Below are 134808 nucleotides of genomic sequence, written 5' to 3'. Positions count from 1 at the left end.
TCAGTCCCAAGGAATCCAATCGAGAGGGAGTCTTCCATAATTTAATTACAATTTGTGTCAATTCAATGTTTAAACTATAAAATAAATCCCTTTATAACCTGACTATATCTTTTGTACTACAGCAAGTATTTGATTTGTTTTATTGATTAAAGAATATTAACTGAACTAAAAATTGATGTCATCACAATCATCCTAGCTGTCATATAATATATGTAATATAGCGTGTCGCTATGCGTCACGTAGCAAATAAACCACAAATGACTCAACACAAACGGTAAGAAAAAAAAGTGAAAAGAGAATCAACCCATCCTTATTTTTCATTTGCTTTGTTTTAAATAAGTAGCAGGCAAGTTCATTTTCACCAGAGGTAATAATTCTTCACAACCACAGTAGTATGTACTCCGATTATCCAAAATCATTGGGGATTAGGATATGCTGAAATTTTAAGTAGTGGGTCCCAAAAAATTTGGTATTTGACATAAAAACTAAATTACAACAGTTAAATAAATTGTATACAGGACATATTGTGTGCGGTGACAGCGGGGGCTTTCATTTTTACGCTCATGTTGCCATAGGGTCAACACAATATCGCTTCATACGCTCCCTCTGGGATTTTATTAATAATCATATTTTTAACATTTTACTCAAAATTGATTCTGATAATCTGATTTCTACTGTGGTTATGAAATATCTTCTGTACATGTTTTTAAAGCTCAGTTTTGACTTCCATGTCTTTAGTTGTAACTTGTATAAGGGAGTTTAACCTTTGGCCATCTAGTAGCTAAGATAGTTTAAGCTGATAAAAGTTTCAACCAATTTTCATATTTAACAATAATTAATTATTGTGAAAACAAAAAGTTTAAAACACTCTGTTTTTTTTACAATTCAGGTATTGTAGAGACTGATTCTTATTTAGACTCTTGTATTTATAGGGCTCACAAATTACATGTCTGTCCATATTCCTAGAACAACCCATAGACCAGTACAATCTGGTTTACAGATGTTTTTGTTGTGTTCATTTATTGTTTGCTGTCATTTCACTTATTCAATATAGTACAGGAAAAATAGTAAATAAAAATGAAAAAATTAGTTCAGGGATGAAACTTTGGTTTTAACTTCGTTTTACCAATAGAAGTCAAGATCCGATGAGTCCCTAACAGTCCCGATGGGGGAACATGGTTTTTAGGGAGTGGGGAGGGGGAATTTTGATATAATTCATTATTCACGATTTGAAGTCATTTAGGAAGTCGTTTTTTAAGGTTTGTATACACGGTGAATCGATAGGAACCATATTTAGGTCGATAGAACCACCTCCATAAGAGATTTAGCATATTGGTACATGTTTAGTTGTTATTTTTTCTAGGAGGGGTAGGGGGAATTTTAAATAATTTATGATTTTCGACTTATGACTTGTTGGATGACGTTTTCAATGGATTTCTACATGCCAAATAGAATGGAACAACTATTTTGTCGATATAACTACATTATTAACAGATTTGGAGTGCTATCTGAAATAAAATAAATGTTTGTGAACAAAATTAATTATTTAATATTTAAACATAAAAAATAAAACAATTAACTTACTGTAACATCAAGTATTAATTGAATGAGTTTATTTTTACAATACATTTAATTAGTCCTATTATAATAAAATACCCCCTCACAGCAAACCTGCAGACCAAGCAAATTTGTATTTACCTGACAGGATTACTATTTATTTTCTATTTAAATAACATTAATTTTAATGAGTCATTAGGTTTGCTGCTACAAGGGGTTGTTTTTATTGAAATGTTTATAGCTTAGTATAAAATAAACAAAATTGCCAAGTTTGGTTTAAATATATCCACAAACAAGCGAACTACAACAGTTTATTTATTTTATATTAGAATAACATGGGAATTTTAAATTTACATTTTTTTTATTATTATCTCCTTAACCTTAAAGGATAAGAATCCTTAAGGATAAGAAGTCGGTGAAAAATTACTTTAATTTTTACGGAAAGTAAATAAAAGAAACGTAAATAAAAAGAAACTTATTAAAAAAAAATTAAAGTACTTTTTTACAATGTAATGATGGAATGAAAATTTTTACAGTGTATGGTTTGTATATTTTTAAAACTATTCAGCATGTTTATAAAGATAAAAACACTGAAGTATCCAATAAATACAACACAAGGTGGAAAAATCTTACTGTAAAAAGTCATCATCGGCTGAAACTTTTAAAAATGAAACCTTCGTATATCGACAATTTATTCATAAGAAGTTTGCCTGCCTTACTAAAAAAAGATCAAAACAAACCCAATTGTTTAAAGAAATTAAAATCATTCTTAATTAATCCGGCTCCTTATAGTATAGATGAGTTTCTAAATCAAAAATGAATTAGCTATACATTCTAAAATAATTGTAAAATTGTATGGTTAAGTCTTTTAGATTAAGTTGTATAACCAATTTTGTATGCGTCGACACTATTCATGTATGTAAAATGTATAAAGTGGATAAAGGTAATTTGATTTGATTTGATTTGAACCGTTAGGCGTACAACCAGGCATATACTAAACTATTTAATCTTTTAAGCTCTAGAAAGTGGTTTGGAAAGAAATTGTGAAATTCTTTGTTGATGAGGTCAAAATGGGAAAATCCAATTTTCTCCCCATAAAAATCCCCATAAACCCCTGTTCCCATAGTCCAATCATGCTGGTTCACAAACTCGTTTGAATAAATTTAGGTTTACACGTTTATACCAAATTACATCAAAATCGGATAATTTGTGCTCGAGTTATCACGCTATATGGACACATATGTATATGAATTTGAAAGGATGGTGTGTTTGACTTCTAGGGACCTCAAAACAAAAATGTAAATTGGTCCCGGTCTAAGTCTTACCAGGAGACCTAAGGTAATAGCTTATTAACTATATGGGAAATTCGCTAAAAACCTCGTTGTAACTTAGAATGTATTCCTTTGACTTGCTGAAGGATATAAAAACAGTATACACATGTACGAAACATATAAAACATATATACAAACTTTGTAGGGGCTACGCAAAGGTTAATAGATATTTACTTGAACTTTAAATCATAAAACATGGTTTAAACCCTGACTTAATGTCAATGTATTAAAATGTATTATGGGTTTATGGTGACTTTTGTGGGGAGAAAATTGGGTTTTCCCATTTCTGACCCCACCAACAAAGAATTTCACAATTTCTTTCCAAACCACTTTCTAGAGCTTAAAAGATTTAATAATTTAGTATATGCCTTGTTGTACGCCTAACGGTTAAGGAGATAATAAAAAAAAAAATTTAAATTTAAAATACCCATGTTATTCTAATGGAAAATAAATAAACTGTTGTAAATAAATAAACTTGTTTGTGGATATATTTAAACCAAACTTGGCAATTTTGTTTATTTCATACTAAGCTATCAACATTTTAATAAAAACAACCCCCAATACATCCCTGTAGCAGCAAACCTAATTATTAATTAAAAGTAATGTTATTAAAATAGGAAATAAATCTGACAGTTTCAAGGACAAATTTTAGTAGAAATCCTGCCAGATAAACGGACATTCGCCTGGTCTGCAGGTTTGCTGCGGCGGGGGTATTTTTTATAATGGGGAAAATTGAATTTATTGTAAAAATAAACTCATTCAATTAATACTTGATGTTAAGATAATAGTTTTAATTTTTATGTTTTAATATTAAATAATTAATTTTGTGCACAAACATTTTTATTTCAGTCAGATAGCACTCCAAATCTGTTAATAATGTAATTATATCAACAAAATAGTGGTTCCATTCTATTTGGCATGTAGAAATCCATTGAAAACGTCATCCAACAAGTCATAATTCGAAAATCATAAAATATTTAAAATTCCCCCTACCCCTCCTAGAAAAAATAACAACTAAACATGTACCAATATGCTAAATCTCTTATGGAGGTGGTTCTATCGACCTAAATATGGTTCCTATCGATTCACCGTGTATACAAACCTTAAAAACGACTTCCTAAATGACTTCAAATCGTGAATAATGAATTATATCAAAATTCCCCCTCCCCACACCCTAAAAACCATGTTCCCCCATCGGGACTGTTAGGGACTCATCGGATCTTGACTTCTATTGGTAAAACGAAGTTAAAACCAAAGTTTCATCCCTGAACTAATTTTTTTGTTTTTTTGGTGAATTTTAATCTATTTTGCCTGTACTAATAATAATTATTGAATGAGTGAAATGACATTAATTATTAATGTTGGACTGTACTAACTTCGGAATAACCAACCACCTGTATTTTTATAAACCGTAAGAAGTGTTATTATAAAAAACAGAATACTAAAGATCCTTAATTAACATAAAGCTTTAATAAATAATAAATATTATGTAGATACCATTCCAGCTTAGAACAAACCTAACTCTTTTCTGTTATTTCATTGTAAAAGACTAAGAGCTTATTTTCCTTTTTGTACTTAGAAAGTAAACATGAACATTTGTTATTAAACAATTTTCTAAGAGATATGTCTTTTTTCATTTCTTTGAAGACCTACTTAGAAAAGTACTCTACTGAATTAACTCTCATTCAAATTATGTATATAAGTAAAATCTCAAGCAACCAGCTATGTTAAAATCTCAATGCAGAATGTTGAAACTTAACTAGGTTATAGTAGTTTACGCAACGACCATGTTAAGATAGTGTTGTTAAGATTATTTACGTGAGTTCTCTTCACTAAATTTTTAATTACTAACAATTACTACTCATCAAAGATAGTTTTCATTAATAACCTCTCATTACCACTGACAATGATGCACATCAAACACTAATTGCACCACTCAACAATTAAATTGGCCTGAACAGTAGATTAGTTGAAGCATTACAATTGCGTATTACTTCTTTTCTCTCAATCCTTGAACCTCATTGGTCCGTTACCGTTTTGTTAAGTTAAGTGAATCTTTTCAATTCTTAGAACAGTATGATGTTTCAAAATAAATAAACTAATGAATGGTCAGGAAAATTAAACAAATTCTTTTGATACTGTGTTACAAGACCAACAGTCAATTTAAGAAACGTTGTTGTTTCCATTTCTTAAATTGTTTGCTGATCTTGAGTCAACTACCTTTATTTTGATACATGTAGTTATGTACAACATTTTAGGTTGGAACCGCAAGCGGATGTGGCAACATGCCTAGTGCAAAAAGGGTTTTTATTACAAACATTTGTATATTTACAATATTTACATGTGGTATTTAAATGATGCAAAATAAATATACAACGATGAAAACTGTAACAGTCATAAAAAATATAAAACTCTGTAAAAAAGCCATAAAAACTTACTGGTAAAACAATACTTTTCTCGGAATATTAAGATATGCTGATGCTATTATTGTTTTAGATGAGAACTAGACTACACCTTTAACACAAGTAAGACTCTATTAGAACTCCACATTTTATTTCATGCTGGGATGAAATCAGCAACCTTTCAATTTCAATCTTAATAAGATTGCAACAATCAATAAGAGATTTGCAATAAAGAATATATTAATAAACTTTGTCATATCAACAATATAAATGCAATTTTAAAACCCACGTTATTTTTAAGAAAAAATGGTTATGCTATAACAAGTTTTTAAAATATAATTCAAGAAGGAAAGAGATCAAAACTAATTCCCCCTATTGGTTTCAAGCAGTATGAGATGACAATTTCAGCTGAAAGAGCCTCAAAAGAGGTGTAATGTTTTATCTTAGTTTGAATCATTTTTTGTGTTATCAACTTATTGGACTGAAATTTGGCGAATTAGTTTTGTTCTCTTTTTTCTTTCTAAAGTGAAATAATTCTTTAGTAAAAATAAAATGTACCCAGACAAGTGGGAAGCATCAGCGAAGTAGTACAGAAACATTTGATAATTCATTTTACCAACATTGAATATTGAAACATGCAACATTTTAAACTATTAATATATGAAATTCAACAGGTTAAGTTTGTTTTGGAAAAACACATACCGTACCATACTATACCAATCTAAAGAAAATTAAACATAGTAATAATTAGTTTTTATTTTTACTGTATAAATGAGATCTAATTATTCATTACTGCTTAAATTATATCCCAAAGTTAACACAGTGAAAACAATATGCATAACTGAAAACCAAATTATGTTTTGAATCTAACTGTCATATCACTTGCTGATTAAATGTTTAAATGATTAAAATATGATTAATGATTTAAATGATGTTACTGATTAAATGTGTATATTATTTGGTGCCAATACCATTGGATGAATTTATCCATGGGCCTAAAAATTGAAAAAAATATGAAAATGAAGGTATATATTGAAATTGGAAATATGATAATATATGAAATATAATCTATGAGGGAATGTATGTAAAAAATTACTTTGACGCAGAAAAATAAAGCTTCAACATAAAAGTCAGTCTAAAGTAAACACAAAAGTTTACCACCTATATCACATACCTATTTCATCATTGTTTGGTTCCAGTTCTATAGTCGGTCTACTTGGTTTCTTTTCTGATTCATCCTCAATATCTTCACTCTCTTCATTATGATCCTCGTCCAAATCTGCCCAATCACTCACAAGGGTCTGTGCTGTTTTGGTCGAACTTTCACTTTCAGTCTGATGGTCGCTACTGATTTGTAGAAGAGGCTGGGAGATCTGACTTAGAGAATCTTTCTGGCTAACCGACTGAGAAATAATCTCTATCTTCTGGCTCTGACTTATCGGCTGAGAAGAAATAATTTCTACCTTCTGGAGCATTGGTTGAGAAATCATATTCTGAGTCTGGGTTTGACTTAGCTGAATGGTCTCGTTTTGAGAGCTAATTTTCTGCATCCAATCCGCATTTACAAGAATTGGTTCTTGCACGATGATCGATTGGTTTGCTTGAGTAACTGTTTGTACATTGGATGTGGCGTCGACTGAAGAGACTATTGTCACTGGTGTTCCAGTGGCAACGTGCCCATTCACTTTCATCCCATCCGCGTAAGTGTGGTCTGAGGGGGATATTATAGAAATGTTGTCACTGTTAACATAAGTTATTCCTGTTGATGGCGCAGAACTGACAAGAGCCGTGGTGTAAACTTGACCTGAATCTGCCATTATTTCTGGAACAATATATTCTTGGAGAGAATAGGTGCCATCAGGGTTCATTACATAAGCTGTAGGAGCGCCTCTTAGGATTAATTCGGTTGAACCTCCATCGATTACGAGAACATCATTGGGCATGTTTCTGTCTGTAATGTTAATGGATGTTGCTATTCCTGTAGCCACATTGTTCATAGCTTCTGATTCAGATGATGGCATCAATGGCACAGAGGGATTTTCCGTCAGGATAGTCATTCCTTGAGGAAGGTAGATTGTCTGATTTTGGCCTGAGACTGAATCAAACACTGGCACTTCTATAACGTCCATAGTTTGATCTCCCTTTTTTTCTTGGGAAGGGTTTTCAACTTCTGGTGAGTCTTCCGCTTTGTCTTCATCGTCATACATTTTTCTAATACTTTCTTCTTGATGGGAGGATCGAATGTGAGCTTTTAAGTTGATGTTCCTGTTAAATATTTTACCACAGTACTCGCATTCATAGTCTTTTTTAGCCGCTTGATCAGTTTGGTGGAGATTGGTCTGCATGTGTCCCATTAAAGCTCCATGACTTTTGAATGCAGCGTTGCAAAGTCGACAAATGAATTCCTTAGTGATCATTCCAGTATGGTTGCTTCGATGTTTAATAAGCAAACTTTCACTGAGAGCGATGTAATTACATTGGTCACACTTGGGAAAATGAATATTTCTTGGAGGAGCAATGTTATGCTTGGTGTAGAGATGATAAAGGTGAAGATTTCGTTTGCTCGCTTTGTGCCCACAATATTCACAAATCCTCGCATCTATTCGCTCGTTGTGTATCTCTTGCAGATGTCTCCTGTAGTTGTAGTACGTTTCAAATTTTAAAGGTCCATCTTCAGTCGCACAAGTTATACATGACCAAGGACCAGTAGTATTTTCCGCTCCGTTCGAGGCCTCTTTTACTTCTTTTTTTAGATTGTTCAAGTCTGATTTCAAGACTAAGTACTGAACTTTCTTCTTACTTTTTCCATCTTTATCTAAAGAGTTGGTGGAAGAGGAGAAACCAACAGGACTACTCCCTTGAATTTTCAACTTGATATTCTTATTTTTCATCAAGTCAGGAAATTTCTTCAATACTGTATTGATGATATTGGCATGATTGTAGGCACCGCCCAAGCTTTGAGGGGTTGCCGGTGTAGAGACAGCTGCTGCTGTGGAGGCGGAGGCTGGCGATGAAATCTTTTGTATGACGGAAGGAGTGGAAGTGGGAGGAGAGGCGGGAGTGGTGGAAGTAGTGGGGGAGGTGTTGGTTGTAAGAGAGGTGGTTGTGGTTTGAGAAGAGGAAATGGGGAGAGAGGTGGGAGTAGTGACAGGTATAGAAATAGAGGCAGAGTGAGAATGATTTACAGGTTGAGGATTGGATGGTGTTGCAACAGTCTTTGTTTCAGAAGATACTGCAAATCTGACTTTCTTGCTTGGGGAGGGAGAAGAAAAGGTTTTTAAGATGGGCTTCGGCGGTGGGGTTGTAGGTTTCAAGCTGCCAGCAGCGATCGAATCCTCTTCATCACCATCATCATCAATTTCATGAATAGACTCAAAGTGGCCATCGTCGTAGTCATCTTCTTCTTCTGTTGATCCTCGAATTACTTCTGACGCTCGAGCTCGCTTGCCAAGCTGAAACAAAATCAACCTTATTTCAAGATAATGAAAAAGATAACTCTTATAAAGAAGGTTTATAGAGAACAAATATTATTATTTTGGCACAGATATGTAGATGACATAAAATGACAATCATGTTAGTCAGACCTTAACCTTTGACTATTAATACAACTGTATCCAATAGTCAATGCCTTAACTGAAATCTGAATGGAGTATGATCAAAATTCGAATTAGTTTTTTTGAGTAAGCGAGGTTTGAGTTATGAAGGTGCTATACCAACAATTTGAGATACCAAGACGTTGGATTCTGACAATGAAGTTACATCACAACCTTCACAACTCGACTTTTATGTACAAAACCTTTATAAATCGAACTCAAGCTATTTGTACATTCTTAGGAACTGTGGAATTAAAATAAAACAATATATCTTGCATACAAATGGTATACTGAATGGTCTTCCCTTGCAAAATCGGTCCTGATATAGGAATGTTTTATCTCCACACTGTTTTAAACACGTTAAAACACATTTGTCCACATCTTTAAACTCATTGTTTTTACATATTTTCTTATTGATTATTCCATCTTCAGCACCATACTTTCCCCGGTTTTTCAAAATCTCCGATAAAGTTTTAGGCGGAGTACCAAATTCCCTGCCGATTTCACCTTTTTTCTTTAACCCATCATCAACTGCCTTAATCACTCTTTTTTGTCTAAGTTTTACACTTACGCTTAACTGGAGACATGAAGCTCAACGCACACAAAATTATCTCAATAACTGGCAGACTTACTAGCCATTGCCTAACAAACAAAGAAAGTTGGATTTTTCATGTCTTGACAAGAATCAAAACACTGCTGCCTAATTGCACTGTACGGCAAAATTTTCTGTTATTGAGGCCCATGGTGCGAACTTTGACTTATAAAGGTATAGACTTTGAGTTATTGAGGTTGTGTATTACTGATCAAAAAACGATTAAATTGTTTTCGTATGAAGAAAAAAACCTAGTTTTGTATGAGAAAAACCAGCTCGCACATGTCTACACTCAAACTTAATGCAAATTACGTACAAACCCCTATTTTCCGCTTGGCTAAAAGCCCTGGCAAGCATTTCAGAACACTGATAGGTTTATTTTTTTAATTTGAATAACCTTTTTCCTCCAACAGGAGGTTTGAAATAGGTGGGTGTTAGGATTACAGGGGTTAGAAATGGTTGGATTCTGGAGTACCAATCGATTTCATGAACAATACCTAGGAACAAGAGGTAAATAATTTTACCGTAGACATTGTGGGCATTCTTTCAACTGAGTCTACTGAGACTACAGGCTTGGGTTCTTCACAAGGAGTTATGATGACCTGAGATTCATACGAGAGGTTCTCAAAAGTTTCGGTAAAATCAGGAATTCCCTCCTCATCGCACAACTCGAACCTTGATGGCTTCGGTTCCACAGGTACAGGGGGTGGCGGCAGCGGCTTCCTACAACATACATCAACTTAATAATAAACTTACAGATGACTAGGCCTACTTGGTAAGGGAGACAACCGACAAAAATTTGAGAACTTGATTGCATTCATAATATGTTACGTTTGACATTAAATAGTTTTTTTTTAGTTAATAGATACTTAAAAATACAGGACAAAATTTAGGTTATTTCTAGTTTAAAATGTCTTAATAAAATTATTTTGTTACCTTACAATATCCTTGTTCGATGTTGGTAGATAAACTACATGTTTCGTGGCGACTGCCACATCCTCAGGTTTATCCTCTTCTCAGATTCCAAATGTGATGTCTTTTACGTGTGTTCTATGTTTTTTATTTTAAGTTTATGACGAATCTGAGAAGAGGATAAACCTGAGGATGTGGCAGTCACCACGAAACATGTAGATTATCTACCAACATCGAACAAGGATACTGTAAGGTAACAAATTAGTTTTATTAATATAAAACAATATCCAGAAGTAGGACGACGAATTCTAAAATGTCTTACTTTTATAGGGGGAAATTGTTGGCAATTGGATAACTGAAATTTTTAGACATCCATAATATAAATCCCAAAGTACCCATGAACTTTTGAGAAAACTACAAGTTACACCCCCATAAACCATATATTTAAAATGTTCGTCATGGCAAGAAACCTTGCACAAAACTAACAATTATTTCATAAATTGCCAATTGCCCTTTTAGGTCGTAATTCTTTTCGAAAAATAACTTTTCATATGCCTAATGTTAAAAATAGGCCTACATCAGCTGTTCTTATTTATATGTTGTTCTTTCAATTTATTACCTTGTTAAAATCATGTGTGATTATTTGTTTGTATTACTGTATTCTGTTTTGTTTATTTCAGCTTAACTTAACCAATCAATAGTTCCTTTAACTGTGTATTATCATTGATACTACACAATTAGTCCGTGTATATTCAATGGTATTATAAGCAAAATGTTAAGCAAAATTAATTTAAATATAACATAATGTAGCCTACCTTTGTAACTACTCAACAAGTAGGGTTAATGATTGAAAAATTGACTTAACAACGTATATCCTTGTGACGCCTTTCAAGGTCACAAGGATCACTTGACAGCAGGTAAATTCACCAGTACACGGAAACAAAGTATTGTCTAACTATCCAGCTTGCAAATTAAACTAATTAGATTTATGTAACTACTAAATAGAATGTTTTATTTGGATGAAAAAATAGTTACTTACCTAGTTACAGATCGGCAAAATTCCTCTGGTATGTTAATAGTTGTCCTCTGTTTCCATATCGGCAATCTAAAAGCATGTAAAGGCGATGAATGAATAGACAGCACTTTGAAATACCGTAGGTATAATTCTTTAGTATGTGTACTTTTTACATTAGGGAAATTGGTTAATTTCTTCAAGTTTAGTTCTCATCCAAACTAACGGTGCTTTTACACTTTACATACAATTACATGAACAATAAGAAAATAAAATTATAAAATTATTTTAAAAAACCAACAATTTGTAGTACCGTAACTGATTATCTTCGAAACCTATGTAAGTAAAAGCCCTCACTCACTGACTCATTCATCACTAATTCTCTACCTTCCTGACTAACTAGAAGGCTGACATTTAGTATAGGTACCGGTACTCATTATTCAGGCTACAAATGGGAAAGATAAACCGTTTTCATAATGATTTTGCCAAAGGGTTGGGCCCTTAAAGGCCCAATGTTATCTTATGGAAATTCAATCTTTGCCATTCATTTGAATCAAACCTGTATAGTGTATAGACTGTACCATATGTTGGAAAAATTTTTTGTAACATCTGTTACAAAATGTTTGTCTTGTTTGTTTTTATTAAGATTTAAATATTGTGGGTTGACCTGTTTTGTAAAAAATATACTTCGTAAGTGTTGTGTTCTTGTTCTTAGCTAGGTACTAAAAATAAGCTAATAGGCCTAACTGTAGGGCTCGTGGTAAGACCTGGGCCCGGGACCGATTTACTTCTGTGTTTTGAGGTCCCCAGAGGCCAAAAACGCTATCTAAATACAAAGGAGTGTTTCAAAATGAATATCGGGGTTTTAACGCTTTAAAACTTTTATTACAATAAATAAAAGCATTAAATAAATTGTGCATTAAACAAATTGTCATTTATTTCCTCGCTATAAATGACACATCGAAAAAAAAGGGGAAATTCGCTAAAAGCAACTCAAAGAGTATAAGCTTTCAAATTTAACAAAGTTGATCCAGTAGAAATGTAGAAACTGTAGAAGTGTGTTAGAAGCTTTGGTTGTACAAAGTTTAAAATTAATCTCTAACTCTGTATTTTTTCACCACTATAAATTCGGAGGATTCTTATCTTTTTAGCAAATAACTTGTAAATGGTGAGAAATCGACCAAAGTGGAAGGTAATACTGTATTCTGAAAGATAATAAAATTTCATACAAATTACTATTATGCATTTCTTGAAAATGCTCAAATGTGAAAACTCCCTTGCCCTTGTCAATGTAAACAATAGACAAAGTAAACTATCGTCTTTACTTTCGGTGTGTCAATGCTCTATAAAAACTTTACTTGCATACACCTACTCTAATCAAGATCCGAAGCCAATCACGCATAACTATCCCACCATAGGAGCTGAAAATGTAGGTATGCACTATGCAGGTAAGCAGAGTTTTCATGTCTGCAAATCTTACAAATGCTTTTTATATTGCAAATTTTCTGTATAGAAATATATCATCAGAGATTAGAGACCTACAGGTATCTCTTCCGGTTTACAAACAAGCTGTAAGCAGTTGGCAGTCGGAGATTGGGCTCGATCAGTCTGAGACACTTACGGTTCAGTATACAATACCTAAGGAGATTAACACTTCACAAATACGCCAAACCATATTTAATGCACATTAACTCGACCACTTGTTGCTTAGTATTAACTGGTCCTGTAGCTGTCTCATAGCTTAGTTTTAAATATATTGATTAATTTTGATTTATTTTTATACTAATTTCAACTTTTGTAATGGAACTCGTCCCATTGCACAGGTCTTGCACGGACTATGCGGGACTATTTTTTCGTATGTCTAATATGGATATAGATTGTAGAATTTTTGAAAAAAAAAAAAACAGATTTTGATTTGATTTTGGTTTGGAGACCTGGGCCCTGTTTCATAAAAATACTAGTCTAGTAATTACTAGTCTAGTAAATACTAGTCCCGTATTTACCTGTCCTACTAATTTGTGTTTCATAAACGTTTTCATACCGCTAGTAAATACTAGTGTATTTTACTAGTCACGTGACCAAAACTACTAGTCACGTGACCAACTTTACAAGGTAAACTTTCAAAACAAATTTCTAACCTCAATCACGGGTTTTCAAACCCTTTATAAAGGGTTTTAATTTTGTTTTCATTTGATACAAAAAGGAAATAGTTGTAGAAACGCAGTGTTTTCTTTTAATTAATAACTATATAAACACATAGGTAAAACAATCACACATTATTTATCAAAACGCTATTATTTATATTCATCAATGAGCCCCCGACACGCCGGCGCGGCGCGGCGTCGCGTCGCTGCAATCAACACGGTGATTGTAGTAGCCGGTTGTAGGCCTAGTTACGGCGCTCAACAGTTGGGTGGAAGTTGATCTGTTGCTGCCGCATTCGCTGTGATTTGTATAGTTTTTGTTTTATTCTGACATATAAAATTAAGCTTGCTATGAGTAAAGAAAAGAAGGCTCAAATTTCGAATGTACTGTAATTAAATCGTCTAAGGACATTTTGTTTATTGGAACGGTTACAAGTACCCTTACCTATGTTTTCAAATATTCGAATACATAAGGATATTTGGGTTAAAAACCATTTGGTGATATTCTAATTTTGAGTCTACAAACCATGAATAATAAGCCTAAACGTTTATTGATGTAACAAATAATTGCAACGCCGTTACAAGCAATGGAGAAGTAGGTTTTCAAGTATAGTAAAACATGGCATAGGCCTAGTCGCTACGGCAGGGCGTAGCTCAGAGGAGGTAGAGTTCTCGCTAGTCATGTGGCGGGTCCCTGGTTCAAATCCATGCCACTAACTATATTTTTTATTCCTTTAATTGAACTTTTACATGTTTTTACATTAAAATAACATAATCAACATCTAATTATTTTATTACTTTGAATAACAAATTCAGAATACCAAAATGGATTAAAAGTAATGTTTTTTATGATAAGCAGTTCAGTTCAACGCCCAAAAATCAAATATATGCCTACAAAATTGTTAGTGCATCACAGGGTTTCAGCACCTCAAAAAATACAATGCAACTCCTCTTTAAAATTGTCTTACTATTATTTCCTATTAAAATATGTTTTTAATAAAACCGAGAGCCTTGGGTGTAAAATAATCTGATTAATGTTGCAATGTTGGATACATTTGTTACATCTTTGTATGCAATACGGTATGCGATGCAGTTTTAATTTGGTTTTTCAAAGCTTAAAAATCTTTTCTCTGTGATAGCTAATAGTTGATATAACCATGAAATTTAACTCAAGTAAAATTAGACTAAAATTTCACAGAAATTGATTACTTAATTATAATTAATTCTAATAGGGCGATTGTACATACATTATAAAATTCTATTTCCCTCATTTTGTACTACGCCACATTTATTGATTGTAATTTATATCAAATAATTATCATTTTAGCACTCACAGATCTATTTTTATCTTAAATTGCAAACGTGAGCCAATTTGCACTTGCAAAAAGAACTCAATAATTCATTTTCTTTTATGATGTGAGTAATGAAATAACTCTCTTTCCAAAAATACTAGTCTACTTCAAATAATACGGGTGTAGAGAGGTTGTTAGGAAATGGCAAGTATTTACCAGTGTAACTTACAAGAGTAAAACTTTATGAAACACGTTGCTGTCTACACTAGTAAAAACCACTAGTAATACTAGTCCCTACACTAGTAACTAGTATTTTACACTAGTAGGTTTTTGAAACGTAGACTTGTAAAATACACTAGTATTACTAGTCCATGGACTAGTAAATACTAGACTAGTAGTTTTATGAAACAGGGCCCAGCAGTAAACTCTCTATTCCTTAGTTGAAAATTCTATCAGTGACAGTGAAATATTCTTGTTTTGCTTAAGTAGTGTTCAATTTTGTGTTTCTCGTGCCAGTTTAGACTCTTTCCCATTCCAGATGATTTGGCAAAAGAACATTTTAAGAAATTACAAATTTTTACAGTTTATGGGCAATATATTTATGCAGCAATTAAAAAAAAAATGAATCTGAGCAAGTAAAAAATTCAGTGCAAGTTTGTCCAACCTCACTAATTGAAATTTTTTGAAAAATCCTTCATACGCTGGTAACAATTTTCTAAAATTTGTTCCTGAATTCATAAAAAAAGAAACAAACGTATCTAAATTCAAGAAAATTCTAAAAGAGCATATAATAAATCTAACATTATGTTCTTTTGATGAGTTTTCCACCTCCCATAAATAGAAATAGGATTTTTATTTTAAGTATTCTGACACTAGGCTATTCACTGTACCACCAATGTACATGATTTACGACGAATAAAGATGTTTGAATATGAATATGAATATGCTCACTACAAATCCCAACAATTAAATCAGTATTTTACAAACCTACCAACAGATATCCAAGCATCTAAATTTGCTGACTTCAAATAATAAGCAAACTTAATGATTTTCGGAGACTTTTACAAGCTATTTGTCAAATATAGGTCTAACCATACCAAATATGATAAAATGAAGCATCTTCCCTCACAATAAAACTCCCCCAGCACTGGTCAAAAGTCAATGAAAGCCGACAAATTCAAGTAAAAAAGATGTGAACTTACTTTTTCCCTGGCAGGATAGATGAAGTAGGGGTAGATGTTTGACTGGACGAGGTGGGAGTGGGGGAGATAGAGGGAGAGTGTGATGGAGACGTTTCAGACACCTCACCACCAGTCGGAGTTGCTTGGTGTTGCTTCGATATGAATCTCTTTATGGTAGGGTGTGCGACGTTGTGTAGTTGTGAACTTGGCACGGACGCTGACTGAAAAAACATTGTAAATGATTTCATTTACACTAGCAACAAATCATATTATTTGTAGGATCCATACGGATGTAGCTCTTTTCAACAGCAAATTTCCTGGCACGTGTCAAGTATGGTTTGTAAAAATAAACTTTAATGCTGGAGGACAATGATTAGCTGTTGTTGACTAAATGTAAATCATCAATTTCATATAGGACAAAGTGTTGAAGAAATCTTATGAAAATTACCTACTAATGTTACATATACAGTACAAGGGAATTGGTTTATAACCTAGTTCCTTTACCATTTTGTTGTTACGGCCTTTATTATGTTGTATTTGAACTTAAATATGAATTAACTATGAAAATATTGATACTGACTAAGATCAGCTATATTTTTGGAATTTTCTCCGTTACCAATAATTGTACAAAAACACTTTGATATACTAAATTATTTGTTTTTTTTTAAGCTTTTTAATAAGGTCTAGAGATAAATTGGAAAAGTTTGTATTTTGAGGGTCAATAATTTATTTTTGTAAAAAAATACAACCGACTTTAAACGCTCTAAAAAGAATGAAATAATTTCAATAAAGTAAACTTTTGTATTAGACAAGCTCACGTATTTTAAGTCGGCGCGGCTCTATGATGATTTTTGATACAAAATTGAAAAAGGGTGTCCATATTGCAGGTGACTATCTATAACTAAAGGTGTTAATCTGCATGTATTTTTCATAGTTATGCGTTAAGTGTTATTTTATTACCATAATCAGAGATCGGCATTATAGTGGTATTAACGAGTATCTTTAAAAAGATTATAACGCACTTAAATGTTTCTAACTTGGAAAAGTAACGTTTTAATACTAAACTAGCTTCTTTTCCCTATCATAATATCAAACTAAATTATTTTCCTATTCATATAGAACATTTGTGTGTGTTATTTTCATAATGCATTTATTCTGAATTAAACATAAAATACAAGAAAATATTTCCTTTAATATATAAACAAAACAGTTCAGTATGTTTTTATTATATTTATGTTATCCAGCTACAATTTATTGATTTTCAAAATACACACACAATATTTAATTTCAATCTTATTTTCAGTTTGAGCCGCGCCGACTTCAAATGCGTGAGCTTGCCTAGTACAAAAGTTTACTTTATTGAAATTATTTCATTCTTTTTAGAGCGTTTAAAGTCGGTTGTATTTTTTTACAAAAATAAATTATTTCATAATTTTAAGTGACTGTATGATTTTTTTATAGGCCTATATTAATTATGTCCTTCGTGAAGAACAAGCAGGATTCAGGGAATCTCGATCGACAACAGACCACATCAACACTTTGAGAATAATCATTGAACAGTTTGTGGAGTATCAAGCTTCATTATATATAGTTTTCGTGGACTTTGAAAAGGCCTTCGATTCTGTCAGTAGGAGGAAGATGTGGGCTGCAATGGAAGCTTTTGGAATTCCTCACAAAATCATAAGGCTCACACAAAAGATGTATGATGGATACATTTGCCAGGTGGAACACGCTGGGAGCCTCTCAGAACCAATCACAGTGGAGTCTGGAGTAAAGCAGGGGTGCCTCTTGTCACCAATATTGTTTATAATGACGCTTGATTGCATGCTTCGGAAGGCAACAAATAGAAACCGAGGCATAAGGTGGGGGTTGCATAGCCGCCTAGAAGAACTGGATTTTGCAGATGACTTATGTCTCCTTGCAGAAAGCTTCCGTGACATTGAAATGAAACTAAATGATCTCCGTGTAGAAGCTTCAGATGTTGGGCTTAAAATAAATGGAAGGAAGACCATGGAAATGCGTATAAATGCACTTAACAATCAAGTCTTGCAGCTACACAACAAAGACATTGAGAGCGTAACTGAGTTTTGTTACCTTGGTAGCATGGTAGGACTGGATGGAGGAACAGACCTAGATATCAAAAGCAGAATTAGGAAGGCCAAGGGAGCGTTTGCCCAACTACGCCCTGTGTGGACATCAAGGCAGATTCTGCGGAAGGCAAAATTAAGACTGTTCAACTCCAATGTCATGTCTGTCTTGCTATATGGCTGTGAGACCTGGAAGATTAACAACACAGAAGTGCAAAGCCTACAAGCATATGTCAATAGGTGCCTGCGGTACATTTTGAAAATCTGGTGGCCTAATGTGATAAGAAACGAAGATCTTTGGATGATAACCAAGCAAGAACCAATCAAAAAGATTATCACCAGAAGAAGGTGGAGATGGATTGGCCATACGTTGAGAAGGCCGCAGAGCTGTATAGCAAGACAGGCACTAGACTGGAATCCGCAGGGAAACAGAAAGCGGGGCAGGCCAAAAACAACATGGAGGAGAACCATAGAAAGAGACCTAGCAAGAAGACAGCTGACGTGGAGACAGGCCAAGGCACTTGCTGAGGATCGAGACGGGTGGCGAGATTTCGTCGAGGCCCTATGTTCCACCTAGGAACTCACGGAAATAAGTCTATATTAATTACTTGAGGTTTTTTGATAAGCAAAACAGTTTGAAACAATCAAAGTTTCCACAGAACAATAATTATTTTAAAACTGCTTGAGTCACCTGTTCAGGTTACATAATCAATGGGTATAAAAATAAACATTTTTAGATAATCCTTAAGAAAGAAAGAGTTGTCCATTACATTAGGCCTAATGAAAAACTAATTATCTTTTCTAGATACATTGAAATGTCAGACATCATCATTTCCTGCAATCGGTGTACTTCTACATTATAAAAAGAAATACAGTAACGTCTCAAGCCTTTTGGAACAATATGAAGGTTATTCCTTAGCTACCAGCACTAAAAAATCTCTCAAAAGTGGAAAATTGGTCGTTAACACGTATAGTACCTTTGGAAAATATTGTATGAAAGATTGGTTCAGCTAAAAGTGGTGTAAGCCATGTAGGGGGGTTTGTTTTCTCAAGATATAGCCTAGTCGAAATTGCAAATCATCTTCCTCTAGGACTTTCCGAAGCAGGCATAATAGTATTGATATGATATAGTACAGTTGTCGCAGCAAGTCTGGGTGCGCGGACCCTTGTGTACTAACCGTCCCCCACGCCAAAGCCATGAAGACAGCAGTGAGGCACTGAACAACCCCAGAGAGCCGTGTGGGCCAGATGTTTTTGGAAAAGAGCAATAAACACTCCCCTCTACACCCCGCACCCTAGCGCGGCCGCGCGCCCAGACTAGCTGCGACTACTGTAACTGGGTAGAGAATATCAATAAACATTCCACATCTGCAAATGCATGTTTAGTAATTAAAATATTTAACACTTTTAAGACAATTGACGATTATGCACTGTCACACTTCTTAGGTCGTGTAAGGAATAATTGCATTTAATTTATATTTAGACCTGTTTTACGAATGCTTTGGTTTTCACAATACACCTTTATTTGTCAATATCATACAGCTATTCACTGAAACATATATGTTTTTGTAAGTCAGAATATTCAATACTAAAAACAGAATTACTGTATACACAAATCAGGTCAAACGTTAAAATACATTTTGTATAGTAACCAAAACAAAATGCATTTTTCTCAATGTAATTCATTTAGGCTCCATGGCAAGAAATAGTTTATTGATCAATATGAAGCAACTGTTTCATGAAGAATTGTCTGTAGCTTCATTTAAATGGTTTCAACTAACAGCTGTAGGAATGTTATTATTATTTATTGCCTTCTCTGCACAAATGTAAACAATCTGCACAAATGTAAACAAAATAAATGTTGAATATTTTTCACCGAAACAAATATTATACTTAAACATAATATATAAGGTACCAAATAGAAACTCTCCTGGTTATTTTGGTGGTGGAACACCACTGATCGGTAAAAGAATCACAGAGAAATTGGTGAACATACATAGAAAAAAAAACATCGCCACAAACAAATTGAGAACCTCCTCCTTTTGTTGGTAGTGGGGAAGTCGGTTAAAAATGAAAAAAAACACAATTTTTTACCCCATAAAACCCTGTTCCTATGGTCTGATCATGCTGGTTTGCGAACTCATTCAAGGTTATCCCGACTTACACCTTTAAACCGAATTTCATCAAAATCGGACAAAAATAACTCAAGTTATCTTGTTCACGGACAGATATCTATATTATTAATACGCTACATGAAACTTTGTGAACAATTAATTTTTTTTTGTTTTAAGATTTAATCCCGCATATTATATACCAAAATGTTCCTCTAGGTGTGTTGATTTGCAAACTGACCTTCCTTTTTTAAAAAAGTCTCTTGGACTCTGCCCCAGTGGGTTTTCAAGTTCTTATGTTATCCTTGTGAAGAACATATTTGTTTACATTATGATCAGCTGCATAATTTAATTGCTGGTTATATTTTAGTTGCAATTTAAGGAAATGTGTGCTACAGACATTTATGACTTGGTTAAAATTAACTATTACTATTTGAATTTGGGTTGGCGTAAATATTACAAAAGAAAAAAGCGAGAAAGTCTGGACAATTTGATATAGGCCTATACTGAAAATAAACCCGAATTAACACTGTGCTGCATTTCTTGATAAATCATTGAAAGAGCCAATTTGCAAACTATGGAAACATAGGAAATTCATAGAACACCACCAAGTAGAAAAAATAGAAATATTTTTTTTATTTATAGGTAATTGTTATTATGGACAACCTAATGCGGCTAAGAGTGGGAAACATTAGTAGAAAATGTGAAAAACAAGATCAGCTTTTGAAAAATGAAAGATATTTACAAGAAATTTTGATTATATCGAAATGTTGTGTACATCGTGAGTATTTCCATAATCTTTGAGTTGACTCTTTTAAGGTCATTGGAAATTATGACTGTTATTCATTTTAAAATAATGCCTTTAATACTTTGCAATTGCTCGAATTCAAGCAACAGGTACACTAGTTTTTTTCTCTTTTTTTAAATTTTGAACTAATTTTTGTGTGTTTATTTTTGGGTCTATTTAATTTATAAAGAGATTCTGCACATCTACAGGAAAATAGCTTTCTAACAGTATGCGTAGATATTCCCTGCGATGCACACGAGCTGAAGAAAAAGGTTTTAAAGAAACACGCTTGCCTATTAATATATAGATAATTGAACATATTCCCATATCTCTCAAGTAAACTAGTACTAACAAATATATGTATGTTTTGGAAACAAGTTTTTATGCTAACATTAGCCTATTTTATATAAATACTAGCAGAGTACCCGTCCTTCGTACGGGGTTGGAATATAAGTATAAAATGCTTATTGCAGTTATACTCAAGCTTTGCGTTTGCAATAAGGGAGGACACTATTTTTTATAAAATTAGCTTTTTTAAATTTACAGTATTCTATAGTATTACACATCTACCATAGCCATAATGTTCTACAGTAGAGTCCCGTTAGTCCGAAATGGTTGGGACCGGGCCCATTTCGGATTACCGAATATTTCGGATTAAACGTTTTTTTTATTAAATTTTTATTTTTTTTGTCTTTGGACGCAGGCACGAGCCCGGGATTGTTTTTCACATTACTTAAGGCTAGACCTAGTGGCTGCAGCATTATCACTTACAGTTATAAAATCCATTTTTGATTTGGCGGACGAAAATGAAAAATGTTACAGTAATAACAAAAATGGTGAAATATTTAATAAAATACTCCACAAAAAAGTCTATCTCACCCGGCCACTACAGAATACGTTGACAAGGTACAGCTAACTGTGTTAAAAGTTAAAAAAAAAACTTTAAAAAAATTCAAAAAATTTTAAGTTTCAAAAAATTTCAAAAAAAAAATTCAAAAAATTTCAAAAAAATTTCGAAAAATTTCAAAAAGTTTCAACAAATTTTTCATTAAATTATTAAATTAAATTATTCATGAAATTAAAAACAAACATAACTGTAAACAATCCTACTTTGACAGTTAGTTCTCATTTAGTAGGCCTATCACAGTTTTTGGTTGCTGCTTGATAGCTGTTACATAAATGCAAAAAAAATATAGTGCTGCACCCTGTTGGTAAATCTTATAACTTTTTAATGCTTTTCCATATCATAGAACCAACTTTTTTAGTTGAAACAGCTGACTAAATTCTTTAATTCCCTTTAAATATGAATACTCATAAGGTTAACATGGGGAATTACAGAGCCGCTGGGGCGGAGCCCGAAAGGATTTTTGAGATAAGAATATGCCTATATGTTAATCGGGAATGTAAGCCATCATCATGCCAAATTTCAGCCCAATCCGTCCAGTGGTTTATGCGTGATTGAACTTCAGACACCCAAACAAACAAACACACAAACTTTCACATTTATAATATTACTAGCTGGCCCGACAGATGTCATCCTGTCCAAATGTGGTTTCATGTCAAATGCTCATTCATTTTCAAGATGAGCTTGTTCGCATCGCCCAATCACGTCCTGGTTGAAGTTCGTTTGCTACGCTTTTCGCCTTTAGGTTGGAGGTCGTTCGCTGCGCTCACTTGCCTTCAAGTTTAGCTCGTTCGCTACGCTAACTCACCTCTAGGTTGAAGTTGGTTCGCTACGCTCACTCACCTTTTGCTTGCAAATTAGCTGTTGTCATAAATTTAAAAAAATAATAGTGCTGCACCCTTATGGTAAACCTATTAACTTTTTAATGCTATTGAACATAACAGAATCAAATTGTTTAGTTGAACCAGCTGTTAAGATTCTTTAAATCCATTTAAATATAAGTACTCATAAGGTTAACATGGGGAAACTCTAGAGCCACTGGGGTGGAGCCCATTGGACGGATCACAAAATTGGTGGTGGATAAACCTATTCCATGATATTGTACACGTATGTACCGTAAGTTTCGTGGCAATCGGTCCAACGGTGTACGAGCTCATAACGTTCAAACATACAAACTTCCTCGTTTATAAATATAGATATAAATATGTCTTGCCAATACTTAGCGCTTACAAAATCACAACCTGATTACAACAAATTCAGCATGGTGTGTTATATCGTAAATCAATCTACATAATTTATAAAATTATTTATTTTTCAGATATTAAATTAAAGCAATAAATAATCATGGTAAATCATGGCTAAAAAGTTTAAATAAAACGAACAAACAAAATCGTGTTGGGCCAGTCGGACTGACAATATACCGCCTGATTTGAATTTGTATACAACAGGGTTTGGAAGGAAGAATAAAGAAACTCTGTGTAGCCTGGTTATTGACGAGCCAACACAGTTCATATAATCGCTGCGAGACTGTGTCAACTTTTCTCTAGCGGAAAAAATGTATAACACTGTTGGCGGCACGCTGTCAGCCTGATTGGCCCAACGCCTTTATTCTCCAAGCTTGGTGTTGGGCTGATTGGGCTGACATGATAGTTAAAGTGTTAAAATAAATGATTTTTTCTATCAACTATCAAGTATTCAAAGGACTTTACCTGCTTTTGCAGTATTTCAATAATGTAATTCATTCCCAGCTGTTTGGCTACCAAACAAAGACGACTCTTCTCTCCAGCTACATACTCAAGTTTACCAGTGTACATGCAGCTGAAACACCAAATAAAACTGAGATTAATCAGAAACTTAAGTAAAAATTATTTTTTAACTCTTCCTGGGCCTTGAACAGATATATCCGTCTTGATAAATTTCTTTTCTGGACTGAGGTCTTAGCTATGGGACGAAAAATCGGTCGGTTGTCCGTGCGAGCGAATCATTCGCACCAAAACATTTCAAAAATGTGGATAAGCATGGGAGCGTCCTAGTTGGGCGACCGACGATGCAAGCGACGGTGCCGTACGACCGACCGACTATTGCGGTTGTAAACCTTGGAAGAGTGAGGCATTAAAATAAGGCTTTCTGGCACAGAGTTTGGCCGCATAGGCCTAATGTTTGTTGTCTTCAATGTTAATTCCTTCTTTAATTTGGCAACGATGTAGTCAAATGTATCCATTGACATCCTAGTGTAGTTTTTAAAAAGTTCAAGATACAATCTCATCAACTTTTTCATTCAAATGATGAATCTCACCAAATTCATACCTGTCCTTAGAATTCTCATTTCTAGCACTCCTGCATCCAAATATTTTTTTTTTTATCCAAGCATGAATTGTAGAAGAACTGTCTAGCAGCACGAGCTTACGTCTTTTCTCAACTGATAACATGGCAACAATGGTCGTCAGTTACTGCGACGACTGCACGGCTCAGTGTGGACACTCAATTCCGTCGTCAGACAAGAATCGCTCGCACAGACGACCGACCGATTTTTCGTCGTTCAGCTAGGGTGGGGCTAAAGACGAATATATCCGTCCAAAGAACATATTGATATAGGCCTACATTGTTTACAATACAAATGAACAATATACTGCATTATAAATGGGTTATTTTTTGTGTGATTGGCAATAATAAATAATTTGAGGGATTTCATACTTGGCATTGAAAATAATAGTAGGGAATGTGATGGATTTGATGAACCTGAAGAACAGTCTTTACATAGTGGAAGTCTTGGTAGGGAAAGGGAATGTGGACACAGGAGGGGGAACTGAATGGTTTAGATTTACTTCAGAATGATAGATAAATTTTTATGAATATAAAAAAATCAAACAAGGGAAGGAATAATAAGGTTTACTGATATGTCCCTCTACCGCCCACAAGAATACTCCAGATTATTGGCAATTTGTTCAAATTTCATGATTATCACTACGGGCGGCAGACAGATATATCTGTCTAGCTTAAGTTTTCTTTAGGCTTAACCCATCAAATCAAATTTAATTTTTTTCATAACTTTAGTAGGCCAACCAAAATTAGTTCAGTGCTAAGGAAAATCTGTCTATGATCCATGAATTATTTCAAGAAAATTAAATATAAAACATAACCTTAAAGTTTTAAAATATTTTGGCAAAAAATAATTAAGCTCCAGCCCTTTATTTAATTTAGGACTAAAAAGGGTTCAAATAAAATTGTTTACAAAATTTTATGAAATTTTGCATTAATATTATTACGGTTTGATAACATAAGTATTTTTTAACACTAATGGAAAAAAAAAACTGTAGTAGACTGAATAGTCACTATTTATCACTATTTATTCGGGAAAGTAACGTAGATCAAAAGATGAGATGCTATATGAAATAACAGGTGTATGAGTGAACTTTTAAACTATCTAGACCTCAACAAAATTAAGAAAATCCATACAATTGTATAACTACCTGTAGTCTACTTTATTTCAAAAATAGCCTACTATTCATATAATTTGACAAGTTCACTTACTCTATTAGTGCTCTAACGTGTGCAGGTTTGATGTTCTTGGGCATGTGCAGGACAACTGCGCCAGAGGCAGGAGGTAATACATCAAAAAAGCCACTACACGCTTTTAAAATCACTTTATGAGCCTGCAAAACAACATGTTTAGTCAATCCTTTATTTTTACATTACCTTACATTAAAATTCAGCAAAGCTGACGTGACAGATGAAATTGTCAGCTAAAAACAAAGCTTAAGACAAAAAAAAAAACAAAAAAAACATAAATTACTAAAATTCAGTCAACACATCGTTAATAAAAAGTTAAATAACATTATAATATGCCTTATCAATTAACAATTTAGATACGTCCAGATAATTTGTTGTACATTTGTTCCCTAAATGCTGTGGAAGATTTTCAAGAGCAGTAAGCCTGTGAATGGGCAGTTGTAAATCATCTTGGTTCCTAGTCAAGCATTGATTGTAATTTTCATTGTAAAAGTAATTTAAATTTTTTTCAATAAACAGTAAAGTTTGTAAAATATACCTCCCCCATAAAAACTTTTGAAAAATAATAACTCCAAACTAGCGTTTTTATGCAATCAAGACATAATAATTTTTAAAAAACAGATTGGTATTTTAATTGGGATTATTATATTTAACCTATTTGATTAGGGTGTTCAAAAATAAAATCATGAATTTAAATTAAGTTCATTGGACGGAACTTATCCTTACTTAGAAATCTCCTCAAAACAGGATAGCTTTACCAAGTGCACCTAAACAGTGGGAATGCCCGTTTGGGCATTATCTAAGCCAAAATTGAACAGTACAAACATTTAAATCCTTTTCTACTTTTACAGGATTTTTGATATTGTGTAATAACTAAAATCGGGGTTTGGCGGGCCTAGCAGCTTTAACTTAACTCTCTGTGTTAAAACTTACCACCCACATACATTGTAGACATATTTTTAACCGAATTAATAGTTCATTATTAGCACTAAACAACACTTCTAGGTATATTAATAAATTAACAACTCAAATACCGGCGCGCATGGCACAATAAACATAACCTCACGAATCACTACAGTATTCGCTTATTTGACTGATCAGTGATCAAATAATAATAATTGTGATGACGGATCGCAGCACTCAGCGCTCGTTGTGGCAATAGTTAAAACTACCCTACACATTCCTTCCACCCCTATCACGCTTGACAACAAAGTAAAAAAAAATCCTAGCCTGACGCCGCCACTGTCGCTACGCCACTGAGTGTAACTGAACTCTCTTTTGCAAAAATCAGCAATGCTAATTAATGGTAGAATGGCGTGATATGTTTAACCAACACATACGTACTTCCTACAGCATTCCCTGTTACAAATCTAGACCAAATAATACTCAGTCTTGAATGTTAAGCACTCATTGTAAGAATATTAAGGTAGTACCGTTTGAGAAGAAAATGGAAGAGTTAAAAAAAAATTAAAAAAAAGAAAAAACTTCAGTTTTCATATAGCCTACCAAAGTAGGCCTATGCAACATTAATGAACTTGAGATATTAATTTATGTGACAACAATAGGGTGACACAGTTATAGGTCTATAATTTACATGAAACATTTTTGTATTACAAAATTAAATTAACGTTAGTATTATGAGGACCCAGTTCTGGTGAATATCAACTAAAGCCTGATGGAAAATTACATTCACAGACTCTCCAAAGATCAAAAATGTGAAAATCATTCTAGTGTATATTTTTTTACTCACTGAATTCTTGTTCTGCTATGGTACTAAAACCTATTTGTCAATATGGGGTAGAATATATTCACCGTTGATATTTTTGTAATGTTAATTCCATTGTCCAATTACAAGATACCATATTCCAACTTAATTAGCCAAACTAGTTTATTTGTTGGCTTACCTGAATGATAGTGGTATCATTAGGAAACTTCAAAGTGACGTCACACAATTCTGACTTGTTGTATAGTTGGTTCATTTTAGAGACCACATATTCCTCCCACTTAGGGAGGATAAATGTCTTTTTCTCTTTGCTTTCTGTCACCATTTTGTTTTATTTATTAATTTTTTTTAACTTACAATATTGGCCTCAATTCTTCAATCTTTCACAACATAGCAACCAACTGAAAAAAAATAAATGGAACTTTAAAATAAAAGATATTTATTGGGCAACACTTAAGTCTCTAGTTTTTTTTTTCAATTCCTTAAATCAATGAGCTTAGGAATGGTTTTAGATATGCTCCATCCCTAAGTATTTCAGTTGACAATTTTATTTTTAACTTAAAACAATTCCTTAGATCTCTATTTATTAAATTAACTTGTTCATGGTGGTGTTATTTGGCATGCAATGCAGGGGGGAGGGCTCACCCACGCTGGTTCCAGTAATTTCTACCAGATACCTGAGCTTTTAAAATGTATTATATAGGCATTCTGAGGAAGCCACTTCACAGTTAAGGCAAAATTTCTGGCAACAGTGAATTAGTGACAACGAGGTTGAATAACATCATTAAAACTCTCTACCACATGTTCTGTACTGTATTACAATAGATTTGGAAAGCATCAATATATTACTTTAAAGTCCTTGGAGCTCGGGCGTTCTAACTCATTTAACAATTAAAAAACTATAAAAAAATCTCCAATCTCACAGTTTACTAGATATTTAAATTACTATCACTCTGGTGTTTGAAATAGTATAACATTACGTTACTAGTCCTGAAAATAGGTGTTTACCAGACGAGTGTGGTCGTTCCCGTGCGAGACGAAGTCAAGTACGGGATTACCATACGAGTCTGGTAAACACATTTTGGACGAGTGACGTACAAAATTTTACACCATATACTACTAAATCTGTACAAATCCTTATATATTACCACTGACTAAAGGACTAACAATCACTAGTCATAACCTCTAAGAGAGGTTATGTTTTTGTTTAGTAACACTCATTGCCAAATGCAGTATAATCAGCTGTTTGGTGTCCGGTAAAACTCATTACAGTACACTAGTACGCAATGAAACCCCATTTAATTAGGCTGTCGGCAAACAGCTGTTTTCTTGACTAAATCCTTGCATGGGAAGTTCGTCAAAATAGTGTAGTGTGGCGTAAAAAATATTTTGAGATGGTTAATAACTCTTCAGCGGCTGTTTGAAAATTAACATTGCTCTTGTGGTAGACAAATCCAAGTGATGGTCGTTAGCTTGCATGGACAAAATTTTTTGGTTCCCTTGGAGAACAATTCAAAACTAAAAAGAACATAATCCCAAGGTTTATTAGATTTTTAAATTATTGAGCGGAGCGAGCGAAGCTCTTATACGTCGACTCTCATGCATTTCGTAATACGCAAACTCCTCCTAGACGGTTGAACCAATCGTTTTCAAATTTTGCATGGTGATAAAGACCATATCGGTGAGTGCCAACTTCTACAGTATATGGCGTTAAAAAAGTCTCTCAGGAATCTGCCCCACTGGGTCTCAAAGTTTCAATGTAATCCTTATGGAAGCAGTATTTGACACATAAACAAAGACATATGATCAGCTGTTGACTTTTGAATTCAGTAAATATAGATATAGCTGATAGCATTATTCCACCGATATTAGAACAGAAACGGTATGGATCATAAATATAATCAAATGACGACACTAGCTTGAGGTCCGTGACGTAGGAAATGGTGAAAGAAGTAGTAAAAGTGAGCAGTCTGGAGTGTGGAAACTGTTTATGACAATTAGATTAAGGTATCTGCATCCCTAAAATTCTATGGGAAGGGAGGAAAACAGGTCCGCGACGTAGGAAGTGGTGAAGGAATTAGTCAAGGCGAGCTGTCCGGAGTGTGGGAACTGTTTATGACGATTAGATTAAGGTATCTGCAATCCTAAAATGCTATTGGAAGGGAAGGAAAAAGGTCCGCGACGTAGGAAGTGGTGAAGGAAGTAGTAAAGGCAAGCTGTTTGGGGTGTGGGATCTGTTTATGACCATTAGATTAAGGTATCTGCAATCCTATGATGCTATGGGAAGGGAGGGAAACAGGTCCGTGACGTAGGAGGTAGTGAAGGAATAGTATTAAAGGCGAGCAGTCCGGAGTGTGGGAACTTTTTATGACGATTAGATTAAGGTATCTGAAATCCTAAAATGCTATTGGAAGGGAAAGAAACAGGTCCGCGACGTAGGAAGTGGTAAAGGAAGTAATAAGGTGAGCAGTGTGGAATGTGGGAACTGGAAACCGTTTGTAGCAGTTAGATTAATGTATCTGCAATGCTGAAATGCTATGAGAAGGGATGGAAGCATGCCCACGACATAGGAAATGATGAAAGAAGTAGTAAAGGCTAGCAGTGTGAGAGTGTGGGGAATGTTTGTGGCAATTAGATTAACGTATCTAAAATCCTAAAATGATATGGAAAGTGATGAAAACAGATCCACGACGTAGGAAGTGGCTTAGGAAGTAGTACAGTATGAGCATAGTGTGAGAATCGTCTATGGCAGTTAGATTAATGTATCTTCAATCCTAAAATGCTATGAGAAGGGAAGGAAACAGGCCCCTTGACGGAGGAAGTGGTGAAGGAAGTATTAAAGGCTGGCAGTGCAGAGTGGGGGAACCGTTTGGGCAGTTAGATAAATGTATCTGTAATACTTAAATGCTATGAGAAGGGAAGGAAACAGGACGATGAAGAAGGAAATGGTGAAGCAAGTAGTAAGGCTAGCAGTGCAGAGTTTGGGAACTGTCTTTGACAATTACATTAATGTATCTGCAATCCTAAAATGCTATGGGAAGAGAGGGAAACAGGTCCACGACGTAGGGGGTGGTGAAGGAAGCAGTAAAGGTGAGCAGTGTTGAGTGTGGGAATAGATTAATGTATCTGCAATACTAAAATGCTATGGGAAGAGACTATAGACTGTAGGTCAAAATGATTACGAAGCACAAATCGATAAAATATTTTCGATACATGCAATCGTTTACAATCGAAATTTACAACTGAGTTGATAACAGCTGATTTTTACTCGGTTAGGCTAAAAACTATTTTTAATCCCTAAAGAGTAAAAATGCTACTTTAGACCCGCAACACATGCATTAAAACGACTGCTTTTACTGCAGTAGGGCCTATGACAAAAACAATATAATATGAACCCTTGATGACTCCGCTCAATTTTGTGGATGCTCCTGTTAACGCCGCCTAGTAATCACTTTGGTCTTTGAAAAAATATTTTTGGAAGATAAATAGGCCTAACGGCCTAACTCTTCAGCAGCTATTTGAAATCATCTAAGATGGCCGCTAGCCTTTATAAGAACTCTTAAGGTATTAAAATAAGAATTTTTATTGACTCCTTGCCACAACTATAATTTATTCCACTGAAAGTATTTGACCTTACCGTATTTTAGGTTTATTTGTGACTTTTCTAAAAGGAGATAAGTGTAGTTTATTTTGTAAATAATGGACATACCACTTCAGTATAGGTAATGATTATTTAAATTATAATTCCAAATGAATAGGACTTCATTTTTTTTTTAGTTTTTAGGGGTGGCCCGTTTTAACCGACCTTTTGAATTATCTGACCTAAGTCCGGTCTCGATAGGGTCTTAAGAAACTGTAAATCAATTTACATATTTTCCCTTTGATTAGGGTAAACTTACGTTTGTTTGAATGAGTTCGCAAACCAGCATAATTGGACTATGGGAACAGAGGTTTATGGAAGGTTTTATGAGACTGTGACGGGTGGCGTCGTCCTGTAATCTAGCTACAGTAGAGTCCTGCAAACTTGGCCCTCGATAACCCATCAGTCTGGATAACTCGGCCATCACCTGGCTCAGAAAATTAGTGATTTTTTGAGTCCAAGTAAAACATGGACGCAAGCCAGCTCAAGTCAAATCGTTCGCAACTCGTACCAAGGATTTGTTGTACTATCTGACGACTTAATACTGACTTGTAATATAAATATAAATAAAAAAGCAGGTTAAAAAGCTTAACAATTCTATTGTTCTTATTTTTAATCTAGTTCCCGATAACCCGGCATTTCACAAACTCGGCACCCTTCCAGTCCACATTACGCCGAGTTTGCAAGACTCTACTGTACTAGGAGGTCACGAATTGTGGTTATTAGGTAGGTCCCTTAGTTGCCATCAGCTGTATGGGCTGTTAATTAACAGCTGTGTGTAAGAAATTTTGGCCTTAGTCACTAACAAGACTACAAGATCGCGCCACTCATCCTACACTCATCTTCATTCATACTTGGCTTCATACAAAAGTTCGGGGACATATTTTTTTGCGAAAAAATCGATTCATGTTAAAATATTTTTTATGATAGGTAACAAAAAATATATATATTTTTGAGTGAGTGTGAAAATAAGATTACCTATGTTATAAGGAAGATTTTAATATAAGTTACCATGGTTACAGTACTACTAAAACTAAAATAAAAAAAATATTTTAGGTAAAAATAACAGTTTTATCATTGTAGCCCCGCGAGTCAAAGTAGCCCCGGTTGACGGTATCCGTTCTAGATCCGTTACCACTTGCTTACCCTCTTATGTTCCCAACCGGAGACTTTGGTAGGGGCCCCTAATATAATCACACCTAAAACAGAACATATCGTAGAAATAATTTAACAATGCTAGAGTACACTTGTGTGTATCGTACTGGTTGGCGTCAAGAGGGATTTAGCTTGCTACCATAGGTCTGAAAAACTCACTTTACAGTGTGTAGTTGACATCTACGTGCTCATAGAGTGCACCCGCCTACAGTACATAAGAGATGTACCGGTAACCAAAGCAGTACGAGAGCGGATCTATATTTAAATATTGTAGATAACTTTTATAATTTTTTTTCAACTAGGCCTAATATTTTTCATCTTTCTATTATCAGTCATAGAAGTTACTTTAGAATGACTCTTTGATTGAGGTCTTGCTGTTTGTGTTTTTGTTCTTTATTCTTTTATTACCAGTTGCATTTTTGCTCATTTTCGAGCATATTGGCTTATCTAGGAAGTACATTAACTTAAGTCAGTTCATGTTATTCATTGGTCACTGTTTGTTACTTAAACTTGCTCAGAAAAGTTAATGAACTTACATTATGCAAAAAAGGCAACAGTTACAAGTCACTGCCAAAATATGCTTAGTTTTGGAAACACATTAAGAGAGTTAGCCTAAAACGCTAAAATTAAGGATGATAAACATGAAGTTACAGTGTACTGTAATGCTTTAGTTTATACATTCTCTTTTAAAGCAAGACAGGGTTGAGCCTAATTTAATCATTTTAGTTAAGTTATACCAAAATAAACATGAGCCTGGTCTTATCTGCTTGATACTAAACTGAACCATATTAAAATTTGATAGGCCTAGTATGGAATGTACAACCCTCTAATAAGTTATTTGATGTAAACTAAGTTAGCAGTATTTTGATAAGAATGGAAAATAATCAGGTCACAAAGAAGCCATAGCATAAGTTAATGGAGACAAGTATAATGTGCGCAACAAGAATGCTGTGTTAGTGTGTAAACAAACGAAAGTCTATAAATATCAAACAAGTCTATACAATTCAAAATAATTTTAAATCTGCTTTACCTCGGGAACCAGTTAGTATTTCAATCTTTGGCACTAGGCAGCTCCATCTCTTAGAACTAGAAAACATTATTGAACAAAACATCACGTAGTCCTTACTATGGCCGCAAGATTGAAGCACTGGTGTAGAGAGATGTGTTCTGTTCTATCGCAGTACAAATAAAATAAGGAAATTCGCTAAAAACTGGAATAACAAATTGATTCTACAATTTACGAGAGTTAATATCCTAGAGCCACATCCATTATCATATTTTTCGATCACGATATAAATTGTCAACAAAAACTAAAAAGACTTTCTGTTTTGGTTGAGGCCAATCAATAAAACATTTTGATAGATAGAAACCAGAACAAATTCAAGACACGTTACAGTGTTCTCAACCTCAGCTCATGGAATGTTGTGTAAGATATGTCACAAATACTATAACAAATAATCTATCTATATATATTTAATAAAATAAGAGTTTCCCATGTTACATCCCTTTCCCAGTCGTCTTACTTAACCAATTTGTACAATTGAAGTGTAATTTAAATTTTGATTTTTTTTTCCTTTCAGTTCTATTATTGACTTTGGTAATTTATTGAAAAATATTGCTCCCTTGACATAAGGGATGTTCTCTGTTCTCTGAAAATAAGGGAGCAATATTTTTAAATAAATTACCAAAATCAATAAAAGAACTGAAAAATAAAAAATTCAAAATTGTTTTTAGCGAATTTCCTCATGGTAAGACCTAGACTCGGGACCGATTTACTTTTTCGTTTTGAGGTCCCCAGAAGCCAAAAACACCATCCGTTCAAATTCATATATATATATTTATATATGTGTCCGTTAGCGCGATAACTCGAGTAAATATGATCCGATTTTACAAACGTGTAAACCAACGTTTATTCGAACGAGTTCGCGAACCAACATAATCGGACCATGGGAACAGGGGTTTATGGGGGGTTTTATGGAGTAAAAATGGGTTTTTCCCATTTTTACCCTAAAAATAAAAATTGTTGCAATTTATTTCTCAACCATATTGTTGAGCTTAAAAAAGAAATAATTTAGTATATTGAAGCGCTGTTTTATGCCTAACAGTCACGGAGAAAATTCAAAAAAAGTGTAATTTAAAATTCCCATGTTATTCTTATGGAGAAAATGAAAACTGTTGTAGTTTACTTGTTTATGGATATATGTTTATACAATTTTTTCAAATTTATTTATTTCATTCTATCCTATTGACATATGGTCAAAAACACTTTTTACCTTCCCCGTAGCAGCAAACCTAAGCACTGGTTAAATCTAATGTTATTTAAATTGGGAATAAATATGTCTTATTTATGGAAATATTTTAGTAAAAATGTAATCAGACAAGTTAAAATTCGCTTAGTCTGTAGGTTTGCTGCGGCGGGGGTATTTTTTACTATTTGGCCAATCAATAAAATGTCTAGCCAGACTTCAGGATATCGAAATAGTGAGTATATTACGTTTTACGGTTTTATACGTTACAAGTCCTGAAAATAAGTGTTTACCGGACGAGTGTGGTCGTTCCCGTGCGAGACGAAGTCGAGTACGGGATTACCATACGAGTCCGGTACACACATTTTGGACGAGTTACGTACAATAGTTTACGCCATACTAATAAATCTGTACAAATCCTTATATATTTCCACCAACTAAAGGACTAAAAATCGCTAGTCATAACCACTGAGCTATAATAATATCTCAATGGTCATAACCTCTAAGAGAGGTTATGTTTTTATTTATACCCAATCATTGCCACTCAAATACAGTATAATCAGCTGATTGGTGTCCGGTAAAACTCATTGCAGAACAGTATTAATTAACGCAATGACACCTCATTTGAATAAGCTGGCGGCAAACAGCTGTTTTCTGGACTAAATCCTTGCTTGGTAAGTTCGTCAAAATAATTTAGTGTGGCGTAAAAAAGGTATGCTTATAAAGCCCCCCACACACTACCAGACCAGACCTCCAGACCAGACCGTCTGGCTGCAACCAGACCGTCTTGGACGGCTCTACACACTCCCAGACCAGACGGTCTAACATTCGTAATTGAGAGACCGTGGTGAGAACTCCAACAAATGGATGAAGACTGTCACGATGGTCGGCCGTCTGACAGACAGTGCTACACACTCACAGACCAGACAAAAATAGTGGTGGGGGAACCTCAGACCGTCTGTGGTCTGAGGGTTCAACCATCAGACACGCAGACAGTCTGGTCCGAGAAAATCGGTCTGCAGACAGCCCCACATACGTTAAGGCTGGTTTTATGCACCGCGACAGTCGCGAGTCGCGAGTCGCGCCACGTCTTGCGGCTGACAAAAATGTCACGCGACTGCGACACTTTTTTGTCGCGTAAACTCACATCCGGTGGTGGGGGAATTAAAGAAATCAGTCTGTTCTCAATCCAATGTTGTGTGTTGTGTTTTGATGTAGAAGTGATTATTAAGTTGTTTAAATATAGACCCTGTAGTGTTGTACACGTTAGTGACAAAACCCCAGTTATTTAAACAACACATACAATTTACAGTTGGAATTGGGTCAACCCTCTTAAAAATGTCATTACATAATATAATTATGTAATTTATATTACAAATAAAGAGTAAAGAACTCATTTATATACTAATTATTAACATTAATTAATACAAATATATGGAGAATATACCACGTGGAGTATGAAAAATACTACTGTCGCGCCGCGACTGTCGCGGTGCATAAACGTGCCCATTTGATCCAATAGAACTTGAACCGCGCGCGACACATTTTTTGAAGCTGCGATTCTAAAACCTGTCGCGGGTATTTAGAGTCGCTCCGCGGCAGTTTGTCGCTGTCGCGGTGCATAAATGCTCCCATTTAACTCAATAGAACTTGAGTCGCGCCGCGACACGCGACCTGCGACTGTCGCGGTGCATAAAACCGGCCTAAGACAAGTGCCAGACGCCAGACCAGACGGTCTGGTCTGGAGGTCTGGTCTGGTAGTGTGTGGGGGGCTTTAGTATTTAGTTTGAGTAGAACTTTGTAGAGTAGAACGCATGGTTTTATACTCAAATCTGTATTTTTGCATGGTTTGCTTTGTTAATAAGTGACTATAACATTGATGATTGCAATACATGTTTTTTTATGTTAACAAGCAAACAAAGACATTTCATTTCAAATAGACGAGGAGTACGCCATGGCCACCTTTAACTCCAGTGTTTAAACCGCGTACTCGCTCCGAAGTCGCGTATGAGAATGAAATGAACGAATACAATCCCATAAAACTATACGTACAAATAATAGTAATACCAAAATTCTTATATTTTTTCAGTGTTTCCATTCTCGGGATTATTATCCCGAAAACAGGATTTTTAGACCACGATCGGGATAAAACGGGATTTTCAGCTATTGCGTTTTTTTTTTATTATTTAACTTGAGGGGAAAACGAACTACAATTGATTAAACTAGTGTAGCAAAAGATAATAGCAATGTTTAAACAACTATTTAAACATGGTACGTCAAATATAACACTCGGAATTTAATAAAAAAACATGCGGGATAAAACGGGATTTTCCATAATTCAAAATTGGGATTAAACGGGATTTTTCGACCCGGCAAGCGGGATTATTTTTTTGGTCGTGTGGATACACACTAGCATCTCATTTTCCTCACCCGCAAACTGATGAGAACCTTTTCTGCGAAAGAGTGGGGGATTGTGGGAGAGCCCCTAACGTCGATAAGAAAATCTTTAAATTTATTTTATATTTAGTTAGAAAATTAACTTTTTAACTATGAAATTAATTTTAAAATATTTAATTATAAAATTAAACTGTCATAACCTAACCTAACCAACCAAACTTGCTGATAATATAAAAAGATATAAAATGAAAATCGAATTAAGGTTTACTTATAACTAATTTTTAATTATAAAATTAATTTTAAAATATTTAATTATAAAATTAAACTGTTATAACCAAACCTAACCAACCAAACTGGCTGATAATATAAAAAAGATATAAAATAAAAATCTAATGAAGGAGTTTACTTATGATTTATTTTTAATTATAAAATTTGTTATTATAAAAAATAAAATCATAAATGCCTCAAATCCTAACAAAAGATGTACATTTAAGAAGTATTCGCAATCTAAGCAAAACCTTGGACAAAAAGTAAAGTGTCGTCGGTGGGATTTGATCTGGGGACCTCCAGATCACGAGTCCGAGATGCTATCAACTACGCCACGAACCCCGACGGAATCAATTCGTCTTGTTACGGTAATGGTGTTCCCTAAAGAGCAGAGTGACGTCATGCCCCCCACTCCTTCTCTAAAGAGGTTTTCCAGTTTGCGGGTGGGGAAACCAAGACGCTATAGTGGATACACTGCTCAGAATCAGATGCCAGCAAGCAGCTTTTGATTTTGCTTAAGCCCCAAGATAGATCAAATTAATAATTTTCACTAAACAGGGTTTCGACTGTACTTTGGGACATGAGGCAGGGCCAAAAATGAAGGAATTCGCTATATCATGATAAGAGAGCCTTGGTTAAAGGTCATAAGTAGGTTGGAACACCCTTTGATCTTTACCGACTTCTCTGGTCCTGATGGGACAAAATTTACAACACAAAATTTCTGTTGTAAACACTAAAAAACTGTTTCCAACATAAAAGGTTTTTGTTCAAAAAGTAGTGTTATTAGGAAACATTAGTTTTTGTCAACATGTGTTCCTTAACTCCGGTGGGTAAACGTTGTTAAACGCTGGCATTAAACGTGGTTTAATGAAAGCCAACATTATGCATTTGTTTTTAATGTACCGTTTAGATAACTTTTTAACAGAGGGCAGGGGGCAGGGCTTATAAATGACCATGGGATTGCATCGCAGCTGGAACAGCTTATTGTGCGCCCTCATTCACAGGTCCTCATTCTCCGTCAAATCCCAGGTCCTTGGTGAACCATGAGATCCTTTTGACTATGATAAGTTAACGTGTTCTTCCCTTTGATCTCCAGTCGATAGGCCAAGGGATCTCATACGCAGACCTTGACATGGTACCTGAGTGAAAATTTAAAAACGTACGTTTTCATGTCCCTGGCCTTTTACTTTGTAGATACTGGATTTGTAGTTTATTATTATGTGTTTTAATATTTTTTGGGACGGAGGCAACATGTTATATGTCCAAAGACGATTTAGCATGGATCTGAGAGCAGATAGTTTGTATTTCCAAGAATGGTTAGAATTTGATGGTATCATTAGGTCTGATTGAGTTGGTTTTCAGTAAATTTTGAAATCGTGTTATTGTTCATGTTTTTTGAATCGTCTTTTGAACATTCCAATGACAAAGAAAAATTATGAGATAGAATTAAACAAAATTAAATACTTAGCATCAAGGAATGGATATAAGCAAAACATCATCCTACTAATATTATAAATGAGAAAGTTTGGATGTATGGATGTATCCTACTAATATTATAAATGAGAAAGTTTGGATGTATGGATGTATGGATGTATGTTTGTGACAAGTGAGCGCGAAAAATACTGGTCGGATTGGGCTGAAATTTGGCATGATGATAGCTCACATTCCCGATTAACATATAGGCATATTATTATTTCAAAAATCCTTTCGGGCTACGCCCCAGTGGCTCTGGAGTTTCCCATGTTAACCTTATGAGAAATGGAATTATTGAATCTTAACAGCTGTTTCAATTAAACAAGTTGGTTCTGTTCTATGATGTTCAATAGCATTAAAGTTACAAGGATTTGCCAACAGGGTGCAGCACTATTATTTCTTTTACATTTATGACAACAGCTAATTTGCAACCAAAAGGTGAGTGAGCGTAGCGAACGAACTTCAACCTGGAGGCGAGTTAGCGTAGCGAACGAGCTAACCTGAAGGCAAGTGAGCGCAGCGAACGAGCTCCAACCTAAAGGTGAGTGAGCGTAGCGAACAAACTTCAACCAGGACGTGATTGAGCCATGCGAACGAGATAATCTTGAAAATTAAGAAGTTAAACGAGGCAAAGCCCGCGGGTTACAGCTAGTCTACAATATGATTAGAAACACCAAAAGAAAGAAAAATCTAAATCAAGAACACAACAAAGAAAGAAAGAAGAAAGAGAAATTTATTAGTATCCCATTCAATACAACTCTTTAGCAGGACTACAAGAAAAACTTTTCAAAATTCTGAATACAAAATTGGCTTTAAAACAAAAAATAATGCTTTCAGTATGATAACCCTAGTAGCACAAATATATATTAAATACATATGAATAAATATACCGGTATTTAAAATCTATTTTATATATCTCAAGTGTGTATTAATGTCAATTTTATATAATATTTAAAATATATTAAATATTTAAAAAATATGTTTTTGAATCTATTAAATATTAAAAAGATATGTTCCAATAATATATTTTAGTGAATAATATATAAATAAAAAATGTATTTAATATCTCTTCCAAACATCCCATGGGGCCTAAACATAAAAACACAAAATAATAAAGATTTATTATGAAAAACACAATTATCAGTTGAGCAAATTGATTAAATAGTTCATAAAAACAAATTTTGAAAAAATTACTGGATAAAATTTTTTTAGCCCGAATGGGTCTCGAACCTGGGTCCTTCGACTTATGAGCCTCCTACCTTACCTCTGAGCTACTTGTGACTGTTGTTATCATAAGTTTTCAAATGGTGAAAGAGTGGCCCTCAGTTGCAATTGTTGCAATACTTGAAATATTTTTGATACTACAGTATAATGTGATTCTGTTTTGGCATCAAGTAGTTGAGTTGAATAGTGCTGTAGTGAATAGTGAGTAGTCTCCACGAATACAAATACAGTAAACTACAAAAATTAATTTAAATACTATGACAAATATTATGTAATTTATGGCATATGTAAATCAAATAATAATTTTTAGAACGTCATATACAACCGTAATTAGTTTCTTAAAAGGTCGCCAGTTACTAGCACCCTTTTCTAGCCAATCATTCGAGATTTCTATGATCACATTCATTGTCACATATTGCAATTAAAAAAATAAAACCCATCAACACTTTTTTTCGTTTGACCCAAATGTAGTTGTCGAACATGTATACTGCCTCTTAACTATATGCTATTTTTTTCTTTACGTGTATGATAGAGTGACACCATTCAGAGTACATATTATTATTAACTTAATTTTAACGCTTTCACAATAGCAATTATCAAACAAAAAATGCATGTATAAATTGATAGACACTATAAAAAACAAAAAGATGCAAATTATTTATTTGCTAATTATAAAAGATTATAGGCTATATATTCTACAAATATAATATTATTTTATTAATAAAAATATCTGACTTGTTTCAAAATATATTTATAAATAATCTAAATATATAATATAGTTTCAAAAATATTTTATATATATATTTAAAATTTTCTCAACACATAATTTTTTTAAATATTTAATAGGAAAAATATACATATAAAATATGTATATTATAGATTCTATACTTGTTTTATCAATATATATTATGAATCTATTTTATATATTCAAAACTTATATTTAATTTATATTTTGCATTGCTTTTTAGTAATATTTTAAACATATATTTGAATATATCAAACTATTATTAAAGATATATTATATATATATTTTATTCGAGGTTCTATCAAATACAACTTTAAATATATAAAATATTTATAAAATACATATTTGTGCTACTAGGGAACCAGTAACATTACTACAAATAAAGAACATCAAGACATCTATGACAAATCTGGCATATACAAAATTAACTGCACTGATTGTGAACACTTCTACATTGGTCAGACAGGACAGGGCGATCTTTTAAATCTAGATTCAAAGAGCACATTCAAGCTCTTAAGAGTAACAACAGAACATCCATGAAATCAAACTTTTGCTGAACACCTTTTATCGACCAACCACAATTACACAAATTTAAAAAACAACATGAAAATTGTAAAAGTTTTAAACAAAGGAAATCGAATGGATTCAACTGAAGAATATTTCATATACAAGAAGAAAATCTAAAAAATCCAAATCATATTTTAAATAGCCAAATTCCTTCAAGAAACCCAATCTTTGACCAAATTTTAAAATGAAATAATCAGTAACAAAAATGTTTTTCCAAATCCTGTCTAATTCTATAAATCATCTGTATATATAAATTATATTTATTTACAAACAAAAATATAAACAACAGTTAAGTATTTAATGTATTTGAAGTTTGAAAATGGACTTATATCCAAAACATGTCACTTCTTTAAAAAAAAAATAATATTCAGGGTGCTCAGTTGTACTTATTTACTACAATAATTTAATATATACACATATATATATATATATATATATATATATATATATATATTACTAAGTAAATCAAAATACCACAGTACCCTAAAAACATTTTATTTTATATTACTTACATGTTTCGGACATTAATGCCATGATCACAGTATAGTACATAACCTATTAGTTTCTTTTATTTACAAACTATATTAGATATTTCTTGTTAAAGAACAATTAAATTTACGATGGAGACACAAGAAAAGAAGATAAATTTCTTAGACATAACAATTACTAAAGAAAACAATCGACATAATTTCAATATATATATGAAACCTACCCAAACTGACCTAATCAATCCATTTGAGTCAAACCATCCTTGGCAACACAAAATTTCTACATTCAAATCAATGGTATTTAGACTACTTAACATACCAATGTCTAAAGACAACTTTGAAATAGAAAAGAAAACTATAAAAAAAATTGCAGGAACAAATGGATACAAAGAATACCCCCGCCGCAGCAGACATGCAGACTTAGCGAATTTCCATTTGCCTGATTGGATTTAACCTAAAATGTCTCCTTAAAAATATCACATTTATTCCCAATTTAAACAGAATTAGTTTAATGAGTACTTAGGTTTGCTGCAACAGGGGGGGGGGTAAAAAAGTTTTTTTTATGTAAAATATTAAAAGGTACTGTGGTTTAGTAAGAAATTAATGAATTTTCCAAATTTGATCAAAATATGTTCATAAACAAGCAAACAACAACAGTTGACTTATTCTTCATAAGAATAACATGGGAATTTTAAAATTACAATTTTTTGGAATTTTCTCCGTAACAATTAGGCGCATAATAATGCTTCAATATACTAAATTATTTGTTTTTTTAAGCTCTACAAAATGGTTTAAAAAGAAATTGTGAAATTTTGTGTTTTTAGGGTCAAAAATGGGAAAAACCTATTTTTACCCCATAAAACCCCCCATAAACCCCCGTTCCCATAGTCCGATCATGCTGGTTCGCGAACTCATTCAAGTTAATCCCGCCTTACACCTTCAAACCAAATTTGATCAAAATCGGACAAAAATTACTCAAGTTATCGTGCGGATGGACACATATATATATATATATATATGGATATATAAAAATTTGAACGAATGGTGTTTTTGGCCTCTGGGGACATCAAAATGAAAAAGTAAATCGGTCCCGGGCTTAGGTCTTACCATGAGACCTATGGTAATAGCTACTTCCCTATAGGGAAATTCGCTAAAAAATGATTGAAAAATTAATAAAAAATGAAAATACCCCCGCCGCAGCAAACCTGCCAACTAAGCGAATTTCCATTTGGCTGAATTGGTTTTTTAATTGATCTATTTAAATAACATTAGGTTTAACGAGTACCTAGGTTTGCTGCTACAAGGAAACTAATAAAGTAGTGTGTTTTTAGTAAAATATTTATAGCTTACTATAAATAAATAAATTTGCCAAGTTTGATCAAAACATATCCATAAACAAGCAAACTACAACATTTAACAATATTCTCCATAAGAATAACATGGGAATTTTAAATTTACCATTTTTTTAGTTTTCTCCGTAACCAATAACCGTACAAAAACACTTTGATATACTGAATTGTTTGTTTTTTTTAAGCTCTTTAAGGTGGTTTGGAGAAAAATTGGGAAATTTTGTATTTTGAGGGTCAAAAGTGAGAAAAACCAATTTTTACCCCATAAAACCCCCCATAAAACCCTGTTCCCATGGTCCGATCATGCTGGATCGCGAACTCGTTTAAGTTTATCCCGCCTTACACCTTCAAACCAAATTTCATCAAAATCGGATAAAAATTACTCAAGTTATCGTGTTCACGGACACATATATATATATATATATATATACATATATAAAAATTTGAACGAATGGTGTTTTTGGCCTCTGGGGACATCAAAATGAAAAAGTAAATAGGTCCCGGGCCTAAGTCTTACCATGAGACCTACGGTAATAGCTACTTCCCTATAGGGAAATTCGCTAAAACGAAAAGAATGAAAGTAGAAGAACAAGTAAACGTAAAGAAAGAAATTATATGTATTCCATTCAGCTCATCCTTAAACAAAACCTTAAGAAAGACATTACCGAACTCAAAATTTAAACTAAGTTTTAAAACAAGGAATAACGCTTTTAACATAATTCAAAAAAGAACAAATCAGAGACCCAACCCCCCAAATGTATATAAGAAATCGGGAATTTACAAATTATCATGTAACAACTGTGAAAAGTACTATATTGGTCAAACAGGTCGAACATTCAAAGTCAGGTACAAAGAGCATATACAGGCAATAAGATCAAACAATATGACAACACAAAAATCCTCATAGGCCGAACATATACTTCAGACCGACCATACATACTCAGAAATGAATAAAAATATGCACATTCTGGACGTTGAAAATAAAGGTGAAAAAATGAATGCAAAAGAAGACTTTTATATTTATACTCATCATATTAATGACAAAGACAATTTATTTACTAAACTTGACACAAATTCCAAATCAAAACGTAATATTCAATGAAATTATAAATCTTAAAGAAAACACCTCCTTCCCTTAACAAAAAAATTATCCCCTGTTCTTTAACAAGAAATATATCTAATAATGTTTGTAAATAAAAGAAACTACAGTAATAGGTTATGTACTATACTGTGATCATGGCATTAATGTCCGAAACATGTAAGTAATATAAAATAAAATGTTTTTAGGGTACTGTGGTATTTTGATTTACTTAGTAACATTTTAAAGTAGCCCTCATTGATGTATACAATAACAATATATATATATATATATATATCTACTAGCAGAGTACCCGTCCTTCGTACGGGATTGGCATGTAATAGCTATTTACATTACAAGTGTAGTAAGAGCGTTTTTACTTCACGCAGGTGAATGTTTGGGTTGGGGTCATTGTATTTAGGGGTAGCAGACCCCTAAGGTCAAAATTTTCAAAACTGACCATAATTATTGTAGCCCTTCTCATATCAAAACAAGTTGCCGCAAACTGATTTCAAATATCTCAAATAGTCAAAAGGTTAAAGAGGGTGAAAGTTAATTTTTGGCCGCCCTCATGGTCGTTTGGATTTGAAACGTTTTAGGGCGCCATTTTGTTATTAGTGAGCCGATTTTGGTTATCTTTACGTCAATGTTTATGTTTCATCAAGACCTGTAAAATGATACCAAAATTGACTATACCTGTCATTTGGAAATTTTGAGCTACCCCCTACCCTAAGCCCTAAGGGCAAAGTTTTCAAAATTGACCATATTTATTGTAGCCCCTCATATCTAAGAATGTTGCCGCAAACCGATTTCAAATATCTCAAATGGTTGAAAAGTTAAGGAGGGTGCAAGTTAATTTTCAGCCACCCTGTATGAGTGAAAATTTAAAAACGTACGTTTTCAGGAAAAGCACTTTGCAATTTTTTCCCCCTTTTTTCAAAACTTTTATTATTTTTTTTATTTTATTAACATTTTAAGTTTCATAAAATGTCCATGGTAACGCAATATCTTTGGTAGTTTTTTTTTTTAAAAGAGCATCTTTAGTGGAAAAACACAAAATCCTGTCACGACCATAACAGACGTTTAAATGAATATTAAAAATAGTTAATATTATTTTTATAACTATGTTTTGCTATAAACTAATTTACTTTTATGACCATTATACAATAAAAAGGTCACTGAGCTTTTGGTATATTTGGTCTTTCTAGAAAAAAATAAAAAAAACTCAAAAAATTGAAAAAAGCCAATAAAATCTTTTTAAGTATGTATAACTCTGAAAAAACTTACCTGAGACCCGAAAAATCGTTATGTTTGTATAGAGATGTGCTTCTTTTGTGTATAAAACATTGAAATATGACGATATTTTAAATTTTGAAATTGTTATGATAGAAATCATAAACGTGATGGTCAGGGACAAGCGGTACGGTCGTCAATTTTCTAAAATAATCTAAATCTTTCTAAACAATCCTTCAATTATACTGTTAGTTATAATAAAAATATGTGTTTCAATTGAACTAAACTGTTCAATTTATAATTATATTAAAGTTATTGTCAACAAGGAATCAATTGAGGTAATTCTATTTAGTAATAATAAATAGAAAAAACCCGCGATGGTCGTGAAACTTTGGTCGTGAAATTACGTGTTATTTGGCTCTGTTCTGGCGGTAGCCCTGCACCTCATGTTCGAGGATACAAAGTGGACTTCTAGATTAATCTAGCAATTGAAATATCTTATAAACAAAAATTAACACCATGTCTACTTCATCGAATGACTACGTACGGTCATAGACACACCAAAATTACAAAAAAACACAATCTTTCCTTTATTAATCTTGTAATTCATCCTTTCAACTCGAAACGACCGGTACTAAAATCCTGACGTACACCCCGAACTAGTCTCTAAAACCAAATGACTCCATCGACGCCAGGCTTGCCACTGTCGTGCTCCAAAGTAGAAAATGTTTCCCAAATGGTCGTGACGCCAAATCGAGGGACAGACTTATTTTGTCATGGTAGTCTGTTTGCAATGATAATTAAATTATAATATGCTCCTTTTTTGTAAGTTTAATAACCATTGATGACATAAAAATATGGCTTTATATATTTCGGCATGAATAATTAGTCTAAAAACAGCGTGAAAGTTGGAAAATGTACCCTAGGGACACGTCATGGTCGTGAATTTTGAGACTTTAAAAATATGAAAAAAATACCTAGAACCTATTTAAAACCAAATAAATGTGTGTAACATGTTGCCCCCGTCCCAAAAAATATTAAAACACATAATAATAAACTACAAATCCAGTATCTACGCAGTAAAAGGCCAGGGACATGAAAACGTACGTTTTTAAATTTTCACTCGTATACGAGATCCCTGCATTTTTTACGTTTAGTTGAACTCTCCTATGAATATAGATCAAATATTATTCCAAGGAGGTATCCAATGACAAAAACATTCTTCAGTAGTTTATGGGCTATTAATTTTTCTGTACCAATATATAAATGTACAAAACCATTTTTTGTTGTTTATATAGAACTGTTAGATATGTTAAATCCTCCACCCATGAATCTTGATTTACATGGCAAAGGTGGCAATTCTTTTCCTTTTGAGTCCAGTCCATTAAAACTCTTTGAATTAACAACTTTATTTGATTTTTTCATATCACTCATCTTCAGTTTAAACTTCTCAACTTGCTTTTTCTGAAAAAAAGAGAAAAAAACAATACATTGTTCAAAGTAAGAAAGCTACATTTGATGAAAATGAACTTTGATTTGAACATAATATGTTTTGAAAAAATAACTAGGCCTAGATAAATCTAAATTTAAATTATCTCTATCGAAATACATGGTTTTGTTTTGTCTGAAGCTTTGCTCACATTTATATCTCTAAATTAGTGTCAAAACATTGAACAATAATAATATTATTTGAAAATGCTTTATTTAAGCTAAAAATAAAACCTTTTCCTACAATTACCTAACAATGTACATGTTCTCTCACTGATTTGAGAAAGCAAAGTGGCAAATTCGCTCATCAGTGAGACAATGTTAACATTGTCCCACTCTAATTACTTTGTCTCACTCACTCCAGATTTGCAACGTGAAGGCACGAAATAGTGAGCGCGTAACATGCAGACAAGGTCGTATGCGCGCGAAATACGTTGGCAGCACTGGCTGTAAATCAGCTGGTCAGCTGTTATACTGTTGTATCATTAAATGTAATATTAAAAGTTCACTTCTGTGTAAAAATATGTCACGTTTCTTTACCAATTTATTTGTTTTATGGTATCTGTAGGAAAAATATAATGCCCAACTCGAATGCAAAGTGCAATTGCCTCACTCGAGAAACCATTCCTCACTCGCCTACGGCTTGTGAGTAAGTATTTCTCTCGAGTGAGTCAATTGCTCACATTGCTCACTAGTTGCACAAATAACTATAGACCTGGATCAAAGACCTAAATCAAAGTGTAAAAAACAAATAACCATACGTGAGTACACCAATTGTGAGTACAAAAGCCATCTTTGTGTTAAGAAACTTAAGTTAAAGCATAAGTTAAGGACGCTTAAGTTAAAGTAACTCAACAATATAAGCCTGAAAGTTTGGATAAACAAATTAAAATTCTCAGAGAAGTAATTTCTTTGTTAACACGTTAGCTGCGCATGACGCGTAATCTCATCACTGCTAGTGCTTCTTAGTGGCGGGCGATGAGTATACTTGTCAAAGCACCATTATAAACTATTTGTCCACTGTGAGTTTAGCCATTGCTGTGAGACGTTGTTTTATTTGCCGCTCAACGTGTTAACATGGCCCAGAGACTTCTTTTTTTGGTTGTGGGCAAGGATTATTACTTTTTACTTTTAAACTGAACTCAAGGCACCATTCAATTTAGGGCTGTTAACGAACTAATATTACCTGTTCATAGTATTTTTCCTTCCAGGTTATTATTTCATTGCTTGACTTTTCCAGTTCTGCTTTTAGTTCGTTTATTTGATCCATCCTCATTTCAATATCTCCAAGAAGATACTGAAAATTATTTAGGGTTAGGTAAGTCTACATACAATATAAATATACCCTACCGGTGACTTAATAATACAAACACAAAATATGGATATTTTTGGTCAGCTGCACCCTACACATAGCCACGTGTAGTATTACATGTGTAATTAATTAATCATTAATATTAATTTCTTTGTGTGTTTTCTCCTACAATGTTTGTTAATGCCCCTAATAATATGTTATCAGTTATTTAAAATGTTTCTCCTTGTTAATATGTATTATTTTATCTAATTTTTTCAATGTTATATAATATCCCATCACCCCACAGAAATGTCACCCTATTTGATGTTACAATATGAAATTTCAATGTCAATTCCTTATAACAAATAATATATCGTTGTAAGAAAATTGCAATATAATAAAATTTTATTTATAGTATTATTTTCAAAATTAGTGCATTTACTAAAGTTCAAAGTGAGGAATTGTTAAGCTAAACGAACAGCGGGCTTTTAACATTATACCATAAAGATTGTGGTGGAAACAACTAAAATAAACACTAGCTGACCAGAACAGGTTAGATGATTTTTATGCCCCTGGAATTTTACCCCCTGGGCAAATATGACGTCACAAACCACGGGGTAAAATTCCGGCTGCAAACTTTTGAGTTTCGCGACATCAGTTTGATGGATTAAATGCGGAGTTAAACGTATATTTTCACAGTTGTGAATTTAATCAGAAATACATCAAATTATAAAAACCTTGAGTGTACGGGCCGGAATTTAATTTTACCCCCAGACTTTTACCCCCTTCATGAGGTCAGCTCAAAATGTACAGCCCAAATCTTTACGCCCGGAATTTTACCCCCTGGCCAGATTTATAAATGAGTGATAATGGACAATCATTTAAGACAAATTGAGAGACTTATATGCTGATATGGTATTATGTACTGATGAAGAAGATGTCGACAATCCCGATATTTATCATGGATCAGACCACGAAAGTGATGTGAAGTGTTTTTGTAAAACTTGTTTAAACAATCCAGGACGTCATATGGGCAAATGTTTAGAAAAATACCACTAAGAGAAAAAATCAAAGAATATTAAAAGAGAACTTTCAACTTGTTGTTTGTACGAGTGACAATATACCTAAATTTTACACGTTTAGTAAATAAGTAAATTATATCACTTTTCATGTTCAAACAAATATATGTTTATATTCAATATCTTATTTGTTTTTTTTTTTATTAAATAAAACAATAGTGACAATATGCCTACATTTTACTCGTTTAGTAAATATGTAATGGAAAGTAAATAAAAGAAACGTCTTATAACACTTAAAACATACATTTACGCTTATACTGCTACTCACAAGACGGTAAATATACAAAACAAGTAAGTTAAGTAAGTGTAAAGTAAGTGTAAGTGGAGTAAGTGTAAGTGGTGATCGATTTCGATTGGACACTCCAATCATCATCAGACCCAATAGGCGAATGACAAGAATCTTAATGGCGTCCCTACTTATACCCTATTGGCTACCGGAAGCACCGGCCAATACATACAATACAATACAATATTCTTTATTGTTAATTCGTCAAGAATTACAATAGTGTCAATACAATAGTGAATTGTACATGTTCATTTCCATAAAATTCCTTTATTGAGTAGAAGGGTCTTGCGATTAGCCACTTCTTCAACTCCTGGTGTAGCTTGTTGCCAGTCAGGTCTCTCAGGTAGTCAGGTAGATGGTTCCTCAGCTTGCAGCCGGTGTAGGAAGGTTTTTTCTCCCAAAGAGTTGTTCGGTGAACTGGTAGTGCAAATTTGGAGCCATGACGGGTGTTGTAGTGGTGCAGGTCTCGGTTTTTTTGGGAGGTTTATTTCATTCACATACTTTATAGATTCAAGTATGTAGAGAGACACCACTGTGAGGATTCCTAGGTTTGCGAATGCTAGTCTGCAAGTCTGTGGTGGGACAAGGTTGGCGAGGGCTCTTATGGCTTTCTTTTGAAGGACAAGAATTCTCATATTTTTTGTTGAAGTTCCTCCCCACACTGTCAAGCCATATCTAAGATGCGACTCTACCAGTGCGAAGTAAGCTGTTTTGGCCACGGAGAGTCCGCCTATGTAGTTTATTCTTCTGACGACATATATTCCAGTACTGATTTTTTTGCTTAAGTGGTTGATGTGCTCTTTCCATGTTAGTTTGTTATCAAGGATAACACCGAGAAATTTGGTGTGGTTTTCTATTGTTACATCCTCTAATTGAGGGACTATGTATTTTTTCTTACTGAAATTCAGGGTTGTAGTTTTTGATATTTTTGACATTTTTATAAGTATAACTGGAATCAAAATGTATTTGTTCATTAATCAACTTATTTCTATTTTTACATTATATGTTATTATATGTTTTAAGTGTTATAAGACGTTTCTTTTATTTACTTTCCGTAAATTTAATAACACGTACAATGCTGATCAAGAAGTTATTAAATATGTAAGTTATGTCACTTTTAATTTCAAACAAATGTATGTTTATATTCAAAATCTTATTTTTTTTTTATAAATAAAACAAATAAGATATTGAATATGAACATACATTTGTTTGAAAATGAAAAGTGATACAGTATAACTTACGTATGTACTAAACGTGTAAAATTTAGGTATTTGGTCACTCATAAAAACAACAAGTTGAAAATGATTTTTTAATCTTCTTTGATTTTTTTCTCTTAGTGGTATTTTTCTAAACATTCTCCCATATGAAGTCCTGGATTGTTTAAACAAGTTTTACAAAAACACTTAGCATCGCTTTCGTTGTCTGATCCATAATAAATATCGGGATTGTCAACTATCGTCAGTATAAAATTACAATTCTTTTATTTATTATTTTATTTTTGCTACAAAATACTGGGACGGGTGGCGTCGTCCTGTAATCCAGCTACTAGGAGGTCACGAATTGTGGATATTTATAGGCATTCACTGTGGATGCGATACTCCCTGGTGTAGATTAACGTCCGCACGGTTGAGTACTACGACTATCCGCAGTACTGTCCTGGTAATTAGACCAATTCGTATATACCAAAAGCAAAAATGTGGTTTGGATTCCACTATAAACTGTAGGTCCCTTAGTTGCCATTATAGCTGTATGGACTATTAATTAACAGCTGTGTCTAAGGAATATGTCGGCCTTAGCAAGGCCACACTGAAAAAACAGGCCGTAATGCTTGTGAAGCATGACGTCACGATAGAAGACGGCTATGACGCAGTTTGCCGTTTGTGATCAGCTGCTTGTTTTAATCTTTCCTTGGAAAATAAATAAATAACTACCCCTTGTCATGAGTACTCATAAGGTTAACATGGGAAACTCCAGAGCCACTGGGGCGGAGCCCTATTGACGGATCTGCACCAAACTTCACACAAACCATCCTTGAATAATGCTTAATAATGCCTGAAAGTTTCATTACAATCTGTCGAGCGGTTTTGGAGTCCATAAAGGACAAACATACAAATATACAAACATACATTGGATTTCATATATATAGACTAGCTGTTGTACCCGTGCTTTGCAACGGGAAGTGGACACAAAATAGAAACATTTTAATCTTTATCCCTTGCATATAATAGTTACACATCTGCCAACACTTTTAGAAACAAAATTCAACTTTTATGGCCTTAATAGAAACGTTTAAGTTATGACTTTTAAATCTGGTAAGTAGTGGATACCACCATTTTGGTTTTGATTAATTTTAAATCTTGTGTAGGCTGATATGAGAAAAACTGACCAAATCTTCGAGTAAAACTTTGACATACATGATTTACCAGATTTACCTTCATCTCCCTTAATTACCCATCTTTTAATTTATTATTGACATTTTAAATTTCAATTTTGAAGTTGCAAAAATACTAATTACTAGTAGTACGCTTATTCTGCGCGTAAAAGGATGAGTGAACATGAGCACAATAATGAAAGAGTTTACCCACACCTAGCACACATACCGGGGTCACTGGTGTACACAATAGTGTTATTTGTATGGGCAAATCAACCCATGAGTCGGGGCAAATAATGGTGAGTTGGTGACTCAAGTCGGTAGCGTCACGCGAACTTCGGGCCCAAGGCAGCGATGTCGTGAGTTCGGATCCTGGTCACTGCCACTAAATTTTATCAGTACAGTTCACCTTTGTACTGTACCGGCTCACCAATTGCTTTGCTGTAAACGATCCACGCACGGGCGAGGTTAAAAGAGGCTGGACCAACCTCTTAAAAAAAACCAAATCTCAGTCAACAACAATCCTAACTTCTCGTACATTAATTAACCAAAGTCATTGGTAATATACGTAATGTATTTCCTGTTTCCCTCTCTTCTCATAGCATTTTATTATTGCAGATACGTTAATCTAACTGCCACAAAGGGTTCCCACACTCCGGACTCCTCGCCTCGACTACTTCCATCACCGCTTCCTTCGTCGTGGACCTGTTTCCCTCCCTTCCCATAGCATTTTCGATTTGCAGTTACACGAATCTAACTAACACAAAGAGTTCCCACACTCTGGACTGTTCACCTTGACTACTTCCTTTACCACTTCCTGCGTCATGGACCTGTTTCCCTCTCTTCTCATAGCATTTTATTATTGAAGATACATTAATCTAACTGTCACAAAGGGTTCCCACACTCCGGACTCCTCGCCTCGACTACTTCCATCACCGCTTCCTTCGTCGTGGACCTGTTTCCCTCCCTTCCCATAGCATTTCCGATTTGCAGTTACACGAATCTAACTGCCACAAAGGGTTTTTACACTCCAGAATGCTCACCTCGACTACTTCCATTACCACTTCCTACGTCGTGGACCTGTTTCCCTCACTTCCTATAGCATTTTAGTATTGCAGGTATATTAATCTAACTATCACAAAGGGTTTCTACACTCCGGACTGCTCGCCTCGACTACTTCCATTACCACTTCCTACGTCGTGGACCTGTTTTCCTCCCTTCCTATAGCATTTTAGAATTGCAGTTACACTAATCTAACTGTCACAAAGGGTTTCTACATTTCAGAATGCTCGCCTCGACTACTTCCATTACCACTTCCTACGTCGTGGACCTGTTTCCCTCCTTTCCTATATTATTTTAATATTGCAGTTACATTAATCTAACTGTCACAAAGGGTTTCTACACTCCGGACTGCTCGCCTCGACTACTTCCATTACCACTTCCTACGTCGTAAACCTGTTTCCCTCCCTTCCCATAGCATTTTAGAATTGCAGTTACACTAATCTAACTGTCACAAAGGGTTTCTACACTCCAGAATGCTCGCCTCGACTACTTCCATTACAACTTCCTACGTCGTGGACCTGTTTCCCTCCCTTCCTATAGCATTTTAGTATTGCAGGTATATTAATCTAACTGTCACAAAGGGTTTCTACACTCCGGACTGCTCGCCTTGACTACTTCCATCACCGCTTCCTACGTCGTGGACCTGTTTCCTTCCCTTCCTATAGCACTTTAGTATTGCAGGTATATTAATCTAACTGCCACAAAGGGTTTCTACACTCCGGACTGCTCGCCTTGACTACTTCCTTTACCGCTTCCTACGTCGTGGACCTGTTTCCCTCCCTTCCTATAGCATTTCATTATGGCAGATACATTAATCTAACTGGCACAAAGGGTTCCCACACTCCGGAATGCTCGCCTTGAAAACTTCCTTCACTACTTCCTAAGTGTCGTGAACCTGTTTCCCTCCCTTCCCATAGCATTTTTAGAATTGCAGATACATTATTCTAATTGTCACAAAGGCTTCCGACACTCCGGACTGCTCACATTGACTACTTCCTTCACCACTTCCTACGTCGTGGACCTGTTTCCCTCCCTTCCTATAGCATTTTATCATGGCAGATACATTAATCTAACTGCCACAAAGGGTTCCCACACTCCGGAATGCTCGCCTTGACTACTTCCTTCACCACTTCCTACGTCGTGGACCTGTTTTCCTCCCTTCCTATAGCATTTTAGAATTGCAGTTACACTAATTTTAACTGTCACAAAGGGTTTCTACATTTCAGAATGCTCGCCTCGACTACTTCCATTACCACTTCCTACGTCGTGGACCTGTTTCCCTCCTTTCCTATATTATTTTAATATTGCAGTTACATTAATCTAACTGTCACAAAGGGTTTCTACACTCCGGAGTGCTCGCCTCGACTACTTCCATTACCACTTCCTACGTCGTAAACCTGTTTCCCTCCCTTCCCATAGCATTTTAGAATTGCAGTTACACTAATCTAACTGTCACAAAGGGTTTCTACATTCCAGAATGCTCGCCTCGACTACTTCCATTACCACTTCCTACGTCGTGGACCTGTTTCCCTCCCTTCCTATAGCATTTTATCATGGCATTTACTTTAATCTAACTGCCACAAAGGGTTCCCACACTCCGGAATGCTCGCCTTGACTACTTCCTTCACCACTTCCTAAGTGTCGTTAACCTGTTTCCCTCCCTTCCCATAGCATTTTTAGAATTGCAGATACATTATTATAATTGTCACAAAGGCTTCCCACACTCCGGACTGCTCACTTTGACTACTTCCTTCACCACTGCCTACATCGTGGACCTGTTTCTCTCCCTTCCCATAGCATTTTTAGAATTGCAGATACATTATTCTAACTGTCATAAAGGCCCCCCACACTCCGCAGCGCTCGCCTTGACTACTTCCTTCACTATTTCCTTCACTACTTCCTACATCGTAGACCTGTTTCCCTATCTTTCCATAGCATTTAAGTATTACAGATACGTTAATTTAACAGTCATAAAGGGTTTCCGTACTCCTTTCTTTTCATTGCTCACCTTTCCGCTTTCTTTACTACTCTCTACGTCGGGGACCTGTCCCCCCCCCCTTCGCATAGCATTTTAGTATAAAAATATACCAACATTTTTGAATATTTAATATTCAATGCCAACATTAAATTGAATAATGTAAAAAGCTGCTTTGTTCTAAATACATACATACCTATATACTTTTAATTAAAAGGCGAAATTCTAATACTGAACATAAACGGTATATAACTGCCGACTAATATTGTTAAGTTCAATTTATTATCATGAAAGTTGTGAGATTTAATTAGCTTAAATAACATTATTCTGAAAGCTGTGAAATTATAATGATATATATTCATAGACGCCAAACTGTTTACTCCATGAATGAAAGAGCTTAGAGTAAAAGCCGTTCTCTCTGTCTTAAGTAGACAACAAAATTGTTGGTCGCAAAACGTAAACAAATAAAAAGAAGAAGAAGGTAGCTCCTAATGTTATTCTTATGGGACAAATTTAAAAATGTTTTTTAAGTATTTTATAATTACTACTGAGCGGAATCGTCTAGAATTTTAATGGTGTCTTTACACTGGTGTCATAACTATTTGTGCAAAATTTGAACGCTATAAGTGCAACGGTTCTTGAGTTTTAGGTGCGAACACACACACACACACACATACTCCAGCGGACAACTTTTCTCCGACTCCGCTATACACGATACATAGATTCGTTCACTTCGTTCACTCATCTATTAAATTTAAATATCTTTATATTAAACTCTTCTCTATATTAAATCACAAATCCTTTCATCTTCAGTTTTTTTCACTCACAATAAATCAAAACTAAGTCAGCTGTTATAAACTTTATAAATATTGCTGTGCCTTATCAATACAGTCTTTTGAAATATTAAAGAAACTATATCTATAGGTACTATAAAAAAATTCAAACTAATAATTTAGCATTAAAGACAGCAGACAAAACTAATATGATTATCAAAGCATCAAGGACTAAAAAATGTAATAGCAAATACAGTATATGTTTCATTGCCTCTCTGATTCTACTACCTATACAAAAATATCAACAACAACTTAATATACAAACCAGTTCTTTTAATCAGTTCCATCGTCCATTGCCTTTACATTTTCACACTTACCATTAAGAAAACATAGTAACATATATTTCATTGATTTTAGAAACAAAAGAACTCTGTGTACTGCTTAGCGTTATGATATTTTCCTTGGTTTAATTTAATCAGTGGTGTGGCAAAACACAAATAATAAATGTATCAAATAGAGTAAATGTGAACTGAAAGCTATGTTAAGATAAAATAAGAGTAGTTTGTATTACCATCTGATAATTAAATATAGTTACACATATACAACAGATTTTAGAAAACAAAAATCAACGACAATTTAGTTATTGATGATATTCTTTAGTTTAATTTAAGCATAGGTTTAGCAAAACACAATAACTTAATTTACCTAAATACAAATAAAAAACAATGTGATGTGCAAGTTATGTTAAGTTAATCTAACACATGTGAAGCAGTTAGAATTTATTTAAAGTAGCCTCCAAATTCATACAAAACATCTATACATTGTAATTTTCATACTGTTTCCATGAAAACATATCAATAACATTATTTTCACTTATGATTATTAACTTAAGACGCTTTAAAAAAATCCAAAGCAGAGCCAGAGTTGATACAGCAACGGTTATAAAATCTTTTTTTTTCTATAATCATTGACATAGTTTTAGAATAAATAATCCATGATGAAAGGTTAGCTTAAAATAAACCTACCTCATATTTATGGAAAATATTATATTTAATTTCTTTGTATCAGCTGTCTGAAATTGTGAAATATGCAGTTTAGCAGTTCTTCTTGTTTATATTTAAATGTCAAAGCAAATGTAAACAAACATTGTTAGTGTTCTCATCACAGCCATGGAGACCAATCAATATTTACTTTTAAAATGTTCACCTCAGAACTTTTAAAGCCAAAGGGGCAAAGCCTACGGTCAGTATCGAAATGTGAATAGTCCTATAATGGTCCTTGGTATGGTAGCTATATTTTTGTAAAATTTAAGCCCAGTTGGTTAAGTAGTTTTTGCACCTATTAGTAATACACATACAGACAGACACCATTAGATTTTTATATAATAGTATAGATATAGATTACGTCATTGCCGTCTTCTATCGTGACGTCATGCTTGACGAGCATTACGGCCTGTTTTTTTAGTGTGGCCTTGGCCTTAGTCACTAACAAGACTACAAGATCGCGCCACTCATCCTACACTCATCTCCATTCATACTTGGCTTAAAATACCTACTTAGTATGGTCGCCATTTCATTGAAAAGTATTAAAGAATTACAATTTAAATCCCCTGTGCTAACATTGCAGGATTTCAGTGAAAACAATTCTGAACTGCCGGGAGTGAGCCGCCATGATAAATGCTGAGGGGGGCGAAGGCCTTGGACTTGGCCAGTCCTGCTGACCTTTCAATCGCAAAAGGTTAAATAATATTGTAGAGTCTGAAAGCCTAATTTAAATCACACAAAAATGGTTTCTTAGTTGTTTCCAAATGAGCAACTTTAATCTTAAGCACAAGCATTCAACGGAGTACAGCTTAGTCACAATGCCCATTTTACAAGTATATGGAGGTCACTTTGGATTGAACTTTCAGCTTTAGGAGGTTCCCATTTCCACCACCTTTTTGGGTCTGAATTAGGAACTCAACGCAAAAGTTCTGCCTACCACTACTATGTCCCAAGTATTCTCCCCCTAAAACTACATGTTTGAGGCAATGTCTAAAATTATTGAGTCCATAATTGCTGTCTTATAGTTTTTCCTAGAGGCGTTTACCTTGAGCCTCTTCTCTGTTAGGGAAAGTCTATTCTTGCAACTCTCCGCTCTATCTCGCTCAGGCTGCTCGTGCTGGTAGCGAGCCAATGTTGTCTCCAGGTGAGCGTGTTTACGCTCCATCTCAACACATCGCTCCTCCATCAACACTAGTGCGTTGCCTTGCTCTAAGATACGCTTCTGCTGCATCTTTACTTTCTGCACCAACTCCATCTTCGATGGATCTGAACCCTGGACAATGGAAATATCATTTGAGCTCAATATATATATACTATATATTTAATAATATAAAAACCGATGTGATTCAATAAACTAATGAAAGTCAATTAGAATATTAAGAAGAAATAAAAATTACAACAAACACTTTGTATGGGTACCTCTGAGGAAAATACATATTGTACTGGAAAAGTGTTTGTGAATCAAAGTTTTTTATAAATATTAGGAATATTATTTATGGACAACTGTATAACATACATAGGATTTTTATATAGGATTCTTGGAAAAAACAGAATGGGGGTACAGGAGTTCTGTCCCCATGTGTTTCAACCCCAATGCACCACTGCCGTATAACGTTTCCATAACAGATAACTAAAACAACTTACAAACACTGTATTTAATTTGCATAAATATGCAATGGTTTATCTAATATCTACCAAAGACGACGAGTTATATAGCATCAGTGGCAGTTCTAGGACCTCAACAAGGGGTAAAGGGGGGGGGGGGGTATATGGGTCCTCTTCCAAAATTTTTGTATTTTTAAAGAATTTCAGTGACTTTTTAAAGTCATTTTTAAAGTCTAGAACTGTGTCCTAAAGTCTCTGTTACGTTTTTATGACAAAATGTATAGTTAAATAATTTATATTTTTATGGTCCAATGGGGGGAGGGCTTTAGCCCGGCCCTATAGCTCCTTGGAACTGCCACTGTGTAGCATAGATCTACAACAATCACAAATCACTTTTAAAGTGAACTTAAGAAAGCTACTTTGCTTCTCATACTCAAACAAGATTGACCCTTTTTTAAACTAGAGCCGTTTCAGTTTAGTTCCTAAAATTAAAAAGCTTTACTTAACAGCATTGTTTTACTTAACAACACGAGTAACAGACAAAGGAGGTTCAAGGATTGCGAGAAAAGAAATAAAATTAAAATTCTAACGCTTCAAACTTCAACAAATCACCTGTTAAGGCCAATTAAATGAGGGTTATAAAATAAACAAAAACATTAACATAACCTTTCTTAGAAGTTATGAGTAATGATTGTTAATTATTAAAAAGCTGTTATAGGTAAAGTAGGGTAAACTAGGTAAACTACTATTTCACTATGAAATAATTCACTGTGGGGACGTATACATTATGCCTACCTCAAGTTTACGCCAGCGATGGGTGTTGAGGGGATTTTGTAGCTCCTCCTCAAGAGCTCTTGCTTTCACCCTCTCCTTGTTAAGCTCTTTCTCCACGTGGTGAATCTCCGTGCGGAGATCTGCCATGTTGTTGAGCGAGCGAGTCAATACGTCCTTTTCCAAACTGTTCACAACCAGATATTCAAGACTCAATAATGTTCAGTCGTCAGTCGACTATTCAAAAATATATAGATATAAAGATAATTTTTTTCATTCTATTTTTCTATTCTATTTCATTCTAAAAATCCATTTTCAGGACTATTTTTCTAAAACCCGCTGTAAACCTTTTTTGAAAAAACACATTTCATTTTAACATTGTTATATCTTAATATATTTGAAATAGCAAAGTATGTTCATGCAAATCCTTTCTTTTATGAAAAAATATCAAATACCAGGGTTATTCCAAAAGTAAGGTCCGATTTGCTATAACCATTTAAAGTGGGCGCCAAGGATGAAACACGCATGCGCACCGACTCCTGGCATGCCTTGGGCGTCAAGCGCCGCCATTAGCGTTGTTATTGTTGCTGTGTGCTGGTTTTTGTCTGCAAGAAACGTTTCAGCGGCAGAAAGTCATCAGCAGATTACTGAAGTTGACGGTTCTAACATAATGAGTGACAGTAAAGTGTGCAAGTGGTTGCAAGCTTTTAATGAAGGACTGGAAAATGTTCATAATGAATCAAGATCTGGACGACCATCAGTGATTTCAGAAGATTTGGTCAATGTGGTTGACCAAAAAATTTGTGAAGATCAACTATTTAATATTTCAGATCTCGAAATGGATTTCCCAAATTTTAGTAGAACGAATGTGATTTCTAATTGTTCAGCTACATAAAGGAGTTTTTTAGTTGCAACACAGAGGTAAAAAACTGGTTATCTTTGCAGGCGGCTGATTTATACGACTTAGGCATTCCAAAGCTTGTTGAACAATGTAACAAATGTTTAAATAAGCATTGAAATTATGTAGAAATATATACAAATATGCAAGGAATGTAAATAAAACAATTGTTTTTGAAAAAAATTAAGTTTTAATCTTTTATTATAATTGGACTTTATTTTTGGATTAACCCTCATAAATCATAACTATCAAACAAGAAATAATAACTAAAATGTTCAATTTCCTGAACATTTGCACACAAAATTTGAAATTGTACATCTTTGCATGGGATTAAATCTACAACAATTTGCCTAGTTCATACAAATCGTTATCAAAATCAAACTTTACATCTAAGCTAAAACAGACTTTTAGCCAAAGAGTGTATTACAAAATTCATATATTTTTAAAAATAAATTTTAATGGCTTTACACTTGTTAGAAGATAATTTAGTTTGAGGAATTTATGTACTGTATATATTATATAAAATTACCATGTACCAGCTTGGGAATTACTTCTGTAATTATTGAGTTCAGGCGTTATGTACAAATAAGCTTTGTCTATTGTCTATTGCCTAAAGGGAGAAGTGTATATCAATCTAAGTGACTGCCTTAGAATTTTATTTAACAACTTTTAATATTTTATAGTTAATTTTTAAGTTAATCTACCATAAATATAAGATGAATAATAACTTAATTTAGGAATGAGCAATTGAAATACATATTAAACTTCCAGCTACATAGGTCTTTCAGACTAATGTATTTTGTGTTGTTTCTTTAATTTTTATTTATCTGTTTATCTATGCACTGGAATTCTGTGCGTATGTAAGGGAACATCCCAACCCAACACTGGTTACAATCCCTTTGTTCCAACATCGACCTTTTGTTGCATAACTAATTGACAAATAGCATCTGGGTCCAGAATCTTTCTCACTTAGTAGGCTACCAAACCTATATGTACCTCATACTAATCAAAAGCCATGGATGAATAAAAAAATAACTTATGTCTTGATTTGGATTATTGCATTTTTGGATGAAGTAGTCATTGTCAATATTTCAAATATTAGGCCTATCTGTTTTTTTTTTAATCCGTACAAAAGTTAGTTAAATTAGCTTGAGGACTAAATGTTAGGGCTAACTTTCTTCTGCGTCATGGCAGATAAGTCATAAGTTTGATCCTAGTGGTGCTTCACATTTTAAAACTCCGATTAGTCCCTTAATTTACTGAACCATTACAACCTAGTGGCTGGTTTTTAAAAGTAAGATACAAATACAAAACCATTAAGAAAAGCAAATTCAAACTTAATATCTAATATTTTTTAAACTAATTTGTTTATGGGAAAGTTTAAACCTGAGTCGTTGAATCTCCAGCTTGAGGACCCTGATATCCTCGAGCCGCTGGGAGTACTGCTTCTGTCCAGCATCCAAGCTGCTCTGCAATGTTTTTGTCTTCTCTCTCAACACTGCCAGTTCATCATTTCGCCGCACAAGTTGTGCATTAATTGCTTCTCTCGCACCCCTTAGCTGTGGTAACGACATTTCATTTATTTTCATTCGGATATTTCATTTGTTTACTATGGTTGTGTTGTGAGTGTGGAAGAGAAAATAAACTATTTTATTGTGAGTACACAACTAAATTTAAAACTAATTATAAATTGTAAAATTCATTAGCAAGAGCCTGGTGCCCACGGTACATAAATTAAATATGAATGAATGTCATTGTGATTGTTTCTAGTTGTTAAATCAATCTATATTTTGGATTTTGTGCCAAGCCCTTTTCCTCACTATCTATCCTTGATCATTAGACTTTAAATTAGTTATTCTGGCAAAAGATCCAGCTGATCTCAGTCAGTAACAAAGCTCTTATCTCATTCTACAAGTATCATCCTTCACTCGCCTTAAAATACACAACCTGGTATTTTGGAGTCGTATAAATATCATTATCTCAATCTAGTACTACATTTTTTTTTAGTGACCTGATCAATTTCTTTGAGGTCCCTGTGGTGCTGAGCGTACGCCTCTCTCCCACTGTGTTGCAGACTGTTCACTTCCATCTCTAAGTTGCTAACAACCTGTTTTATCTCTCTCAACTCTGCCTCCACCTTCTGTGTCTCTATCCTCATCGCCTCCTTCTCAGCGTGGGCCTTACGCAGCGCTAAAACATCCAGAAACTTACCTGGTGATTCCCGTGGTTTATCTGATCAGCGATTAACTAAAGCATCTACCAAAGTCCTAAAGCTATGGGTATTACCCAAGAAACTAAAACCGGCTTGAAATCAGTCACTACAGTTGGTAAATTACACTATATGAACAAAGCTCTGATGCATACAGCAGCCAAACTTTTTTCTAAACTTACAACAACTCCGGAGCATGTTTATTTTAAAATTCGGTAAAGCTGAATTAAATTAAATATGAACTATGAATAGATTAACTATTAATAGACAACAATTTGTTAAGATCAAAAGAAATAAAAAAGTCATATTGTTTGTGGCGAATCTTTTTTAACTCAGATTCATCATGGTGTACCTCAGGGTTAAATACTTGGCCCATTACTTTTTTTCTGTTACTTAATAGTTCATCAAAGAATATTTGTCTTTATGTTGATGATGCTACTTAAAAGATCAGTAATAAGTTACTAGATCACTAAGAAAACGGTGTGATTCAAAATCTGTCACCTATAAACCACTTTTTAAATAATCACAACCTATATAATTAAATACTAGCAAAACTAATTAAAGTACCTAGGTAGTCAAACCTCCACTGATCCTGTAATATATTTTTAAATAATCAAGTTTTGAAAAAAGTCAGCTCAACGATGTTACTTAGAATTAATTTTAGATGAACACTTAACATGGAATCTTTATGTTGATCATGTAGTGCATAATTTTCTTAAGGGATATTTGCCTTATATAGATGGATGTCTAATTTCTGTTATATCAATATAGCCTAACTAAAAACTCTTTATTTTGCTTTTATCGACTTTTCAATAAATTTTGGTAGCTATCTATGGCGGTACATCAAAAACAAAATTTGGATAGAATTCTCCTTCTCCAAAAAAGAGCTATCCGCATCATGTAGAATCTAAATTTTTATTATTTTGATGATTCTATCTGTCACCATTTCACTAATCTGGGCATAATGACTGTCTCTATGTTTTTCCTACAGCTCTACATGTAAAACAGCTAGGCCCTGTACTTAAATAATTTTGTTCCCAGACTAGGTGACACATTTATTTTACCACAAACAGGAATACAATTTCCATTGACTTACCCAGGCTGAATTTTTTTTTACAAAAAAACATCCTGCGCAGATGCAAAATTTTAAAAGCTTTCTGTGGAATTGAGTGGCATGAATAACTTCAAGGAATTAAAAAAAGTTAAAAGTTAAACTGATTGAAAAGCATCTATTTAACGTTACTAAACTGTAGTTTGTTTGCTTTCTATCTTTCTTTCTTTCTTTTTATTGCAATTAATCATAGTGATTTTTTTAATATGTACTATTTTTTTGAGTAATGACACAATTCGATGTAAACAATGTGTACTTAATCAATACAGATGTTTTCAATTCAATTCTATATTACATTTTTCATGGTAAAATAGGAATTTCAATAATTTTTATTAAGGTAAAATTAATACTTATAGTTATTGCACGAATTTCCCGTAATATAATTTGTAAATAATTTGTATAGGCCTAATTTCATTTCTAGAAAAAGTTTGGGTCTTCAATATTGCTACAAGAAAGTCTAGCATTAGGAGAAAGAGGTTACTATTTGATATGTGAAGTTCAAGGCCTACCTCGAGCCCTAATGAGACATTGTGTTACAAACCTGATTGGTCTAAACTGACACATAAAAACTTAAAACTTGACTCGTTATCCAACATGTTTCAAATGGCACTGTCATTCATGACTAACCAATTTTCATTGGGCAACTAACAGTGCAAAATTATAGCTTACCATTGTTTTTATTATAAGAAAAACATGTTGGTTACAAAAATACAAACACAGTCAAAATAAAATTAAAATAAAATAATACAAAAATCACTCTAGGCCTACTAAGTTCATATCACGTCATGCAATCATTCACAAACTAAAGAAATAAATATAAGAAAATTGAAAACAAATATGTGTTTTGTTTATTTTTAAAGATGTGTAATCTTTTTTTGATTGGTTGACCACATTTGTCTAACGAATAGTTGTAGCAAACCTCCTTCTGTTACCCTTGCAAGATGCTCGGCACTCAAAAGGTTATAACTTAATGTTTAAACAAACTTGTTTCAGGGTACATACCTAACTGTTCTCGTATTAACTGCATCTCTTTGCCAGCAATGTCTTCCTTAAGCTGTTCTAACTGGAGAGTCATCACCTTAGACTTGTGTTTGAACTCCAAGATATCCTCCTAAAATGACAATTTAAATCAAAATCCAAATATAAAAATTCCAACAAATTGGCCTTACGTGGTGCTCGGCCCATTGCGAACATTTCAGAGCCCTGGTTATTACCAAAATGTAATAGCTCAACAATACCAACTAAAAAAATGTCAATGTAAAATGTTAGTATTCATAATTTCCCCCAATCGCCATATTGTTGCTCATTGGGTAGGTTTTCTTTTCTAAAACAGTCATAAAACTAAGAATGGTAAATACAATTTTTTAAATGGGTCCGTCATTTAGAATTACCCTGTTCATTTACATAATTGTCTTTGGTGTATAGTGTTTTATGTTTGTTTTATATATGCATTTCCATGAATCTGGTTGGATTTAGACTGTGTAAGCCTAGCTAGGGTGTCCTAGCAAGAACAATAGATAGAATTAAAGTACCTATAGGTATTTACTTATCAAGTAAAAATGTCTATAGCCCTAGTCCAAAACTTTGAATCCAATTTATAATTTTATAAAATACAATAGAACAAACTATACAAACTTTTTTCCCATATACAATTCATATAAAATTTGCAGCATTTAACAATTTTTTTATTAGTCCAGGCAACGAAGACAGTGTAGAGAAAAAAATCATGTATAAGCCAAATTTGGTACAGTTCTAGGAGAAGGGTCCCTAAACACTAAAAGTATGTAATTATTAAATTTTATTCACTGAAAAAGGGTTAATTTAAATCAAGCCTTTCTTTATTGTACTTGGTATGGTAATATATGCCAAGTAAAATAAATTAGTTACTAGGTCTTAGTTTTGTACTTTCATTTTTGTGTCATATATAAATCTAGATACAAAAACTCACAGTCAAATTTTAACTCAGGCATTTAACCGCACAATATATTTTAACCAAACAGGTTGATTTTAAAACATGAGAGCCCAAAAAGTCAACAAAATTTATAATTAGAAATAACTCAAGCTTACTATTTCAGTCATTTTTGCAAACTAAAAATGGTAGTAGTGTTATTAATTGTTTGCCATTACATTTCTATTCACAACTCGAGCACTCAATCTAATTTCACAAATGTGAACACGCCATACATCCGGTTGAGGATCACCACACACCAAAGCATTTGCATGTCGGATATTGGCTTGTTTTATTTTACCTTTACAATCAACTTTTTATTGAAGCTTATTAAAAAATATAACTAAGTGAATTCAGAAATGATTAAAGTTAATTTGAGAATCATAGGATGTCAATATGCTTAAAAACGAAATAAAAAATAAGTATTAACCCATAGCAAACAATAAAACTCAATACAGTGTTCTGACTCTCATGAGTTGTTTAAAAACTCAACAACAGAGGATTTTTTAAATTTTTTAGCAAGACAAATGAACCTCAATATATACTAACAACAACCAGGAAGAATCATTAATTGGTAACCATAAGACTGAATAACAATTGACAGCAGTGACCTGAGCTTCATTGAGGTTCTTGGTGCAAGTGTTGAGTTCAAAGCGCAAGTTCTCACATTCGCTCGCCTTGTTAGCCAGTTTGCCCTCCGACTGAGTCAGTTTCTTCTTGTAGTCATTGACAGCTACTTGCTGCAGCTTAGTGTCATCAATGGCAGCTTCCAGTTTCTTAGTCAACACCACAGCATCAGCCACATGTCTGCAACAATACAACATTGATTATAGAATTTTAGTGATGGTGTTTAGCAAAGTGTATTTAAAAAAAATGGAGTAGGTACAGGTAAAAGGTTACAAAAAATAACACTGAGTTTTGTCCTAATATATGACTTCTTCAGAGGGTAGTTTAAAGAGAAAAATCGGCTGGTAAACTAACTCCAACCTTGTAATGACTCAAAATTCAATGACCACAATGTTTACTAAATATTGAAAATATAACACCACAATGTTTACTAAATATTGAAAATATAACACTGAACAATTTTTTGTAACCCTATTTTAATCATTTAACTTATGTACCATTAAACCTCATGCTTTAAAACCTCTGTCCTCAAATTATTATTGTTTAAGATAAGATTAGAATACAAACCATATTTAAGGGTTTATTTCAACCTATAATATATATATATATATATATAAAACTAATAATCTATTTGGCTTTGTATATGGTCTCGCTAGCCTTAGGATTCGCATCCCATATTTTGCTGAGTGTTGAATAGGCTTTCCTCTGGTATCAATAAAATTTAGGATATAAGTGCTATAAAATATCCACTTCTCATAACACAGTTATATCATCAAACTAAATTTTCTCTTCAAGTGTTTGGTACTATGGTAGTTGATAAAAATATAGTTCAAATTACATGGTATTAGTTTTTTATCATTGGCATTGTAACGTGGTGTGTGCATAAAACAGCATTTATCAGTGCATACTTTAGAACAATTCAACTATATTATTTTGTTCTTAAAATGGTTCCAGCTTTATAACATGGCGATGGGATTTACTATGAAGCTTATAAATAACCAAAGGTTTGACCTAGTTTACCTGTCCTTCTCCTTCTCCAGAGCAGCAATGTGCTGTGATTGTCTACTCAACTCCAAACGAGTGTTGTCAATGTCATGCTCCAAGTACAGCTTTGCTTGATTTATCAATTTTATTACTTGTTCTTTTTCACTGACAAGAGCTGCAACATGATGCAGAATATAATAATTGGAGTGAAATAATAATCACTCAAAGTTAATAGTTTTTTCATAGTACATGCAATAATTTTGATGTCAACTTCTTACATTCAATCATTTGTTTTGTCAGTGAAATCAATTAGACATTAAGGAAAGCTACAATTGCATTATGATACTTGTATGTTTTTTAGAACAAATTGAATGATATTGATCAACTAGAGAACACAATCAGAGAAAAACAAACTATATTGTTTTGACGCTCCTTTAAAATGCGAGTTCATGTTAATTTACACTATGTTTCTAGTATAGATTAAAAATAGAGAAAAATCTGCAAGAAATTGTGTTGAATTTTAGAGTTATAGAGGGACTAGTTCAAACATTGTCTGTCAACAGCATTTTATTACATGACACTAGTTAGGAATCATCCTATATGGTAGTGTTTCCAATCTTGAGAAACAACAGGAGTTGGTGATGTGTTGGTCTTGTTTGTTGGGGATGGGTAAATCTTATATTGCAGAAATAGCTAAATCCCTTCCACTAAAAGCTTCCCTTATTTAACACAGACTTACCATTGACTTTAAGTAAGTTTCTGTTGACTATGTCCCTCTCTCTAATCGTGCTCTCTAGTAGCATCTTATCATCCTTCCCCTTATTCTGTTCTTCTCTGATCGTCCTTTGTAGAGTCTGCAGACTCATCACTAACTTTGCTTTTTGTTCTTCCAGCTCACTCTTCTGTCCTTCTATTTTACTTATCTTCTTTTTAAACATTTCCTGGATTGTTGATGTTTTGGCCACCTCTGACAACAACTTGGCTATTTCATCTTCATTCGCCTGTAAAAAACCTGGTTATTACAAAGAAGCTTCATTTAAACCCAATCTACTGTAACACAGAAGACAACTTTTTGACCTCATATGAGAAAATAATATCTTCAAGATGTTTCTAAAAGATCTATGAATAAACCCCCAAACCTTTTCTAGGAGAACATGCGGTGCTGACTACAATATGATTTGAGAGCATAAATGTAATGGGTGAGGCACACCCTAAGAAAACTTGAAAGAGTGTTGGAGTGAATCCGCAAGGTACAAGAAAAAGAGGCAGACCCAAGCAAACTTGAAAAAGATCCATTGAAAAAGGAGGTGCAGAAAACAGACAAAACTGAGGAAGTTCCGGCACTGCTCATCCTTCACTTATCATTGCCTTAACCCCTTAACCGCCGTCTAAGTAGGCCATTGCCACTTATTTTTGCCGTTTTTGATGATTTTTACTTGTGATTTAATAAACTGTACCAGTTGTTTTTCTAAAGAAAATAGTTATCAACTAGCTGTGTACCCGTTCTACGCACGGGGATCTTATAATATTCAGTTGAAACCTTCTTATATAAAGAACAGCAGTTGGTTTGCATATTTTAAGATATGCTGGCCAAACTATTATACATAGCTTCATTTTATGTTGTTTTTTGTTGTTCCGGATCGGTATGACAATCAATAAAAGGTTAAATTACCTCTGTGTCTGCCGGTCGATCCTATAACGGTAGGCTTACTTTTATTTTTACTATCTGATCTCGTTTGCATGGCTCAATCACGTCCTGGTTGAAGTTCGTTCGCTACGCTCACTCACCTGTATGTTGGAGCTCGTTCGCTGCGCTCACTTTCCTTCAGGTTAGCTCGTTCGCTACGCTCACTTGCCTTCAGGTTAGCTCGTTCGCTACGCTCACTCGCCTCCAGGTTGCAAATTAGCTGTTGTCATAAATGTAAAAGAAATAATAGTGCTAGTGCTGCACCCTGTTGGTAATCCTTGTAACTTTAATGCTATTGAACATCACAGAACAGAACCAACTTGTTTAATTGAAACAGCTGTTAAGATTCAATAATTTCATTTCTCATAAGGTTAACATGGGCTTCCAGAAATTCCACGTCAAAAATCGACAAAAACTTGATTTTCAAGGGTTTACTGTTAAATATCTAACTGTCTCATATTCGATGAAATACGTCTAAAACCATCTCATATATGTATAGTATTTGGAAAATAAGTTTCAGGCGGGACAGTGCTATAGTTATTGAGGAGTAGTTGTAATAAAGTGCGTATTTTAGCGTTACCAAGAGAATGACAGATAGACAGACAGACAGACAGACAGACAGACAGACAGAAATTGAGATAAGGTTTGATTCGGTTTCTCTGACCTATGAAATGTAAAAATAACCAAAAAGTTCATTATTCTAAGCAATGTACAGACAAAACTCTAATTTTATTTATATAGATATTGTTTGTAGACATCTTCAAAAACATTAAGCTTTAACAATACCCTACTAAAATTTGTGATTGTGGGGGGGGGGTGGGGTTTGGGGGTTTCTTGAGTTAGGCCTATAATAAAAATTAGGCCTACAATAAAGTCTACAACTCTAATAAATCGTCATCCTCAAGCATGTCACCAGCCATTACTAAATTACTAATATTTACTACTCATTCAACACTACCAAGTAAATAACCACCAAAAAACACAATTATAATGACACGCATAATGTACGTAAGCATTACGTAAGCTTCCGCAAGCACCAGTTTTACTGAAACTACGAACGGAACTGATCGGGACCATTACTGACCTATAATACCACTAAAATCCACCAGATTGCGGCACTAGTCAAGCAGCACTGTCAACAACTTGTTTACGTACGTATATCAGAGATAAGGCGGGAAGTGAGCTGTTAAAAATAAAACACAACAGCTGATTACGTCAACACGAGATAACTCGTACGTGGCGGTTGCTCTGAAAACTAGTATCGCCCGGCATATCTCGTGCGTGGCGGTTAAGGGGTTAAAATAGACTACTTGGCGTCTTGGCACTTATTGGTATCATCAATCCTACCTTGACCTGGTTGTTGAGCACTGTGATGGTCTGTCGCAGCTCCTCCACCAGGCCGACCTCCCTCTGGTAATCTTCTTGTGACTTGACAAGTCGCTGGTTCATCACTTCAATGGTCTGGCCGTTCTTGTCATTCAACACCTGCAGACACAGGTTGAACACCATTGACACTAAGATACTGAAGTAGATATCCCGTATGGCCCAGCTGTAGTAACATTTTTATTCAAATAGAACATTACTAAAGAGTCTCTCATAGTGTGTGCACTGTCAAAACTATATATTCTTCCATATTTTTTTCATTTTGAAAGCTATGGATATGAAATAGAAGATACTATAGTTTAATATAAGTTGTCCATTGAGTTTATCTTGGTTGAAAGGTTTGTGTATTCGACTGAAATCTATAATTGGCACCAGCTTTAGTTGGTGGCTCAAGTCATTATGTTCAATTCTAAATTTATTAAATCCTCTAAATGTTTAAAAATAACGATTGATTTTGATGTGTCCTGATGATTTTAGTTTTGAAATAAATCAACTTTGTTTCTTCCTGCCCGAATGAATCTCAGTTAATGAGAAAGAAACTGTTAAACTCAAAAGGTACCTAGTAAGAATCAAACCATTTATGGGCAAACATTTGGCCTATTATTTTATGGGATGCCTGTATTATGATAATTTATAATCAGGCAAAATAAAAATAACAGGACTTGTATGTGGGGCCTGTGTACTCTGCTAGTCTTTACAAAGTGGAATTAATATAATGTAGTTGTTGTACTTGTTACCTTTATAAGGTATTATCCAATACACGATGCCAACGAGTCTATAACAAACAAAGCATATCATCGTTCAATTAAAATTAATATGTTTGTGTATTGAAACGTTACCCTCAGCTCTTTATTGGCATTCTGATGGTGTATCATTTTCATTTGAAGTTCCTGGATCTGTTCATTCAGTGTCACAATCTGACTGTCTTTGACTGTAAGTTCCTTCTTGACTCGAAGCAACTCGTCCTCAAACCGCTCTTTGAACCTTGACTCTTTTGACATCTCGTTAGTCTGGTTCTGTAAAAGACACATTTGAATTTTTATTAAAGTATAATTAAAAATCAAGAATGCAATCTTCATACGTATGGTGATTTTTTTAAACCTCTATAACTCTAAAGTAAACTTAATATATACCTTGTACTGGGGGAGGAAGTAAACATTGATAACTTAAGTTTACCTTACTGTTGCCAAGTTCTTGAAGAGAGTGGATATGAAGCTTAACATTTTTCCACAGTTTGTATATTTACATAATTGTTTACACTATATTACACTATTTATTTACATTTATCTGGGTTTGAATTATGAATATGTTCATGGTAGATCTCTTGCAGTTTAGCTATGGATTTAGAATGTACATGTTTGAGGATTGTTAATAAATCAGTAAATGAAATATGGTGATTTTGGTTACTTGGTGTTTGGCAACTAATGAATCAGGATCGGTATTCTAGGCTGGTATTATGTTCTTTGAATATTTGTATATAAGGATTTGTGATAGTGTAATTGATGTACTCTTTGTGGAAAGGCAATACACATGTTATTTTGTATACACCCCTTTCGTGATCAATTGGTTTGTTAGTGTTTTGTTGAAGATCTTTCCAATTTTTTCTGTGATTCAGTTGCTATAGCTAATTAGCATGTTCTAATTGCACTCAGACCTTCACTTTTACCCGACAATTGCTATTTTATATGGGTGAAAGTGAAGGTCTGAGTGCAAAATTCGTCGAATAGAGCGATCAGACATGCCAAGAGCAGCAGCTTGTCTACGCGCCGGGCGATGCGGGCTCGTTAGCACAGCTTGTTGCACTCGCTCCACGTTCTCCGGGGTCCTCACTGACCTTGGACGGCCTGTAGCCTACGTTTTGCAGTTGATCCTGTGGATCTAAAGGTATCCACCCACAATTTGATGGTGTTTCGGGATGGGATAGGTTCCCCACGAGCCACATTAAACTGCCTACAAAACTTACGCTGCGTATCAACAACAGAATCGCCACTTTTAAAATACGCCTCAACGACAAACGCGCGATTTGTTCCGGTCCACTGCTCCATGGCGACTGAAACTGAAATGGGGTCACTTGGCCTTGAGAATGAGCCGCTCCCCACTACCCCCGTCCACTCGGCTGCCGGACTGTACTCGCATGAAAACCGTCAGATATTTGTGCCGCTCCCTGTATTTGGGCTGGCCTGTCATTACCATTCTGGGAGGAAGGGTCATCAACATATCTGATGTAGAATTTTATATGAACTGTGTTCCTGATGATGCCACACAAGTGGAGAAACGGACATGGAGCTTCATATCCACACTCTTCAAGAACCTGGCAACCATAAGGTAAGCTACATTCTTGGTACTACTGGGAATACACCACACAAATTTAAATATTGATATACTGCAGCATGGTGTTCATCCTTTGGTGTATGCAGTGATAGCATCTATCATAAATAAATTTTAACAGGTAGGGCCTATTGGAAATAAATTATACATTTTAGTGGTAAATGAATCTGTCTGGCAGAGCACAGCAACTTTTTTTAGGAGTGTAGGGAGCGGACTCAGGTTGACTGGTTTTCCAGTGAGGATAAAAATGGCTCAACCAATCGAAGAACATTATTTGGATGAGACCATCTCAACTGATACTGATATCAATTGGTAAAAAAATGGTGGATTTAATGATATAGTGATCATACTCTCACTAACCACACTTTTTTTAGGAGTTGGACTCAAGTTGAATGGTTTTCCAGGGGTGATAAAAATGGCTCAACCAATCAAAGAACATTATTTGAATGAGACCATCCCAACTGTTACTGATATCATCTGGTAAAAAAGAGGGTGGATCAATGAAATAGTGATACTCTACTACCAGGTAACAATAAAATAATAAATTAAAAACTAATCATCGAAAACTCATAACTCCGTCCTTGAAACCACTTATGGACAGGTTCTGTATGGTTAGTCTTTGTGAACATTAAAAATATTGTTTTTTATTATTGTTCTCTATTAAATTGACATAGAAATTCTACCTCCAGCTCCTGCTGTAGTTCTGATATCCTTAAATCAGCTGAGGAGTTCTTCCTCTCCAGCTCATCTTGGTACGTCATAGCAGCATTCAGTCTCTCTCGCAAGTTGGAAATTTCAGCCATCATTCGTTCACGTTCTTTTGCTTGCGCTTCCTTGGTTTTTGCCATTGAACTAAACCTGGAAACATTAGATGGATCATTGTTTAAATGTTAACTATTGAAATAATCAACAGGATATGTTCTTGTATGACTATCATAAAATCTTTACGTTTGTCTGTCATGGTTTTTCTGTAAAAAACCATATTCAATTAATATCTACCGGTATCTTTAAATTTTGTCAACGCTATTAAAAAAGAATGTTAACAATATTGTTAAAACATTTGTCTGATACTTGAGACAGTATAGTTGTGTTATGAAAAGAAATGTTTAGAAACTAAATTTATATGGTCTTATTCAACTTAATAATCAGCTACATTTTACATAAGGGAATTGCACAAAACTGTAAACATTACATACATAAACAAAACAGTCTTAAATAAAACAGCTGTAGAAATATTTGACAGCACTGTACAATAGAAATCATATTACATAACATTCACCCCATCTTTTTTTTAATGTAATCCCTTAGATAGGTGGGAGGTCTTCGGACTCTAGTGGAACTACGCAGGTTTGTTTCTTCATTATCAATCACAGAAGTAGGGGTCACGGTCTCATGTAGAGGGCATGCTTCGATTTCAGATTGAATAGAGTTCCCAATTTCAGGTTGAAGCAGGTTAGATTCACGTCTCAGGTCTTGAAGAACAGGATCTAGTTCTTGACTGGGATTTTCCGAAGTCACAAGCTCATCCTCTTGTTGGATAGCTTCAGGGGGAACAGCGAGATGTCGCACCGATACCAGAGCCTCTCTACCATCTCTATACTTGATGCAAGCATAGTCTGGATTAGCCTCTATCAGCTGAGCTTGTTCCACTAAAGGTTCATATTTGTTATTTCTTACATGCCTTCTCACTAATACTGGTCCTGGATTCATGAGCCATTGAGGTTGAGAGGTGCCATAAAATGATCGTCTCTGGTGTTTGAAAAGACGTTCATGTGGGGTCTCATTCGTAGCTGTACTCAGTAACGAGCGTATACAATGCAAAGCTTCTGGCAAAACATACTCCCACTGTTCTGTCTTCAGTCCCTTGTTTCTCTGAACAAGAGATACAGTCTTCCAAATCGTTTCATTATATCGCTCAGCTTGAGAATTACGTCGAGGGTTATAAGGTGAAGATCAGCTAGTGGCGATTCCTTTTGAGTGTAAGAAATCACTCAGTTCTTTTGACATGAAAGCAGAACCTTGGTCGGAGTGGACAAAAGCAGGCATACCAAAGATGGTGAAGATTGATGTAAGTGCTTTGATGACAGAAGATGCTGATGTGTCCGAGCAAGGAATAGCAAACGGATATCTTGAAAACTCATCAACAACCGTCAGTATGTATTTATTCCTTGTCACAGATGGTATTGGTCCCTTAAAATCAATGTTAAGTCTCTCGAAAGGAGCCATTGCATGGATGAGTGTTGATGGGGTTTTTTGGTAGAACCGAGGTTTCACTTCCGCACAAACAGAGCATGAAGCGGTCATTCGCCTGACATCTTCGATAGAGTAAGGGAGATTTTTACTTTTTAAGAAATGAAACATCCTTACTATTCCAGGATGTCCAATGTCACAATGAATTCTACGGAGTTTTTCGAAATCTCTAAAAGAGATGGAAGATGAAACTCGTGAAAATGGATCTGCTACTACGTTTTCCTTGGCAGAACGGTACACTATGATGTAAGAGAAAGGTGCTAGTTCCAATCGCCACTTTAAAATCTTGTTGTTCTAAAACCTTTCCCGCGTGTTTCTGATTGAACACATAGGACACAGATTTCTGGTCTGTAATTAATTCAAACCGTCTTCCAATCAGGAAATGCCTCCATTTCTGTATTGAATCGAATATTGTGAGGGCCTCTTTTTCCATAGCAGGTAGATGTTGTTCACTCTTAGTTAGGATTTTTGAAAAGAAACATATTGGCCTTCCAGCTTGTGAAAGGGTAGCGGCTATAGCTGATTCAGATGCATCTGTTTCTACAGTAAATGGAATATCCTCTTCAACTGCAGACATACTGGATCTTGCTATTTCTTCTTTTAATGTCTTAAAAGCCAATACTTCTTTACTGCCTACTGGGAATGATTTGACTGTAGTAAGACAATGAACCTTCTCAGAGAATTTAGGAATCCACTTTGCGTAATAGGACAACATGCCACGAGCTCTTTTAAGGCTTGCATTATCAGTTGGAACGGGGAAATTCAAGAGTGATTGCAAGCGGTCAGGATCAGGACGCATGGACATGTTTTCTACAATATACCCCAGAACTGGAATGCTGGTCAACGAAAACTTAGATTTTTCTTTGTTCAGGGTAAGATTATACTTTTTAGTTGCTTCCATGAATCTCTGTAGGTTTTGATCGTGTTCTGCTTGGCTAGGACCACAAATAGTTACATCATCCAGATAAGCAAACGTGTCTAGTAGATTTTCAGTTTCTATAATCTGGTCAAAAGTTCTTTGAAAACACGCCACACCATTAGTTACGCCGAAAGGAATTCGAGTGTATTGGTAAAGTCTCCCATTAGCTTCAAATGCAGTGAATGGTTTATCTTCATTCCGAATAGGTATTTGGTGATATGCCTCCTTCAGATTGATTGTACTGAACACTTTATATGCACCAAACTTCACACAAACCATCCTTGAATAATGCTTAATAATGCCTGAAAGTTTCATTACAATCTGTCGAGCGGTTTTGGAGCCCATAAAGGACAAACATACAAATATACAAACATAGAAACATACAAACATACATTGGATTTTATATATATAGACTATCATCTTCAGAGTAGCAGCGGGACTTGATGGCTACAGGCTTGACGTCATTAGTTAGATTATCAAACAGTGGTGGTGGTGATACTTTAGCCCTAAGTAGATTGCAAACATTGAAGGGTGGGCGTTTACCACCGAAATTCAGCTCCACAGCAGAATGTTGCCGAAGGATGTCATGTCCAATTACAACATCGGCACATAAATCAGTTAAGACAAGCAGCTTTGTCTGTGGGTATTCGTGGCCATCGCACACCATGTCAACAATACATTGGCCAAGAGTTGATGAAACATGGCTTGTTGATGCCATCGATATTTCATGCTTTGTTGGGTATTTAGAAATATTGAATCTTTTCACAGTAGCTTCGGATATAAAACTGTCGGAACTCCCAGTATCAATGAGTGCATCTACTGGTTTGCCATTTAACATCAGTGACACTGTAGCTTTTGAAAGACATTTTTGTGAGGCAGCAACAAGAGAGGAAGACATTGAGTTTATTTCTGTCTTTTCACTTTGAGTTGTTTTACCCTTAAATGTTTTACTTTGGTTGCGAGAATTGCAAACTGTTGCCCAATGGCCTTTCTTGTCACAAATATTACAAACTGAGCCTTTGGCAGGACAGTTGGCTCGAGAGTGTCGTGACCGTCCACAAAAGAAACATTTTTCTCTTCTTAACGAGGATAATTGGTGTGAAGACGAATCAGAAGCTGCCTGAGAAATATTTGTATCAGTAACATCAACATTTTTAGGAGTTGAGTGAGATATAGAGTTACAAGGGCTTGAAATATATAAAACCGCCTGATTTTCAGCCGATTCCAAGGTAATGGTTTGATTATAAGCTTCTTCAAGAGTCAAAGATAGATTTTCAAGAAGTCTTTGTCGAATGGACTGTGATATTAATCCTCAAATGAAAGCGTCTCTTATGTACTCGTTACGATTTTCATTAGTAGTGACAGATTTAAAGTTGCATGCTTTACTAAGTTCTTTGAGTTTTCGAAGATACTGATCAATATTTTCTCCAGGTTCTAGCCAGTTGATGACGTGAATATACCTCATTAGTAGGCTTTATAAAAAGTTTGTCAAGAATAGATATAGCTTCAGTATAAGAATCAACCTCTGAGATTATTTCATATATGTTGTAGTCCACAAAATTAGTTAGAAGTTTTAGTAGATCATCTTCTGCAGCACATATATTTCTTCCATGAAATTCTTGATAGTGGTTTCCACTGACGATCAGAATGGGGGTCATTAGGGTCCAAAGATAGGCGCTCCGGCTTGAAGAATTTATCAGTTTACATTTCTTGGAATAAACTTGAATAGAAAAGATAGAATACAACTTGTATAGAAGAACTTGTGATAATATAGTTAAAAGATTAAGTTGAATAAATTGTTATGAAAAGAAATGTTTGGAAACCAAATTTATATGGTTTTATTCAACTTAATAATCAGCTACATTTTACATGACAGAATTGCACAAAACTGTAAACATTACATACATAAACAAAACAGTCTTAAATAAAACAGCTGTAGAATTATTTGACAGTACAATAGAAATCATATTACATAACAAGTTGATACCATAAAAATAGTTTTTACTTACTCTCCATCATGGTCAGACATTCTAGATTTGCTCTCCAGTTCAGAATGTAACCGATTGATTTGCTGTCGCAGGTTTTCAATGGTCTCTTGCGCAACTTGCTCGCGGGTGTGAGCTGTATCTACCATTCTCAGTGCTCGCTTCACTTCCTTTTGAACGAAGAGAGATATTTATTCTCTAATTTACGAGCTCATAAAGTACCCTAGTTCATATGATAAATATAAAACAAATAATCTGAGATAGCCTAAACAGACTAAAAAGTAGCATCTATTAGGGAATGAAGAAAGAAGGTGGGAAACTTTATAAACCATAATAAAAATAATGATTAAGTGACTAGGAGTCAAAGTTATGATTGGTTTTGTCTATAGTAAAGTTATGTGTTCTGACTTTGATGTACAACTGATTTGTCTCTTGAGCAGAAAACCTGATGGGCAGACTAAATAAGATTCCTGTTTTTGATGTCTGGCATTTTTTACTCTCAGATTTTATAAACAACTATATTGGTTTGCTATTACCATTGACTTGGATACTGAAGTAGACTTCCCATCTATATGGACCAGCTGTCGCCAATTTTTTATTAAAAAAGAACGTAGTTGAGTGAGCTAGTCACAGAATGCACTATTGTTTAAAATTATATTTTCTACCTTATTTTTGTTTGACATAGTTTATGGGTCGTAACAGTTGCTATAGCTCACAATAAGTTGTTCCTTGACTTGGTAAAAAAGGTTTGTGTATTCAACAGAAATCAGTATTATACCCATCAGCACAATCTGTCAGTGGCTCACATCAACTTTGGCAACTTCGATGAACAACTGGCGACAACTGGGATGGAATGTCTGGTTGTATCAATAGTTAAAGCTATTACCAATGGTACTACTTTTTTGTGTGTTTTCAATGCCATTGGCATTTTTACGTTTCTTCTAAAAGAGCAGGCCAAACACCAATCTTGCTACTAACAATTGCTTGAAATCTAACCATTGTCCTGCAGATTAGAAGGCAAGCACTGTACTAGGCTATGCAGGTAGTTAGCTGACAGTTAAATAGTACCTGAGTAAGGTTGTCAATGGTCTTCTGCTCGGACTTGCTGTGCTCGTGGGCCACAGTCAGCTTCATGTTGTTATTAGAGAGGGCTTGGAGTTGCTCTTTGATGACGTCGGCCATCCGCTTGCTGTTATTGTGAGACTTGACCAGGAGATCCCACACTCTCTGTATCTCAACAACATATCTCGTAGTGAGAGGGGAATGCTCCAGGTCAGCACACATCTATAAACAAATACCGTTCTTAAAAACTGAAGAAGTCTATACTATACACAACATTTCAGTACTTTCTAGGCACTATCAAAGAGCATAATACATTGCCTCAAAACCAAAATTAGATGAACAAGATGACATGCGCACAAAAATACTTATTTCACCACTGCTTTTAATTTGTGCAGTCATTTTAGCAATAAATTATCGTTGGATTAATTTACGAGGCATGTTTTTTAACTAAGTACCGTTTTTAAATTTCTCCGTTCCAGCGCTGCGATTGGCATTTTTGACATCAGCGCTGTGTATGTGCATCTATTGGCAAGCCAGCACCAGAAATTTGGCAACAATCGGCCGTATTTACATCCGGTTTTGAGCATCCAAAATGGTGCCGCCAATTGAGACTGCAGCCGACTGTGAAGTGAGCACACTGTAATTAGATTTTTAAGTGCTAAAGGTGTGAAAGCCATTGAAATTCATCAACAGATTAGTGACGTGTATGGCGAGAACATTATGAGTGACGGAACGGTACGCAAGTGGGTAAAGGCATTTAAAGACGGCCCCACCAACGTTCATTGAGTATGGGAACAGAAATGACAGATGGCCGCCCAGTGCGTTGCTCATCATGAACGATAAAATGATTAGGAGTTTTATAATATCATGGAAATTGTACATATGTAGGCCTATAGGCTATTTTAACGTATATTTTTAACGTCTCCTACAAATTAAACACCACGAGCAATGCTCAGTCCCCTGGTAGATGTATTCTATTTAAATAGCATTAGGTTTAACGAGTACCTGGGTTTGCTGCTACAGGGACATTATAAAGTGGTTTTTTAGTAAAATATTAATAGCAAGTATAAAATAAATAAATTTGCAAAGTTTTATCAAAATATGTCCATAAACAAGCAAATTACAACATATTACAATATTCTCCATAAGAATAACATTGGAATTTTAAATTAACATTTTTTAATGTTTTCTCCGTAACCAATAACTGTACAAAAAAACTTTTACATACTACATTGTTTTTTTTTAAGCTCAAAGGATTAAAACGAGAGAGGAGTCTCAGTCTGCCCTCTAAAAAGATTTCTATAAAACAGTAGGGTAAAAGGTTTATAGAAACAGGAATCAGAAATGACAGTTAGCTAGAGCGAGCACACTATCATCGGCAGGGGGGCCCACAGAATGATTTGATAGCGCAAACTGCGCTACACAATTAAATTTTGGGGGGGGATTTGAGATTTAATGATGTTTTTTTAGATTTGGGGGGGGGAATTAAAATAATTTATAAATAAAAAACTTTTTAAAACAAAACGTTTTTAAACGCACTAAAAAGTGGAAAATAATTTATAAATATGTGGAGAGTATAAATACTTGTAAGATTTAAAACGAAAAACGTGGGGTGCATGCAATAAATAATGTACAATTACCTTCACCTATTGAACTAATGTATTATTATCAATTGCATGCACCCCACGTTTTTTTGTTTTAAATCTTACAAGTATTTATCCTCTCCACATATTTATAAATTATTTTCCACTTTTTAGTGCATTTAAAAACGTTTTGTTTTGTTTTAAAAAGTTGTTTATTTATAAACTATTTTATACTTTTTAGTTTTTAATGTGTGTGGATATTAAATCTATTCCATGCATCTATATCAGATTAGGACAGAGGCATGTGGGAAATCTAAGGTTTATTTGAGTTTCTTTTCATATAATTATGTATTAGATTGAATGTATGGCCTGATTACTAACTATAAATATATCAATCTATTTAATTTATTGTTTACTATATAGAATACTAAATAAATAACAAATTACATTATTAACAAACACCTTTATATCTGCAATCAGATTGTTTTATCTTTATTTTGAAATGTTTGTTTGTATAAAAAATCTCTTGGGAGCATAACTACCTCTTACCCTCTTAACCTCTGCTCTTCGAACTGTCAAATTTAAGTATTAACAGCTGACATAAATTAATTGATATATTTACATTCTTTCAAAATGTAAACATGAAAAATTTGGAAGCCAGTGGGGCGTAGCCCAAGGGAAATATGAAAATTAAATGATATAATATTGCATTGTTAGCCATTTGTGAGCTATGTTTCAAGTTTTATGTCTCTAGCTCATCGGGAAGTATCAACATTTTCAAGAAAGCGAGTTAATAAAAACAAGCCCGTGGGGCGTAGCCCAAGGAAAATATGAAAATTAAATGATATAATATTGCATTGTCTTCTATTTGTGAGCTATGTTTCAAGTTTCAAGTCTCTAGGTCATTGGGAAGTTAGTATAAAATTGATTGCAAAATTTGTACCGGCCAAGAAAGCGAGCTAATAAAAACGTTTTAAAATACAACTTTTTGTCAACAAATAATTATTTTTATAATGTATGGACATTAAAGACAAGCAGTGCTCACAATGAAGCATAAATATAAAATATGTTTTATATTTATGCTTAAGTTGTGTTATGACACAACTCGTCAGGTTAAGCATGGCCGGCGAGATGCGCTAGCACTGTACTGGCGGCAACCGAGAGTGAGCTCGCTAGTGCTACTAACTGCTCGCTAGTGTAGTAGCTTTGTTTACATCCCGATTCCCGCCGCCCGTGTTGACGTGTATGTTGTACACCAACCGGCAAACGGGTTGTACTTGTATGAAATATTTTATCAACTAATAAGTTAACACTTTTAGTAAGTTTCGTGATATTATTACTGATGTCCTATTAGAGTATGTAGCCATACTACGATTTTTTTTGGTTTTAGTAATAATTTAAATTTAAAGGTGTGTTGATGGTGTGGTGATGTTATTGTGAAGTGGGTGTTCGTGGTTCAAATGGGGTTCAAATTATGCTTTTGTACATTCATTTATATCATACGGAATTAGTGTGTACGGAGGGACCTCAAAATCAAACCTTAATCAAATACTTCTGTTACAAAAGAAAGCTATTAGATTAATGCTAAGTTTAAATTGGATTGAAAGTGTATAGTATCATTTTTATAATTTGGAAATCCTGACAGTGTTTGGAATTTATATATATACGAGACAATAAAATATACTAAGCAGCACCATTTACCAAAAATACAGTTAGAACTAAGTAGGCCTACCAGTAATAGATATAATTAATACCAGAAATGCACAATATGTTATACAAAACAGACATAATTTAGAATTTTATAAAAAAAAACACAGTGTATAGAGGCCTTAGATATATAAATTTTTTACCAAAAGATATAAAAAATGAATGTAATAGTAGGAAATTTTACTTTAAACTAAAAAATTACCTAGTAGAAAAAGCAATTTACTCCTTTGAGGAATTTTACAATTTAAAATATTGTGAATAGACAATAAGTACTCACTGACTCTATTCTTTGTACTTGTACATTCATGAATAAAGGAGATTTTGATTTGATTTGATTTGATAACCAAACCAACTTCTAATCGGGTGCCTCAAATTATAAAAACCCATCTATTTTATGTCTAAAATTTCTAAAATTTCCAGGGGAGCACTACCGTAACCCACTCCTACAGACCCCCCAGACTGATCCCATGGCCGTGGAGCGGGTGGTTAAATTTTGGGGGGGACTCGCGCACCGTTGGGTTTTTTCGTCTTTGGGGGGGATGGGCACCTCTGATCATCGGCCAATGTTATTAAGTTTATGATTCAAACAAATATTTAGGGTGGAAACTATAAAATGTTATAATTTAAATTATACATGGAATTCACCCTGGAGTTGACTGAGTTGTCAATTTAATTGACATATATGTATAAATTTCTTAAAATTCCCTGTGTGTTAGGGCATGTCAGACTCCATAGAGTGAATGTATTTAGGCTAAGATAGTTGCAAACTTACAGATTTACAAACGGATTCCAATGAATGGATTTCCTTCTCAATTTCTGTAATACGATATTCATCTTTGGTCTGTGGCTCCCTGACTGACTAAAACATAAAGACAGTATTGTAATTGAGATGAACATACCTACCTAATTATTGTGGTGTAACCTATATTAAAATATTAGCACATTAACTTAGGTACCTAGGTACTTAATGTTATTTTTCTTATTTATATGTCTCGAGTGTTAAGTGATGCCTAAACTTCAGTTACCTAAGTTAGTTTGTGCGGAGGTAGATTTTGAGTAAAAAAAATTGACTGTAAACTTGACCCGGGAAGTTATTTTCTTTCTTGTCTGAATGACTAACTTATTATATCAATATAACAATATTCAGTAGTCATCCCTGTTTGGTTTTCATGAAAATTATCACAATAGATTGTCAATCAATTCATAAAAAAATTATTTTTCTATTGTAACTTATTTTTATCCAAACGCTAAAATTAGGCTAGGCCTAGGTGATTTTTGTTGGCAAAACTTTGGGCTGCACTTTACTTTAGGTCCTACACTCAGAATTCGAATGAAAATATCAATCGATATATCGATTAATCGATTGTTTCATTCGATATATATCATTTGGTTGGTTAGGTAAGGTTAACCTAACCTAACTAACCAAACGATATTTCGAATGAAACAATCGACAATCGAATAATCGATATTTTCATTCGAATGAGTGTAGGACCCAAAGTAGGCTTAAAGTGCAGCCAAACTTTGATATCTGACTCCAATACAATATCAGAGTGAAAATTTAAAAACGTACGTTTTCAGGAAAAGCACTTTGCAAATTTTTTCTCCCTTTTATCAAAACTTTTATTATTTTTTTTATTTCATTAACATTTTAAGTTTCATAAAATGTCCATGGTAACGCAATATCTTTGGTAGTTTTTTTTAAAAAGAGCATCTTTAGTGGAAAAACACAAAATCCTGTCACGACCATAACAGACGTTTAAATGGATATTAAAAATAGTTAATATTATTTTTATAACTATGTTTTGCTATAAACTAATTTACTTTTATGACCATTATACAATAAAAAGGTCACTGAGCTTTTGGTATATTTGGTCTTTCCAGAAAAAAATAAAAAAACTCAAAAAATTGAAATAAAGCCAATAAAATCTTTTTAAGTTTGTGTAACTCCGAAAAAACTTACCTGAGACCCAAAAAATCGTTATGTTCGTATAGAGGTGTGCTTCTTTTGTGTATAAAACATTGAAATATGACGATATTTTAATTTTTGAAATTTTTATGATAGAAATCGTTAACGTGATGGTCAGGGACAAGCGGGACGGTCGTGAATTTTCTGAAATAATCTCAATCTTTCTAAACAGTCCTTCAATTATACTGTTAGTTATAATAAAAATATGTGTTTCAATTGAACTAAACTGTTCAATTTACAATTATATTAAAGTTATTGTCACGACCAAACACACTATAATCCATAAGGCTGGATTGGTCGTGAAAAAACCAGCGATGGTCGTGAAACTTTGGTCGTGAAATTACGTGTTATTTGGCTCTGTTCTGGTGGTAGCCCTGCACCTCATGTTCGAGGATACAAAGTGGACTTCTAGGTTAATCTAGCAATTGAAATATCTTATAAACAAAAATTAACACCATGTCTACTTCTTCAATGACTACGTACGGTCATGGACACACCAAAATTACAAAAAACACAATCTTTCCTTTATTAATCTTGTAATTCCTCCTTTCAACTCGAAACGACCGGCACTACAATCCTGACGTACACCCCGAACTAGTCTCTAAAACCAACTGACTCCATCGACGCCAGGCTTGCCACTGTCGTGCTCCAAAGTTGAAAATTTTTCCCAAATGGTCGTGACGCCAAATCGAGGGACAGACTTATTTTGTCATGGTAGTCAGTTTGCAATGACAATAAAATTATAATATGCTACTTTTTTGTAAGTTTAATAACCATTGATGACATTAAAATATGGCTTTATATATTTCGGCATGAATAATTAGTCTAAAAACAGCGTGAAAGTTGGAAAATGTACCCTAGGGACATAAGACATAAGACATTTATTCATCATTTTTTACATATGAAATGCATAGATAGGTCAAAATGTTGGTTAATACATCTCGTATTCAGTCTTTGAGTAAATAAATGTATAAATATATAAATAACAAGGAATTCAGTTAATACAGTCAATATAATACAAGAGTTAAAATTGAAATTGAGCGACGAGCAAATAAATACAAAAGTTACAAACCATGGCAAGAGATTAAAAATTTGACAGTAATAAATTAAAAAATCGTGCAACGTATATCTAAATCACAGTTACATCCTATTTCAAATATTTTTTATTAACTTATCAGACATGCTAAAAAAATCTTCGATACGGTAGAGCGGGTTGTTTACTAAAAATAAAAACAGCCTTTTCTTAAAATTCTTAAAGTCTAAATCTGTCACAGCCAGAGGTAATTTATTTAATAGCCTGATACCCATCACAACATGTCCAGATCTTGTTTTTTCCAACCGTACCTGAGGCAGATCAATCTTTTTGCAGTTTCTGGTACTAATACTGTGCACTTCATTTCTCATTTTGTATTTAAAGCTATTCTTAAAAGTAAACAATAATAATTGATAAATGTATAAGTTAATGATGGTCAATATTTTTAATTCAATAAAAAGGGGTTTACAGTGTGCTTCACTATCCTCTTTACACATTATTCTGATGATTTTTTTCTGAGATAGAAGAACCTCGTGGATTTTAGGAGAGCTACCATAATAAATTAAACCATATGAAGCAATTGACTGAAATATTGCAAAATAAGCAGATTTTACATAATCAAAAGGAACATAGTGCACTAATCTAGAGAACAAGAAAACAATTCTTGAAAGCCTATTTGTTAGTTGATCAATCTGCAAATAGGCTTTCAAGAATTGTTTTCTTTTTGGAAAATTCACACGTCATGGTCGTGAATTTCGAGACTTTAAAAATACGAAAAAAATACCTAGAACCTATTTAAAACCAAATAAATGTGTGTAACATGTTGCCCCCGTCCCAAAAAATATTAAAACACATAATAATAAACTACAAATCCAGTATCTACGAAGTATAAGGCCAGGGACATGAAAACGTACGTTTTTAAATTTTCACTCATCAATTGATCTAGCTTAAAATCAATATCAAATGTTTGGGTTTTGATTAACTAAAGTTAGTTTGGTAATTACGTAATTAATTTGTTACCTTAAGTTTGGTTAAATGCTATCCATCGAATCGATACTTTTATTGTTTGATAATCCGATGGAGTCGTCGGCTAGGCCTATCAAAGTTTCACAATATTTTATATTAACTTAATTAGGTCTAAGTTAACCCAGACTCAATGAGAAATAAACTAGTTGCCTAACTTCACAAACTACTTAGGCCTAACAGTTAAAAGTTAAGTAGGCCTAAGTTATATCCAAAATAGAAGTGAATAAAACTACATAATAACTTAATAAGTTATCTAGGCTACAAAAAAGGCTAAGTTTGTTAATGGCTTAGCCTATTTCTAATGTGATACAACTTATGCGTCCACATAGCCTGGTTTTTAAATTGTCCACATAGCCTGGTTTTTAAATTGTTCATAGTTCAAACACTTATCATTTAAACTTGTTAGTGTTAGAATTTATTACACTTTACCATTACAAATATAGTAATCAATAGTGGAATATTGCAAATAATACAATTAGTTATTGGATAGGCTAGTCAATTTAAAATAAAATTTCTAAAACTTACAACTATACTGGAACTTGCAATACTTGTGAAGTTAGTGTTGGGATACGAAATAATAGTACATGCTTTGTGATCAAAAACAGACGAGTTTTCACTTAATTGGAAATTTTTCACACTCATTTTGAGTAGCAATGTAGGGGAGCCTCCAAAAACGTAGTTCTGGTCTTAGTTGTGCAATCTACATAAAAAATAAAGGTGCAGGAAAACCATGCAAATATATCATACTGCCATCATTCTCAGTGTTGTCTTCTGAGCATACACAATCTTCTTCATGTTTATTAAATTTTAAACTTTCACGTTTCTAATTACTGTAAACTTGTTAATTTTTAAATTAATTGTATTCAAACTACTGTAACTGTACAAGCAACTAGTAATCAAACATAATCACAGCCGCAATCTATAACCTAAGTTAACTGAATTTAAACGATCAAACAAACTGTTCCTTTTCCATCCTACACAACAATAATAAACAAACAATAAACATAGATCGATGAAGGAAACGGAAGTTTAAGACCATTGATATGAATATTAAGACCAAGCAAAGATAACTGAATGGTAATAGGAAGTAAGATATTTTATCGCTCCGATTTTATTATTTGCATTATACAGTTTGGTCGATGCCAAGATGTACACTGTACAGGTAGTTGAAGGCGGCCATGGTACGATTCGGCCGCACAATATTTTTATTTCAGCTGTGGTTTTTTAATACGGAGAAAATGAGGGTTAAAAATTAAAACTTATAAAATTAAGAAAAAATTATGAAATTAACCAGGGGTGGCTCCAGCCATGGCCACCTTTAACCAAAGGCGGCCGTGCTCCAGCACCACCAGCACGGATTCTCGGAGGGGCCATTACTTGGAATCTTGGGCTGTGGGCTGTTTACCCCCTAAACAACGGGGATCTGGAGGGTATTCCATACTTTTGTAAATTAGACCTACAAAATCGTGTTTTAGGCTATTTAGAGACATATAACAAATATTTTTCTATTGTAGAAAAAAATGTTTAGTTGTAAAAAAAGTAAGTTTTAAGGTAAAGGGAGGGTCGAAACCCCTGAAAAATAAATTAATTATGAACATTTCTAGCACAATTTACAGTTTTTGTAAATATACTTTATATTTTGGAAGAATCACCTCCAATAGCCGATGGCCAAGTGTCTTGTCCATTTATTACCATTGAGCCACTGCCACCTTTATAGAGCACATGAATATTTTATGTGCTATGTTCATTGCTGAAAGGAATAAAATCGCGATTGCGGGAAATGCAAAACTATGTTGCCGTGATCGCTACAGTTGCACGGAATGTTCCCTTGAATCCCGCGGGCCGTGACCTCTTTTATAAAGTGGTTTCAAGTTTTGGCCTTAGACACATCACATATACACCTAATGTACTAAGAAAAGTAAATACATAATGAAAGTAACAACCACCGCGCGCGCAATTCGTCCGATGCCACCGCGCGTATAGTTTGTCGTCGTCAAAACGTGGGCGCTTATAGGCCCTGTCCTGTTGGTATTGAAATCCTGGTACCGTACTCACATTTTGACGTTGATTGTTGGCACAAATACTTGTTCTAAAAACCGATGGTGCCGAGATTTTCCTTTAGGTATCAACACAAATCTAATTATAATAATATTAAATTATTATGAACATACGTCTTTTTGAAATTTTCTCCTGCTCCAGGGGGGGGGGCTCCCTGGAACCGCCCCTGAAATTAACCTTAAAATAATAGAAACAATAACTCGTCGACACTATCGATCAGTGTCATCGGACATGAATTATAGACACGATAAACGAGATTCCAAAATGTACAATATGGGATGAGAAGTCTGCTTGTGTTGGTTTAGTCTATGCTAAAACATGCATGCGGGTATCGGTTTGGCAGTGCTGGGAGTAGGGGTGAATAGCAAGACACAAAATATGTTTTCACAAAAGTACCACACCAACCTCCACGCCTATACCATAGATAAAACATATGTTTTATCTATGCCTATGCCCGACCGGATCTGGTCACGTGCACAGAAACTTTGGCCGAACCGCATAATTTTTATTTCAGCTGTGGTTTTTTAATACGTAAAAAATTAGAGCATTCTATTGGCTAAGGGAACACCATTGGTCAAACTGTACCTATGGAGTATTAAATACTCCGTACTTAATAAATGTTATTAAGCATAGTACGTGTGTAGTAAGTTATGATTAGTACAATGTAGACCGTCCATAATCTGGCACTGCACCACTCCGGCACTCCATGTAATCCGGCGTCTTTTGACGGGTGTGGTGGGGAATTGAACTTGAGACACGTTTGTGTAAGAGTTTAATTCACATTGTCTAGTGTGACTGTATTTAGGAGCTTAACGGTAACGGAAACATCATAATCGTCTTCCAACGTCGCGGCGAATTCATTAAAAATTTTCGCCCTGTTTGTAGACATATTCATCATCCTCAACGATTGAGGCAAAATTCTTACAATCTCCCGTGACCGTGTAGACATCATCGTCATCATCACCGACTCCCGCGGTCACGGTAACGTCATCGTCGTCTTGCATGATCGCGGCAAAATCATGAATACCTCCCACGGTTGTGTAGGCGTTGTCGTCGTATTCCACGATCGTGGTAAATTATGATCATCTCAAGCGGTGGTTTGGGCAATATCAACGTCTTCCGTGGTCATCGTCGTCATGTGTCATCGGTGCAATAGTGATTTTCGCAGGTGGGGGCAGGTGTGTAGTGTAGGGGATTGGTATCGGAATCAAATTTTGACGATAGATTGCGATTCTCGATACGGATCTCCAAATAGGTGGTCTTGAGAAGTGACAAATCCCTACTCATAATAATTGTTTTGGTACAATAAAACACTTGTTTTGTCCATTTTAAGTTGATCGATGACATTCAAGTGAGCCGGAATCTTCACTAATCTGGCGCAGTATCATCCTATATCTGCCGGATTACTACGAGTCTACTTTTCATACATCAATTTACATGTAAACCATTGACTTTGAATGATACAAGATACAAAAGTATACTCATACCATAGATAAAACATACTCCCCCAAGTGTTGGTTAGTCTATGCTCATACTATTGTAAAATGTGAAGCTTGCGTGCGTTTCATGTTGGTGATGTTTTAGCGTTTATGAGGCTAAATCTCAAACTTTGGTTGTGTCTTACTTTTGGCTATTTTTCTATATAGCACCATCAATACCTTATAATAATAAAGCTATATATTTTTCTTTGGTGAAAAACAACAAACAAATACAGAAGTAGTAAACAACATCAACAAAACAGTCTCGGCGTTGTTGTAGTGGAAATTACTTTAAGAAACAAAACAAATGAAATTCTTGACACACGATTACAATTTGAATACCTACTGTGTACAAAACTATTATTGCCCTATCGATCACAAAAATGTGTTCGCACTCATATAAACAGTTATGATTAAGTCCACATATAATTGTCTACGCAGTGTATATACTCAATGCTCCCGTAATTTTTCTTAATTTTGCATCTTCAACCTGGGCTATTTCTCTGCCTTTGTGTGGCTACTCTGGTTGAATACTGTCCTAAACGAACTGTCATTTTAATTTGTCATTTTTGTATCATTCAAGACAAGCAGAACAGATTAGAACTAGCAGAAGCTAAAAGCTGGTGCAGAAGCTGTAGCTAGTACTTTGTTGTAGGTTCAGTTCAGATATCAGCGAGAGTGTTCGATTGCCTACTGAGATTGAGAGTTGCTCTAATGAAGCTGATTTTTGTGATTTGTTTTTGTTTAGCTTAAAATTTTCGTTACCGGTACTTTCTTTTATTGCAAATCTTGTGTTTCGGCTGATTTTTGTTTAGGTTTGCTTCCATGCCAGTTCAAATGCTCGTTTCTTTGTGAAATTGATGAACATGGATTCACAACCCCTTAATCAGGACAAAGAATTAGAAGATATTAATGTGTCTATAATAACGTCAGATTCCGAGACCTTATACTTGGAAGATGATAACAACTCCTATGTTAGTGATTTACAGGGAGAAGAAAGAATTGTTTCACCAAAAACAGAACTCGATAGGACAAATTTTACAGTTGATCCTGCATTATACTTCAGAAACAATGATGAACTTATAGATGTTTTAAAAGCTGAGCAAATTAGGTGGTTTTATAAAAATTTATCAAATAAACAGTGGGTAGAGTTCAACGGTTATGATTCCTTAAGGATTGAACATAGATACAAAAATCTAACTGACAAGGAGTGGGCATACTACAATACAACTTATAGATCAAGAAAACCACAAGATAAAAATACAAACTGTAGCCCTACATATGAACCTTTAAAAAGCCCTCAAAGTATTAACCAAACAGTGAGACCTAGTGATGAAACCACTCCTGAGGAGTGCATTTCACCATGCGGTGAAATAAATGAAAAGGTGGTGGTAAGAGATGGTCTCTTTGAAGTTGACATTCTGAAACGAAACTGCACTTCCATCTTCTGGCCAGGTGAGTAGAATTTGATATAGGCTAGCCTACAATAGCTCTATGGGGTTTAATTTAAGGTTTAGGCTAACTGAAATAACTTTCACGAGGGTGTATACAGCTCCCGGATATCCGTAATCACTTGGGAACATCACTGGTTTTATAGTAGAATCAGTCTGGATGAGCCAAAAACCCCCCCAAAACTGTATGATGTTGGCTAGCCCCAATTTTTTATAACAGATTTAAGTTATTGGTTGTAAATTTATAAAGATTTATTCATTGTAAGGGTTGCACTTTACTTGACGTCCTACACTCATTCGAATGAAAATATCGATCGATTAATCGATTGCTTCATTCCATATATCGTTTGGTTAGTTAGATAAGGTTAACCTAACCTAACTAACCAAACGATATATCGAATGAAACAATCGAATGAAACAATCGAATGAAAATATCGAATCGAAAAAACAATCGAATGAGTGTAGGATGTCAAGTAAAGTGCAGCCATTGTAAGCTATGCAGATTTTAAGTTAGGCCTGTGCATTTTTTTAGGCTCTACCACGAATATTATAAAAGTAACCAGTATGGATCATAAACATAAACAAATAGGCTAACGTAACTGGCCTGAATCCTAAGCTAATGACATTAACATGCATATGTTCCATTTAAGCAATGTTAAATAATATTGAAACTTTCTGGCCAGTAACATCATTTGTTTATGTTTATGATCCATGCGGGGTCTGTTTTATACTAAGTATTCATGGGCCCTACCAAGACATTGTCTGAACTACAAGATTTTTTTATTCATTAGGTAGGCCTAAAGCGCGCACGCTTGTTTTTTTTACGCTGGAGCGTGCGCAGGGGTCTAGTGGACCCCCAAATAAAAATGTCTATAAAAAGGATTTTTATATTTAGCTCCTTAAACTTTAGACGTAATATCTATAGACAAGTTTTTATTACAAACAAATGTTATTTTTAATTTTACAAAAGTATAATATTTGTATTTAACTATGGAAACAGTAAATAGGTATTTCATGAGTTAATACATTTCCCGGTTTGTAGAAAATAGGCCTACTGTAAAAAAAATTGAAAAATTAAAAAAAATTCTTTGATAGGCTAATGTAACTTACTTTTAAACACAATTCACAAAAATTTTAAATTTTCCCCTGGAATATTGGTTTTAGCGAATTTCCCAGATAGGGAATCAGCTATTACCGTAGTAGGCCTACTCATGGTAAGACCTGGACGCGGGACCGATTTTTTTTTCGTTTTGAGGTCTCTAGAGGCCAAAAACACCATCCGTTCAAATTCATATATATATATATGTGTGTCCGTTAATATGATAACTCGAGCAGAATAATCCGATTTTGATGAAATTTAGTATAAACGTGTAAACCTACATTTATTCGAACGAGTCTGCGAACCAGCATGATCAGACTATGGGAACGGGGGTTTACGGGGGGTTTTATGGGGTAAAAGTAGGTTTTTCCCATTTTTCCCCCCCAAAAAAAAAAAACAGTTTTACCCTCCCTGATGCAGCAAACCTAAGTAGGCCTACTTGTTAAACAAATTCTATTTAAATAGGAAATAAATATTATAATAATTTTTAAGTACAGTAGACCCCCTCTTATCCGACCTCGTATTAACCGATAATCGGATTATCCGCCTTCGATCGTAAAATAATAGTTTGTTTTAACCGACCTTGATTTGAGAGCAGTTCGGTTTAACTGCCGCTTTCTAGGAATCTTGGCATTTCCGCTCCCACGCTGGGCGATGAGAACTGAACCATACGCTTATCTCCACAGGATATGACTAAGAATAAGTTATTTTGTATTGATCACAAAAAATATAGGATATTTTCAGTTTGTTATCTTTGCGGAAAATGTATAACATCGTAAAGTGCGTTACGATTTTGAGAACTGATTATCTAATCGCTGGGGTAAACAAACAATGCAACTTGTAGGGAGGGCAGGGAAGGGGGGTTAACAACTCCAAGGTCAAGATAGTTTTTGTGCCTCGAGCTTCCAGTGAGAGGCTATAAATAAACATCCTGTCTTGTAACAAAATGGTTGCTTGTATCTTTAATTTCGACAAAAGGTTCTGTACTGTAATACGATGGACTTGGAAAGCATCAATTAATACATTACAGTTCTAATGTTATTAAAATTGACTCTTGCCTTGTACTATACGAGTAATATATTCCACTGAAAGTTGGCCTATTTTACTTAACCGTGTTTTGTGTTTATTTGTGACTTTTCTATCAATACGTAAAAGGAGATAAGAGTAGTTTATTTTATAAATAATGCAAGTATGACTTCATATGTTATGATTTTAGGGATTGCCCGTTTTAACCGACCTTTTGAGTCATCCGACGGATGACTCATCCGACCTAGGTCCGGTCCCATTAGGGTCGGTTAAGAGGGGGTCTACTGTACCGGTAAACGTTTTCAAAGTGTAAATCTAATCAGGCAAATGGAAATTTGCTTAGTCTGCAGGTTTGCTGCGGCGGGGGTATTTAAGGTTTTACACTTAAATTTGGTCTTGGCTTTTTTTTTGTCCAAGGCAGACGGTTATCAATGCAGACGTGCCTTTGCACTGGGAGGCTATATCAGTGGACTCTATGGTTGGACATTTCCATCCAATTGGTTTAGAGATAATAAGTTTGTTGGCAAACTTTCAATACTATCGAAATTATAATGATAAAGTTAAAAAGCTATTATTACTAATTATGAATAAATCTGAGACACTACTACGGGCGTGGGGGTCTAGGCTACACTGGACCCCCTAATGAACACTGCTGTATTGGTAACACAAGCACGCGCGTATGCCAGACCCAGGGGGGTGATAGCTAACAGGTCAATGACTTGGTCAAGACTAACAACCCTGCGGCCAGATGATAGCATATGCTATTTTAGGAAGCTACTGTTATGCTCATCGGGGTTGCCACCATACATGTAAAATTATTTCAAAATTAACATACGTGGGGGTATGTCATAATCATACCCTGCGCATTATTTAAAGGGTAAAGTTACATCAATGTTTGGTGTCTTAAAACTTAAATCTATTGTAAGGGTACAGTTTCTTAACTGGGCGATGCTAATTTCGATTGAAACTATCGAATTGAAAATATCGATTAATACCGGTAATCAATATTTTTAACTATGCTAGGCCTATATCAATTATAAAATCAAACAGTCATAACCTAACTAACCAAACTTGCTGATAATGAAAAAATCGAATGAAGGTTTCCTAATCTAATCGATAACTTAGTTTCAATCAATATTTGCATAGCCCATTTAAGAAACTGTACCTCTTTGGAACAAACAAAATACCTACAGCCTACTTAAAAATAATTATTGTCAATCATTCCGTACGTCTACACTGGGAAAAGGTGTAATTTTTATATGTCTACTTACAGTTTTTTTTCACGCTGAATCCAAAAATTCCATAAGTTTTTGTTGGAGAGATTCCTAAGTCGCTGTAAAACGAAGCTTAAAATTACGAATCTAAGGTTCATTGAGCAGTACTGATGGTTATATGGCGTGGTAATATACTCGACTTAATGCGGAATGAAATAAATTTGTTTTGAAACTAAATAATCAGCTCTTATTTAGGCATGTGGGGAAGGTAGGTCGGGTTTTATGTGGAATCGTGACTGTATTAAGTGTTTTGAAGTTAGTTTAGATTAGGAAGGTAAAGTTTAGGTTATAATGAACCGACTCATTAATTTATACTACCTCCAGACTACGCGGCTATTTTTATTGCTTTGTGACAATGGACTGTACAGTTTAAATTAGTAAGTTATAGTTTACAATAGTTTTGACTCCATCTATCCAGCCAACTGCTGGTCAAAGATGAAGGAAAGAAGTAGGTATGAAGTAAATGTTGGACCCAATATATTATCGGTTGAATAGCAGGGGGTGGAAATAACAGTGAATTGTATATGGGTAAAATCACAAATATTACAATAACTTTTGAACAGTAAGTATTTTTTACAGCTTTGGGATTGTACAGCACCATTTAGAGTTATGGATCATTACTTGCTAGATTTTAATTAAAATCTTTCAAGCTGTTCATAGAGAAATCTACATAAAAAAAAAAAATTAAACTTAAGATACCATGGATTAGTCAAATTGACTTAACACAGTCAATGTCAGTACCCACATACCAAATTTAATCTAAATCCAATAACAGTTCTACTCGCCTGTAGCTCTCTATACATCCACACACACATACGCATAACTTCAAAAACTACTTTATGAGTTCAAGGGGACCACGAATATTTACACCCAAAACCCGAACTTAAAAATGTTGACAAAAACAATAGTCTACTTTATCCATACATATGAATAGGGGGACAAGAAAAAAAAAATGATAGGTAAAAGTACTAAATCAAATCATAAAAAATATCGGTACTTTGGTATTATCCGAAGGCCACCCTTATACAGCGTGCTGAGGTGGTTATGTTAGGTTGGGTTATCATAGTTGGAAAGAACATACTTTAATTTACTTACTGTCCAAATTTGACGTGATTAAAATTAGCAGCCTTTGAGTTCTGCCTTCCAGATGGCAGCGATGTCGGCGACGATTGAGTTGAATGTGTCGCCGCTTCTAGCTGCCACACCAGATACACATGCGGTGACAGGTAATGCACGCGCTCCGGTCAACGACCTCACCTTGGAGTACTTTTAGGGGATTTGGCGAGGGAAAGAATGACTCATCTGGCATTGTTTGATTCATAATGAAACAAGGCAAGTCCTACAAACATATATGATAACCCAACCTAACATAACTGCCGCAGCGCACTGTAGGCTATAAGGGTGGCCGCCGGATAATACTAAAGTACCAAATTATCTACAATGTGTAGCTATAATTTTTTTAAATGCTAGGTGAAGAAACTGTCATCACCCGTGGAACATGGTTCTATGAAAATACCTGGCAGCCAGTGGAGTTGGACATTAGTGAAGACCTGGAACACATTCATTTATCTCTATTCATTGGAAAAAGAAACTCTGAATATATCCAAGATGCTAAAGCTCCTAAAAAAGGTAAAACTAATTTAAAACTTTAACTAGGGTAATTTAATTTTTTTTAATTAAGTAATAGCTATTTACGTTACAAGTTTAGTAAAAGTGTTTTTACATCATGCAGGTGAATATTGTGCAACGAGCGGAAGCGAGTTGCATAATTCACCTAAGTGATGTAAACTTGCTCTTGTGTAACGTGTAACGTACAAGATTTTACCTGACCCAACAATATACAGGAGGTTACGTACAAAATTTTTCATTATCCATTTCACTCATCTTCTAACAGTAACGTTCTTTTACAAACAAAAGCTAGGTTAGGAAATACTTTAAAGCATAACAATAACATTCAAGCGCACAGCTGATTTCTAGTGTAGAACGTCATTGGCTCCATAGAGGTATATTTTATTAAGGTGAGCAATCAATGTTATTTGAATAGGTTTCATTACTTCACCAAGTGAGTTTTTGAAACTTTACTTCACCGAGTGAAGTAAAGAATTGGTTTACATCACGCTTGGGATTGGGAAGTTTAACATGGCGGGTTGGGTAAATTAGTTTTAAGCCTATGTAAAATCTTCAAGTAATTATGTCTCTAAGGTTTTGTGAAGTTTAAAATACCTGTTACTGCCTTGTGATTCTGCTGCTCCTCTGTTGGACTTTGCGTTTCGATGTGAATACTTTTAAAATGTGAATGTTTTTAAAGTATATCCATAAACAAGCAAAATACAATTGTTTACTTATCTTCAATAAAGACCCATTTACACAAGGCCAGTAGAGCAGGCAGGTTACTTGTCTCGTTACCTGCCTGCTCTACTGATCTCGTTTAAACGTGGCTTAAGAATAACATGGGCATTTTAAAAAGTACAGCCTTTTTGGATAATTCTCTGTAATATTTAAGCATAGCAGGCAGGTTACTTGTCTCGTTACCTGCCTGCTCTACTGATCTCGTTTAAACGTGGCTTAAGAATAACATGGGCATTTTAAAAAGTACAGCCTTTTTGGATAATTCTCTGTAATATTTAAGCATACAACAATGCTTCAATATTCACTACTATATCACTTCCTCTCGTCAATGAACACAACCCAATTATTAGGACACAAGTGGAACCTTGATAAGAAGACCCTTTGATAACAAGTCGCCCTTGATAACCAGTGTCATTTTCAAATCCCCTTAAGATTGTTGTACCTCTAATCACATGTTATTACAAACCTCTTTAAGAAGACAACCTTGATAACAAGTCTTATTTTACAATCCCCATGAGAGTCTTGTTACCAAGGTTCTACTGCATAATGTATTCGATTTTTTTCCAAGAGCTGCAGACAAGCGTAAAAGCAAATTCTCACAGTTTTCTTAAATTCATACCACCTTCCATTGAATACTATTACTAAACTTATCTTACCCAGGGACGTTAACTATCTGCCGCATCTAGGCAGCGAAGTTAGCCGCTAACTCCCCCCCACCCTCGTCATCGCGCTCCCCGACCTCACTAAGATTACCCCAATACATGCCCTGCAAGCTGTTTTTGTAGAAAACTAATTAGCAATTGCATGCTGCATCAACAAATCTAAAAACATTTTGAACCTTTTTTACATACATTTTTGTTTTGCCGTTTTTTTGCAAAACGCAAAGAGAACAAAACAAAACAATTTGAAAATCTGAAAATAACATTGCAGATACTTCTTTTTGACTAATTCAAACCGTTTTGATAAAAATAAAATTTAAATATTAACAGCTGTTTCATTAAAAAGTAGTGAAAAATTATCCATATGGCCTTAATATAAACAAATCTGGGGAGGGAACTTTAAAGGTCACTGGAGCAGAGCCCCGAGGGAATTTAATTTGTTTTTCTCTTTTGATGCCTCATCTACAGACCAAGACCTTTCTTTAGTCACCTCTACCAAGCTTCTATGCCCAGCCGTTCCCTCAAATTAGTGGAGACAAAGTTTCCAATTAAATCCCCCATGTTAACCTCATGGGAGGAAAGCCAACTTTGATGGAAAATCCTGCCAAAACTAATAAAGATTTCAAAAATCCTTTTTTTAAATTGTATAAAGTTTCAAAGCTTTTAGAGCATATTGGGTTAGTAATATAAAACCAAATGTCTAAAACACACGGGGGGGGGGGGGGGGGGACACCCCGTATATACAAACTTTAACCAATGGTGTTTTTGGCCTATGGGATCAAAAAATAAAGTAAATAGGTCCTGAGACCTACGGTAAAATTGTCATTTTAACTTATCAGATTTAATTGAGTACATTGAAAAAATAAAAAAGTCGCAAAAGAAATATTATTTTGGTAAAACTAAAAGGCTGGTGCACAAACAACTGAAGTCTTCCTGTTTTATGTAACAATTAATTTAGATTTGTACCTAGGAATCCGGTGCCAACCAAAGAAGAAACATATACAACCTATAGGAGAAAAATAATGTTTATCAATGAAAATTAAACATTTATATACTCAGCGATAAGAAAGATATAGTTTGGTCAACTCATCACTCCTGTGTATTGGACCTTGTTGTTAAGTGGAAGCTTTTACATACCGTGTTTACTCTGCCAGCCAAATTTGGCATTTAGCCAACTTCTAACTTGCTCATAAAACAGCATGTAAAACAGCATTCATTATCAGTCAAGGCTTCTTGAACAAATATTCTAGCAGCCAATATTTTCTTTTACTTAATGTCTTACGTATGCTCAAAACTACACCACAGTGTGGTTTGTAAAATTAGACATTATAGAAGTATTCGTTGAACAACTCAAAAATTTTTTTGGTATAACCGAAGCCTTCTTTTCCGATTACAGCAGCACAAACATCTAGATATTATGTTTTTTCTGTTGTAAATTTTCTGAAGGTATTGTTGAGATACCTTATGTTGTTATGTATCACAGTACAATACAGTAAACCGTAGGCAAGGCCGGATATAGGACGGGCAATCAAGTCAATTGGCCTTTTGATCTCAAGTAATTTTCTCTTATTGCTCAAACCACTTTGGTGATTTGGCTTGGACATTGTAATTAGTTTCATTGATTATAATCATAGACTAGCATCGGATCCAACAAATATGTTCTCTTTATATTTTCCTCTTACCTTGTGCATTTTCACTTTCTCTCCTATAGGTACATAGTTTATGGAGAAAGTATTGCTTTTGTCAACATTTTCAAGTTTGAGTTTTGAGTGGATGTATTAGTTTTGGGTCCTCATGAACCTTAAAAAGTGGTTTTCGAAGTGATGTCTGTATGTATGTTGATGTGTACAGAGCCACAGACCACACCTGTTGTCTGATTTTGATGAAGTTTGGTTGGTACACCATGGTATTTTCAAGTGTTTTTTATAAATTTTTTGAAATTTAGATTTTTAATGGTGATTTTCCTATAAAAACCCATAAAATAATGGAAAAATCAGATTTTCTCAGAAATGGCCTGAACGATTTTGATAAAAATTTAGTATATTTTATAGGGAAAAAATCAAAAAAGTGGCAATAACATTTGAACCGTAATTTTCATAGGAATGGGAGTTCTACCATTTCGTTTCCAATTTAAAGGGCTACAACATAAATAAAACTTATAAACATATATAAAACTTAATTATGTTGTATTCCTTTGAATTTTAAACAAAATGGTACAAATCACATTTCCGTAAAAATTACAGTTCAAAAATTAATTGCAACTTATGTTATTTTCACATTAAAAACCCACAAAATAACAAAAAAATCGGATTTTAGGAAAAACGCTGGTTTTGATTAAAATTGTGTTATGGTCCTTATAATTCTAAACAAAATAGTGCAACCCCCCATTTCTGTAACAATTACGGTTCAAAGTTATTGCAACTTTGTGATTTTTCCCTATAAAATATCATAGTTACTCCCACCGCTTACCCACTGCTTATAAAGGTTGTTGTCAGATTGCTGATACCGTATATTTTTATCTTCGCCTGTGGCATTTCACAAGAGAGGTCATGAGAGAATAAATGTTAAATGGATGTGCCGGGAATCGAACCCGTCCCTCCCGCAGCAAAGTCAGAGCACGTTAACCACTTGGCTAGCGCAACACACCCAATTAATGTATTATTATTATGTTTTATTATTTATGAGTTTTAGAATGGTGAGACATTAGAGCTATTTACAGTGGGGTCGTGTTTTAGATAACCTACATAAGTAAATGTTCAAAGATGAGTTATGTGGGGTACACATTGAGGATTAAGTGTATAATTGGATTGTTGGTAACAAACAATAATTATTCTTGGTTTATGAATAACTTGACACTACACTATCTTACACATGATTGGTTTTATACAAAATTTAACTTTTTTCTTGATTTTACTATGAAATCACTTAAGTGTTTGAGTTTGAAGAACAGATAACGTTTTGAGATTTTGATTATGAACTAACTAGTTATCTACAAGAGTAGTTAAGATCTAATTTCACATATTTACTTGAGATTTTTCAAACTTTTAACTATGGTATACAATATTCTTTGCTGACTTACATTTACTATGCATAACATTTTTCCATCACTGTTTCTACAACTTAATGACTCTATAGTGCCTTCGGGTTGATTTCATTAAACGCAGCCAGAAATCTTTCAATTCGAAGACTACTACTTGGGAATAAATAGAGTGATTGCAAGAAAAAAACTTCATTCAATTTAGTTCTTAAATCATGTTTTGGGTAACTGATTGGTTGATGAGATAATAAAAAAAAGAAGATTTTTCTGGTTTCCAATTCAGCTATTACACTACAGCGATATCAATTGACTCAGCAAACAGCTAATATGTACTGTATTTAAAACAATGTATATTAAACTTTGAGTTTTTTCCAGTGGTACAAACTACTGATAGGGTCTTAAAAGATACCTACTAATCAACAACTATTTTCAATAAAATCAGGGACGTAACTTCTATTAACCCGATGTTGAATAGTTAATGCAATTTAAAGTCTAATACAAATTTGATCTAATTTGTATTCTAACGATAATTTGTAACTTTTTAGGTTTGTTAATGTAGGCTACCAATCAAATAATACTAAATATGCTTCCTAATTTTCCATCTCTGAGTCTAATTCCAGTTCTTATTAGACAGAAATAATGTTTATTTATTGATAGTCAATGATGAGGTTGAATCATTATCTAAAATTAGGCTGATGTCACAGTGCACTCTAGTCTATTAAATTGGACCCTTATCTGGGTTCATGTGTTTGTTAAGTCACTGCCTCAACGATAAGAAAGTAGACACAAAGACTTATCAAACGGAAACATTTGGTGTTTGAATAACCATTGATCTATATTTTCAGAGTCAGTCACTTTCAATGAGGATAGTAGGTCATGGTAAAGTCAACTTCATATGAATGAAAAAAAATCTTCCCAACTCTTTTCTTTAAAGAAATTAGTTTAATTATTAACAGTGATTAATATAATATGGTTTTGTAGTGTACGTATACACCAAATTTGTACACAATTCCAATTACACAATTGTAACACAATGGGTACTTATATTGTTAAAACAAACTGCAAACAGCTTATGATAATTAATTAGTATTTTAGTTTTAACTCAAGCGTGATTAAAGTTTGTGAACATATCCATCAAATGAACAAACTTATTTAACAGATACAGACATTTGGTTTCTTGCAGACTATCTATAATCTATTATATTATTAAAGTGATACAATCAAATTTTATGTAAACGGTTAAGGCCATTTACCAAATAAAAATATAGGCATATGTCACATCAAAATGAAGCTTAGAGTGTGTAGATTTGTCGAAAAGTATTGATATGGATGAATTTCCGAAGGGCTCTGCCCCACAGGCTGATTTCCAAAGGGCTACGCCTGGCATGCTTCCAAAGTTGAATTTAATTTAGATAATGGAACAGCTGGTCAGTACAATGACTGATGTTTGTTTATTTACTCGAAAAAGTGTAATGCTTTATGTAGATTTAGGAGGGTTATGTTTGGTTTTAAAGAAAGGTTGTATACGTTTTGTAAAGTGTTGCTCAAAGTTTCATTTTGTAATTTATATAGTAAGCTACATGTAAAGAGGCTTGACTAAATTTGAAGAATTATGGTAAAACATGTCATTCGTGAAGCATCAATATTAAGCAATTGATGCTGGTAGTATTGATGCACACTAAGGTATGTTGTCATATACTTTTCAATCTATTAACATAAAAAGTAGAAGTTTGAAAGTAAGTAGGTTTACACTTTTAAATCAGTTTATATTTTCAAACTAAATCATAGACTTGCCGTATTAAAGCACACATCAGAATTACTTTAATAGCTCTCTAGGTCACATTTTCTTCCCGTTGCAAAGCACGGGTATAGCAGCTTGTAATACCTATTATCTAACTACAACAAAATATTTTATATTTTCCAGAAACACAGACCGGTATAAGGATTTAAATCGAATGATGCAATATTCACATGGGGAATGGGAATACAATGGCCATTAATTAGGATGGGAGATGGGAATTATTAGGTTTTTAATAGGGGTTGTAGTAATTGAATAAGATCGTAACAATGTCTAAGTATGATTATAAATAAATAAAAAAAGAAATATTTTTTCCTTTTTTTTTACCTGACAAAGTGGGTTTCCTTGTTCTGATTATAGCACGCAAAGTAGCTAATTGCTGCATTTACTTTGTACTTTTGCTGCACTGATTTTACTTTGCCGCAATCCAATATTCCAACCAAACAACACAAAATAGTGTGCTTTTATTAGGCATGTAATATGTGTACGCTTGAAAACAAGTTGGTTGGCAACACTTAAAAATACTACGACTACGATCAGCTGGTGCAGCGTTTCCCAACCTTTGACTACTGATACTACGATTTAGCCTGTTGTTTCGTGTTGACATTTTAATTTGTTCAACACTTGGATTTAACCTAACCTAAAATGTGTTGTTAGGTGTTTGGAAGACTAATTATTTATATGCTTTATAGTAACTGTAGGAAAAATATAATGTGTAAACGCGAGTTACACAAATAATCAATCTTCGTTATTTATAATGTAGCCTGCATGGTAGGCTACCACCATTGTCACCAATGTTTACAACTTTCAGGACCGATTGACTTTTTCATTTTGATGTCCCCACAGGCCAAAAACACCATTCGTTCAAATTGTTATATGTATATGTATACAACCATGAACGCGATAACTTGAGTAATTTTGTCCGATTTTGATGAAATTTGGTTTAAAGGTATATGGCGGGATAAACTTGAATGAGTTTGACCCTTAAAACACAAAATTTCCCAATTTCTCTCTAGAATTTTTTAAAGAGCTTAAAAAACAAATAATTTACTATATCAAAGTGTTTTTGTACGGTTATTGGTAACAGAGAAAATTCAAAAAAATTGTAAATTTAAAATTCCCATGTTATTCTTATAGAGAATATTGTAAAATGTTGTAGTTTTACTTGTTTATTGATATATTTGGATCAAACTTGGCAAGTTTATTTTCTTTTATACCAAGCTAATTATATTTAAAAAAAAACTCTCTTTATAAGTTTCCTTGTAGCAGCAAACCTAGGTACTCATTAAACCTAATGTTTTTTTAAAATAGATTTAACTAAAAATTAATTCAGACAAATGGTAATTCACTTAGTCGGCAGGTTTTCTACGGCGGAGTATTTTATGTTTCCATAGTTTGCAAATCGGTTCTTTCAAGGATTGCTCAAGAAATACAGTACAGTGTCGATTCATTTTTCTTATTTGGTGAACTATATCTAATTGTCCTGGCTTTCTCACCTTTTCCCACTGTAATATGTACGGAAACCTAAAATTCAAATAGTAAATATTTAATTTCAACCAAATCAGTAAATGTTTATACTTGCGTTTCCTTGAATTGAAACTTAAATATTAACAGCAATTAGCATATTATCCAGCTGATCATAATGTAAACAAATATGTTCTTCATGAGGATAACATGGGAACTTGCCCAAGGGACTTTTTACAAAAGTTTAAAAGGGACAGTTTGCAAATCTACGTGACACTCTTTCGAATAAGTCGTGAATGGTCAAAATCGATTCAGAAATGGTGGAGGAGTAAACCATTGCATGAATACAATCTGATCTATTTATTTGTAATGGTTAAGTATTTAAACTCACAGTTAAAAAGACATTGATTAGAGTATACAGCCTATTGTCAATCCAAGAATTGTAGTTGAATTATATATTGTTTGTCTAGTGATTCACACAGCAGTACTGTCGGATAACCACATAGACTGGTACGCTCCCAACGAGGTCTACTTGTACAGTCAAGCCACGCCTTCCAAGATCGTGCGCAACCTAACGTCTCGGCTTGGCGGATACTTCCAAAAAAGTGAGTTTTTGTGTTTTAATTATTTTTGAAAAGATTCAACAGTATTAAGAGCTAGTGTACAGAAAAAAAACATTTGTGTTTTTACTAATAACAGTCATAATTTTCTATGAGTTTTTTAGACTCAACCAAAAGGTTTTGTAACTATTGAAAATACTCAAGCTGTTAATAACTTAAGTATTATTCATTCATCTCACCAAGTGAGTGTGTATCTGGATTCCTTACTTTTAGACCAGGCCTGTCTTCTTTTACTCTTCTCATATGCATAAGATCTCTTATTTATTGTGTCCTCCTGTTTTCAATTCTTCTTCTTTGAACTCGAGACATTTTCTGTTCATCCAACAAAACTGATTAACTGGTTACATTGGTCTATAACCTCCTGAATATTATAAACATCAATATTTACTCCAAATAACCTACTGAGTTTGTTTTAATAAATAGATGTTTTTTGTTTTAAAATTTGTTCTATGTAATTCTTATGAGAAAAAAACTACCTTTGATAGTACCTCACGCCCTTAAGGGTAAGAATTTTTGAATTCTAAAACCTTATTGCAAAACTACAAATTAAGAACAATTTTGTTGACAACTCAAACGTTGAAATTGTTCCACAAATAAAGGAGGAGAAGTGTTCACAAAAATCGACTTCACGTATTATAATACTGTAGATAATAAAAAAGGAAACTCCCTTAGTAAATTTCTCATCCTTATAGAACAGCTGAAGACAATTTTATTGTTAGTTCTGTGCGGTGTACTGTAGAAGTCGTGTTTGGTTTATAATTTGTTTCTTGTTATTTCAGTAATTTAAATGTTGCAAATCTTTTTCAAACTATCAAGTACAATAATGTCATTTGATAGTGACTCCTTGATATTTGAATAAAGTTGTTAACGATTGAATGTTTATTTAGTACTGAAAGTTTGCGGGAAAACAATGTCACCGAAACAAAATAATTATATTGCTCCTAGTTGATCTTTGTAATCAATTAAAATGTTGATTGAAATTTAATTAAAATGGGGTGGACATAAATATTCAAGGCTGAGTTATCTCTTTGATTATCAATTGATGGAGGAACAGCAAACAGATAATTCAATTAACCTAAATGAACCAACCATTCAAACAAATGTCAATCAATATGTATGTCCTTTCATCAGTAAACATTTGGTTTTTGTGGTTAAATAAATAAAATTTTCCCTTCTTTACACAATAGTTGTTCAATAAATTTATAGGTTTTGAAATAAACCTAAATAATAACATATCTTTGTGTTTATAAATTAATAATTATTGAATATTTCAAAATTATTAGTAGCTTAAAAAAACTAATAATATATTACGGTAATTGAAGTGTTGTCATGCGCTTGACCGTTTAAAGAGAAAATTCTAAAAAATCTGTTAATTTAAAATTGTCATGTTATTCTTATGGAGAATAAGTAAACTGCTGCAGTTTGCTTGTTTATCACACTTTTATAAACACTTTTTTATCAAATTTGGAATTTATTAACTACTATACTATGAACATTGAACTATAAAAATACTTTATTACCGTACCTTCTCTTTAGCAGTAAACCTAAGTCATTTAACTAATGTTTTTTAAATAGGGAATAAAAATGATATTTTAGTAAAAATTCAATTAGGCAAATGGAAATCCGCTAAGTCTGCAGGTTTGCTGCGGTGGGGGTATTTCTACTTTATATGAATCCAACCAGTGAGGTTTGTTGCTTACCTTGGATACTCCAAGCGTAAGGACTAGTCCTCTGTTGTGATCACTGACATGCGATGGATGACCTCTGACATCAAATCCAAGAGTCAATATTGGATACCGCAGTGTCCAGGCTTCTCCTCTTGTTGGGAGTCTGGAGGTGATGTATAGTCCAAAGCTGCGGAACAGGTTCACAAACAAGGCTTCATCAACTGAAGGTCTCTCTAAAAGAACATTGAAGTCACCGCATACTATCAGTTTGGTTGACTAAGATCTAGTAATATGGCTTAGGCATGGGTCCATTTGGCTTAAAGAAAGCATCAAAGTCACCATCAGGGGATTGATACACAGTCACAATAAGCGTGCTTTTAAATGTCAACATTTTCCACTGCCGTCACTTCAAAAAATGTTCAATTCAGAAATTATTTAAGTTTATCTTTAGTATGTGAATGATTTGGCAGCAAATATGGCAAGCCCGCCATTTTTAAAAAAGCCTGACTCACCATGTTGTAGGCAGTGCTCAGCAACACAAGGAAAGGCACACTGTTTGCTTCTCACTGCCACTTTCACACTTACAGGTTCTCACATTTGTTAAAATGTGTCTGTAGCTTAGGCCTGCGATCACTGATTAAAGAAGGGGTCAGGTCTAGGTTGTTAGAGTCCTGTAGATAGTTCTGCCTAAAAAAGGCTTCTGATTGTAGTTTCTGTTGCGGCAATATGGGTGGAAGTGTCTAACTAAGACACCCTTAGGCAAGAAATTCGGATCTAAAATGAATTTGTCTGGATCACTTGGAATCCCTACTTTAAATTATCGGTAGTTGGCGAATCTAGTTTTGATATCAGCACACTCAACGTCCTGCACACCTTTAGACTTGAGGAAGGATAGGACCTCTTCACACGTTGTACTTTGTGATACATGAGAAACTAAGAAACAAGATCTAGTCGAAGCTGATTTAAGTTTATCCTTCGCTTCGTTTGTTCCAATAATGATGTTGGATTTCGCTGGTTAGTGGTATCTTTTAACGGGACAGAGTTCTTTTTTGATGAAAGAACACTTTGTAGAGCTGAAGAGTATAATTTTATAAGTCCCGATATAGCTAACAAAGGTATCAACCACAATCGTAGCTGAGTTACTTGGTCTGTTATTACAATGATTTGCTGGTAACGTTTCTATTCTGCTCCAAGTTCCGTTTGTTCCGCTGTTTGGTCAATTTCAAACCTGGTCCTAATTTGATTGATGATGGCAATGTTTTTGCCTCCAAGATGGCAGGAACATTGTTTCCATGAAGTCCTTCAGTGTCGGATTCACCAACATTGACATTTACTTTAGCATCTTTGTCTCCTCCGGGTCTGTCCTGGTCAGCATTTCGTTTGTAGCTTACATAGTCACCAGTATGTTATAAAAATTCAGTCATTTTTTTTTAAATAGTGATAACAGTTGTTCATATTACTCAAGTACTACCCAATTTCTGTCGGTTAAAGAAATGTCACTTCTCCCGAGTGTAGTTTGGTTAAGCTGATGTCTGGATATAAGGTCAGATTTTTTTTTTTTTAGGTGTCCGGGTAAGAGAGAGTCCTTACTACACTTTGCCAACTTTTTACACTCTGATTACTTTCCATACCCCCTCCTCAAGTGTGTTTCACTGTCTCAATTCTCAAACAAATAGAAATTAAATCATGAATTAATTTTTACAACTAATGATATTATAATAATGGTGTTTTGTAGAGTCTGGGTATCGACTGCTGAGAGGTTACAAAGATGCGGCCACAGACAAGGATAAACCCAAGGACATCTCACACCTGGTGTTTGTGGTGCATGGTATTGGCCAGAAGATGGACATTGGTGGACGAATATTGCACAACACGTCGTTGTAAGTAACTGTTTGAGTATTTGATTTTAATAAATCCTTTTTTTGAATTTAATAATTCCTTAATTTAATTTTATTAAATTTTAATGAAATCCTCGTCGAGGATTTTCAACAGTACAATTGTAAACTACAAAGTTTTTTGCAATACATTAGAACCTCTTTCTTCCAAAACACTTTTAACCAATGTATGGATTGATCAAACAGACATACATTAAGTACATTTTGTAACCTTAACATGTACTTTAGTTACATTATTGCCTTATTCTCGTCACTTGTTGAAAAAGCATATATTAGACCAAAATTACTCCTCCCCTTTTTATTTTGGTTAAGAGAGGTTGCACTGTATTCCAATGTTTGAGATTTTATTTGCTGTATTTTTATCTAATAAATACTAACATGATTTTTTCATGAAATGTACTCGTATTACTTGTATGAGATGCTTGAAAGTTAGACAAACATTACGATTCCAATAACATTTTGTGCTGTTTTGATTAGTCGATGGTTCTATATTAACTACACTTAGATTGTCTGTTTATGTTACAGGATACGACAGAATGTAACCTCTTTGCATGAGAAGCTGTACCCAAACTCTAACCAACGAGCAGAGTTCTTCCCAGTGGAATGGCGAACCAATCTCACATTAGATGGAGGTAGGTACAACTCAATGTGTGTTATTTAGTTTGTAGCTCTAGGTAGTTATTTGGCATGTGTTTTCAGCCTACAAATCACATCATTGGGTCCAACAATGAAAAGCTATCACAGTTTTGGAAAATTTAATTTGATGTGCAATGACAGCTTCCCTTGCATTTTGATTTCTACTTGTCTATTTCTGGTATGAAATGGGCTGACTAGCCAAGTGGTGAGGTGTGGTGCTGAGTAAACAAAATAAGAGGTTCGGCTCTGAGAAAAGCTTAATGATAGTTAGAAACTGGATCCAGATGTCCTTGATCATTGGTTCTTGGTAAATGGCTTTGTCCATAGAAACAGCGAATATTAGTCATAAACAAAGCTACACAGATCATTGCACTCCTTTCTAACTCAAACTTCACATTCAACCTAAAATACACAGCATTGCATTGTTGTCTGAGTGTAATCATGTAACCTACTGTCTAGAAATGCAAAGATGAACGAGATATTTCCCATATATCAATATGATGTGTATTGCAGGGCTAGTGGAGGCTATCACCCCACTTCATCTCACACAGCTGCGCAACCTCCTCAACACTTCAGCTATGGACATCATGTACTACACAAGCCCTATCTATTGTGCAGAGATACAAAAAGGTAAGATCGGTTTCTTTAGGTTTCCTTATGCTTTTTTGGACGACAATGCTTTTTTGTTGCTTCATTCTGGGTGACAACAACCTTTTAGGATGATATAATATAAATATAAATGTAGGTTTTTTAAAAACAACATAAATCTACTGTCATACATCAGGAGGAGGAAATTAAAACTACAGTATTTAAACTTCCATAACATAAACAAACTGAATTCATTATTGTATTCAACTTGTTTTATAGGCTTAAGGTTACACCTTTGTATCACAGTCTTAGCCATAATCCTGCACCTATTGACAATACTAAAAATTCATCACACCATGTATGCCGAGCTGTTTATCCTCTTAGATTCCAAGAACGTCCAAGAGTGTTAAAAGAGACACTTTTAAACAAAAATTGGGTAAAACGGTTACAGAAAAGATAGGAGTTCTCCAAGAAGAGGGGAAGCTACAAATAAAGTCAGGAGTGTTAGGAGAGTTGAAAACGGCCATGCATTTATGTACAAAATGGACAACTAAGTCATTAAGCTGAATGGAAGTTTAGTAGACTGATTCGTCAATTGAAATATTTTATTGTACTGAGTTTTGCCTCTGTGTGGCTGATCAAGTTTGTCCACTCTCAAAACCGATGTGAGTTTTCAATGTTTTTATGTCCAAACTCAAATCTTTTGTGAAATAATGTGTTAAAGCTGTTGAACTAACAAAACGATGGAAATCTGAAACACATGTGTTCCACTATAACCCTTGCTTTTTCTAAAATATGCATAAGCTGTACACTATATCATTAAAAATCAGGCTGCTATTTTCAACTGATTGTAACTAACATTGACCGTGATGTAGGTTTGATCACAGAGCTCAACCGTCTTTACACCATGTTTGTGGAGAGGAATCCTTCACTCAATGTCAAAGTGTCCGTGGTTGCTCACTCCTTGGGTTGTGTCATTGTTTATGACATCATCACCGGTTGGTTGCCTATGGTAAGTTCAATCTTTGTCTGCAGATGCACTATTGTAAGGAGGTAGTATTAATGAACCTAACAAAACTAAAATATGCTTGTTGCTCAATATTAAGTTCATGTATAAAACCTAGTTGCTGGGAATTTGGGCGTTTATAGTGCTTGCCTAGTTGTTTGAAGGTTGCCAGTTCAATTCTGAGAAATGTTTTTTAACAGTTTGATACTGGCTAGTTATGTCAATTCTCGTCACCTTAAACTACGCTCAATGGTGTGTTGACTTTTAGTAGTTGAAGTACCTAGTAACAAATATTCACTTAGTCCTATTTTTTTTTTTTTTTTTTTTTGTTAATTGGTATGCACTGTTTCAGAGTCCACCAAACATAGTATATGACAAAGTACCTGAAGGAATAGTTCCTGGAAAATCGAGATTAAAGTTTCACGTAAGTCTACATTTTTCATATATGGTAACTGTATATTCCTGTCACAAATTTTACAGGAACTGTAAACTAATGTCAAAATGAGAGAAGATAATTAATTTGGCTTCATATTTTGTTTGGATGGTTTAATGATGAGCATCTTTGATGCATAAGAGAACCCCCAAATTACCACTTAGACTTTCTATCAAATTTTAATTTTACCTAAAGGAAATGTTCAAGGGACATAACTAGCTGTATTCAATCATGAGTCAATAATTCATAACACTTTTAGTTCCTTCAGGATTTTAATATTTTTAAAATGTTGGATGGGAATCTTGGGATGTTATTTTGATTCTTTGGAGACACCAGAGTAGTTGGCTCAATTGCAGAAACTCACGATGTCACTACTGTTGCTGACAATATATCATTATATCACCACGATCAGTAGAGATAATGACAATGCTACCATTATCAAGTAAGATTATCACAATATTAAAGCAATGATGCAGTCTTGATTGTTTGGATCAAAGCACATCTAACCACATGCATGGGCTTCATGCACTTGCTATTTGGTGCCTCAGAGTAAGGCAACACTAGTCACGAAATAAACAGGCCGTAATGATCCTCTGGTATGACGTCATCATAGGCTACGGCAATGACGTAATGTTATTTTTTTAGTTATATTTTTGTTTTCCAAGAAAATATTAAAACAAGCAGCTGACCACGAACGGCAAAAATTACGTCTTTGCCGGATGTGATGCCAGATGAGCATTACGGCCTGTTATTTAGTGTGGCCTTGCTCAGAGCCTGCCAATCTTGAATTGCTTAGTGAACTGCAGCAACCTGTTTATAGTTCTGCCTCCTGATGTTTGATGGGTTGATTGGAAGGATTGTAGCTCTATGCACCACTGTCAAACTGACCTATGTGATCATGATTATTATGTACAAGGATAGGGATCAGCTAGCTTACCTGGTAGATAGAGTCCAGATTAGCTTTGGTAAACCCACACAAAACAGTAAAACTTTATATTTCGCCCCTGTTAGGGACTTCATCAGAAGGGAGAAGAAAGAAGTCAGTTAAAGTTAAAATTTTGTCGTTGAAATTTGAAGTTTAACTGCCAGTCTTATTTCTTCTCCCTTCTGGTGAAGTCCCTAACAGGGGCGAAATATAACGTTTCACTGTTTTGTGCTATGTATTTTGTATGTGTTACCAAAGCTAATCTGGTCTGGACTCTTATCTACCAGGTAAGCTAGCGGATCCCTATCCTTGTACATAATAATCTTAATCAGCCAATTGGCCTTTCCTTGATTTCTGATCATGAATCATATCTATGATGTTGTTTTGATGGTTCATCCACAACACCACATCTGATCACAGAAGCAAATAGTGCTATCTTAATTTTATCCATGTTAGACATGCTTTTAATATTTGTAGCTAAAACTGGTTCTTTGTGGTTAAATAAAGAGAAAAGTTTACTTATATGTTATTAGTTATTTTAGTATTAAGGTGGACAGCCTGTTCCATTATGGTAACTGATTATTGATGTTCAGGTGGACAACCTGTTTATGCTAGGATCACCTCTGGCTGTATTCCTAGCACTGAGGTATCCACAAGGTCAACACGGCTACCACCTGTTCCCTCCCACCCTGTGTAACAGACTCTACAATGTGTTCCATATCTCTGATGCTGTGGCCTACAGGTGGTTACCCTTTTTAATTGTCCATCAACATTTGTTGCATTTGTTAATTTTTATAAATTTTTATCTTAATATCTGTTATCACTATTTTTGGTTGTTGGTTCATATAATTTATTCTTTGTTAAATTATCATATTTATTTATGAGATGTATTTATTGTTAAATCACATTCCATACTGTTGGTAATCCACAGAGCTGACACCTAAAAAATTAACATATTAGACATGTCATTTGTAATGTCTAGCCTGACTGTAGCCATGCTATATATATGACAATTGTCAATGCATTTTTTGTAATGTCCAATGACAAATAAATAATTCTTCTAATTCTAATTACAACGTATTCTTACTTATTAACCAATACACTACACCAACACTATACTAAACTACTAGAATTGTCAATGGTGGAAAGAAAATCATAAGAACATAATATTTGCTAAATATTTCACACTTTTATTCTACTTGAACATGTTGGATGTGTATATGACAGGCTAGAGCCGCTGGTGGTCAAAGACTACTCTAGAATTGCACCGCTGCGGATCTGGCCGTGTAACTCTCCACACCGGATACCATATAGCGATATGCCACTGGAGCTTATCGACCCTCACGAGATAGGCATGACCAAGGAGAGGGAAGGCAATGGTAGCATGCCAGCAACAACCAACACCACACCCAAGGAGGACAGCTCCCCAGCAGAGACACCTATCAGAGGTTAGCCTAATGCTGACAACCGATATGCCCAACACATATTTTCTTGAATTCTTAGTAGTAATGCTATTGGCCGTTAAGACTGTCTTTATTACATAAATTCTTGTTCACTGATATTCTCTACTAAGTCTGCGAGACATGGCATTGAGGGATTGAAATTGAAAAGGAATATGGCAAATTTAGCTAAAATATTCGCTTTACCTTGGTCAATCAGTTCAAAAGTTTTAACTGATGTTAAGGCTGTTTCAGCACTACTATACCATCATCTGATACATGTAGATTTTAGTTAAAGCAACAATTTTCTGTTAATAAGATAGAAACATTTTAACTTAATTTTTTGTTGTGGTGTTTCCGGACCAATTGATTGACAATTAAATAAAAAGTTTAAAACACCTTATTGTCGCCTTGTGCATAATCCAGCAGGACAAACCTTGTACCACAAAGTAACAATCAGGTATTTTAACCTTTTTATTTAATTTTCAAACATTTTAACCTCCCCAGGTATTTGTAGAACATTTATTTTAAGTTTTACAGCAATTGGATTAATGCACAATGAATAAAGGGCATATAGGTGGACAGACATTTTTAGCGGAAAATGACAAATTTTTAGGAGTGGTTTTACTATTATTCATGGTTTTATGATATCAGCCAATGTCACAGAGAATTGATTCAAGCCAAACATTTGACTGACATTTGATTGACTGCAAAACTTCGGCTAGGTTAACTGGTCTTTTCATAATTTATCCAGGCAAAAATCCAAAGTTTGTGTTTCTATAAACCAAAAGATGCAATTGTATTTTACTCAGTTGACATACAAAACTTTCTCATGCAAAATTTGTATTCTCTTAAGGACCTTGACATGAGAATATGTGACTTAATGGTCTTTTTATTGTCTCTTAACTAGCAATCATTCAAGTTGCCAATATGCCAATTAACTATCCCAATTTTAGACATTTAAAATATTGATTCTCACAATTCAGTGGACTAAATTTGGTTGATCTTGTTTGATATAAAAATTCACTAAAAGTCTTTATAATATTATAAACTCTGAACATTACAGTTATTCACTGAGTTTTGTTGTTCTATATACAAGATCGCGGCTGGAGTATCTGGAACCTGGTGAGGGGAGGAGCCAACAGAAGTGCTGATGGGGCCGCGTCACCTCAGCCGATGGACTCTCCTACACGAGGTAACTTAACTGAATGTCTTCAAATGTGAAAAATATTTTTGTACAAACTGTTAGGAAACATTTTAGACCATAACCATGAAACATTTCTTGTGCTACTCTATAATAGAAATACTTGACGCATTTGAAATTTTAATTAATTTTGTATCAACTCTTAAACATTAAAAAACCTATTATGTTTATCTTATGATAATAGTAGTTTATGCAATGATTGTGTAGATATAGTGTTAACGACAAGAGTAGAAGATTTGAGGTATAAACCTTGGGGAGTGCCTTAAAAACTTCTACGAGTGTCGTTAACACTATTTACGCAAGTTGCGTACACTACTTTTTACCTATGACACTGTTTTAATTAGGTACCAAAAATCACTGCTTATAACTTATAACTGACAGTGATGCAACAAAACATTGTACCAAACATTAATTGCACCACTCAACAATTAAATTGGCCTGAACAGCTGATTAGTTGAAGTTAGAATTATACAAATTTTACTTCTTCTCTCTCAATCTTTGAACCTCATTGGTCAGTTACCTGTCGAACTGTCCATCCTCATTGAAAATTAACTGGAAACAAAGAATTAAGCTTACAAGGGTGTAAATTCTTAATTTTGCATACAGTAAAATATCACTTAGCTATTTTGTCCTCCAATAAACGAATGTTACGTCAGATCAATATGGCATAACCCTTTTTATTTATCTATTTTATTTGTCACCTTTAGTTTTCAAGTAACTTTGGTTTTGATTTTTAGTCAGCCACAGCACTCCAAAATACCTATAGGCTATTTATACATTTTAATTTTTCAGCTGATTCAAAAGTAACTCCCGCTGAAGCATTTTGTTTAAGGCTTCTTATGAAATTGAACTCTTTCCCCCAGACTGCTGGTTGTAAGTACAGATAGATTGTGGTTGTGAGAAGTGTGATTTGTGGTCTGAAGCTTGGGAGTCATAATTGCATTGTAGCAGTTGGAACATTCCACAGTACCTGAACAAAAGTCAATCGATGATTTTTTTTTTGTAATGTAACGGGGAATTTAAATTCATTCCTTAAATCTATTTGTTGGTGTTCAGCTTTTGCCATCTGTTGCTAGTTGCTTGTATTAGTTCCTAATCAGTTCCTGGAAAATTATGAGAAAGTTTCAAAAAAGATAAGTTAGATGGTTAACTTGAATTGTGGTTTAGTAAAATCACTTGGTAATGTAAAGAAAAATCCTTTTAAAATTAGCAAATTGGACAAAAAATTTTCATTATTTTAAAACATGATTTTATCTTCTGCTGAATCCCTGTCTTACAATCCATGCATATCTTAATAATCATACGTACTAATGACATAAAAAAGTGACTCATTCAATATTTAGCTGGGAAGCTGACTGTATCATATTCCTTGCCCAGTAATAAGTAGGTCACTTACTTTACCTTACAAATATCAGTAGTTTTGATGGTGAACTAGCCTGATCATTATTGTTGGACTTAATTATGTTTGTTCCTTTGTCACTAAAAAACTTCCAAAAACATCGCATTTCCATAACACTCATCTTTCATTCATATTTGGGTTTTAATTTGCCTAGTTGCTTCCTCATCCTGACTGATACTATGGTTTGTCCCTAACCATTTTTAAGACACTGTAAGTAAAACTCCCTTAGTAAAATAAATTCTAAACTGTAAAATTCCAAATTTGCTGCACTGAATAGCTTATATTTTAGTCTTTTGAGAATTTACTAATTTGTGTTTATTGATTTTTATCCACTGTTATCAATTGACCATGTTTGAGTTGCACTATTTTGTGGGGTTAGATTTTTTTACAACTTCTTCCTAATCTACACAATATATGCTATTTACATAAAGTACTGTACTTGCAACATTGCAGACATTTTCTTCCACAATTAGCAAAATAAGCTAGTAAGCTATTGTATTCGCGACGTTTCAGGATCTAGAATCTGATCTCCTCAGACGGGAAAGTACCTAAAACATGAAAAGATTAGCTCAAAACTCCCAAAGCTAGAAAGTGTGAAAACTTGCCTTTTACAAATTGTGATGGAAAATAACTGCAATAGTTTCTCAAATAATATAATCTTACCATGTGAAAAAGTGAACTTCAAACAAAAGAAAGGTTTTTTACTTACTTACAAATTGTCCATGTTCTATGGATGTATATCTGTTTGTAGGTCTGGAGCATCGGCTAGACTATGTTATAAAGGTGTCTGGCTCGCTGGGCGTGAGTGCACGTACGTACATCAACATGTTGAGCTCTCACACCGCTTACTGGGGCAGCGAGGACGTTGCGTTCTTTGTGCTCACACGACTCTTCCCAGAACTGGACGAAACTGTAGATACGACAGCCGAGCTTTGCACAGAGAGTGAGGAGTCGTAGCGGACTGTACATGCCGCTTTGCTAAGCAGTCATCGATGTATGTGTTCCACTTATCATTGTGAAGTGTTAACTTTGTAAGCAAAGTGTCTTTGAGTGAAATTATTTACGAGTTGTTTGCTTTTGAAAAGAAAAGTATTTGTTGAGTTTATTTAACGTTGAATAATGAATAATAATTATTTGGAATTTGGAATTGCATTATCTGGAAAGTTAAAAATAATGGAATAATAATTTGTTAATTTACATTCAAGGGGACAATGCTATTTTGGCGGTATCAGTTTATTGACCAAGTTGGACAAATATCTGTCCAGAGTCTATTGTGTTGTGATAGATAAAACAGTTTTCATTCTTTTGTAGTCGAATTTGATATATTATTTTAAATTAACATCATATGTCATATTCTCATAATGAGAAAACATGTTTTTAATGGAAAATATTTTATATATAAATCTGAGCTTGTAGGATTTTAAATGAGTTAGTCACAGAGAAGTATTGACTGCAGAGGCTCTATGGTGTTCTATGGTGCACACTTTGGTGTCTACAATGAACTAAGGTGTCTACTCTTGTAGTTGAAAGAAATCCCTCAAAATCTGTTCCTTCTCTTTTTAATATCATGTGTGCGTTTGATCACAGAGCAGCTAATGGCCTATTACAAATCAGTAGTGGAACCTTGATAAGAAGACCCTAGATAACAAGTGTTAATTTTCAAATTCCCTTAAAATTATTTTACCCCTAATCACATGTTATTACAAACCTCGTTAAGAAGTCAACCTTGTTAACAAGTCTTATTTTACAATCCCCATGAGAGTCTTGTTATCAAGGTGCAACTGTTCTATCTAAAGTCGTCCTATCAACGTAATTTATCGCTATGTTAGAGAATTTAAAAATCTCACAAGCACAAGCATTATAACAAAATAGTGATTTGAAATAATATTTTTAAATAAAATCAGCTATTAGCCTATGTAACTGAATTCAACCACTTTTATTTCAATATAAAATTTCAATAATCTCGAAGCAAATATTTGTGTTTTGCATAGCAAATGCTTACTTTTTAAAACCAATCATAAGTGTACAGAGTTTAAAAAACTGTTCATAAAGGATTTTGTTTTGATAATTTTTTAAAAGAAATTTAACGACATGCATCGCTACCTTAAACTAAAAACAAATAGAATGAATATAGACTGTCAAAGGAAGGTTCCGGCGCCCTCCGCTTGGAGTGCCGTGTAGTTATGGCGCACACCATGCGACCAGCAAACGCTGCAGCGGTGTGTGCCGTAACTACACGGCAAACCTAGCGGTGGACGCCAGAACTTATGCTAACCGCAGCACAGCTCACGGTCTATATTTGGTCTATTTGTCTATGCTTAAACCCTCCTTAAAGTAAGAGGAATAAAATATTAGCTGCTTTTTTTCACCCATTATGTGTTTTTTTAATTACTGTCAGTTACAAATCAATTTCACGAAATCTCTCTCAGTCATCAAAGAGTATTACATTTTTATTAGCTTTTATTTTTTTATTAGCTCTAAAAATATTAAACCTCCATGAAATCTTTCTTTGATAGTAAATGCAGATTTTAAAACTCTTCTCAGAATGTAAATGACCTGATAATGTTTTGATATTTACACATTTTTGTACAAAACGATCTATTTTTGTAAAAATTGTGTTAGGAGATTATGTTTGAAAGTACTTTTAAAAAATGTTATGGTTTGGAGAAGATAAATATATTTTACAAATCCTTTAGAAAACATGTGTCAAGTTGTTATCCTTCGATTTAAAAAAATTGACCTGCTGTATTTTGTGTATTTTGGTTAAGTTTCAGGGTACAGTAGAGTCCCACAAACTCGGCACTCGATAACCCGGCAGTCTGGATAACTCGGCCATCACCTGGCTCAGAAATTTAGTAATATTTTGAGTCCGAGTTAAACATGGACTCAAGCCAGCTCAAGTAAAATCATTCACAACTCGTACCAAGGATATTTTGTACTATATCTGATGACTTAATACTGACTTGTAATATACAAAAAGGAGGTTAAAGAGCTTAAAAATTATATTGTCCTTATTTTTAAGCCTAGTTCCTGATATCCTGGCATTTCACAAACTCGGCACCCTTCCAGTCCACATTACGCTGAGTTTGCGGGATTCTACTATAGCATATTTTTTATTTTTTGTTGTATTACTATTTCACTTGTTATTCTTTATTCATTATTCATTACAAGCATTAACTTGTAAACGTTAAAAACTGTGTTGGGTTGTCATACAGTTAGGTACAGTGTTCCATATTATTTTTTTAACTCTTATTGTTTAGGTTAAGGTTTAGGTAAGTAGACCCTCTATTATAGGCCTATAGTCATTTCATGAAAGAAAACATGTAAAAAAATGTGATTTAAAACAACTGTTAGTTGTATACTAAACAAAGAAATAATACAATATCTGTATGTTCCATATGGGGCAAGACTAACAGGTTGTAACTTATTTGTTAACGTTGCTATGAACAAAGTAATTAATGTATGAGTCATGTGAAAGTTGTCCGAACTGAGACCGTAACAAGAGAGAGTGTACTGTTATGATCGACTGGCAGTTCTCGACATAGACCTAGCTCACTTCTGTCCCAACTACTTCATTCATATCAATAGCCCTCACTACAACTTCATATCACATTTCGACCAATAACAGTATTGTTACATTATCACCTAAGTATCATGAGTTGTTTACAAAAGGAGCTCGGAAGGTCTCCTGGGTTAAAAAATACCGCTGGTACTGATTTTTATTTAAAATGTTAATGTATTGATTAATTTGCAGACTTTTACCTTATAAAAGAACATCTATAGTTTTTTTATTTTTGTACTTACTACTAGTATTGCTTTGATAAGCTATTAGCTCACAATAATTGCTTTCTCAGCATGATGCAAGTTATATTACAATCATACTGACGCACATACAAGACGATATAATACAAATACGAGATATTAAAGTGTGATCGATTTTGATTGGAGTGTCCTATTGAAATCTATCATAATTCAACACTAAGTCAGTAAGTTTATCACACTAGAACCCCAAATATAAGGCCTTGGTTTGACTGGTTCTCCATTTATCCGGACACTTCTTGGAAGCCAACATCAAAATATATTTCTCACCCCTTACTGACGCTTAACTAAACTACACACACTACTTTCCTCGACTCAAACGCCCTCATGGCTTATCTCCTTGTTTACATTTTCCTGTGAACACTACTCAATTGTGCTAGTAGGCCTAACCTCTAAACAGCTGGTTGAGTATATGTAGCGGTAGTGCAGTTATTAAGTTCATTACCTATTTTGTTTCCCCAAAAAATAAATAAAACAATTTACAAGAAAGATCAGAAGAAAAATACAGACTATTTTTAAACGATATAATCTACAATGTGAAAGAAAATTGTTAAAACATTTGATTTATGTTATCTGGATTCATTGTATTTTTTATGTTAGTTACTTAAACCACTTTTCTTATGAATAGCTTAAGTTTTGTATAGGTTTTACATACACGTTTTTTTAATAATCCCAAATAGATACATAAACATTACTTTTGCCTACACTTATTGATTATCTATTATTATTATCAGGTATAAATTATCACTTTTATAATTGGTTGGTTTATCATGCCAAATCATTACCACGGGCTCAGTCTCCTGGTGGTCGGATGTAAGGAGTTGTATTGTAACTGTCTTGTGTATATTAGAGTGCATGTATTGATTTATCTTTCTGCCATGATAGGTTTTTTAAAATTTGTCGAACATCAACCCGGTCATAGTATTATTTTAGGATACAAATTTTAATGAGACACTTTCTTATACTCATGTTAGTATTTTAGGCAGTAATTAAAAATATTGGTAATTTGTTAAATTGTCAAATCACTAACAAGCATGATAGAGTTGGATAATTATTAACGTTCATACCAGATACCTAACCTATTGTGGAATAAATAAAGTGAATCTGCTCTGACTGGGGAATTTTCAAGGTTGGTCTGGCCTAATGTAATGTATTATTGGTTAAGGTTTTTAAAATTTAGTAAATGTGTGAAAATGTGTATGACAATATTTTGCATTTATACTAAAATACTTTTTGTTCTTCCATTTTACAGTACCTAAGTACTGTCAAAATGTATCATAGATTTGACTGCTCTATTGCCTATGTCCATTCAGTAGTTGGTATAATTTAATGTGGTATGCATCTATGATGCTTCTTTCTATTAGAGTTTTACTGACTTATTTAATCAGTCTAGTTCAAATGGGCGTTTTTCTCAGTTGTTTTCCTAATCAATGATCACAAGAACTAACAAACACAATAAATCACTCTTATCCTGTGCTAAAAATCTTATGCAAGACTTTGATTGGTTTTAATGACTTTCCCTACAGGGAATTAGCTATCACCGTAAGTGGCACGGTAAGACCTAGGCCCAGGACCGATTTACTTTTTCATTTTGATGACCCCAGAGGCCAAAAACACCATTTGTTCAAAATTATTTGTATAATATTATGTGTGTGTCCGTGAACAACTTAAGTAATTTTTTCCGATTTTGATGAAATTTGGTTTAAAGGTGTAAGGCAGGATAAAGTTGAACGAGTTTGCAAACCAGCTTGAACGGACCATGGGCACAGGGTTTTACATGGGGTTTTATGGGGTAAAAATTGGTTTTTCTAATTTTTGACCCTCAAAACATAAAGTTTCATGATTTCTCTTTAGACTTTTTTAAAGAGCTTAAAAAAGAAATAATTTAGTATACAAGTGTTTTCGTACAATAATTGGTAAGGGAGTAAATTCAAAAAAATTTCAATTTAAAATTCCCATTTTAGCGAATTTCCCATATAGGGAATAAGCTATTACCGTAGTACTCATGGTAAGACCTGGACCCGGGACCGATTTTTTTTTTTCGTTTTGAGGTCCCTAGAGGCCAAAAACACCATCGGTTCAAATTCATATATATATATATATATATATATATATATATATATACAGGGTGATCAACTCAAGGAGGCCACCATTGGGATATCGGAAACGGTAAGAATTAGAGAAAACTTTAAATGGGGGAAATTCCTTTATTTTTTGTGGCAGTTGAAAATATGATTTTAGTTTTTCAAAATTCAGCCGCCATTTTCCAAAATGGCGGCCAACTTTGAAATTTCTTATGGAACACCCTAAGACTATAAACACACATTAAGACCATAAAATACACAGTTTTCCACTTTTCATGTTTGCCGCCATTTTGGAAAATGGCCGCCATTTTTAAATAATAGAATTAATATTTTTAACGAATTTTATGTACTTTTTGGATTGTGGATGCAATTTTAAGACTTATTTGACTTATTTACTCTTCGCATTTTCGCTATAAACATACTTTTTTTGGAGCTACATGATGTAAAATGTACACCGGAAGTCATTTTTCCATAGGCTGTAACTCCTAAACGAGTGGGTTTATCGAAAAAATGTCAAGAATAAAAAAGTTTTTAAATTTCATGTTCTATCCGAAAACATGATAAAATATAGGGTGTTCCATAAGAAATTTCAAAGTTGGCCGCCATTTTGGAAAATGGCGGCTGAATTTCAAAAAAATAAAATCATAATTTTAACTGCCACAAAAAATAAAGGAATGTCCCCCATTTAAAGTTTTCTCTATTTCTTACCGTTTCCGATATCCCAATGGTGGCCTCCTTGAGTTGATCACCCTGTATTTATATATATATTTATATATATATTTATATATATATATATATATGTGTCCGTTAGCGCGATAACTCGAGCAAAAATGATCCGATTTTAATGAAATTTGGTACAAACCTGTAAACCTACGTTTATTCGAACGAGTTCGCGAACCAGCATGATTGGACCATGGGAACGGGGGTTTATGGGGGCTTTTATGGGGTAAAAATGGGTTTTTCCCATTTTTGACCCAAAAAACATAAAATTTTGCAATTTCTTTCCAAACAATTTTGTAGAGCTTAAAAAAACAAATAATTTAGTATATTGAAGCGTTATAATGCGCCTAATGGTTACGGAGAAAATTCCAAAAAATTGTAAATTTAAAATTCTCATGTTATTCTTATGGAGAATAAGTAAACTGTTGTAGTTTGCTTGTTTATTAACATGTTCTGCCCAAATTTGGAAAATGTTTTTATTTCTTACTAACTATTAACATTTTACATAAAAAAACACTTTCACCCTCCCTGTTGCAGCAAACCTAACTATGTGTTAAACTGATTCTATTTAAATAGGGAATAAATGTGATATTTTTAAGGAGATATTTTATTGTAAATCCAATCAGGCAAATGGAAATTCGCTTAGTCTGCAGGTTTGCTGCGGCGGGGGTATTATTCTTAAGGAGAATATTGTAAAATGTTGTAGTTTGCTTGGTTATGGATATATTTTGATCATACTTGGCAAATTTATTTATTTATTACAAAGCTATTATTAATACTTTACTAAAAAACACTCTTTATTAATTTCCTTGTAGCAGCAAACCTAGGTACTCGTTAAACCTAATGTTAATGGAATAGATTTAATTGAAAATAAATTCAGGTAAATGGAAATTCGCTTAGTTGGCAGGTTTGCTGCGGCGTGGGTATTTATTTTTAAAACAATGTTTGCCAGATCAAATAAAATAATATAATAAAGATGGAAAAGGTGAAGTGAAAATAAAACATTACAAAAATGTCACCAATAATTGTTGTTCTAAAGGTGAAATGGTTTTTAAATTCCTATTTGAATTGTAAAATAATATTTTAAAATGTACTATTTTTAAGTTGTCATATTATTAAGTCTAAGGGCATTAATTTGATAGAAGTATGGAAACCATATGACTGTAACCATATAAAATGTTTAATATTCTAAACTGTAAAACAATTCAATATCACACTAGCTGTTACTTTGAATTAACTACTCTTTGTTTTAAATATTTATCCCTTTTCTACTCAGAAGATGAGACTCAACATATTATCTATAAAATATTCTATTTTCTTTTTATATTTTCTTACGGTGGTAAGTTCTTCACAATGTGACTTCGTAACATTAAATTTCACTTTAGAAATAGGTTAAAAATGTCAACTAGTTCACTACTTGCATTATTTCCTTAACCATCCATTCTTGGTGATTCTAATCGTAATGGTTCTTAAAACAGCCTGATCTCAAATTTTAGTTCTCATTTTGGCTCTGTAAAAAACAGATGCTAACACAAAGCTGTATTATGAGCCATAAACAACAACGATATGTTTTACATATGAAGGTTGTCTGTAAATTAAGGTCTACATCAAGCTCCTATTGCAATAAAGACAATTTTTTCTGAGAACAAAAACGACCAATGTGGATGGAAAAAATGTGCTTAAGGTGGTGTGAAAACATTTACACGATTTTTTCCTTGGTATAGGCCAACTGTAGCTGTTCATCATTCTCATTTGTAGCAGTGACCAAACTTAGCTGACTTTTGTATGCGGATCTTGATGTGACTGAACAAGAGAGATTATGGAACCTACAGGGGATTAGCAAGGGCAAGGGTTAGCCCTGGAAGTTGTGAGTTTCCTCAATTCAACCACTGTCTCGATGCAAACTGATAGAACACTCACTGCCTATCCTTATCAACTATGTGGCTTCTGTGCGATCTTCAAGCCACTAAAGCCCATTCTCTACATTGAACCATGTTTCTGTATACACATCTGTCAACTGGTAACAGTAATCATCAGATATTGAAATTTTTGAATATTTTGATTGGGCGAATCATCCGGTTGGGAACCATCCAGAATAGTAATGGGTGAAGTAAGGAACACAGCAGGAGCTTACATACCTTAATTTATGGACAACCATCGTATAATTGTAATGTCTTCATTTGATTTATTATATGAATTGATATGTTCGATAACATTTTCTTTTTTAGAAATGAACTTATGTAGTGTTTAACACTACCTATCCTAACACATTAAAACCTGACCAAACTACAAGAAACATTGTGATCTTTTCAACTTGTGTATCTTGTATAATATCACAGTCCTTTATCATGGACCAACTAAACATTTATGTAGAAAAGTGTCAAGTCTTTAGTTATGTCATAAATCTTGTGGTTGCTACCCCATGTTTTAGGTTTTTGATTGTATATAATGTATCAAACATGTTACATAGTGAGATTGTTTGTGGGTCCAGTCGTCCAAATCTGTGATATTTGCCAAATGTTAACTTGTACCTACCATTCCATGTTTTTATCATGTATTTTATACCACTGTACACTGTTCGATGCAATTGTATGTTGAAAATAAAATGCTTTATACTACAACAAAGGGTTTTATTATCCTATGTAAACTTTTGATTTGAAAAGTGCTTGTTAAGCTATGGTAAAACTTTTTACTAAATTTGCTTATTGAGAGGATCCTACAAATAACTTCTTATCTTTTCACTCAGGCACTGGTCATTTTACATTATCAGCAAATTTTATGTAGTAAGACAATTTCAAATCAAATAAAAAATCAACTATTTTTGTGTTCCTCATAGCAGCAAATCTAATTAAATTACTCGGTGAACTAATTAATTATTTTTATGTATACCAAGCATTTGGTCTGAGTGTATTTTTTTCTTTTTATCATGAACATTTTTAAATACCTAATGAACACTCAATAAAAGCAACTGCAAACTGGTTTAGTCTAGCTGACATAAGTATTGCATCATATTGATATTACTGTATAATATAGTTTTAACTTTAAATCAATTAAAAAAAGATAAAAATTTAAATAAAATTGCCAATTGGTGTATAATATGCTTATTGCAGTTAGTTATACTCGTGCCCTCGTGCTTTGCACTTGCATTGGGAAAGGATACGGTTTCATTCTTTTAACTTACTTTATGCCATTTAGCACATCTACCATAGCCATAATTAATAAATGTTCAACCACTGCACCTAAACAATAGAAAAAAGCAAAGTTCTCATAGTGAATCACAGATTTATGTTGCTGCTTGGTATTCAATTCAATTCAATTGAATATTTCTTTATTCTTTGAAGCACAAAGTACATGAATAGTGTCATTCTCTTAAATGTTTTTATATTAAAATGTTATATTCTATGGATACAAAGTTCTTAAAATCTAACATAAGTTTATACAAATTACAAATTAACGCTCCTTCTAAAATTTTAAAGTTCATCAAGGGAATACAATACCTTGTTGATGAGAAACGTTTTAAGACCCCTCTTAAATCCGACCATGCTTTTTGCCGATTTAATTTCATTTGGAATTTTGTTGTAAAATTTGGAGCCGGTATAACTTGGTTTTTTACTGTAAAGTTCTAATCTGTGGCGGTTTAGAGCAATGTTGGTTTTGTTTCTGGTATTGTAGTGGTGGTGTTCACCAGTTAACGCCAATTGAGAAAATCTGTTTTTAACATATAGAACTGTTTCATAGATGTACAATCCATATACTGTCATTATTTTTAATGATCTAAAATGCTCTTTTGAAGTTCTCGAGTCAAGGTCCAAAATAATTCTTATAGCTCGTTTTTGTAATTTTAGGATTGTTTCTAAGTTATTGATAGATGTAGCGCCATACAGAGATATTCCAAAAGAAATAACAGAATGTATGTACGAAAAGTATATTGATTTTAATGTTACTTGATCAAGTAGATTTTTTAATCTAGTTAATGCAAATAGACCAGATACAGTTTTTTTTATTACTTTGTTTGCGTGAGAATTCCAAGTTAAATTTTTGTCAATTTCAAATCCTAAGAATCTAATATTTTCTAGTTCTTCAGTAGGTTTCTGATTAATTTCTAGTGAAGGATTAACTGAAAGTCTTGTCTGACGGGTCTCAAAATTTATGAATTTTGTTTTATCTGGATTCAAAAGTAACTGATTGTTTTGGAAAAAATTTGAAAGTATATCTAGATTAGCATTAGCTGACTTTTCAATTTCCTCTTCAGAATTAGCGGTAACTGTAAGATTTACATCGTCTGCATAAAGGTAAAGTTTGCTAGATTTAGTCAGCCCTGGTAGGTTTGTAGCATAGCAAATAAATAGAAGGGGACCCAAGATGGATCCCTGTGGTACACCATGTTTAATAGTTCTAATTTTTGACTTGTGAGTAATTTTCATTTGATTATTGAATTGGATAGTTTCTACAAATTGTTTTCTATTACAAATGTATGATTCTAGCCATTGAAGAGATTTATTTTTTACTCCGATGCTAGACAATTTATTTAAAAGTAGATTGTGGTTTATAGAGTCAAATGCCTTGGTTAAATCCATGAAAATACCAAGAGCCTTTTGTTTTGCATCTAAACAATCAATAACTGACTCTAAAAACTCTGTAGCAGCTGTCACAACTGATCTACCACTTCAAAATCCATGTTGACAGTCCTCAAAAAGGTGACTACTTTCCAGGAAGCTATATAAACGGTTGGGTTGTACATGGCTTTCTCAAATATTTTGGACATGGCCGGAAGCAGAGCAATTGGACGGTAGTTTGATAATTCATACCTATCTCATTTTTTGAATAATGGAATTAATTTCGAATTTTTTAGTTTATTAGGAAAAATGCCTGATACAAAGGAAGAATTTACTAAATTAGCTATAGGTTTTCTGAGGGGTAATTTTGCTTTTTTGATGAGCACCACAGGGACCTCATCATAGCCGGTGCTAAATGAGTTTTTAAGATGACTTATTATTTCGTCTATCTCTTTCTCATCAACAGGTATACAATGAAAACCCGGAATTATATAATCTGACTCAACTACTTTTACACTGTCCTTTACATCCCTAACAAGTGAATCCAAATTAGGAACAATGTTTGTGTCAACCAAATCAGTAAAATAATTGTTAAATGAACTACTTATAACATAAGGGTCTGAACAACATTGATTGTTACTATGAACACTGGTAATGTGGTTATCTGCTTTTGCCTTACTGACTTCAGAGTCAATAATTTGCCAGCTGGTTTTATTCATGTTACTTGAGTTGTTTATTTTATTTTGATAATATAGTTTTTTTGCAGCTGTAACCTTATTTCTAAACATTTTATTCTTCTGTCTTAGTTGTTTGTACATGGTTTTGCTTTTTAACATTCTAGCATTGTTAGCAAACTCAATAATTGATTGTTTTTCTATCTTTAGCTCTTCAGTAAACCACCTGCTTCTATGTCTATATTTTCTACATAATTTCTTAGGAAAACACAACTCAAAATAATACATAAAAGTTTGGTGAAATACATCATAATTTGACTCAACTGGAGCAAAAAATACGCCAAGTTTCAAGGCTAAGAACTTCAATAAAGTAATCTATATTTGCAATGCTAAAGTTCCTAGAGTATTCAAGATATACAGCATTATCAGGAATATCATTTTTACTATTTATTACAAAGAGTTGACCCATGGTGGAAGGAAAAAACACCATGGAAGGTTTTTTCCTTCCACCATGGAGTTGACCATCATGGTCTGACAGCTGAGTATTGAAACCAATTACATCCGAAATAGGCATTATTTATATTATAATCTGGCTGAAATATTTAGGCGGTTTAAGGGGAAGAACTCTTATCCCCTCCACTGGAACTGACCAAGACAGCTGTTTGCTGTTATGTATAAGACGTAAACAAACCATTTCTATTTTTCATTTTTACCTAATTCATACAGGCCTTATACATGGTTGGAATTAGACGTTTTTTGATTGGAAAAGGCTGATTTTCAAATTATATCCTGGGGGGCCTAGGGGGTATTCCATACTAAAATTTCTAAATTTAGGCACTGAAATCTGTGTTTGTAGCTATTATATGTGACGCGAAAAATGTTATCAAATTCGTCTTGATTTAAAAGTTTGTTTAGTATAGCATACACAGTTAAGAAAACCATAAAAAAACTAACTAAATTACTGTAACACTTAAAAAATATAGCTCTTTTTATAACAAAATATAGGTTAAATATACAGATAAATAACCTGAACTTGAATTTAACAAACAAATAAATGGACGCAATGACGCCTATCACAAACGTCCAGTACGCAAAAGGAGTCCGTGACGTACTAGGTTTCTGACGGAGCATTTTTCTCCCAGTGACTAGATCACTGAGTAACTAAAGACTTATAGAGATCCATCACCATTAAAAAAAGTTGTTATTTATTCTTTTTACCTGCTCGACAGAAAAGTGGATATATATCCACTTTTCTATTTTCAATCGAGCTATAATCACCTATAAACACCACTATACAACCAATAACGATCTCAAAGGTTCATTTCTGCTCATGGATTGGAAAAGTGAGCCCGTGGACTTACGTATTTATAAGTGAGCGAATCAGTGTTACGTTTTCAAAAGATCGCTTTGAAAGCGATCCCGCAGATTTGTTACAGCGAGTCTGTGGACTCGCGGTGACATTTTTTCGGCGTTGTAAACTGCTCAATTTGAGCAATATTAAAAAAATAAAATTAAAAGATCAAAAGGTTACAGCTTAAATTTAAAAGCTATCAAAGCTAAATTAGAATAATATTTTCATTAGCAGTATTAAAAATAATTTAATTAAAATAGTAACTAAACAAAATAATTAATTTCTAATATAACATTATTAATAGTCATTAAAGTCGTTGATGTTGGTATATTATAACAACATTTACATTATTATTCTACAATCAATATTAACCCTTTGATTGCCACGGTTTTCAATATTGTTAGAATTCGATTCCGTCTGTGCTCTCCATATCAATGTCATCGGTACTGTCGCTGTCAGTTGTGTCGTTCTGGAGATCAACTACGATACGCTGGAAGTTGTCATCACGGATGCCTATTTCCTTTAAAAAGTCCTCTTTCTGAATATTCTCACTGTGTCGCACGCAGTTTTTCCAATCTTCAACGGTAACACGTTTAATAGACTCTTCCAGTAAATTTCTCACATCTTTAATCTTAAAAGTTTTGTTTTGCTCTGCCACCTCCCCTTTCACCTGTGACCAAATCAATTCTATAGGGTTGTACTGACAATGGTACGGGGGAAGTCTCACCACTTCATGCCCCATCCACAGAGCAATGTCATCGATTTCGAATCTTTTATATTCCTTTCTGTGACTTCTGACGATGTTTAATAATTCTCTGACAGTGTGTCTCGGGTTGTGAGGTATCCCTTTGCTGGTTAGCCATTCTGTAATGTCCTTTTTTTTAGTCTTTGAAGAGGGAATTTTTTCTTTCAGTTTTGAGTGATAGCTGGCATTGTCCATAACAACAATACACCCCTCATCTAAGAGTTTCAACATATCTACAAACCATTCTGTGAAAACTTCGTGGTTCATTTCCTTGTGGTAGTCACCTGTACATTTGGACTGAAACACCAGCTCAGCTCCTTCAATGAAACCGTGCTTTGCTGATCCGGCGTGAACAATGATTAATCTCGAACCTTTACTGATTGGGACACGCAAACCACCTTCGTTTGACGAATGTTGCCAAATGTATTTCTTTGAATGATTTTGGTTAATCCAGGTTTCATCCAGGTAAACTATAGGCCGCTGTAGTGGATCTTCTCTTAAGTCATGCATTTTTCGGAGGAATTCTAATCTTGCTGTTACTATGTCGTCTCTTTCCATTAAAAAACGCCTACCATCATTACACTTCTTAAATGTGAACCCACATTTTTTTAAAACCTTCCGCATAGAGTCTCGCCCCCCTCTAAACCCGATTTTATCTCTTAAAACATTCTTCAGTTTATCACAGGTCACATATTCTCCTCGATCATAGAACTCTAATACAGTACGTCGCACGACATCTCTGTCAAAGCCGTCAAGGCCTGTAATCCACTTTTTATGAGGCTTCTTTTTTGTAGATGATAGAAATTGGTTCCTACAATTATTATGTATAGGATTTTTGTTTCCTTCTGCGGTAATTCTTTGAATACTTCGAAGTGACAATGAGCATGCATCTGCAGTAGCTTGTTGTGTGTTTGAGGATAATTCCAATACTGTAACATTTGGATGGGTCTTAACTATATCCTTTAGGTTTTGATAAACACTAAACACTATTTTTTTAGTCTGTACTGAAATATCTGGAGCTTTAGTTGCCATTTCAAATCACACTGTATTACTTAAGTATACAGAAACCAAACCACATAGTAAACAAAAACATCAACAAATGATTACTCATTTGTTTTGACATTTGCTAACAAAGCGTTATCAGCTGGAGAGGCTATTAGACAAATAAGTGGAGAGGGGGATATATGTAAAATTCCCCTTAAACCGCCTAAATATTTCAGCCAGATTATAGTAAAAATATTATCTATGGTGCTTTTTGGTGTTTCAGTAGTTCTTGTGGGAAAATTAACAACTGACTGGAAACCATTGGCAAGAACAACATTGTTAAGTTTATTTCTATTACCATCCTCAAAATTCATCATGTTGATATTTATATCCCCCATTAATACTATGTGTTGGTATTTTTGAGAAAGTATTCCCAACAAAATATTTATTTTATCAATAAATTCTACTTCAGTTTTTTTAATAGGATTTCTATATAGGCCAACTAACAAAAATGTAGATTTTTTGGGTGGTAGTATCTTTTGAAATTCTACTAAACAACATTCAAATGTTGTTTCAGATAATAGATGATTTATTTCTTCTAAAATGATTTCTTTTGATTTAATAAAAGTTTTTGATAAAATGATTACCCCCCCACCACAGCTGTTACTGCGAGCAAAATGTGCACTTATATAGGTTGTACCCTTTAATATTAATTCTCTCTATGGATGTTTGAGTCAGTTTGTTCTCACTCAACACGACTACATTTGGATCTATTTCAGCTAATGTTATCGCTAATGAGTCAACATTTGATTTGAAACCCCTTATATTTTGGTGAAAAATACTGAATTCATTTATCTTAGTTTTATCAATATCATGTGATGGTTTATTGTGATGGTTGTCTAACTTATTACTAAAAAATTACTATTAATACTAGAATTTAACAGGTTGTTGATAGTAACAAGACTACTACTTTCTACACTGACACGGTATTTTAACCGAATGTTGATAGCTATGTCCACACTAGTGCGCTTTATGGTGTGCGCCAAGCGCATGCCTCTTAACGCATGCCTTGACGCAAGTAACATTAACCCAAAGTAAAACCTTGTCAAAAAATGAAATAGAAGATATAGTAAAACTTACAAAAATTGCAAATAGTCAAAATTATTTCAAATTTGATTCATCATACTACATACAAAAAGAAGGACTTGCCATGGGATCTCCACTTTCAGGACTGTTGGCAGACATAAAAATATGTGCATAACAGGGAATCAAAAAAAAATTATGAATGAAGTCAATCCGTTCTATAATAAAATAAAATATTGGTTCAGGTATGTCGATGACATTATGTCTATTTGAAGGTACGGAAGAAGAATCAAGAAGACTTTTAAACTGTATCAACTCCTTATCAAACACGATTCAATTCTCACAAGAGATACAAGAGAACAAAATAAATTTCCTAGACGTGACGATTTCAAAGGAAAATAGATCTCATAACTTTGAAATTTATAGAAAACCAACTACAAGTGAGTGCATAATACCAGCAGACTCAAACTACCCGTGGGAACAAAATATGTCTACATTCCACGCATTAACAAATAGGTTGATCAATATCCCAATGAACAAATCTAGTTTCACAAAAGAAAAGAATCTAATTAAATACTTGGCATTTAAAAATGGATACAACCCTAGAATGATAGAAAACATGATTAAGAAAAAACAAATAAAAAAGAAGAACAAAATTGTAACAGAAAAACAAAAGAATGGTTTTATTTGTGTTCCATATAATAGTAAATTCAATAGAGCAATCAGGAAAACATTCAAAAATTCTAAATGAAATGTAAGTTACCGAATCAAAAACAATGCATTAGAAGTAATTAATAAAAGAGCCAAAAAAGATAACAACCAAGCTGTAACATCAAAATATGAGAACTCTGGTATCTACAAAATAAAATGTTCAGATTGTGAAAAGTATTACATTGGACAGACAGGAAGGTCATTTAACTGTAGATATAAAGAACATGTACAAGCGTTTAAATCAAAGGATGTAACTAGTATGAAAAGTAATGTAGCAGAGCACATGCTTAATGAGAATCATAAATTCCCTAAAATTGAAACAGATATGTCAGTTTTGGACTACGGATAAAAAGGAAATAAATTAGATACAAAAGAAGAATATCATATATACTGCAGCTACAAGAAAGATCCAACAAATATAATCAATACGATGCAAGTAAAGAAACAAAATCCTATGAAAAAAATTTAAAATTAAAGAATATTTAACACAAACGTCAAGAGAAAGATAAAACAAACCCGTAATCAATTATAAATAAATAAATAAAAAGGATAATCTTTGGTCATGAAATTTTGTCATATATATATATGACAAAATTTCATGACCAAAGATTATCCTACCATAAATTTTAAGAAAAAGAAAATCATATGTCAAGATCATCACATGATGTTTATTTATTTGTCAATTTGTTGTATTTAAAGTGAGGTTAAATATGTTACTCTTGTAAATGGCCTAAAGGTATGTAGAGTTAAAAAAAATAAAAATTAATTTCAGGGTACTGAGTTAGTATGCTTTCTTTAATATATATATTTGTATATATATATATATAAATATATATATATAATATATGTGTCCGTTAGCACGATAACTTGAGCAAAAATGATCCGATTTTGATGAAATTTGGTACAAACGTGTAAACCTACATTCATTCAAACGAGTTTGCGAACCAGCATGATCGGACTATGGGAACGGGGGTTTATGTTTTATGTGGTAAAAATAGGTTTTTCTCATTTTGACCCTAAAAACACAAAATTTCACAACTTCTTTCCAAACCATTTTGTAGAGCTTAAAAAAACAAATAATTTAGTATATTGAAGCGTTATTGTGTGCCTAATTGAAGAAAATTCCAAAAAATTGTAAATTTAAAATTCCCATGTTATTCTTATAGAGAATAAGTCAACTGTTTTAGTTTGCTTGTTTATGGTCATATTTTGATTGAATTTGGAAAATGTATTCATTTCTTACTAAACTATTAAAATAAAATAAAAAAAACACCTTTTTATCCTCCCTGTTGCAGCAAACCTAAGTACCTACTCGTTAAACTAATTCTATTTAAATAGGGAATAAATGTGATATTTTTAAGGAGGCATTTTAGTGTAAATCCTATCGCAGGCTAATGGAAATTCGCTTAGTCTGCAGGTTTGCTGCGGTGGGGGTATTTATTAATATAGCATCTTGAATGAAAAATACACAAAATCCTGTCACAACCATAACAGACGTAAAAATGAATAAATAGTTAATTTTATTTTAATAAATATATGTTTTGCTGTAAATACATTTAGTTTTTGGACCATTTTACAATCAAAAGCTCATTAAGCCTTTGGTAAATTTGGTCTCTCTAAACAAAATTAAACCCCAAAAAATTAAAAAGTTACAAAATTTCTATAAGTTTATATAACTCCAAACAAACATTCCTGAAATATGAAATACCTTTTTCTGTTTTTATAGAGGCGTCCTTCGTGTCTATAAAACATTGGAATATGATGATTTATCAATTTTTGAATTTTTATTATCTAAATAAAATAATTACCGTTATGGCCAGGAACAAATGTTACGGTCTGGGATTAGCAATTAACGAGAATCACTATATTGTTTATTTAGGTTTAAACCTACTTAATTCTTATAATATTCCACAAGACTTGATAAACCATAATTTATTTTTAAAACGTTATAGTTATATATAACCATATATAACTCTATAAAATATAAGCGTTACCTTATATAAGGTAAAACAAAATACCTGTCAATGTAAACATAGTTCAATATCTATTTTTGACATCATTCAATTAATTAATTGTACCTTATGTTATAAAACAGATTTGTGTTGCAATTTAACTAAACACTGTGCAATTTACAATGATGTTTAAATTTATTTCCACGACCATAACACAATATATACAATCGATAAAGCTATTATGGTCGTGAAAAAAAAAAAAAAAAACACATGATGGCCGTGATACCCTGGTCGTGAAATAACGTATTATTTGGCTCTGTTCTAACGGCAGCCCTACACCTCATGTTTGAAGAGGCAAAGTGGATTTCTAGGTTAACGTAGCAATTAAAATATCATATCAACAAAAATTAACACCATGTCTACTTCATCAAATGACAATGTACGCTATAGGCCAGGGACATTAAAACGTACATTTCAACATTTTCACTCACACCTATGAATGTGTCAATAAAAGGAGCTGCTTGCAAAAGCCGGAGAGAAATTACTCTGTCACAATGCTGAATCAGATTACAACACCTACATTGTAACCTGCCAAATGTAGGACCCCCCATGGCAAAGTTTCTTCAAAATCTGACCATTCCTTAATTCTTCACAATTATTTATTCACCCTAAGTCAGCACCAAGCAGATCTCTATAACAGATTTTTTTCGGTGGCACCATACATACTGTAACGCATACTCCTCACCACTCCCTCGTGTTAGGCAGTCTATGGTGGCACCAAGTAAGTGCTAAAAGTGGGCGTTACCCGACATGTAGACGTACCTGTCTTACAAAAATACAAAATCTGGCGTCAGCGTTTTCAATATGATTAGAAGAGTGTATTATCGTGGTCATTGAGTAAGCATACACGGTACCAATGAATTGTAGAATCTACCCGAATCCAAATCTAAATCTATCTTGAGTTAATGGTCAATACTTTATGATATAAGTCAAAACAATGGATTAAATATACTTCCTTGTAAACATATTTTAATATTAGGTATATAACAACTTTTACTGATCAAAGTTAATGTCAAAACAGTTTAAAACACACATTTTTGAAGAGATTCTTTTCAAAATAAGTTTCAAGGATGTTAAATAATCCAGTAAGTTATACCATAGATAAAAACACACT

General features: G+C 34.0%; 5 protein-coding genes across 5 annotated transcripts; 1 reads left to right on the top strand and 4 right to left on the bottom strand.

Annotated features, from left to right (window-relative positions):
* Positions 1-5032: 5032 nt before the first annotated feature.
* Positions 5033-33269, bottom strand: LOC129003154 (centrosome-associated zinc finger protein CP190-like). Its single transcript, XM_054431410.1, has 8 exons — positions 32964-33269; positions 27320-27539; positions 25437-25558; positions 23615-23723; positions 16038-16237; positions 11427-11492; positions 10000-10198; positions 5033-8742 (listed from the first exon to the last, which is right to left on the bottom strand). Exons 2-8 carry the CDS (start codon positions 27461-27463, stop codon positions 6457-6459), a joined length of 3126 nt encoding a protein of 1041 aa, XP_054287385.1. The 5' UTR covers positions 27464-27539; positions 32964-33269; the 3' UTR covers positions 5033-6456.
* A 12993-nt stretch (positions 33270-46262) lies between these two features.
* Positions 46263-58919, bottom strand: LOC129004125 (cilia- and flagella-associated protein 58-like). The gene is made up of 4 exons (XM_054432560.1): positions 58769-58919; positions 57414-57641; positions 47675-47785; positions 46263-46464 (listed from the first exon to the last, which is right to left on the bottom strand). The coding sequence occupies exons 1-4, from the start codon at positions 58892-58894 to the stop codon at positions 46291-46293; spliced, it is 639 nt and encodes a 212-aa protein (XP_054288535.1). The 5' UTR covers positions 58895-58919; the 3' UTR covers positions 46263-46290.
* A 1326-nt stretch (positions 58920-60245) lies between these two features.
* On the bottom strand, positions 60246-86392 carry LOC129003694 (cilia- and flagella-associated protein 58-like). The gene is made up of 14 exons (XM_054431993.1): positions 85976-86392; positions 82198-82284; positions 78142-78357; positions 77098-77243; positions 72603-72777; positions 70431-70607; positions 69556-69693; positions 67261-67522; positions 66558-66696; positions 65522-65717; positions 63965-64073; positions 61654-61832; positions 61029-61201; positions 60246-60252 (listed from the first exon to the last, which is right to left on the bottom strand). The coding sequence occupies exons 1-14, from the start codon at positions 86090-86092 to the stop codon at positions 60246-60248; spliced, it is 2121 nt and encodes a 706-aa protein (XP_054287968.1). The 5' UTR covers positions 86093-86392.
* Positions 86393-89852: 3460 nt separating this feature from the next.
* On the top strand, positions 89853-116175 carry LOC129003693 (phospholipase DDHD1-like). Its single transcript, XM_054431992.1, has 13 exons — positions 89853-90441; positions 95307-95465; positions 103614-103748; positions 107166-107310; positions 107851-107957; positions 108475-108591; positions 109425-109561; positions 109908-109979; positions 111507-111655; positions 112141-112361; positions 113452-113547; positions 114349-114429; positions 115707-116175. The coding sequence occupies exons 1-13, from the start codon at positions 89853-89855 to the stop codon at positions 115910-115912; spliced, it is 2214 nt and encodes a 737-aa protein (XP_054287967.1). The 3' UTR covers positions 115913-116175.
* Positions 116176-128559: 12384 nt separating this feature from the next.
* LOC129003692 (uncharacterized) lies at positions 128560-129414 on the bottom strand. Its single transcript, XM_054431991.1, has one exon. It carries the CDS (start codon positions 129412-129414, stop codon positions 128560-128562), a length of 855 nt encoding a protein of 284 aa, XP_054287966.1.
* Between the last annotated feature and the right edge of the window lie 5394 nt (positions 129415-134808).

This window comes from Macrosteles quadrilineatus, unplaced genomic scaffold, assembly GCF_028750875.1.
Source record: "Macrosteles quadrilineatus isolate MER2022 unplaced genomic scaffold, UCM_ALF_1.0 Scaffold_9__3_contigs__length_116548681, whole genome shotgun sequence".
In the NCBI taxonomy this organism is placed as follows: Eukaryota; Metazoa; Arthropoda; class Insecta; order Hemiptera; family Cicadellidae; genus Macrosteles; species Macrosteles quadrilineatus.
The sequence above is the reverse complement of the archived record's forward strand: the minus strand, read 5'-3'. Positions and strand labels throughout refer to the sequence as shown.

Excerpts from the sequence above, each read along its gene's own strand:
- LOC129003154 (XM_054431410.1), bottom strand. The coding sequence starts at position 27,463 with ATGGTGACAGAAAGCAAAGAGAAAAAGACATTTATCCTCCCTAAGTGG. Across the intron at positions 25,559-27,319 it reads ATGATACCACTATCATTCAG|GCTCATAAAGTGATTTTAAA; the intron begins GTAAGCCAACAA and ends GTTGTTTTGCAG. Across the intron at positions 8,743-9,999 it reads GAATGCCCACAATGTCTACG|CTTGGCAAGCGAGCTCGAGC; the intron begins GTAAAATTATTT and ends ATTTTGTTTCAG.
- LOC129003692 (XM_054431991.1), bottom strand. The coding sequence starts at position 129,414 with ATGCATGACTTAAGAGAAGATCCACTACAGCGGCCTATAGTTTACCTG.
- LOC129003694 (XM_054431993.1), bottom strand. The coding sequence starts at position 86,092 with ATGAGTGTGAAAAATTTCCAATTAAGTGAAAACTCGTCTGTTTTTGAT. Across the intron at positions 78,358-82,197 it reads TGGAATCCGTTTGTAAATCT|ATGTGTGCTGACCTGGAGCA; the intron begins GTAAGTTTGCAA and ends ATTTGTTTATAG. Across the intron at positions 66,697-67,260 it reads AAACTTACTTAAAGTCAATG|CTCTTGTCAGTGAAAAAGAA; the intron begins GTAAGTCTGTGT and ends ATCATGTTGCAG.
- LOC129004125 (XM_054432560.1), bottom strand. The coding sequence starts at position 58,894 with ATGGCAGATCTCCGCACGGAGATTCACCACGTGGAGAAAGAGCTTAAC. Across the intron at positions 57,642-58,768 it reads ATCGCTGGCGTAAACTTGAG|GGTTCAGATCCATCGAAGAT; the intron begins GTAGGCATAATG and ends TCCATTGTCCAG. Across the intron at positions 47,786-57,413 it reads TAACAGAGAAGAGGCTCAAG|TATCTTCTTGGAGATATTGA; the intron begins GTAAACGCCTCT and ends AATAATTTTCAG.
- LOC129003693 (XM_054431992.1), top strand. The coding sequence starts at position 89,853 with ATGGATTCACAACCCCTTAATCAGGACAAAGAATTAGAAGATATTAAT. Across the intron at positions 90,442-95,306 it reads CACTTCCATCTTCTGGCCAG|GTGAAGAAACTGTCATCACC; the intron begins GTGAGTAGAATT and ends TTTAAATGCTAG. Across the intron at positions 107,311-107,850 it reads ATATTGCACAACACGTCGTT|GATACGACAGAATGTAACCT; the intron begins GTAAGTAACTGT and ends TTTATGTTACAG.